At 44.6% G+C, this 144,179-nt stretch overlaps 2 protein-coding genes and 2 non-coding genes across 4 annotated transcripts; 1 reads left to right on the plus strand and 3 right to left on the minus strand.

Annotated features, from left to right (window-relative positions):
• Nucleotides 1-2,304: 2,304 nt before the first annotated feature.
• On the minus strand, nt 2,305-2,376 carry Trnap-agg. The gene has a single exon. It is a non-coding gene; the product is annotated as a tRNA-Pro (tRNA).
• A 931-nt stretch (nt 2,377-3,307) lies between these two features.
• Nucleotides 3,308-3,379, minus strand: Trnap-ugg. Its single transcript has one exon. It is a non-coding gene; the product is annotated as a tRNA-Pro (tRNA).
• Nucleotides 3,380-18,878: 15,499 nt separating this feature from the next.
• Elf2 (E74 like ETS transcription factor 2) lies at nt 18,879-107,148 on the plus strand. Its single transcript, XM_032898439.1, is given in 10 exon segments — nt 18,879-18,962; nt 32,190-32,275; nt 34,483-34,704; nt 51,968-52,133; nt 93,175-93,288; nt 95,169-95,306; nt 101,520-101,606; nt 102,746-102,938; nt 104,599-104,949; nt 105,399-107,148. Coding segments are annotated over 8 exon segments (1,740 nt in total). The 5' UTR covers nt 18,879-18,962; nt 32,190-32,275; nt 34,483-34,632; the 3' UTR covers nt 106,018-107,148.
• A 3,513-nt stretch (nt 107,149-110,661) lies between these two features.
• Nucleotides 110,662-131,214, minus strand: Noct (nocturnin). Its single transcript, XM_032898440.1, has 3 exons — nt 130,479-131,214; nt 114,538-114,807; nt 110,662-112,590 (listed from the first exon to the last, which is right to left on the minus strand). The coding sequence occupies exons 1-3, from the start codon at nt 130,657-130,659 to the stop codon at nt 111,755-111,757; spliced, it is 1,287 nt and encodes a 428-aa protein (XP_032754331.1). The 5' UTR covers nt 130,660-131,214; the 3' UTR covers nt 110,662-111,754.
• Nucleotides 131,215-144,179: the final 12,965 nt, after the last annotated feature.

The following is a 144,179-nucleotide window of genomic DNA, read 5'->3' on the forward strand; positions in this document are numbered from 1 at the left end:
ATCTTTTAAAAAAGAGTTGCCTTGGTCATGGTGTCTCTTCACAGCAATAACCCTAATTAAGACAGGAGGTACAGTAGGTTTCACCTGACATCTGCTGGCTAGTCTCTAATTGTCCGGGGCCACTGTTTGGGGCTCCGTAAGTGCTGAATCATGCATTCAGCCTGCCTCTGAAATAACTACAAACAAACAAGCAAACAAAAAACAACTAGTGCAGAAGCCAAGGGAAGCATCAGTCGGCGAATGGGAAGAGAGTGTTGAGGGGTAATGATAAATATCCCTCTGCTCTGCCCTTTATCTCACACACAACCCAGCAAATGCACACACATAAATAACAAGAACTCTTTAATTCTAGGCACTCAGGAGACAGAGGCAGACAGATCTCTGAGTTCAAGGCCAGCCTGGTCAACAAAGAGAGAGTTCTAGGTTAGCTAGGGCTACACAGAGAAATCCTGACTTCAAAACCAAACCACACCAAAAACCACAAAGTTTCTAATAATTTCTAATTATTATTGTTTGGTTTTGGACCCCAGGACAAGGGACTGAGGCGCATACTTTACTTACCAAAGCAGACCTGGCCTCCAGGTTCTCCCAGCATCCCTCAGTCCCTACCTGGCTTACCCTGCCCCCAACTCTGAACTTTCCAGTCCAGGGGCTCTTCTTCCCTATATAATCCAGATGTTTTGGTCTTCTCCATCTCCATCTCTCTTTCTCTATCATTCCCTCTCTTTCCTTCTCTCTCTCTCTTCTCCTCCTTCCCTTCTCTCTCTGTGCCCTCTCTCTCTCTCTATTCCCCCTACCACCACTTCTCTCTCCATGGTGATCCTTGGAGCCAGTGAACCCACCAGAGAGCAGTGTCTCAATAACCTGCCTTTGATATATCCTAATGTGGCTTGAACTGGTTCATGTCACTGCTGGCAGAGAAATAACTTATCAATTATATGAAGGGTCCTACATTTTCATTTTATACCAAACCCTACAAATTATATAGCTAGCCTATTAGGCAAAAGCTTTGTCTTCTAAAGAACCTTTTTCTTCCTTCAAGAAAATAGAAATTAATGACTTATTAAATTAACCACTTTTTTGATTCCCAAATGTGCTAGGTGATACTTCAACTCCTTCTACTCCTCATTATTATTATTATTATTATTATTATTATTATTATTATTATTATTAGTAGTAGTAGTAGTAGTAGTAGTAGTATTTTATTTTTAAAAAAGGCCTGAGTGTAGTAATGCACACCTTTGATTCCCAGCACCTGAGAGACTTAGGCAGACAGATGATCTTTGTGGATTCAAGACCAGCCTTTTATACAGAGCAAGTTCCAGGTCAGCCAGGGTTACACAGAGAAACTCTGTCTCAAAACAAAACAAACAAAACAAAACTAAACTAAACTAAAAAAGAAAGGAAGGAAGGAAGGAAGGGAGGAAGAAAGAAAGAAAGAAAGAAAGAAAGAAAGAAAAAAGAAAGAAAGAAAGAAAGAAAGAAAGAAAGAAAGAAAGAAAGAAAGAAAGGCAACAAACAAGCAAAACAAAAAGGAATCAGGGCCGTGGAGATGGCTGTGTGGTTAGAGATTTGCCGCCAAGTCCCAGGCCCCACAAAGTGTCCTGGAAGGAGAAAGCCAATTCTTAAAAGTTGTCTTCCACACTGTAAACACACGCACAAGCATACGCACACAATTGATAGATAAGTAGATGATTGATAGATAGATAGATAGATAGATAGATAGATAGATGTAATTAAATAAATAGCGGGGGTTGATAGTGCTTGACCAGCTTACTTGAGTTCCCAGAGTTACTGTCGGGTAGCAGAAAAAAAAAAAAAAAAAAAAAAAGAAACTAACAGCCAATTGGCTTTTTCCAGTCCATTTTCTCCCCTATAACTAACCCTAAATAAACTTCCTCGTGGGGCTGGCTGGAGTCCTCCGAGTGGCTTTATAACATGTCACTCCTTCCCTTCAGGCTCCAGGCTCCCCCATCAGGTCTGGTTCCTTCGGAGGACCACCTGAGTTCCATCCCCAGGGGCGCACATGGTGGAAACAGAAAACTGGTTTCCTCAAGGAGCTCTTTGATTCCCCCCAGTGGCGTCGCCCCAACCCCCAAAAAATAATAAAATAAGACATAATTTAATTTTCAAAAATGTTAAAACTCTAGGCTCCTGAGTCAAGCGCTGTGGGTGGGAGTGCAAGCAGAAGTCTGAACCACTTGTAACTAGAGACTCATCTCTAACAGCATGCCTGGCCAGCAGAGTCTTAGCTCTTTTAAAAGATAGTTCGTTGCCAGATAAATCTTGATGGAAGTTAAAGATGGGCTCGTCCGGGATTTGAACCCGGGACCTCTCGCACCCTAAGCGAGAATCATACCCCTAGACCAACGAGCCATGTAAGATGATGTGTCTGGTCCACTGTATGACCCTGGAGGCGTCTTGGGGCGGGACCTGAAAGTCTGAGCTGGAAGAAGAGTCAGATTTCAGACCCGCCCCGAAAGGGTGAATTCAAAGACTGTAATTACAGAGGGACTCCCCAACAAGCAAAGTGAGGAGGTCGGCTAGTGTCACGTTCCCTTGATCTTGGCCCAAGGAGCCACTCAGCGCTTGGCTGGCGATTCACAGTGCCCATATGGAAGCCCGCGGTCTGAAGATCACAGTCTCTGTGACGGACAGACGGGCGTCCAAAGAATCCGGCCGTGCCTGCGTGGAGGTTCCTTGGGGCTCCACCCCCAGAATCCCAGACCCGGCCACTAGCCTACGGTGCGGCACCTTGGGGTATAGCTTGCCTGATGTATCATTTCCCGCTGGTGTGTTGTACTTCGCTTGATAAAACCATGATGAGAGCCCACGATTGTGTGTGGACCAGAGGCAGGGGTGAGAACTTTCTCCAGCCCGTGGCCTAGAAAGAGGCGAAGAAAGGGTGCGCGCAGGGTGCACCCCTGGGCCCAGTCAGCGATGCTCCTCCCATCCCCGGGACAGTCGCTGTGTGCTAGCCACCTCTCTGTACAGAGTTGGGAATCTCTCTCCAAAACAGGCTTCCTTCACCTGAGAAAATCGGGTAGATCTGGGCTGGACCGGTCTCTGGATTCTCCGGATCAAAGCCACCAGTTCCCCTTTTCGTGGGAAAGATCCTAGAGTTTGGGTAGTGAGGAACTGAGACCTCCCCGTTCTGTCTAGCTTCACGGAAGGACTTTTCCTTGGCGGGAGGATTTTTTGCTCTTCTCGTCCTTGTTTTCCTGTGGCTTTAACAGGAGGAACTTGTCGGCTACTTTGAGAAGATGGAGAGTGAAACGGAGAGAGAAAAAAAAGTTATAAAATAGCTGGGCTCGTCCGGGATTTGAACCCGGGACCTCTCGCACCCAAAGCGAGAATCATACCCCTAGACCAACGAGCCGCTGAGCACAGTAGGCTTTGCTTCCTCCTCAGCAGTGAGAACAAAGGATTGGCGTTCTAATCGTTTTGTTAATTCACCAGTAGTTACTATGGATTACACAATTCACGTTGGACTTCCAGGGTGTGTTAGTTTGGCTGCATAAACGAAAGAACTGCTGAGCCCACGATTTTTCCATTGCCTAATGTCCTACCTGTGTTAAGTACAGACATGCCAGTCTGTACTTTCTGGGCTTGCTTATGTTAGAGAGCACAAAGGCAAGTGCAGAACTTACCATGTTTCACAATGATAAATGGCTCTCCAAACGAAGTACATCAAGGACCTATAACTACCCTAGCTATGTCCTTTTCAGAAGAATCTTTAAAAATATAAGGTTTTGGGAAGGTGAGGAAGAAGGAACGCTCCTTAAAACACTTGTTCAGCGCTTGTGTCGAGGCTGACGTCTGGCTGTCCAGCGCGCCTGAAGGCTTGAGTTCGATCCCCAGAGCTCAGTGAAAGAAGCGATTTGACTCCTGAAAGTTTTCCTCTGAAACATGCACGCGCGTGCGCGTGCGTGTACACACACATGCACACACTCACGCGCGCGCGCGCACACACACACTAATTATTATTATAAACGTTTTTAAATGAAATTACATATATGTGATTTGTGATGGGCATGGTGGCACTGGCGAAGTTAGTGCAAGGAGGACATAGGACCTCAAGGTCATCCCCTATTTCATAGCAAATTGGAGGCCAGGCTGTAACACAGTGTCGTATATGGTAGGGGAGGGTGTCTGGAAGCTGGCACCGTGGACCAGAGGCAACCACGCCCACCCGGGAAACCAAGGCCACAAGGGAAACCTGGCTCTTCACCTGTGACCCTGCCCCTCTTTCACTCTGATTACACAGGAAGGAAGTCAAGAGCAGAACCCGGTTCACTGTGCATGCCTGTTCCTGAACATGCGCTGCATTCCTCAGGCTTATCCGAACACTATTCTCTCCCAAAAAACGTAAGATGCGCTGGCTCAGTCGCGGAGCCGCACTCGCTACCAAGCCCGAGTCAGACTCTCGGGACTCCCATTGTGAAGGGAGGAAACTGACCTCCACACACAAGCTCTGGCCCACAGTCCTGCCATCAAACAAGTAAACAATTATACAAAGATGGCAACAATTATATAATAAAACAGGTGATACGCTCTAATTAGAAAGCAAGCAAACCTGATTTTTTTTTTTTTTTTTTTTTTTTTGACCTAGAAAAGGGTATTGAGGGCTAGGAGCTGGCTCTGTTGGTAAAGTGCTTGCTGCACAAACGTGAAGACCTGTCAGTCCCCAGCATCTGCATAAAAGGGGCAGAGCAGGACACACCAGCGTCCCCGTGCTGACAGCAGGGCTGGAAACAGGCAGATAGATCCTCTGGGTTCAATGGTCAATCAGCCTAGAAAAAAATCAGCGGGTTGGGGATTTAGCTCAGGGGTAGAGTGCTTGCCTAACAAGCGCAAGGCCCTGGGTTCAGTCCCCAGCTCCGGAAAAAAAACAAAAAAACCCCCCAAAAATCAGCAAGTGTCAGGTTCAGTGACAGACTGACCCACCGTGTCTCAGAGAAGAAGGTATAGAAACAAACTGGAGAGGGGAGATGGGGGTCTGTACTTTTAATCCCAGCACAGAGGAAGGTGGATCTCTGTGAGTTCAAGGCCAGCCTGGTCTACAAAGTGAGTTCCAAGACAGCCAGGGCTACACAGAGAAACCCTGTCTTACAACAAACAAAATAACAAAGATATCGCACCCACCCAAAATAGAGAGAGAGAGAGAGAGAGGAGATCCAGAGAGAGCAGAGAGAAGGCGCCCATGGATACCTGTCTCTACTCTATCTCTGTCTGTCTATCTGTCTGTTTCTGTCTCTCTCTCTCTCTCTCTCTCTCTCTCTCTCTCTCTCTCTCTCTCCCTAAATCAGGAATATTGAGAACTGAAAAGGTAACCCCAGCATTCAGGAGACTGAGATAGGAGGACTATCAGGAGTTTGAGGCCAGCCTGGCCTATGTAATGCTCCTTATTCAATCCTTTATAAACCAACCAGAGAGGTCCCATTACTATCCTCCTTTTGCAGATGAGAACGCTGAGACACCGACAGGGCAAGTAATGCCAGCTCACATCTACTGCATACATTGTATAAAATACATACATATTAACTCATTTAACTTTCACTCAAAATATAAAGGGTGTAGCAAGTCATGGTGTAGGCCTATGAATCTCAGCACTCAGGAGACTTACCGACTATCTGAGATCAGTCTGAGTGGACTCCAGAGTGAGTGTTCCAGGCTCCAGCCAGACCTACAGAATAAGGACAGCTTCACTAACCACCAAAGACAACAGGCACAGGTGAGGCTTAGAAGGTAAGTACTATGACTTTACGGATTAGCTAACTTCATCCTTCAAACAACCTTGACCTCATTATTACTCCATTTTTGTAGACATAAATGGAGATGGCAAAAACAGGTGATTAAGTATTTCAGTAAGGTTATATACATCTTAGTAAGTGGTGGAGCCAAGAACTGAACAACTTTGTTTATTGTCAGAGTCCGCATCTTAATCACCCTTAAACCTACTTTATGTACTGTAAAATCCCATTACAAATGCTTTTAGAATGCGTGGACTCAATTGCATGCTCTAAGAGAAGGAGAGAGGAATTTGAATGGATCAGCAGTCCTACCGTGTGTCTCGGATGGAGCTGTATTGGCCTTGTGACTCTGCTTTGAAGATTTTGCAGTAAGTAGGGTTCTTCCATGCAGTCTTACATATAAATAAACAGTATGAGTGTATGGCTGTCTTCCTTGCACATATGTCTGTGTGCCATCTATGTGCCTGATGCCTAAGGAGGTCAGGAGAGCATGTTAAATCCTCTGGAACTAGAGTTACAGACAGTTGTGAGCCACCATGTGGGTGCTGGCACCCAACCCAGGTCCCCCGTTAGAGCAGTAAGGGTTCTTTAACTGCTAAAGTGTCTCTCCAGGCCTCTGGAGTCAGAACTTTCCATGTGGGCTACGACGGTGCAGGAGATGGGCTTCAATCCTGCGGGAGAGTGTAGTCAGTGAATTAGTACCTTCTTGACACATTTCCAGTAACTGTGTTGAACATACCCCGTACCCCTCATCTTCCCCTCCTCGGCTTGCTGACTTTGGAATCCGAGATTTAAGGCTGCTGATTGCAACAATTACCAACTACGTTAAAACACCATGTCTGTGGGTAAGCAAAACCCAAAAGCTGTGGTGGGTCCAGGAGAGTTTGAGGGGTATGTTGGGGACTCAGAAAAGTTTGGGGGATGTAATATGTAAGGTATTTGATTCTAAAGAACGGGTATCTCTGACAGACAGGACAAGGGAGGGAATTTCGTGTGGGAAGACTGTCCTCCGCAAGGGCATGTAGGTGGGGAGGTTTGAGGTGTGGCCCAGGAGGAGCTGTTTGTGCCCAGACTCTAAGATAGCTCAGCTGGCTCAGGTCCCAGCACCCTCATGGTGGCTCATCACAGTCTGTAACTCTAGTTCCAGGGACTAGGATACCTTCTTCTGGTCTCCTTGGGTATCAAGTATACTAGTGGTGCACAGATATACCTGCAGGCAAAAGACCCATATACATAATAATAACAACAGTGATAGTACTAGTAATAATACAAAGAAAAGCCTTGGGGCATCCTGTAGGTACTCTACTAACAGCTCATTGCTCTCCTATGCTGTACTCAGTAAACTGTTAAGACAGACAGACAGACAGAGTCAGTGGCAGCATTCCGCTTTTTTAAAAAAAGGCTGATTTATTTTTATGTGTGTGTGCATGTAGAACTTGCAGACGAGTACCGGGAGAGATCAGCAGAGGGTGCTGCATTCTCTGGAACTGAAGTTCCACACAGATCCTGGGATCTGAACTCTGGTGCTGTGCAAGAGAAGCCAGAGCTCTTCAGTTCCGCAGCCCTTGCGGGGCAGAGGCAGGCAGGTTCTCTCTGAGTTCAAGGCCAGCCAGTGCTACATAGTGAGAGCCCCTCGACCCTCCAGACTCAGAAAAGGAGAGGACGGAAGGAAGGGAGGGCGAGACGGAAAAGTCTTGGAAGTTTATCTGGAAGGGTGGGGCTGACTTGGACTGTGCATAGTGGGTTTTCAGTGCCAGAATCAGTTCTTACTAAGGCATCCTGCTGTGAGTTCTTGGAAAGAGGACATGTCTGCAAAGGCTGACTGACTGATTAGAACGGCAGTAATGTGAAGAGGTCGGAATGTTGCAGGTCCAGAACCTAAGGACTATTTATGTTGGACTATCTTTAGTCTCTAAATAGACTTTTTTTCACCCAGCTCTGTGACGGACCTAACATCCTGTGACTAACAGAAGAAGACCTTTTGGAATGCGTTCAATTAAGAGACACAAGCTTCTAACAAACTAAAACTGAAGAGTGTTTTCAGATAGCATCTGGTGTTTACAGCTGAGACTTCTTTGTTGTGCGAATACTTAATGTTTCCACCGAGGTATTTAAAAGGTGTCCTGGGGCTGGAGAGATGGCTCAGCCCTTAAGAGAACTGAAGTGCTCTTGCAGGGTTTAGTTCTAGCACCAACATGGCAGGAAACAAAGGTCTCACCTCTGCTTGAGGGGACTCAATATTTTATTCCGAACCCTATGGCCTTCTGCACTCAAGTAGCACTCGAAAATCCACATAGGTGCCCATGAACATAGTAAGGAATACCCAGTCAGGATAGAGAGAAGGAGCATCAGTTAAGAACACGGGCTTCTCTTGGAAAGAAAGGAGCAAGAGTTGATACCCAGCAGCCACGTGGTTCACAACTGTCTGTACCTCCAGTTAAAGCCATCTTCAGATCTCTGTGGGCACCAAGCACAAATGTGGTACACGTGTGTACACACAGGCAAAGCACACAGAAAGTAAAATGAGTGAATCTAATCTAATTTAGAAAAAAAATGTTGAAAAAAGGTTTTGTTTTTTTTTTAAAGTGTCTTGATTTTTTACTTTATTTTGTTACCACTTCTTGAAACTGTTTCTATGTTGAAACTGGACTTTGGGGTAACTTAAATATGTGTTCCATGTCTGTGGACATTCATATATGGCTGTAGAGTACACCATTTTTTTAAATCACCTTCAAGGTAAGGGTTATGTTTTTGCACTCATGCTGAGAATCATATCTTCATGTACAGGGGGCATCAGAGTCCGTCAGGCACCCAGGTTTGTGTTGGTTAGAAATAGGAACAGCCACCATTTATTCTTTTCTTTTCTTTTCTTTTTTTTTTGGAGCTGGGGATTGAACCCAGGGCCTTGTGCTTGCTAGGCAAGCGCTCTACCACTGAGCTAAATCCCCAACCTCAGAGCCACCATTTATTAAGCAACAAAAAGTACTCCCGAGGATGGGTGTTGGCTAGAGAGCAAAGGGAAAAGCTTAAATAGCAACTGACCAAGAGACCCATGGTCTGTTACAAACCATTGCACCACACACACACACACACACACACACACACACACACACACACACACACACACACACACTCAGGGTTGTATGATGTAGGTTTTGTTGAGATATTCTCTGTCTATGAAGCATCAGTGCAGGAGGCCTTCCAGCCTTTACTCCTCTGTCGCAGTCTTTAATGCAACAGTCCACAAAAATCATCTAAAACAGCGCTGAACGAGACACTTTCTGGTTGGGAAGAATGGGAACCCGTTTGATCAACCAACTAAGGGGGACAGGACAGCATATTAGAGGAGAGTGACCACAGAACCCTTGGGGGACAGGTGAGTCTCAGATCAGTGAACCTGAATTTCAGGACCTCCTGAACTGATGGCTTTAGGGAAGGAATAGAGGTGGGTCCTTGAAATTTATCTACTCAAGTGGCCAAGTGTTTTCATAAACTTTGCAAAATAAGGCATTTTCACCCATGGTGGAATGAAGTCTGTGCAAGAATTTATGCTATTATAGCTTTTTCCTGTAGGCATAACGCATGGGCATCCCATTATCACCCTGGAGTATAAGACGGTCTTGTAATCCTGGCAGAGAAATAAGCACATCAGTGGAGACAGGTGCGCCTGTGGCACTGTTAAGGAGCTACGGACATTCGACATTCCTTAGCTGGGAGAGGGAGGTTCATCGGTTTCTCACCTGGAATTCCAGATGTTACAGCCCCACCCCTGGCGCCTACTGCTTTCCCACCTCCTGCCTGCTAGGAATCTCTGAAGGTGCTAGGCTAGGAAGAGGAAGGTTAACGATGCAGCTCCCCAGAGGTTGCTGTTATGATGATGTGAAACTGTGTTGGTGATGTAGTTGTTCTGGGGTCATCCATGAGCCTCTAAGTAAGCCCTCACTCGGTCATTTGGAAGTAAGTCCGATAAACTAATTGGTTACTGAGCTGGACTTTGGTGGAATCATTACCTCGAGCTATCCTTGGCTCCCTGACTGGTAGGCACAGATATATATGTTGACTCATTCCCGGGAAAAGTTAACATCACACACAGACTTTTTTTTTCTCTTGGGAGGAAGTTTGAAGTGAGAAAAACTGCTTCCACAATGCTTGAGGTATTTTTTTTTTTTTTTAATTCTTTTTTTCGGAGCTGGGGACCGAACCCAGGGCCTTGCGCTTCCTAGGCAAGCACTCTACCACTGAGCCAAATCCCCAACCCCGCTTGAGGTATTTTGTACCAATGTCCTATGACAGTGCAGGAAGGTAGACAACTCAAAAAAGCTTCAGGAAGTCCCTGAAATTGATTAGATTCAGGGGTCTCTTTATCAGAGTAAGTAATAAAAGCTGCAAAGACTCTGAGGCCAGGCCAGCTGCCTGGAAGAAGCAGAAGGCAACTGAGCTGCTTGAAAGAGGGTCAGACAAACTGAGGCACTAGGAAAGGATACCCATCAACCCGTGAGCTGCCTGCAGGCTATGCAGTATGCTCCAGGTTCCCAGCGTTTGTGAGCTGTCACCTAAGCTGGGGTTGGCTGTGGTGATGCAGCTGTCTTTGCGTCATTTCTGCTCCTGTAAGGAACCTCTCACCCATATTCCTGTAAGTAACCTCAATAAAATCCAATGGTTCACAAAGATGGACTTTGGGCAGCAGCACGTACCTTTAATTCTAGTACTTGGAAGGCAAAGGTGGGTGAATTTCTTGAGTTCCAGGCTAACCTGGTTTACAAAGTGAGTTCCAGGACAGCCAGGGCCACACAGGGAAACCCTGTATGGAAACAAAACAAAACAAAACAAACAAAAAGATTAAAAAAAATTTTGTGTGTGTGTGTGTGTGTGTGTGTGCTCACGCAGGCATGTGTGTGTAAGTGTGTGTGTGTGTGTGTGTGTGTGTGTGTGTGTGTCTGTGTGGGGTTTGCTGTATACATGCAGGTATCCTCGGGGCCAGATTAGGGCATCAGTCTCCTTAAGGCTGGATTTATAGACAGTTGTGAGCTGCCATGTAGGTTCTGGGAATTGAACCCTGGTCCTCAAAGAGTAGCCAATGATATTGGTGAGTCATCTCAGCAGCCCCCAAATACTTCTATATGAAAGAAGTGTGACAAAGATTTCCTTAAATTAAAAGCAAACCTAAGAGTCCATAAGATGTTATTGATTACAAATTGTGATGCTGGTACAAACTTTTCTAGATTAACAGTAGTAGAAAACAAATTTTAATCTATACCCAAGGCAAAACCAGCTATCCTTCTAGTCTGTTTAGGAAATATTACTGCAGAATCATCATGCAATGGTACTGGAGAGATGGCTCTGCAGTTAGAGCATTGATTGCTTTGGTATGGGACCTGAGTTCAATTTCCAGCATCCACATGGTGGCTCACAACCTCTTGTAATTCTAATTCCAGAGAATCTGGCACAGCCTTCTTACTTCTGTGGGCACCAGGCACACATATGCACACACATTTATCCATTCATTCATTCTATGTATTGGGAAGGGAGTATATGACGCTACGTACATATGAAGATCAAAGTACAACATATGAGATGAGGGATGTTAGGTTTGATGGCAAATGCCTTCACTGCTGAGCCATCTCACTGGCCCTCCTAATATTTTACAGCTCTCAAGTCTTTTCCCCATGTATTACAACTGTTTCTTTCTGGTATCCATGCTTGATTCTGGGCCTCCAGGAAGCGCAGTTAACTTCCATGTTGACTGGCTTATCTTGTCTCTCCCCGACACTCCCTCTCCTCCGCCACTCTCCTTAGTATGAAGTCATTGTTACCATTGATACAGAAGGGGATGGTGTGCTCAGTCAGGAAGGAGAGAGGGAAGGGTGAGATACAGAGGCCACAGGCTAAAGCAGAGGGATCTGTTGGCAAGCAATGGGGTGGGGATGTCTGGAGACAGGGAGCCTGACTCTCTGGTAGGCCCTGGATTGTCAGGCAGAGCACAAAAGGCAGAAGAGAGTTTGGGAGAATGGAACACAATGCTGGCTGGTGTCAAGGCTGAGGTAGAGAACAGTCCTTGGTGGTTGACATGAACAGATAAAACAAGCCTTTAATCCCAGGACTCCAGAAGGAGGCTGAGGTAGGACTGCCAAGAGTCTGTGGCCAGTCAGCCTGGGCTCAAATGTGAGTTCAGGCCAGCCTGGGATGTAGAGTGAGAATATGTCTCAAAAACCAAAGGGGAAAGGGAGATCACACACACACACACACACACACACACACACACACACACACACACACATACTCACACACACAAACACACACACACACTCACACACACATCACAGACAGACACACATACACACACACACACACACACAAACACACACCACACACCTTGAACTATGAAATAATAGCTTCTTTTAGTGGAAAACATTATGTGGACACACAATCATGAGGACCTAACTTCTTTTGTATGTTGAAAACTTTACTTTCTGCTTATTTTATCTGCTTGCATTAGACAGCACAAATTTCATCCGAAATCATTACCTCACTGGGAGCCAGGTGGGGTGGTACATGCTTTTAATTCTAGCACTTAGGGAGGTAGAGGCAGGAGAATCTCTCTGAGTTGGAGAAGGCTACCCTGGTTTGCATAGGAAATTTCAGGTTGCCCAAAGCTATGAAATACAATAACAACAACCACAACAGCAACAACAACAACAACAACAATGCCTCCTTAAGGCCAGTGAGATGACTTTGCAAATAAAGGCATTTTCTGTTAAATCTGAAGATCTCACATGGTGGAAGGAGGGAGCTGACTCTCTCAAGCTGTCCTCTGACCTCCTCAGGTGTGCCCTGGCACCTGTATTCACACAACAGGTGCACAGTAAGTAAACGTAAAACAGTTTTTGCTTCCTTGTACTCTCGAAACTTAACACGGCCTCTCCAAATCAATTTGGTTTTGTCATTCTTTAGGACAGCTCTTTTGGGAGGAAGGGGCAAGCTAATACCTAAGCTGGTGCTTTTAAACCTTCCTGATGACTCCCAGACATAAAAATATTTTCGTTGCTACTTTGTAACTGTTATAAATCCTAATGTCAGTGTCTGTGTTTCCTAACGGTCTTAGTCAACCTCTGTAAAAGGGTCTTTTGCTCTCCAAAGGGATCTCGACCTAAAACCACTGACCTAACCCACAAAGTGAGCTTAGGCACTGAATTCCTTTGCTGGGCCCAGAGCAGAAGCACGCATTATTTTCTCTGTAAAAGCCTAAGGGGCGGGTGGGAAGGTAGTGACGCTGGTCCATGGAGAGACAAGGTAGGTCAACACCACAATTCATCTGGATGGGGTTGCTCAGAACTGCTTGTTTAAGGAAGGATCCAAGGAGAGCTCTTGTTTTTCTGGTTGGTCTCTGATGGTCATTGACAACCACGAATATGCCAGTGTGAGAGGAATTTTACATGAATTTAGACACTGGTTTGGTCACTTGAGGTCCTGGCCACTCTCAGCTCTTGGTACTGATATCTTTGACATAGTAGTGGCCTCCCACACTGAGCCAAGTCTCTAGCTGAATGTGTTGGAAGTGATAGCATAGAAGTTCCCAGGCTTAGTCAGAGTAGCTTTTAAACCTTGTTCTTGGATAACTGATCCGTTATACAGAATACAGTTTTATTTAGTTAAGAATAACTTAGGTCCTCCAAAAGCAAATATCCTGTTAGCAGAAGGAACTATCGCTTGGCCAACTCCGAGGGTTTACTTTCCTCTTGTGTTTTCATGGTAATTGTCACTGCCACCCCCGTAATGGGCCCAAAGAGTTCTCCTATTCAACACTCTGATATCAAAAGCAGGAAAACCTCTTCCTTTGCTCAGCTTGTCCAACAGAAGACAGGCTAAAATTTAAAAACACTTTCTGTGTAATTAAAGACAACAGAGGGGAAATAAACAGAGAAAAGATGTATAAAAATATTCTACCAACACACATTATATAATCTCATGTATATTTAATTTGCCTTCATATATGCATATGTATATATGTGCATAGGAAACACCTAATACCCGAGGCCGGAGAGATGGCTCATTGGTCAAGAGCACCTTCTCCTCTTGCAGAGGACCCAGATATAGCTAAAACATTGTTGTGGGTATTTGTGAAAGAGGAGAGGTATGGAATGGCTGGGAAAGTAAGAAAGGTTACGTGTAGAGGGACTTGGATTTAACTTGTATGTATGTCTGTGTGCACTGAGCCAGCCAGAGGCTAACCTCAGGTGGTTGTCCTCAGAGGCCCTAGACTAAGTCTTTACTTGTGTTAGAATTACATTGCCCCATACCTGATTTTTTGTGTTAGACAGGGTCTCACCACGTAACCTTGGCTGGCCTACAGTTCTCTAAGTAGACAGGCTGGCCTTGAACTCACAGAGATCTGCCTGCCTCTGCCTCCCCAGTGGTGGAATTAAAGGCATGCTTAGACTTGGATTCTTTTTTTTTCTTCTTTTGAGACAGAGTTTTTCTGTGCAGCCTTGGCTGCCCTGAAACTCACTCTGTAGAGCAGGCTGGCCCTGAACTCAGAGATCCACCTGCCTCTTCCTCTTTAGTGCTGGGATGAAAGGTGTGTTCCACCACCACTTGGCTAGACTTGGATTCTTAAGACATTTATTTTATACTATTTGAAAAATGATAGCAACGTACTAATGGATCATATGTATAATTTTTAAATGAATTGTATGATAAAAAGTAAAAGCAATGCAAATATAACACAGATACCTATTACCTGATCCTTAGCTAGCCAATAGGATTTCTGGCTTCATCAGACGCCCTTTCCTCCTGACCCTGCAGTCTTTAAGACACTTCATGGTAAAGTTTCTGGTTTCTTACTAGGCTTCCCTCTGCAAAGGATGGATATCTTTTTTGAAGGCCTGCTTTCCACGCTCTCTCATAAACTTTCATTCTGCATAATGTTGGCTAATACCAAGAAAGTGGATCATTGCATCTGGGAAGCAAATATACCCAAAATGCAGAGCACAAAACAGTAATGTTTCTGGGCATATATATAATATTAGACCTCAATGCTGAGGCAGAAGAATCTGTGTTGGGGGTTAGTCTAAGATGCACAACCAGAAAACCCCCTCAAACAAACAAACTCTTGTATTCTACAAGATTGTGTACAAAGCTTTTTTTGGGGAGACTCAACACACACATCTATCTGTTCACCTCAGTTAGATGACCCACACAGACCAAGTACAGATATCACCAAAGTCCATATTGGTGAACCAATGAGTTTTATTGAGGTTACTTACAGGAGTAAGAGTGAGGGGTTTCTTTTCTTTTTTTTTTTTTTTAAAGGTCTATTTATTTTATGTATACGAGTACACTGTAGTTGTCTTCAGACACACCAGAAGAGGGCATCAGATCTCACTATAGATGGTTGTGAACCACCACGTGGTTGGTGGGAATTGAACTCATGACCTCTGGAAGAGCAGCCAGTGTGCTTAACCCCTGAGCCATCTCTCCAGCCAGAGTGAGGGGTTTCTTAAGGAAGCAGAAATGACTCACCAGCTGCATCACCAAGACCCCACTCAGCATGGGTGAGAGCGTGGGAAGGCTAGAAACTTGGAAAGCACTGCACAGCCTACAGGCAACTCAAAAGGTTGTGTCCTAACCTGGTGCTTCCTTTGATCTAGCCCTCTTCTAGGTAGTTCAGTTACTTTCTGCTTCTCCTAGGCCATCCAGTTGGTATTAGAATTTTCTTTACTGTTTGGCTTTGCATTTCTGAGAGGGATTCTTAGCTTTTATTGCTTACTCTGGCGGGGAGGAGCCTAGTGAATATGGTCAGTTTCAGGGACTTCCTGAAGTTCTTTTATCTTCCCACTTACAGTGTTTCCCTGAAGGGTGCAATGTTTCAATCTGGGAGGAAACTGTTGCACAACATACAGGTCCCTGGCTATAAGCTAGGAAGGGCCCCAGGCTGATTTCCAGTGTGGGTGTGTCATCTTTCTTGGACCAGCTGACTCTCCAGATATGTTCTTCAAATTTAAGGCAGGAGTGCTAGAGAGGCAAGCAGAAACATGTAATACCTCTTGAGGCCAGGACCTTCAGAATCTTTTTTTTTTTTTTTTTTTTTTGGTTCTTTTTTTCCGGAGCTGGGGACCGAACCCAGGGCCTTGTGCTTCCTAGGCAAGCGCTCTACCACTGAGCCAAATCCCCAACCCGACCTTCAGAATCTTTACACTGTAACTTCTGTCCATGTTTTGCCCAGAAGCAAATACAATTACCTGAATCCAGCATCAACAGGGTGGAGAAATGTTCTTACTCTTAAGTTATGACAGATCTACATTAAATTTTTTAAAGATTTATTTTATGTATGTGAGTACACTGTCACTGTCTACACACCAGAAGAGGGCGTTGAATCGCTTTAGAAATGGCTGTGAGCAGCCATGTGGTTGCTGGGAATTGAACTCAGGAAGAGCAGCCACTGATCTTAACTTCTGAGCCATCTCTCCAGCCCCCCGGATCTACATTTTTTTAAAAATTAGTTTTATTATTTTATATGTATGAGTGTTTTTCCTGCATGTGTTTCTAGGCACCGTATGCACGCCTTGTACCCACAGAGGCCAGAAAAAAATGAAACTGGAGTTACAGATGGTTGAGAGCCATAATTTGGGTGGTGGGAATCAAACCCAACCCCTTTGCAACATCAGTAGGTACTCTTCAGCTGCTGAGCTAGCTCTCTAGCCTAGACCTACATTTCTGTTATTTTGTCTTTTTTTTTTTTTTTTTTTTTTTTTTGTCCCCGGAGCTGAGGACTGAACCAAGGGCCTTGCTCTTGCTAGGCAAGTTCTCTACCATTGAGCTAAATCCCCAACCCCTAGACCTACCTTTCAAAAGTGCGTCATGCACAGAACAGTGAAAAGCCAAGAACAGTAAGTTCTTTGCCTGGGACTTTCCATCTTACTCTGGATGGGAAATGCGGCAAAGCATTTCTTCTCAAAGTAGCTAAGGGAATAGGAAGTTCCCTGTTGTATTTGTCTTTAAACAAAGTGGGCTCCTGCCATGTGAGAGACTCAGTATTCTTCTCAGAAAGTGTCAAAGTGGGCAGTGGCTCTCATAAAAGTAAGAATTTTATAAGAAATAGGAGATAAACATCATCCTATACAACGGATGCTGTGCGTGCAGTAACCCTGTTATGTATGTACTAAGGTCTTAAAGTTATCAAGACTTTATTTTTGTAGTTAAGAGGGACGCCAACCTTGAACACTTCCCTAAGAGTTAAGAGGACCGTTGGTTAGCCATTCTGCTAATGCAAATTTCTAATGCATTTCCTTTTAAGAAAGTTGCTTTTTAAGATATGAAAGAAGCACCTCCAAGTAGGCAGTAACAGCTTTTAAAAACAAGGCGAAAATCTAATATTCGTCAGGGACTTAAAACAACACAGCAACCTCTGCGGTGCCTTTAACATTTGAGCCCCATTCTAGGGTCATTTATACGGTTCCCACGTCCATCTCCATAGCCATCACACCGTTCAGTATTTCGTTCTAGTAAAAGCTGGTTGTAGAACATCAAAAACAAGTCAGGCTGGAGCCCAGAAATTAACCCGGTGTATGCTGTTCCAAGTGCTGCGTCTCTCACAGGGAGTCTGCAGGAGTCTGAGCCCAGCAGGATCGGCCCTCGCGCGCACCGGGACAGCCAATGCTCTTTGTTAAAGAAACAAATACAAGCCGCGGCGGCGGGGAATGGTGGTGGTTGGGGGAAGAGACCTAGGCATACATAACTGCGCCTAAGAAAGACCATTAGCAAGCCGCTGCAATACAGGACATCCCGGGCACCGTGTCATTGGCTTTTGTGCCCTGGAAGGCGCGTGAGAGTGCCCTGCTCAAAGGCTCCCCTTTGTGTGAAAGTGTGCAAAACAGAAGCCTGCAGCTCCCGCTGGCTTCGCCCCCTTTTTTTTCCAATTCGCGGACACTTGGAACAAGATACTCTTCCTCCACACACACGCGCTCCTTCACCCTGTCCCCGAAGATCTCGGGACTTGAGTTACTTCTCGGAGGCGGACCGGGGCTAGGAGCGACAAAGGCTGGGGCGGGCGGTCGCCGCTCCCCGGGACCCCCCCGAATGGGGGCCGCCCGCCGCGCTCCGCAGCTGCGCGCTGGGCCGCCCGCCCGCCCGCCGGCCACCGCGGGCACCAACCGCCGCGCAGCCGGGCCGTTGGGCGGTGGTAATTTCTGGGAACGGGGCGGGGTCCGGGGTGGACGAGCTGGGAGGCGGAGCGGGCGGCGCCCCGGGCCGCGAAACGGGCGGGGCGGGGCGCCACGTGCGTCAGTGGCCGGGTGGGGCGGGCCGCGCGCTCCTGCCCGCCAGCGCCGCCACCATCCACCGAGCCCGGGAGACGCGCGGGGACTCTGAACACCCGGGCCGACAAGAGTTTTATTTTGCAATCCCTCACTTCCCTAACGCCTAGTCTTCGAGTGCAGAGTGGTCCTTTGAGGTCCTGTGAGAGGAGTCACGAGTTGGAAGGGGATGAGGGGTGACAGCAAAGACCCCAGAGTGGCCCAAGAGGTGCGCGTGTCGTCCCGGCCGGGCTGCAGGTGCACGCGCGGCCCCGCCGTCCCCACGCGCTCGTCCCGCGGCCGCAGCGCAGTGCAGCGCGCGACGCGGGGGAGTAGGGAAGCCCTGGGGACGCGGAGCGGGACGAGTGGCGAGCGTCTCCACCTGAGCAGGCGGGTTCGGGCGAAGTTGGGCGCGGAGGAGAGGGCGGGATTCGAGAGCGCAGGAGGCCGGCTGCGGGGGGCCCCGAGGGCGGTGGGGAGTATAAATAGCCGGCCCGGTTTGACAGGCGCTGCGGTGACTGGCGGTGTCGCCTCCCCTGGCGGCGCGCGGGGAGGGAGGAGCGCGCGGAGCGGCCGGGTGGGGGAGGCGGACTCCAGTGTCCTGGTGGCGGCGGCAGGAGGCCGAGGGGGAGGAGCCGAGGCGGGTGCGGAGGGCGGGGGCCGGCCGCAGCTTCCCCGCGCCCGGCTGTGTCGCCGCCGTCGCCTCGGCGGTTAGGGGGGATCTGTAGGGTGGCGCGCGCGGGGGGCGCAGCGCGGTTTTGTCTCGTCCTGTGGTGCGGAGCGGCTCGCGCGGTGGCCCGGGGAGGCCCCCTCGGCTTCCCGCAGGACGCCGGGCCAACGGCGGGCGGCTGCGGCGGCTCGGCCGGTCTGCGGCCCTGAGGGGAAGGGCAAGGGACACGGCGACGTGGAGGGAGAGCAGGTAAGAGCGCGGGGACGGCGGAGGCCGGCGGGAGCGAGCGGGAGGGAGAGGGAGGGCGCGGCGAGCCAGCCCGGCCGTCCCGAGTGTCGCCTCCTCCCGGGCGCCCCCGCCCCGCGCCTGTGTTGTTTGCTCCGGCGACGGCGGCGGAGGGGCTTTCCGGAGGCTGGGGCGGTGACACCGGCGGAGCTGGGGGCAGGGCGGGAGCCCGCACCGGAGCGGCCCGGGGCAACGGTCGTGGCGCCGAGGGACCGCGGCGCGCGCTGTTTACCTCGCGGCGCCAGTCATCGCGCGGCGGCCAGGCTGCCGGGGAAGCGCGTCCCGGGCGGCAGTTTCCGTCGCCGTCGGGCCTGCTCGCCGCCGCCCGGGCGGGCACGACAGGTTGTACTCCGCCGTTCTTTTATTCTCACTCTCCGCCGGCCCTCCGCCGCCGCCTCCTCCTGGTCCCCGGGGGAACCCGGCTGCGATCACAATCTGTGTTTGCAACAAAACAACAAAAAAACCCCGGGGCTCTTGGAAGCGCGCTGGTCCAGTGTCTCCTCCCGGGTCCTCTGCCGGCGGTACTGGCCCTGAGGGCACCTCGCGGAGAGTGTGGTGGGCGCCCCGCGCGCCTCGGTACCGACTCTGTCTCAGCGGCGCTGCGCGCGGCGGCCGGACCCACTCAAAGCTCTAGTGGGACATTTCCACTCTGTCAGCAAAGGACGGAAAAATAACCAACCCACTGTGCCGAGAGTGAGCCCCAGTGTACTTTCCGATGCCCCCCACGGGTCAACTTGGTGGGCTGTCCTTCTGGGAGCCACGTTCTCAGCTGAATACCCTTTCTTTAAGTTCTTGGTACTCTATCAATAAGATGGGGGACGCGTCAGTGTAGCCCTGAAACATCGTTCTCGCGTTCATGACATTACTCTGTGGTTTGTTTGTGTTTTAATCCGGCAGCGAGAAAGTATAATAAAAACTGCGCCTTTGAGCTAAAGACTTTGGCTTTTCTTTTCCTCCAAGTCTCTGTTGAGAGGCAAATTACTCACTTTCTCTAGTGCCAGCATCAGAACAATGTCCATCCGGGCCTTACTGAGATAAGATTGTATATTTGTGGTTTGCAGTTTCTTCAGAGTGTTGAATGACTTCATATGAAACTGGGACTGTTGAATTATGTTTAAAGGGATTTAGAAATAAGGTTTATAGAAGGCAATGCAGTTTACGGAGTTCGTTCATGTGGCTGTAGTTGATACATCTAGTAAATATAAGAAGTCTGGAGTGTCCTCAACATTTAGAATTTCAGTATTTAACGTTATCCTTTTGTTGTTGTTGTTGTTGTTGTTGTTATCCTTTTGTTGTTTTATGCTTGCTTGCTTTTTCTTTTTCGAGACAGAATAGGATCTCTCTGTGTAGCCTTTGTGGTACTGGAACTTGCACTGTATGTCAGGCTGGTCTCGAACTCACAGAGATCAACCTGCCTCTGCCTCCCAAAGGTCTGGGATTCAAGGTGTGTGCTACCACTGCTCTGGTAGTGTTGTCCTATTTAAACTTGATTACTTGGATTAATCATTGTACCTTGCAGACATAAATAGTTGCAAAATGTTTTGAAAGAGTTGAAAACTTTGAGGATTTTTTTTAATTCCAAATGTCTTCAATAGTGAGTTTACCAAATCAGAGTTGATAGTTTTACTTGTTCACAGGTTGTGTGTTTCTTCTTCTTCTTCTTCTTCTTCTTCTTCTTCTTCTTCTTCTTCTTCTTCTTCTTCTTCTTCTTCTTCTTCTTCTTCCTCCTCCTCCTCCTCCTCCTCCTCCTCCTCCTCCTCCTCCTCCTCCTCCTCCTCCTCCTCCTCCTCCTCCTCCTCCTCCTCCTCCTCCTCCTCCTTTTTTTTTTTTTGGTAGATGGGGAGAGGTTGCAGCATTATTGAAATACCCTAACCACATGCCATTCGGTTATAAGCGTACAAGTTCAATTTTTAAGGGATTGTCACAGTTGCACCATTACTGAACTCAATTTTAAAGCATGTTTTTACCCCTAAAAAAGGTCATATGGGTCTTCAGTGTAGCCCAGTGGCATAGTGCTTGCTTTGCATGGGGGAGGCTCTGAGTTCAATCCCCAGTACTACCAAGGAGACACCAATCACCCAACTCCCTTACCAGTCAGCAGTCACTCATTTCGCCCTATCCTTCTGGCCCTCTGTATCTCTTAGGTATTTTCCTGGTATTTCAAGTAAGTCCCTGTAAGTACAATATGTAGTCTTTTGTGATTGGCCTCTTTTACATAGCATAACGTTTTTAAAATGTGTGCATGTTGTAGCGTGTGTCAGTGCATGACTGTTAGTATTATTTTGCTGAGTAATGCTCCTTTGCATGGACATACTTCCTTATATTTATTCATTCATCAGGTGATAGGTCTGTGAGCCTCCACTCCTGGCTATTGTAATATTTGTAGGCAAGCTTTTGTGTGGACACGCTTTCGCAAAATCAGCCTTCTGGCATGATTTCAAAAGTAGTTCCTCCATTTTGAGTGTATAATCCAACTTTTTGGTTTTGTTTTTGTTGTCCTTGTCCTTGTTGTTGTTGTTGTTGTTTTGTTTTTGTTTTTTGAGATAGTGTTTCTCTGTGTAGCCCTTGCTGTCCTGGAACTTACTCTGTAGACCAGACTGGCCTCGAACTCACAGAAATCCTCCTACCTCTGCCTTCCGAGTGCTGGGAATCAAGTGTGCACTACCATCGCCTGGCTAATCCAATATTTACAAACAAATGTGTGGGATTGAGAATATTTTATACGTTTTTCTGTCCACCCCTAAAGTTTGCTGCGACCTGTTTGTGGTTAATTAACTGTCACTCCCCAAAGGCCTGGCCCTAGGCAATAGCCGTTTTGTTTCAAATCCCTATGTTTGCTCCCTCTAGCTATTTTGCATAATGGAATCATAATATACATTTTTGTAGGTTTGACCTCTTTCATTTGGCACACTTTAAAGATTTTTTTCTACATTGTCACATGTATCAGGTCTTTATTTCTGATAACTGTGTATCTCATGGATATGCCGCTGACCAGTTATGATAGGTATAAGAGTTTCCAGTTCTGACAGTTTAAATGATACATCTTGAATGTTTGATTCCAAGGACCTGTGTGGATGTATGGTTTCCTTTTCATGGGTAAGCACATGGAACTATAATTTACTGTATCATATGTTTAACTTTCAGAGAAACTTCCAAACTGTTTCTCTAGTGGGAGTGGATATTGTATCTTATCAGCCATGTACTGGAGGAGTCTAGTCTTCTTCCTGTCCTTGTCAACGCTTATTTCTGTCTGTTATTTTCACTCAAGATGGGTATGAAGAGGTCGTGTGAGTGGATGGGAACTGGCTTGCTCATTGAAGTTTTGAGTTTCCTCATGGTTCATAGTGTTATCTTTTTATCCAGTCAGTAACTGCAGTGGTCCTCTCTCGTCTTTCTTATGGTCTTAGTTGAACGTGCTAAGCAAGTACTCCACATAGAGTTCTATTCACAGCCTGTTCACTCATCTCTTTTGGCCAACTTTTTGGTCCGTTATTATTAATTACAGATACTTTTAGGGTTGGACTATGCATCTGAAAAAAGTCTTCTTGAATTTTGAAGATTATTTTGATTCAGTACATCAGTTTGTGGTGAATTCCTATCTTACCACATTGAGCATGGGAATCGCTGATCTTCAGTACTCATTTAAATTTTATGTTCTTCAGTGAATTGACCTTACACTTTAAAAAAGAAGTGGTATTTAGGTATATAATGTAGTAGTATTGTTTCTGTGGTCAAACGTGACATAGCAAATGTCTACTTATTCTATTTGTACATTTATTATACATTTGTACAACCAAATCTTGGTCTGTTGATGGATAACTGACCTCTTATAAACTCCTGGAGACCGCTGTTCTCTCCCTCTATGAGTTTATGTGAGTAACTCATATAAGTATACCTGTCCTCTGTGTCTGCCTTATTCCATGTAACGTAATGTTCTCAGCATTCATCCATGTTGCAAAGAGCAGAATTTCCTTTACTTTAGTTTACTTTTTTGAGACAGGATTCTTTTGTATAGCCCTAGCTGTTCTGGAACTTACTTTGAAGAGCAGGCTGGACTCGGAACTCAGAGTTCTGCCTGCCTCTGTCTCTTGAGGACTGGGATTAAAGGGGTGTGTCACCAATGCCGAGATGAATTTCTTTATTTTTAAAGGCTCATTGGCTAACTAATTTATATGAGTATACCATATTTATAGGTTTTTCTTTTCCAGTTTATCTTCTGAGTATTCTTTATGATGATACTGTGAATGGAATTGTCAATTTTTTCTTTATATTTGTTTCTTAGTGTGTGTGCATGTGCTGTTATGTACTGTGGGTGCGAAGGCCAGAGGACAACTTTTGGGAGTGAGTTCTGTCCTTTCCCCATGTGGGTCCTAGGGGTGGACCTTAGGGAGTCAGGTTTGGCAGGGAGGGCCTTTACTCCTGAGCCACCTCACGGCCCATAGATTTGCTGGTCTTTTAAAATGTGCCAGTTTTGTTGCCGGTATATAGAGGCTGTATCGATTTCTTCTCTTTTTGTTCCCTAGATTGGTATTGTATACTTTTCATCTCACTGAAATAATTATTCTTACAGTATTTTGGGTGAATTCTAGTAGTTTTTATACACAGTACTGTCTCTCCTGTAATGGAGTTGGCTTTGCATGGTCTTTATCAGAATACATTTCTTTCCTTCCTTGAGTAGAACGCCCAGGAAGTAAAGGCTGATTAGAAGTGGGCGAGAGCCTGCCTGCCATCCCCCAGGGTGGTAGGAAGGAGGAAAGGGTCTGTTGAGCCTTTTATCATCAGGTACAGTGTTTTAGCAGATGCTGCTAACAGTTGCGTTGTTTTTAGTCATGAGTGGGTACTGGGCCGTCTTGGGGAGTCCTTCAGTACGATTGGTCTTTATGAGATGACCATATGGTTTGTCCTTCATTCCAGTAATATGCCGCGTTACGTCACTTGACTAGCAGGCTCCCAGGATAACCCCTCCTTGCTCAGGGTAAACAACTGTATGCTGATGGGTTTTGCTTTAGTGGTATTGGACTTATTTGTGTCTGTATTTATAAGGGACATTGGCTTATATTTCTTTCCTTGTTCCACGTATTCTGATTTAATCTTAATCTTAGCCAGAAGAAGAAGGGGTGCACCTCTGTGTAAGGTTAGAGTAGTGCTTACCCGGAGGGATGTGTTGCGCATTTTTGCCTCTTGTTTTCTCTGAGGGTTCCTGAAGGATTGGTATGATTCTTTAAATACTTTTGATAGAATTTACCAGTGAAAGTGTCTGGCCTGGATTTTCTCTTTGGTAATTAATTTCAGGCTTGGTTTTCAGGCTTACTCTGTTACAACTCATCAAGGAGGGAAGCCAAGGCAGGGGCTTACAGCAGAAATCACAGCGGACTCACTGCTCTTTGACTGGCTCCCACGTAGCTTGATTTCTTTTAAGATTTTACTTTTAAGTCTGTCCGTTTCTACCCCTCCCCCTCTCCCTTCCCCTCCCCCCTCACTTCTCCCCTTCTCCCTCCCCCTTCCTCTTCCCCTCTCCCTTCTCTGCGTCCCTGGCCTGTGAATACTCTGGAGCTGGTGTTGCAGGCCGTTGTAAGCCACTCGACACTGGTTCTGGGAACTAAACTCAGGTTCTCCATTTTTTATTTATTTATTTATTTATTTTTCTACAGGGTTTCTCTGTGTAGCCTTTGCTGTCTTGGAACTTGCTCTGCAGACTAGACTGGCCTCAAACTCAGAGATCAGCCTGCCTCTGTTTCCCAAGTGCTGGGACTAAAGGCTGGGACTAAAGGCGTGTGCCACCAAGGCCTAGAAAGAACGGTTTTTACTCTTAACTGCTGAGCTATCTCTAGCCCCTGGATAGCTTTTTTAATGCTGTCTAGAACTATGTACCCGAGAAATGGTTCCATCCACAGTGGGCATTGATCAGTAATTGATGTGTGTGTGTTCATTCGTACACACTTATACAACAGAGCACACGGGATCAGACCGCCCGCTGGTTTGCTCCCGTGGGGGTCCTGGGTTGAAGTCCTGTTGTCAGGCTTGGTGGCAGGCTGTCCTAGCTGGAGCTATCTGCTGACTCAGTCTTGTCATCATTACAAAGTATCCTTTCTCTCATGTTCGCTATTTTAACAGCATCTCTTGTCCTTATACTTTCAGCCCCGTTTGTCTTATTGATGTAAAACATGTCTTGTAAACAGCATCTCGTTAAATGCTTTCTGTAAGAAAATGCCACAACTGGCTTTTGATTACAGGGTTTCATGTATTCCTAGTGCAGTCACTGAGAGATTTATGCCGGCAGTTTTACTACTTTTCGTATGTTCCATTAAAAATAATTCGCTTACTCTCTGTTGCTTCTTTTATACCTAACAGACTTCCCAGTGTGCTATTGAACTCTCTTTTCCTGTTATTTATTTTTTAAAGATAGGCTCTCCTTACTGGCCTGTTGCTCACCGTGTAGCCCAGTCTGACTTTGAATTCAACACAATCCTGCCTCAATATGCCGAGTGCTGGGACTTCAAGTATGTGACAGCATACCCAGCAAAGAATAGTTTTTATTTAATTAAAATCTATTTCAGATCAAGAACAATTTCATTCTTAACACAGAAACACAGTCTAGCCACACGTCTCCCATCCTGCCTGTTAGTGGTAGTTAGGGTACAGCAGTTCAGTCTTCTGTGTTTATTTCTTTTTTGTTGTCTAGACATGGGACGTTACTGTGAGGCCCGTGTGAGTCCGGAACTCTTGCATGTGACCCTCGAGTCAGCTTCCCAAGCAGCTGAGCAGGCAGTCAGGTGCTGTCGGCTCTGTAACTCACTTCAGGACTTCCGTTTCCTTTTTTCAGTTTTGTATCTTCTAAAAGAGCATTTCATACTCCCCACATAGTTATTTCCTTGTATGCTTATCTGTTTCTTTGCATGCCCTTCTGGTCATGGGTGTGTGGCAGCCTGCAGGACTGCTGTAGGCTGCTCAGGCAATTCTCTCAGCGTTTGGTTTCCTGAGATCTTTGTGTTTCCCTTTGTTTTTGAAGAGCAGCTTTGCTGGGCCCTGAGCTCCAGGAGCTCAGATGTTTCCCTCCTCTCAGGACCTTTAATATTCAGTCTGCCACACTCCGATCTCCCCTGCTTCTCATAAGTTATTTTTCTGCTTTGAAGATGTTTTGTTTTTGACTTTTAACAGGTTTATTATGATACGTCTAGTATGAATCTCTTTTTCTTTTTTGTATATTGCATTCATTTAGTCTTTAAAATGCTTTAGAGTATATATAATAATTTACATATATTTATTGTATATCATAACTTTGCCCTGTATTTATGCAGTTGATCAGTAATTCCTTCTAGGTCATTCCAGGAAGTCCCAGCCTTTTATTATTTTGTCTGTTCTTTCTTTTTTTTTTTTTTAAAGGCTTATTTTTATGTTCATTGGTGTTCTGCCTGAATGTCTTTCTGTGTGAGCATGTCAGATCCTCCAAAACTGGAGTTAGAGACAGTTGTGAGGTTGCCATGTGATTGCTGGGGATTGAACCCTTGTCCTCTGGGAGAGCAGCCAGTGCTCTTAACCACTGAGCCATCTCCAGCCTTTATTGTATATATTATGGGGGCAAGCATACTATTGTGTGCATGTGGCAGACAGGGGACCACTTTGTGGAACTGGTCCACATCTTTACATGTGTTCCTGGGATTGAACTCAGGTCACTACACTTTCACAGCAAGCCACACCAAGCCACTTTACTCACTCTGCCCTCTCAATGGCTAATATCCTTTCATGAATGTACGCTTTGTTCGTGTGTGTGTGTGTGTGTGTGTGTGTGTGTGTGTGTGTGTGTGTGTTTGTTTGTTTTTGAGACAGGGCTTTTCTGTGTAGCCCTAGTTGTCTTGGAATTCACTCTGAAGACCAGGCTGACCTGGAACTCACCTCCCACGTTCTGGCATTAAAGGCATACCTGTTGGGAATTGGTTCTCGCCTTCTATTTGAGATGAAACGGAGATCTTGGCAACGAGTGTCTTAACCCTTAGTCCTTAACCCTTAAACTAGCTGGAGAGCTGGGATTCCAGACATGTTCAGCACTGTCCCTGGCTAACTTCGTAAATCTTGATGATTTTCTTTCTTTCAATTAGTTTTAGATTTAATTTCTGCGTCTAAGTGTTTCACCTGATACATCTATGTGTACTGTGTGTGACTGGCGCCCTCAGAAGGCAGAAGATGGTGTTGCATCCCCTGGAACTAGAGAGTTGTAAGGCGCCGTGTGGGTGCTGGGAACCGAACCCAGGTCCTCTGTAAGAGCAACAAGCGCTCTTAAACTGCTGAGTCATCTCTCCAGCTCCCTGAGGATTATTTCTTGCAATATCTTAGCTTTTCTCCTCTTTGAGAGGCTTTCCCTGCACACTGTGTTTGTCTTCTTTATTTACTGTGTTAAGGTTCCTTCTCCCCAACCCTACTCTGTAGAATACCTGATGTATATTCATGAGTTTTCGAGTTCTTCAAGTCGGGCATTCAAATGTGTTGAGCTTTGCCAAGGAGGCTTTTTTTTTTAATTTAAGTTTTATTTTATGTGTGTGCCTTTCATCATCATGCACGTACACGCTTGATGAAGGACACAGCGGTGCCTGCGGAAGTCAGAAGAGGGTGTTGGGTCAGATGGCGCTGAACCACTGCGTGTGCTGGGAGCCTGACCTGAGTCCTAGTTCCTGAGCCATCTGTCCAGCTGCTTTGCTGATGACTTTTTGTTTTGTTTTGTTTTGTTTTTTCAAGATAGGGCTTCTCTGCAGTCCCGATGTCCTGGAACTCAGAACTCACAGGACCAGGGGCTGACCTCGAACTCACAGAGATCTGCCTGCTCTGCTTCTTGAGTGCCGGGATTAAAGGCATGCACCACCATGCCAGCATGGATCTTTAGTTTTAGTGTAATGCTTTTCAGCGGTATAATTTTTATTTTGTTCATTTTTGCAACTTTGAAACTGCATTTTACTTATTTTCTTTCTCTCCCTTCCTTCCCTTCTTCCTTTGAATCAGCGTCTTCCTATGTAGTCCTTTGAAACCTTCACTGAGATTGTCCAGTTTTGGTTCAAAACAAAAAGTCATCAGCAAAGGAGCTGTCTAACTCTGCCTTGATTACTTAAACCAAGGTTTTATTTATTTTAAAATGAAACTGCATTTTACTTATTTTCTTTCTCTCCCTTCCTTCCCTTCTTCCTTTGAATCAGCCTCTTCCTATGTAGTCCTGGCTGGCCTGGAACTTGCGATGTTGACCAGGCTAGGCTGGCGTTGACCTCACGGAGGTCCGCCTGCCTCCGCTTCCCGAGCTCACCCTGTTTGGCATGAGCAGGTTCTGCCATTTGGGTCCTGAGGATTGAACTGAAGTTTCAGTCTTGGCAACAAGTGTCTTAACTCTCTGGACCTTCTCAACAGGCCGTGCAGGTGCTGGGGACGGGACTCAGGCGAGACACGTATGCGAGCACAGTATACCGGGTTGGAATTATTAACTTCCTTGCTATGGAAGGTAGTAAGTGTTACCTTCTCAGCTGTGCACTTGGTAGGAGCTGGGGACCCAGCACCCCTTTACTGCCTCCAGGTATCTGCTCACAGATGCTCACTTCCACACAGAAAGTGCACATACAAATAATTAATTAAAAATGACAACACAGGGGTTGGGGATTTGGCTCAGTGGTAGAGCGCTTGCCTAGGAAGCGCATAAGGCCCTGGGTTCGGTCCCCAGCTCGAAAAAAAAAAAGAAAAAAAAAAAAAATGACAACACAGTAGCTGCTATTTTACTGCTGTCTTGGCTATTAATATTTTGGGAGAGGAGACAGACCTTAAAAATCAAAACAAGGTAGTTTTGGGGTGGGGAGGGGACACTGGCTGAATGGGGAACTAAAGGAACTGTTCTTGAAGGATGCTGTCCATCCTGCTGACCGAATGGTGGAGACTAGAGGCCGCAGAGTGGCTGCTATGGAGACAGTGTGTGGTCCCTGGTGTGAGTACTGGTGTGAGTGCTGGAGTTCAGCAAGCCCAGGTAGGAGAGAAGTGTCAGGTCAGAGGTCGGCTGGCTGGAAGGAACATCTGTTTGTCTCTTTTTTCCAGGTGTGCGGAAAGCCACAGGAAGGGTAGCGTCGTGCCTTCATTCCTGGCCAGAGAATTAACTTAAACAGCAAGATTTTTTTTCTTTTAAATAAGAGTTTGGGTAAATATTATATAGGATTTCATATAAATGATGTTTGGAATATCAGGAAAAATTAAGTTTTCTTCCTGGAAATTTCTTTGTTAAAGTTTATCTAAAACCCTAACATCAGTATGTGTGAAGCTTTACTGTTTAGTACAGTAACCGGTGCATTGTCTGTATATACGTCTGACCCTTTGCCTTGCTGTTCTGGAGTTTGCGCGTATGTGAAAGGTCAGGAGGCTAAACGCCAGGCAGCAGTTTCCTCTTTAGTTCTGCTGGCGGCCATGTCAGCCTAAGCTTCACTTCTCTCTGTGCTCACTGGGTCTTTAACCAACAGGACCGTAGACTCTTTAGATTCCTCATTTCCTATTATATATCCTGTAGCTATTTTCTTTGTTTGCTATTGGAGTTAACATTTACCAACCTGCAGTTACACCCTGTTTGGCCACTAATTTGAATTTGGGCAGTATGGTTTTAACAATGAAATGCTCTACTTCTGGACTGGCGACGTAGCTCAGTCACTTGCCGTGCATGCACAGAACCCTGCGTTCATCCCCAACGCCAGAAAAACAAAAACTCCTTTATGATCCTCCATCTCTTTCAAATGTCACAAGATTTTTTCACGCATGTATTCCCCAAATAAACTCATTCTTAGAATGATTTCCTCATTAAGTAAAATAAATAAAATGTGTAATTAAACTGAATTTATATTAATATATTGGCTTTTAGACAAGATGTGTTTTGAGCAAGTTTGTCCGTCTTTTAAAGTGCACAGAAAAAAGGAAAGTGAATATTTACCATTTACAGCAAAATTTCACTGCTGCCTGGGCGCTGCTGTCTGAACCCTGCCTGGCCTTGATTTTCTCCCAAAGCTTGGAGTCCCGGCCTCTTACTCTGTCTTGTTGGGCTCATCTAAGCATTCCTTGAAGCCTGGCTCTGCTTACGAGTAATGAACTCTTAAGACTTTTCTGAGAATGTTTTCCTACCTCTGCTTTTGAAGGCCAGTTCTGCAGAACATAGGGTTCTTTGTTGATGGTTTCATTTTTTTTGTTTTTTGTTTTTTTAAGTTCTTTAAATATATTTGCCAGTCTTCTGACCACCAAATACTGATGATGTATTTCCTAGTAATTCTGTTGAGGATTGCTCACGTGACAGATCATGTGACAGATTGTTTTTCCAAGTTTGACTTTGATTTTTTTTAAAAAAAAATTTTATTGTGGGCTGGAGCGATGGCTCAGTGGTTAAGAGCACCGACTGCTCTTCTAGAGGTGCTGAGTTCAATTCCCAGCAACCACATGGTGGCTCACAACCATCTGTAATGGGATCTGATGCCCTCTTCTGTTGTGTCTTAAGACAACAGTATACCGTGTACTTACATAAAATAAATAAATAAATCTTTAAAAAAGATTTACTTTAAATTTAAATGTATGGATGTCTGCTTGTATGTGTATGTAGCAGTATGTATATGTGTAATACCAGATAAGGTCAGCAGATATTGTTGGATTCCTGAAACTGTAACAACAGAGTCTTGTGAATTACCATGTAGGTGTTGGAAACTGAACCTTGGTCCTGTACGGAGCAGTGAGTGTTCCCAGCCACTAAGCTATCTTTCCAGCCCTGTCTGTAGTTTTAAAAGTATCACTATATTGTGTGTTACAGTGTAGTTCTCTTTGAGTTTAATTTACACGGGGTTCATTGACTTCATTGAATCTTTTATTTAAACTGCTTTTGAGACAGGGTCTGAGCTGTGTAGAACAAACAGGCTGCTCCTGGATGCTGGGATTAAAGGCATGTGCCACCATATCCTCCTTTAGTTCTTTAAATAAGAAAGTCGATGTCTGTCTGTCTGTCCGTCTGACATGGTCTGAGCTATGCAGTCCCAGCTGATCTGAAACTTAGAGATCTGCCTGTCTCTGGCTCTTAGGTGTGTGTCAGCACACCCAGCCTTAGTTTTATTTATTTTTTTCAAACTTTATACTCCTGAAGGGGAGTGTCTTAGTTAGGGTTTCTGTTGCTGTGATAAAAGACCATGACCAAAAAGCAAGCCGGGGAGGAAAGGGTTTCTTTGGCTTACATTTCCACATTGCTGTTCATCATGAAGGAAGTCAGGAATTCAGTAGAGCAGGAACCTGGAGGCGGGAGCTGATGCAGAAGCCTGGAGGAGCCCTGCTTCCTATGGCTTGCTCAGCCTTTTTCCTTGTAGAACCCCTACCACCTGCCCAGGGATGGCCTCACTCACAAGGGCTGGGCCCTCCCCTGTCAACCACTGATTAGGAAATACCCTAAAAGCCGCCAAGATCTTATTGAGGCAGTTCATCCACAGAGAGTGTAGCTTTTGACAAGTTGACATAAAACCAGCCAGGACAGGCTGGAGAGATGGCAGTGGTTAAGAGCACCGACTGCTCTTCCAGAGGTCCTGAGTTCAATTCCCAGCAACCAAATGTTGGCTCACAACCATCTATAAAAAAAGGGATCTTGTGTCCTCGTCTGGCTTTTGTAGGTGTACATGCAGATAGAGGACTTGTAGATTAAAAATAAAGTTTCTAAAAGATTAAAAAAACCCCACAAGCCCAACAACTAGCCAGCCCAAGGAGTTAGATTGCCACCACTTGGGGACGTTTGGTTGGCGCACAGAGATGATTCGTCAGTTAAGTGCATCACCTGCTCTTTGACTCTGGCACACATGGTTCCTCATGACCTTCTGTGCCTAGTCTTAGGGGCTGCATCCTCCAATGCTTTTGAAACATAAAAATAAAAAGAAGCCTATTGGTTGATTGAATTATACTCCGTAATATGGGGCATAGTCTGTGTATGTTGGATCGGACCTTACTTAATGATTAGCATTTAGTGGTAACTTAAAATTGCATCATTGATTATAAAGTTTTTAATTCCTTGGTCATCTAGAAATAACGATTCCACATTCGTGCAAATGTGTGCCATCAGTCTTTGGAGATGATGTATCTTATTAGGTATTGACTGTCTGAGTCATAGCTAGTTAGGGCAAACAATTTTAAGAGGGTTGTGTTAACACTTTGTTTTTTCCTTCCCATTAGTAGCTCCAGAGAGCTGCTGGTTTAGAGTTCAGCTCTTGGGAGTGTGGAAACGGTGAAGGATGCTTAGACTACTTAACAGTCAAACTGTAAGTAAAGTTTATTTCTGTTTTTTATATGCATTTTAGATTTTAGAATACGTATAGGAACAGGGAGGTTTGATGTAATGGGATTGTGGATTTTTCTTCAATTTTCTGAAGATATAAACACTTTCTATTTAACTTCCTGTCTAAGATGTAAAAGAAGGGGCTGGAAACATAGTCCAGTGGCTAAGAGCACTTGCTGCTCTTTCAGAGGACCTTGGGTTCGGTTCCTGGCACTTCCCCCAGCCGGCAACTGTATATACTCTAGTGTCAGGGGATCTAACTCGCTCTTCTGGCCTCTGCATACATTCACACACACACACACACACACACACACACACACACACACACACACACACAAGTTGTTTTTTAAAATATGCAAAAGGAAACCTAAAATTATTTGATAATGCGGCTGGAGAGATGGCTCGATGGTTAAGAACACTGATTTCTCTTCCAGAAGACTTGGGTTCAATTCTCAGCACCCACATGGTGTTCACAACTGTCTGTAACTCCAAGATCTCAGACCCTCACACAGACATAACATGAAGGTAAAACACCATTGCACATAAAATAGAGATAAATTAAAAAAAAAAAGGGTATTAGATCATTTTTAGGTAGTAAGTTGAAGTTTCTATCTTTTCCAGGTACTTCATTTCATGGTAAATGTTGTTTACAGAAGTTACTTAATATTTATTCTCATTCTTTATGATGCAATGGTCAAAGTTAGTATTGAGTATATGATTAGTGGAGTAAATTATTGGAAGTATAGGTGTCTTTAAATGTGTTTAAAGTTTATGCATTCTTTAATTTTGACATTAAAAAAATCTTCTCCGAGAGCTTTGTATTTCCTTTGTATGAAAAACAACACAGAATCAAATAAAAAGTAACTTAAGGATTAAATCCAGATGAGACATATTTTGATACTCACCTCTATAGGAAGGAAGAGAGACGGCTCGGTGATTAGGAGCACTGGCTGCTCTTCCAGAGAACCCTAGCTCAATTCCCACCAACCACATGGCAGCTGACAGCTGTCTGTAACTTCAGTTCCAGAGGATCTGACATCCTCACACAGACATAAATGCAGTCAAATCAATATCAGTGCACATGAAATAAAAATAAATAAAATTTGAAAAAGGAGGAGAAGATGAAGGAGAAGGAGGAAAAGGAGAAAGAGAAGGAGGAGGAGGAAGAGGAAGAAGAGGAGGAGGAAGAAGAGGAGGAGAAAGAGAAGGAAGAGGAGGAGAGAGGAGGAGAAAGGAGGAGGAAGCTGCCTTAGGGAGGGGCTAAGAGATGGGTCTGTCAGTAAAAGCAGCCACTCACACAGCCCAAGTTTTATTAAAATTATTTTTAAAAAGATTTATTTTAATTGTGTGTGTGTGTGTGTGTGTGTGTGTGTGTGTGTGTGTGTGTGTGTGTGTGTGTATAGTGTGAACACAGCTGCCAGCAGAAGGGGGAAGAGGGTGTTGGATTCCCTGGAGCAGCCTGACCATGGGTGCTGTGAACTCAGTACTCTGTTTTGGTTATTCAAGACAGGGTCTCTCTGTGTAGCCTTGGCTGTCCTGGAACTTGCTCTGTAGACCAGACTGGCCTCGAACTTATAGCACTCTACCTGCCTCTGCCTCCCAAGTGTTGAGGTCAAAGGTATTGTGCCAGTACCGCCCCGCTGAGCTCAGTACTCTTAACCACTGAGCTGTCTCTCTCCAGCCCAGAGTTTTAAAAAAAATCCGTTAAAATATCCCAGGTATAATATTGCATCTCCACAAAAGAAGGAAGTTATAACATTTTAAAAATATTAAAAAAAAATACACGTATGGGTGTCTTACCTACATGTATGTCTGTGCACCATGTGTGTGCTTGGCATGTAGGCCAGAAGAGGGCACTGGATCCCCTGGAAATGGAGTTATAGGCAGTTGTGAGTTGCCATGTGGGTTCTATAGAAGAGCAGCCAGTGCTCTTACCCGCTGATCAATCTCTTCAGCCCAAGGAAGTTTTAACATAATGCCTTCTATAACAATACCAGTATATAATAGCTTGGTAAGATATTATTCAATAAGTTAGTGATATTTGACTATTACATTCTTAAGTAGTGTGTTATTTACTGTCTTTTGACACATGTAGAAGCCTATATCCTGTTTAATTAAACTGTTAAGCACTCATTGCTTTATATCTTTCCTGTCTATCTTTAACGATTCATCACTTTCCCTCTTTTTTAGACCCTCTGGTTAATCATCTTTAGAAGACTGGACTTCTGGATGTCTACTCCATCACTATTGAATTAGAACATGAAACTGATAACCCTGGCAATCATCTGAGCCGTAATTACATTGATTCGCAGCGTTCGAAACTTGCTCAGGGAAGACGCGATGGCATCAGCAGTGGTTGGCGGCGGAGGCTCTGTTCTGGAGCTTTCCAGCAATGGAGTAGAAAATCAAGAGGTTAGGCATTTAATATATCTTGTCTCTGCTTGGTTAATAGAAACCAATATATGAGTCTATCTTGAAATGAATGCGGCTAACAGGTATTCGAAAGTAGACATGTACTGTGCCTAAACTTGTAGTGACCATGGATGTTTTTGTACATAACTTAGTGTTGGGGGAGAAAGGTGTTGCATGGAGTGGTGCAAGATGTGTGTGTTAGAGTGGATGAGGAGGGAGAGAGCCGGGAGGAGGGATACAATGTTTCCACGAGTATCCATGTTCTTAGATTATGGAGCATGAGGGATATGTTCATTGTATATAAACACCTAAATTGCATTCACTTCAAGTTAGAAGCTTACGTTTGCTTTGTCATTTTTATTTCGTAGTTGTTCTGTGTCTACTTCAGGATTGATCTGTCATATCTAATCTAATTAATATGTGCAGTTTGTATAATTAGAAAATGAAGTTTTGAAATTTCATGCAGGTAGGATTTTGAATCTTTAGTGTATTTGGTTATTTTCTTGCTACAGAAGAGTAAGAGGTAGGAGAAGAAAAGAAAAGGGGTTTTCTGGTCCGGGTTTCTGGTCCCCACTTCTCAGAGAGTGAGACTTGTCACCTTGCTGCACGCAGATGTTTGCTTGGAGATGCCTTGGAAGTCTCTCTGTGAAAGATGCTGCTGTCCCTGGGGCTGGTGTCAAGAAATGGCCCAGTGGCACGCCTAGGGACAAGACTCAGCGGCGTTCTGGGGTCCGGATGGTTTTCCCTGCTTGCTCCGTGTCTTTCAGTCTCTGAGACGCAGATCTGCTGTGGCAGACTTATGGGATGTATGTTTCTCTTTTCAGTTTGCTAACTCCTCCATGCTCCCTTTGCACTTAAAGACTGCTGCTAAAATGGTACAGAGTCCATTGGAAGAAGTCACCACGGTGGAACACACTTCCCGGGTCACCTTCTTTCTCTAAGACTCCCTTTCTGTATATTACCTCTGGGGATGAGTCGCCCGGGATGATGGATGCAGGGTTCGCTCTCCCCACTGATTAGCAACTGCTGCTTCTCTGTCAGGTTACCTTCCTCTGCCCTGTAGCTTTGCAATGTTGGTGTTTTATCGTGTGAGGAGAGCTGCCACGGACAGTATATTCACGTTTTATTGATTTATTTCTGGAAGCCTCCTTTAGTTTTTCCTCCTTTACGTGGGTTCACAAGAATTCCTGGTCAGAACTTATCGTGGAGGGAAACATTTTTAGATAATGAATTTACCAAGTTGTTAATGACTAATGACTTCTGGGATAGTTATAATCTGTGGAAGGAGGTCAGAAGAAGGCGGCGTGCTTAGTAGGTATTTACGGTGCTGTGGCACTAGTGTGGGACAACTTCCTGTCCCAGTCCATCCATTTGTTGTTGTAACGGATGACGGCTACTTAGTATGGATCAAGCACTTCATAAGGCACTGAGGTGAAAGTACTTCACAGGAGCAGTTAAAAGTGTTTTGGGGCGGAGATGGATGGAGAAAAGGGTTTAATTGATGTTCAGGATTCTCTGAAGAGGTGATAGTTTAGGGTTAGTAAGAGAAAAACGATCATACATTCCTAAGTGGGAAGAATTCCAGGAAGAGAGAACCCCACTAGTGTTGGGAATACTTGATGTTCCAAGGGTAATCTGAAGAGAATGAAGAGGCCGAGGCTTGCCTGTGGGCCGCTCTCCAGTGCTGTGCTTCCTGTAGAGCGGAATATCTACAGCTGGGAACAGCAGGTGCCACGAGCCTCTACCATCTCGGTCCCTGAGTCAGAAGTAAAACGTAGTTAGCGCCAGAGCTGGCTCACCAGTTAAAAGCACTTGTCACTCTTGCGGAGGACAGGTTTGGTGTCCAGTACCCACACGGCACCTCACAACCGTCTACCCGTAACTCTGGTTCCAGGCACTCACCACTCTCCTCTGACCTGTGGCACCAGGCATGCATGTGATGCCCAGACACTCATGCAAGCAAAGACCCATGCAGTTAAAAAAGAAGCAGGGCCAGAGACTGCTTAGCGGGTGGAAACCTTCGTCTGAAGGCGTGGCGGTTGAGAACTGAGGGAAAAGGAAGAGAGAACCAACTCCGTCCGGTGGTCCTCTGATCTCACACACATACCACAACACAGACTGATTATAAACATGCAAAGGTAGAACACCAGAGAATTTAAAATAATACTTAATATTAATGTATTAATATAAAAGTCATGCATGGGGTTGGGGATTTAGCTCAGTGGTAGAGCACTTGCCTAGCAAGCGCAAGGCCCTGGGTTCAGTCCCCAGCTCTGAAAAGAAGAAAAAAAAAAATAATAAAAGTAATGCATTGAATAAGATTAGGGTGTTTCAAAAGATGCTGAGAAAACAAAAAGTAAATGACAGATGCTGATGAGTGCAGATGTAAAAATTATTTCGAAGACAAATATAATGATGTAATAATATGGTAGAGAAGATTCTTTATTAAAGATTTATGTATATACTTTATGCGCATGAGTGTTTTGCCTACATGTGTGTGTTCCACACCCATGCCTGGTGAGCATCGATCAGAAGAGGTAGGAAACCCCTCGGAACTTGATTATAGGTGGCTGTGAACCATTTTGGGTGCTGGAAAGTTCCTCTGTAAAGGACACTTGTGATCATAACTACGGAGCAATTTCTTTGGCCTTGAGAGCAAATTCTTTTTTTTTTAAAGATTTATTTATTTATTATATATAAGTACACTGTAGCTGACTTCAGACACACCAGAAGAGGACATCAGATCTCATTACAGATGGTTGTGAGCCACCATGTGGTTGCTGGGAATTGAACTCAGGACCTCTGGAAGAGCAGATGGTGCTCCTAACCACTGAGCCATCTCTCCAGCCCCCTCGAGAGCAAATTCTTAGTGAAATGGGATTTTATAAAATTCCATATCCATTTATGGTAAAAAAAAATCTTACTTCAGATGTAATATATATATCCATAATCCTATTTAGTTGTTAAGTATTGGGACATTTTCTTTCAAATTAATTAGTCAACATGCTAACTGCTGAGGAGACTTTGATCGTCAGGTGTGGCGATTCACATCCGTAGTACTAGCACTCAGGAGGTAGAGACAGGAGGCTCATGAGTTCAAATCCAGCTACTTAAAACTATCTCAAAAACTAAATACAGGTAGCTCTGCCTGGTGGTGCTCACCCTTAATCCCAGCACTCAAGAGGGAGAGGCAGGCGGATTTCTGAGTTCGAGGCCAGCCTGGTCTACAGAGCTGGTTCTAGAATAGCCTGGAGTACATGGAGAAACTCTCAGGGAAAAAGCCCAACCCAACCCAACCCAACCAACAGACAAAGCAGTGAGTTGAACAAAGCAATCCTGAGACACTATCTTAGCAGAAGAAGAGACTTTAACAAAGAAGCACACGTTCCCCTTGGGTGGGACAGGCGGGAGGAACAGTGCCGCGGATGAGGTCAGCTTACTCAGCTATCACACACACAGAAGCTGGTAACAGAAGTCGTTCTCAGTTCTTTGAAGTAAAATGGTTGTTTGTTTCTGCTAACACAAAGTGTGAGCAGAGCTGGCAAGATGGCCTGGCTCTTTCATAACAGCTCTTTGGACCGGCCTGAAGACTGTAGTTTGATGCCCAGGCCACGTGTGGGGAGGCTGTCTTCTAGCCTCCCTGTATAACTAAATCAATGTAATTTAAAAAAATTATAAAAATTTTATATAATAAGTTATATATAATTTAAAAAGTATAGCTTAGACAGCTATTTGTATGCACATACCGGAATATGATATGCTAGCTTTTATTTTTTGAGACAGGTTCCCATGTAGATGAGTCTGGCCTTGATCCCAATGTGTAGTCAAGAATGATCTTAACCTGATTCTCCTGCCTCTGCTTCTGCATGCTGGGATAAAGGTGTGCACACCATCATGTCAGCTAGGGACCGAGCTCAGGGCTTACACTTGGGAACTGAGCCGCACCCTCACCTCCAGCATCTGGTTTTTATTTATGTGCACGAATGTTTTGTCTGTATGTATGTATGTGCACCATGTGCATGCAGACACTAGAAGAGGACATCCAATCCCCAGGGACTGGAGTCCCAGGCAGTTGCGAGCTGTCATGTGGGTGCTGGGAATTGAACCAGGGTCCTTTGCAGGAGCAAGAAGTGCTCTTAATCATGGAGCCAACCATTCAGCCCCGGAGCATCTGAGCTTTAGAAATTTAAATCAGAGGATATATAAGAGGATGTGTGCCGTTTACTTTGCACTCTATAGTGTTGAGAGGCAGGAGTGGAAGGAAGGGTATATTCTATGGGAAAACCGGAATTAGTTACGTGCAGTTGGCGCCTTTCTTTAGGCGTGCAGTGAGGGAGAGCCATCTGCACTCCTCTCTTCCCCGCTCTGCGCTCACTGATGCCGTGCTGATGGTATGCAGTTGCTTGTGGGCTACACCTTATGTTTAGTGTGTGGTTAAGTCATTTTTTAAAAACTGCAAATAGAAGTTTCTAGAAGGCATCTGCTTCCAGAGAAACAAATTGGGAGTTTTCCCACTTAAGACTGTGATGGAATAACTGAGCCCAGACTTACACTGCCAGCGTGAACAATCAGGAAAACAGACGGAGTGTGTGATAACGAGGGGGTGTCCCGAGTCTGCACTGGCCGTGCTGCTTGGAAAAGAGCACCAGCGAAGTAGCCGTCTCCTCGAATCAAGGGAACAAACCCAGCAGGTTCTCATGAGCCCTTGTGAAGGATACAGTATCCGGAACGCAGAGAAGCAGCCTCTTCCCAGAGAAAGGGCTGCATGCGTTGCTGGGGCTCTGTGTCTCTGCTGGAACCTCCAGCAGTTTAGCATAGCAGAGTCCATGAAGCCAAGCAAAGGCTGGCCAGAAAGGCACAAACTCAGTTCTTCTGCTGGGAGATACTGGCATTCTAGGCAGCCAGGCAGAAGAACCCTGGTCTAAAGCCCTGGACATTCCTTAAAAAAAAACAAAAACAAAAACAAAAACAAAAACAAAAACATAAGGGGGCTCAAGAGATGGCTCAGCTTTTAAGAGCATTGGCTGCTCTTCCAGAGGTCCTGAGTTCAATTCCCAACAACCACGTAGTAGCTCACACCATCTGTAATGAGATCTGATGATCTCTTCTGGCATGCAGGTGTACATGCAGATAGAGCACTCATATAAATGAATAAATAAATCTTATTAAAAAAACAAAAAAAGCCATAAGGGTCATGTCTATATATTAGGGCTAAATTAGCCTGTACAAGCCCCTGGGCTAGATCCCTGATCTCTCTCTCTCTCTCTCTCTCTCTCTCTCTCTCTCTCTCTCTCTCTCTCTGTCTCTCTCGATTTATTTATTTAATGTGGCTGTCTTCAGACACACCAGAAGAGGGCACTGGATCCCATTACAGATGGTTGTGAGCCACCATGTGGTTGCTGGGAATTGAACTCAGGACCTCTGGAGGAGCAGTCAGCGCTCTTAACCATTGAGCCATCTCTCCAGCCCACTCCCTGATCTCTACCTGAAAAAAACTGATCCATACATAACTGTTCTAACTCCATACGTAATACTCTTAAGACAAGATAGTAAGTAAAATGTACCATCTATTAATGGAAAACTTACGTAAGCTTTATGAAACATACAGCAGGGAAATGTGTACCACTGAAGAGTTTGTTAAACGCTGGTTTAGTTACTTTAGAAGAAAGGCATCAGAGTCTGAAGACAGCAATGGGAAGGAAGCACCTTAACAAGTACAGAGAAAAGGAGGGAAACGAGGACAGAAAGCAGTGTTCGTCCACTGCAGTGCCACCCTAGCTTGTTTTAATGACGGTCCTGTCATTGCTGCCCCATCTCGTTTCTGAGATGTGTTTCTATGTAGTGCAGGGCCACCTTGAACTCACCATCCTCTGTGTTGGGGCTGAGTGCTGGGAGTGGAGGTGAGCATACACCCTGGCTACCTGTCCAGCTCTCAGAATGAGTAGAGCAGAGGGCAACAGGAAAATCAGATGTGGAGAAATGACAGCCACGTATTTGTAAATTTGATAAATAAACCTATAGATGCAATAATTTTAAGATTTTTTTTTTTTTTGGTTCTTTTTTTCGGAGCTGGGGACCGAACCCAGGGCCTTGCGCTTCCTAGGCAAGCGCTCTACCACTGAGCTAAATCCCCAACCCCTAATTTTAAGATATTAAAATCTGTGTAAGATAAACCAGAAATTAGGTAGCAAGGACATCATGATAAAATTGTTCAAAGCCAAATTCGGAGACTTTTTTTTTTTTTCCGGAGCTGGGGACCGAACCCAGGGCCTTGCTAGGCAAGCGCTCTACCGCTGAGCTAAATCCCCAACCCCCTAAATTCGGAGACTTTTAAGAGTGGCCAGAGGTGAATCTCAGGCCAAGTGAAGACCAGTGTGCCAGATACTTGAGTTGAAGCCTTACAGGTCAGAGGTCAACAGTACCTGCAAACTGCTGGAGACGTCCTCAGGGCTTAGAGCGCTGGCGGCTCTTTAAGATGACCTGGATACGGTTCTTAGCACCTGTGTGGTGGCTCACAACCATCTGTAACTCCAGCTCCACAGGATCCAGTGCGGTCCCAGGATGGCGGCTCAGGATACCAGGCACACCCGTGGTACACATGCAAACGTGCAGGCGAAACCTATGTACACAGAAGTCAAATCTTCACAGTACACATCTAGTAGCTTGGTGGGTTCGCTCGGCAGGTCCCAAACCTGATGGACGGTGTTCAATTCCTGGAACCCATAAAATGGAAAGAACCAGCTCCTGCAGATTGTGTCACGACTTCTGCATGTGTGCAAGCGCGCACACACACATAACTAAACATTTTAAACTGAGTTTTCCACTTGAGACCAAGGCTAAGAGAATTTATCACAAATACACATGAACTATAGAAATTAAAAATAATCTTAGGCAGAAATTAATGATTCCATTTGGAAACTTAAGATGTTATGCAAAATGAAGAGGCCTGTTAGTGTGTGGTGAATATAAAATTATTTTTGAAGAGTAAAGCTTATTATATATAAACACTTAGCATGTGATATAGCTCTCCTAATGTGCTTAGGTATATACATTTTTTTTTTTTTTGTTTGTTTGTTTGAGACAGAATCTCACTACCTATCCCTGGTTGGCTGGCCTTGAGCTATGTAGACTAGGGTGGCCTTGAACTCACCATCCTGTGTCGGGGCTGAGTGCTGGGAGTGGAGGTGATCTCCCTGCCTCTGCTTCCAGTGTTCTGGAATTAGAGGTGTGTGCCACTGCCCGGCTACTTAAACCTAGTTATATGGATATTCAATGTGCCACATGTATGCAAAATAAATAAAAAACAAGTATGTGTAAAAACAATAGGAACACAAACTTATAGCTGGCACATGCCTGTAATCACCCCTCTTGGGAAGCCGAGGCGAGCGACCATCAGTTCTGGGTCACACAGTGAGACTTTCACTGTCTCAACAGAACCAACTGCTCTTGAAGGGGTTTAAAGGCAGCTGGGTGGCGGTGGCGCACGCCTTTAATCCCAGCCCTCGGGAGGCAGAGGCGGGTGCCTCTGAGTTTAGGACAGTCCAGGGCTGTGTCGAGAGACCTTGTCTTGTAAAACCAAAAATAACAACAAAAACCAAAAGAAAGAAAGAGAGAAAGAGAGAGAGAGAGCGAGAGAGAAAGACTTAGACCACATGTATGGACAGAAGACTGCTCCACCTGTTTCCCCGTTTCCCGTGACTGCGGTGGGACATCTGAGCCTGCACGCTTTATAAACTGAAGAGCTGGTTTGTCTCACAGTTCTGGAGGCTCAAGGACACAGTGCCAGCTTTTCCTTAGCTCCGGCGAAGGCATCAGGATGGGTGCTGTCATAATCAAGGAACGAGGCCACCTGGCAAGACAGCAGCACGCTGTGGCCAGGTCGGGCGAGGCTCTTTGTTTATAATTGCATCACTGTCACACTGCGTTTCAAGAGTGGCACTTTTAATGATATGAAAACATTTCAGTTGGCTCCGCTGCCACACAGTCCATCTTCCTCCTAATGATGCCCCGAGAGGATCAAGCTTCCGGTCCTTGAACCCACAGAGGATACACTTTAACCTGAGTGAAGCTACAGACATCTTCAGAATATAAAGAGTAGCAAAACGAAGGTGCCCTATTAAAGTAGGAGGGCTAGGGGCTGGAGGGGTGGCTCAGTGGTTAGGAAGGCTTGCTGTGTGATCATGAGGACTGGTGTTCAGATCCCAGCACCCACTTTACACGTCTAGCACGCACCCCAGGGAGGTGGAGGAGAGAGGCTAACTGCTGCCTGTCAGCTTCCAGACTAACTGGGAAAGCATGAGCTCCGGGTTCAGGGAACAACCGTAGCCTGTGTGTGTGTGTGTGTGCACATAAGAAATAAAAAAAGGGCTGGAGAGATGGTTCAGCGGTTAAGAGCACTGACTGCTCTTCCAGAGGTCCTGAGTTCAATTCCCAGCAACCACATGGTGGCTCACAACCATCTGTAATGGGATCTGATGCCCTCTTCTGTTGTGTCTGAAGATAGCAACAGTGTACTCACATATATGAAATAAATACATCTTTAAAAAAAGGAAACAAAAAGAGATGATTTGGATAATTGTATGACTGGCTAATAAGCAAAAAAAAAACAACAAAAAAATGATGCAACATTTTTAGCCATTGAGGAAATAAAGAGCCATTGAGAACTTAAGAGGTGGCTTAGCCATTAAGTACACTTGACTGCTCTTCCAGAGGTCCTGAGTTCAATTCCCTGCAACCACATGGTGGCTCACAACCATCTGTAATGGGATCCAATGCCCTCTTCTGGTGTGTCTGAGGACAGAGCACTCATATACATAATATACAAGAATAAATAAGTCTTTTTTTTTTTGGAGCTGAGGACCGAACCAGGGCCTTGCTCTTGCTAGGCAAGCGCTCTACCACTGAGCTAAATCCCCAACCCCTAAATAAGTCTTTTAAAAGAAGAAAAGAAATGCACATTAAGTCGTCAAAGACCCTGACACGCTTGGCTAATTGTAGTGTGATGTGTGTGTTGGGGAGGATGAGCAGTGGGTGCTCAGACATTTTTAATGGGACTGTCCTAAGAACCAGTTTAGAAAAGATTTTGGCACTCTTAGAACTCTTAGAATTAAACGTGTAGATTACTGTCTTACGTGGTAGACTCCCACCTTACACACTGAGGCATGGTCTCTCACTGAGTATGGAGTTGGTCTGTTCAGCTGGACTGGCTAGCTGGCTAGTCCCGGATCCCATCTGCCCCCTGAGCATTAGAGTCACTGCATGGATGCCGGAGATCCAAATTCTGATCCTCACACTTGTTCGTAAGGAAGCATCAACACAAAAAGTTAAACACACACACTCTCAAAACAACACGGGGGGCTGGAGAGAAGACCCGGGTTCAATTCCCAGCACTCATGTGATGGCTCACGACCATCTCTAATTCCAGATCGATCCAGTGCTGGCTTCCGAGAGCACCAGGCGCACTGGTGGTGCACGGATGTACATGCAGGCAACACACACAAAGCTAACAACCACTCCCCCGTGCGTTGGTTTTCACATAAAAATTAAAGAAAAGGCATAGATTAGTGAGATGGTTCAGCAGGTAGAGGTGCTTGCCGACCTCAGTCTTGGACCCACAAAGGGTGTGTGTGTGTGTGTGTGTGTGTGTGTGTGTGTGTGTGTGTGTGTGTGTGTGAGTGAGTGTGCATGTGCATGCGCACGCACTCGCTCGCACATCTGTGCAAGGTACGGGGTTGGAGATCTGGAGGGCTGGGTTGGTGGTTGCCTGGGTCTGGGTGTGAGCGGGGTGGATGCTGCTGCAGAGGGACAGGGGAGTTGTTTGAGTATTCTGCTGTTGATGAGAGTCCAAGGATTATGCATTAAAACGAGCTTATTGCCTTCATGAGGACATTAAAGACAAATATGGAAACCTGATTCTTCTGCACTGCCAAGCCTGATGTTCAGTCCTTTGTGTTCAGCACTAGGGAGGCAGAGGCAGGAGCACCTCTGAGTTTGAGGCCACAGTTCTGTCTCACGTGGCGCGTTCCAGGCAGCCGGTTACACAGGGCCGTGCTAGGATTATGTGGCACTGCCATGCCTGATTCGTGTTTCTGCTAAGGCGTCGGAAGGCGCTCTTCACACCGTGAGGGACATACAGGACACGATAAGCATTTCCTGTGTACTCGTTAGTGTCGCGTCTCTACCCCGAGTCCAGTGGTGTGGTTATGAGTCCCGGTAGGCTTTTAAAAACCTTTGCCTTTGTGGGTTTCTAACTTGAGGGATGTTGCAGGATATTTGATCACACTGTGAACCCTGAGGTTGTGTTTATTGACTGAAGAAGCTGTTTCTAGTTGTAGTTTGGCTCAGCCCTTCGTACACACTCTTAATCCCAAACATCGATGGTAAAGTGAGTTTGTAGAAGGAAGCACCCTTGTTTGAAAGTGATGTCTAATTGAGTGGCAGACAAAGTGACAAATCAGAGAAAGACTTGACAGAATAGGATAGAAAAGAGTGTGCCCAACTCTCAGGAGAAGAGAGAGGAAAGGGAAGCTATTTAGAGCAGTGCAGAGAGACAAGAGGAGGCAGTTTTACCAGGAGAGTTTTACAGAGACAGGTTGCAGAGAGAACAAGGTAGACACAGGTGAAGACAGAATGAGCCAAGCAAATGAGAAGGGGCCGGGGGGATTAGAGCATATTGCCAATGTTAGTATGAGGCCAAGCAGGACAATTCAGTAAGAAACTGAGAGAAGCCAGATTGAATCAGTCAGCTTGGAGAGGACTTCAAGAGTTTGAGCTAGAAGAGCTGAGTTGAACCAGCCCAGCCAGAGATCAGAAAGAGCTAGAGAGGTTAATGAGCTTAATCAGCAGGTAGTCTCAGGGGCTGAAAACATTCTAGGCCTAGATTAGATTGTAGGGAGGCTAGAAGCTTCCAGGACTAGGCCGAGGTTAGTAGATAGTAGATAGAGAGTACAATTACATGTGGAGAATAAAAGTTAAATTTACAGAGGGCAGTGACAAAATATCTAAACCTCTTCCTAGGGAAACACTGTTGTTTTGCAGATTTAAGTCGTTCTCTTGGAATGGAAGTTACTTAGAGCACTCCTAGAACTAACAGTGCTGTCTTCTGGGGAGAGAACAGGGGTAAAGTGCTTCGACCTTGTTGAATCTGTTAGCTCCAGGTTCAGTGGGAGACCCTGGCTCAGGAAATGAGGAGGCTAGGGGTTGGAGATGTGGGTGAGTGGTTAAGGAGTTAGCATGCAAGCTTGGGGCCCTGAATTTGAACCGTCAGATGTCACATAAAGCTAGCAGCACAGTATGGTGTGACTAATTCTGTTTTTGAGGTGAAATTGGAGTCAAAAGAATGAGGATCCCTAGACAGCAAAAGACCCTGTCAAACAAGGTGGGAGCAGGGACCAGCAGCCCAGGCTGTCTTCAGACCTCCATGTGTAAGTGATGGCATGTATGTGTACACACTGACACACAAACACAAGTAAGGTGAAGATGGAGGAAGACGCCCAGTGTGGACTTCCGGCCTCCACATGCATGAACACATACAGAAACCTGTGCATGTACATACAGCCCCCCTCCCCCATAGGAAAGACAGTCAGAGAAGCAACGTCTTCCCAGACATTATGTGGGTGGTTCATATATTAACATACATGTATTGGCCATATATGTATGCTTCACGGAATTTAGTCATAATTGGGTGTCCTGTGTTGGTCTTTAAGTCTAGCAACCCTAGCCTATAGAGTCAGGTGGGCTGTACCAAGACGCAGTGCGTTTGGGCTTTGTCTATTTAATGTTTGCTGAGGCGACTCGGGTAAAACAACCGTAAGAAGACAGTGAGTGCGGTAACTACTTCTCACATCTCCTCTGAAGAGTAGACAGCGCATCTGTGTGCCGTGCCTGTTCTCCGTCATTCGGAGATGGACTCGTCACTTGCTGTCCGATTCTGTGTGTTCAGTATGTGAGTAACTGCTGGAGGCAGAGTCTGTCATGTTGCTTTCTAAGCAGCAGGTACTTAAATTCTGCATTTGCGGTGTGATGTCTTTGAGGACTTAAGGTGTAACGTTTGCCATCTAACAATTGTCCAGCCGACAATTTGGATATGTACTTGTAATAGAACGCCATACGTAGACAGCATTGATGTTAGGCAAACACCTTGTGTCAGGAAGACTTTGACTAGAAAATGTCCTTTGGGGGATTAAATAATGAAAAGTAGAGGGAAAGGATTTGGACAGACGTGGAGGCTACAAAATGAGGTGAGTAAATGTCATGGCAAGGTTTATGTTTGGGGACTAAGTCACACACACACAGCTTGTGTGCAGCAATGTAGGAAAGAAGCTGGTAACGGTGGTATGTATGTATGTAAGTATGTATGTATGTATGTATGTATGTATGTATGTATGTATTTTGATGGGACTGTAATAAAAAATCCCACAATGAGTGGCTTCACAAAACAAACTTAAATCTTATGGGTCTAGAATCTAGAATTTTGAAATTCCAGCATTGGGGAGTTGTCTCATGAGAGCAGTGGGAATCCACTTTATGCCCCATTACCGTGTGGTAGCTTCACACTGCCCTCGGTGTGGAGATAGAACTGCCTGTGTCTTTAAGTGGGCTTCCCCCCCCCCCATCTGTGTGTCCAAACTGTCCTTTTCTGTAAGGACTAGTGAGATTGGGCAAGGCCTTATCCTGCTGATCATATATCTCAGCTTGTATATCTCTACAAAGAGCCATTTCCAAATAAAGTCACAGTCACGGTATGGGTAAAAACATCCACACTTTAGAAGACTTAATTCAACCCATGACAAGTGTGGAAGTCATTGTTTTGTGGTTTAACCTTTTAGACAATACAGGATCATTATTAAAGCTTTTTGTGCAAAGAGGAAGTGACGTAGACAGTTTTGAATGCGGTGTGACAAAAGTAGACCTCAAGACCAGTACTGCTGTTGTAGAATACTCAAAGCTGCCAGCAACTCCTCCTTTCTGTGATGTGTGCTTTGTGCACAGTTAATTTTAAAGACCTATGAAATATTATTGTGACTTGTTATCTAAATATAGAAAACAGAGGGAAAAAATGTAAGAACATGAAGAGGTACTGATAGTTTATTTCACGATGTTGGTGTTTTATTTGTGGTAGTTGAAAATGGAAGTTGAGCATAGGGTTAGGTGAAGGACAGAGACTTGATGACTGCCATGGACATAGGGGTGCTGCTGGAAGAAGAAATGGGGGGCTGCCTAAGGAAGGTGAAAGCGAAAAACAATGCTGAGAGAAATGGTGGGTGTTTAGTGGAGACCAAGGAGGAGTCATAGGCTAAACTGGAAGGTGGAGGTAAGCAGAGGTGGGAGGGAGACTGGAAGGAAGGAGATGCTGGCGATGTTTGAGAGCACTGACAAAGCTGACAGTGCAGGTGTGGGCCTTTGATCCCAGCTCTCAGGAGACTGGGTGGTTTGAGGTCAGCCTGGCCTACTGGAAAAAGCAAGGAGGGGTGGGCAGCACAGACAGGACTATGTGTTAGTCTAGGTGCCCTATTATATGTTGTGCTCGGCTCTATTAAAGATTTATTTTGTTTGTTTGTTTATTTCAAGACAGGGTTTCTCTGTGTAGCCTCACCTGTCCTGGAGCTTACCGTGTAGATCAGTCTGGCCTCAAACTCACACATTTGCTGGCCTCTGCCTCCCGAGTGCTGGGACCAAAGGCATGTGCCACCACCACTTGGTTTAAAAGATTTATTTAAAGTTTTTTTTTTTTACATGTTTGTGTGTCTCTGTGTATGTCTGTGCATGTATGAGGTTTTTTTTTTTTGTATGACATAAAATAACTTGATTCCGTGGAGTAGACATTTTCAAGCTTGTTGAGTACTATTTGTGAGAGATTTGAAGTTTCAAAATTGTAACCTATGCAAGCTGGAACCCATTTGTAATCCCAGGGTTTGCGATACTGAGGCAGTAGTAGATTGCTACAAAGTTGAGGTAAAGAAACTGCCTCCATGACTGCTTCAACAGCAAGTGTCCAAAGGTAACTCCGAGAGTGGAGAGCACAGAGAAAAGCAAGCAGACTGGACATGGCCAGGGTTAGGGAGGCGGGGAAGCAGGAGAGAGAACAGCTGTGGGCAACAGTGGAGAGAGCAAGTGAAGGGGGAGAGAGGGAGCAGAGGATAGTGAGAGGGAGACAGAGCCCGGAGACTGGAGCCTAGCAAGGGGCGGGAGAGGAGAGCTGGGGAGGAGAGCTGGGGAGGAGAGCTGGGGAGGAGAGCTGGGGAGGAGAGCTGGGGAGGAGAGCTGGGGAGGAGAGCTGGGGAGGAGAGCTGGGGAGGAGAGCTGGGGAGGAGAGCTGGGGAGGAGAGGTGGGGAGGAGAGCTGGGGAGGAGAGCTGGGGAGGAGAGCTGGGGAGGAGAGTGGGAGGAGAGCTGGGGAGGAGAGCTGGGGAGGAGAGCTGGGGAGGAGAGGCGAGAGGAAGTGGCAGTAGTAGAGAGCAAATTATAAGGAGGATCGGAGCTGAGGGGAGGGAAGGGCTAGGAGATCAGCAGGGACTTTGAAGTGCATGACACTATTTGAGTAGGGACTGCAGGGAGCCTGGACGCTGCATGGCTTTGATATGCAACCACAAGTAGCCATATGTCCCTTCTGCCAGCCATAAGGGGAAGGACTCCTTTGGCAGCTTCACAAGTTCCCGAGTAATGCCGGCTCTTATCTGACCACCCGAAAGCTAGAGCTCTCTTCTGGGCCTGTGGACTTCCTGAGACTTAACAGAAGTCATCTGGCTCACAAGGTTCAAGGCCAGCATGTGGCACATAGGGAAGCCCTATCTGTGTAGCCCTGGCTGTCCTGGAACTCCCTTTGTAGACCAAGCAGCAGGCATGGAGCTCTGAGGACCTGCCTGCTGGTGAACACAGGACTGACAGCCTTTCCTGGTCCAGCTCCTCGGTAGTTTAGGGGATGTTGCTGTGGGCTAAGGTTCAGCTGGAAGTGCGGACGGATGGCACAGCTGTTAGTTCACGCAGTCGGGAGCAGCTTTTCTTTCTCTTTGTTTCCTCTCTCTCGTTTTTCTCTTTGTGAGTTCAGTTTAAAAACTGGATTCATATTCTGTCCTATCCTAAAAAAAAGGAAATTGTTAGTCAATGGACATTTCCTTAAAAATTTTTCAGTTTATGTCACGAATTACATTTTTGATAAGGTGTTTTAAGGACAATGAAGCACATAAAATATATACATATTTTAAGAATAACGTTGGGGGGTTGGGGATTTGGCTCAGTGGTAGAGTGCTTGCCTAGCAGGCGCAAAGCCCTGGGTTCAGTCCCCAGCTCTGGAAAAAAAAAAAAAAAAGAATAACGTTGGGAGCATGAGGCAGTATGATCATGAGTTCAAGGCCAACCTGAGATATATATATATATATATATATATATATATATATATATATATATATATGTATATATATCATGACCATGTCTCAAAAAATGACACAGAAACCCCAATCACCCAGACACGCTAGTAAAGGCCAAAAAACCCTGCCCCCAGTACATTACTGTCATTCAGGTTCAGTGGATAGTTGCTGGCATTTTGTTTGTTTGTTTGTTTGCCCAGGGTGGTCGGTCTAGAATATGATGTGTGTGTGACAGTGACTTTGACCTCATCCTTCCTCCGCCACTGTGTTGAGCTAAAATTGCAAGTGTTTTAGTAGACTGTGCCCCTCTCCCCTACCCCGTCTTTAGGGGATGTTGCTGTGGGGTGACACCTATCAGAGGTGTCATCCTTACAGACGCTGTCCTTTCCTTACAGGTTAGCATCTATGGTGACGTCCCCAGCAGTGAACTGTTGATTTTGTAAAGCATGACTCAGTTCCAGGCTGAGTTCTATCATCACAGGGCAGCCCGAGGTCATCAGGTCATCAGGAAGTGCTTCAGCATGGGCCTGTTGGTTCTGCAGATGCGTGGTCAGATAAAGGGTTCCGTTCTGTTGTGTGTGTTCGTAGGATCATGGTGGCTCCCCCTCTCCCCCACTGTTTTGTTAATCACTCATCTTAGGCATCAGGGCAAGGTGGAGTGAGTGCATGTACTGAGGCAAGGCCAGTGTGGTAGCAGTCTGGACCAGGCTCTCCTTGGCGTGTGTCCTCAGGAAGAATGTCATTGTTTATACATGTTGTCACAGGAGACACTTCACATATGGCCCTTTACATTTTCTGTAGTTAGCCTTTTCAGTCATTGACAGCCTGTGGGGAGGTGGAATGTCATGGTGGAAAGGTTTGAGAGCGGAGTTGTCTCTTAGTGACCAGGAAACAGGAGTTTTGGACAGGAGAGGGGACCAAGAGGTACTTACTAGTCAAGGGTGTGTGCCTCCAGGGACCCTCTTCCTCCGATGAGGCTCTACTTCCCAGATCTCACCATCCCTCTGTCGTCTATTCAGAGTTTGAATCTATTGTGGGTTAAGCCATTTTCTGTGCCAGAGCCCTCGTGATCAAACTGTTTCTGGAAACAGCCTCACAGAGACAGCTAGGGAAGAGACTTATTAATAGTCTTTTACATGTCCCCCAATCCAGTCAAGTTGATAGATTGATGTAGTCCTGACCTGTTGGTGTTTAACTGCAGGTACAGTAGGCATCCTGGAGATTGTCTTAGCCTTCTGGGAAATTCCTTGTCTTCCTCCTGTGTTGGGTTGCCTCTGGCTTTCCCTTAAACTCTTTGTTATGTTTGTGTTTGCTTTTCTAGTGGCTCATGGCTGTGAGTTTGATCCCAGAACTATAATAAAAGAAAAGCTTCTTGTCTGAAACATATTTTATACTTTGATTGACTCAGGGTGCTTTTCCCAGTTTCTGTGGATGCTCTGTGGCTTTAATGGTTTCTTTTCAAAGTGTCTGGTGCTGTCTGTGGCCTTGCCACTGCCCAGTAAGCTGCTCTTAGGCTGCGATTCGACTTTCTTGCGTCTGCTAATGCATCTGATACCCGTTCACACCTTTCCTTCTTCCCAGGGTTTGATGTTCTTGGCTCTTTTTCTTTGTTGCAGCATCTCTGTTCCTTAGTGTAAGACTTAAAACGAAGTCTCTTAGCTTTGTTTCAGTGAGTTTTCACAAAAAAGTGAAGTATGCTTGCTTTGAATTAACTCTTAACCCACGAGCCCTGATTACTTCGTCTGTCTCTTAAGACTGTCACAGCCAGCCTTTCCACTTCTTTGTCTTGCACATGAAAGACACTGTGTGGACTGAATGACACTGTGGGAATCCGGTTCAGAACTAAATCCAGAAGTGCCCAACAAAAAACTTGATTGCTCTTTAACTTTGCTTTTGTAGGGAGGGGACACGGTCCCTGAATTTCCGGCAGTGATTGTGGAGCCTGTCCCCAGTGCGAGGTTAGAGCAGGGCTACGCTGCCCAGGTGCTGGTGTATGACGATGAGACTTACATGATGCAGGATGTGGCGGAAGAACAAGAAGTTGAGACGGAGAATTCAGAAACAGGTAAACATCGCAAAGGGTCCTTGTTACCTCCAACTCTGATTTTTTAACAAGCTACCTATTTTATGTTTCAAGGTGTTTTGCCTGTATGTATGTCTACGTGTGCAGTGCTCACGGCAGCTAAAAGAGGGTGTTGGATCCCCTGAAACAAGTTACAGATGGTTGTGAACCACCGTGTGGGTGCTGGGAACCCAACCCAGGTCCTCTGGAAGAGCAGCCAGCGCTCTTACCTGCCGAGCCATCTCTCCAGCCCCTCACGTTGTTTTGTTAGCTTCAGAATTACTGTTGTGGGGAACCTTTTACTGAAGAACCTGTTTTAAAATGCCATTTAGTATAGGATGGATGTTGGTGAAAAATCTCTGTTTAAAAGAGTGTTTGTATAAGTAAAATAGTTCAGTGTTAGAATTCTTCACTATACTACATCCTTGGAGGTTGCTTTATTTTTTTCTGTAACTACAGATATTCACTAGTTATTTACTTATAAAAATCAGTAAGTTTGTACACAAGAGTGATATTTTCTGATAAAAAAAATGAGGATAGTGTTCTCTCTCTAACCGCTTTAGCCCTTCTTTAACTCAGCATAGCTGGAACAGTACTTTTTTTTTTTTTTAAAGCATCTTTGCCTGTCGGATTCCTCTTTCTTCTCTGTCTTCTTAGACATACTGGTGTTTCCATTAGTGTGTATTTCGTCAGCTATGTGTGCATTCGGGGATTAGTGCACGTAACTTGTAGGGAAATCTTTTCGGCTTTGCTATGACCATGAAGAAAAATTTCCCTAAATCATTTTAGTGACTTACATAGTAGTAAACAAAGAATCATAATCTGGTAATGTTTTGGAAAAATTCTTATTGGTTTGCAATCCTAGTGAAATTTTCTCTCTCTCTCTCTCTCTCTCTCTCTCTCTCTCTCTCTCTCTCTCTGTCGTGTGGTGTGTGTGTGTGTGTGTGTGTTTCAAAAGACAGCTTGTGGGAATCGTTCTCCTTTCCTTCTATTATGTGAGTCTCCCGGAAGGAACTCAGTTGTTCATTAGTGCTTTTATATATTGAGACTTCTAACAGGATGGACAATTCTTAAATATTTAGATGTATTTCTACAAATGTAGCAAACTCTCCCAATTACGTTTTGAGTGTCTGACGTCTTTTGTTCCGGGGCCAGTGGTGCCCTCTTAAGTACTGCTGGCTGTTAGTCTCAAGTTGTTCTCCAGTTTCATTCTTTTATCAAGCTTAGCGATTAGGAGCTCTTGTTCTTCCAAGCAAGGATAACGTGCCAGCGAAACTCCCGGGGAAGTGCAGGCTGGTTCATCTGATGACAGGGAGCCAAGCACTTCCTGAAGACTTGCTGATCTGGCGTGGAGTGGAGTGTTGCTCTAGGGGATGACACGTACTTTTGAGCATTTTCCAGGCTGAAGGGAGATGTGTAGGTCCAGGGATGTCCTTTCTTCCTTAAAAAAATGAAGTCATATCACTATGTGTATTAATTTTACGTGTAGGCTATTTTGACTGCAGAAGGTAGAAGTGGGCATTGGATGCCCTGGAACTGATGGCTGCCCATGGTACAGACGCTTGTGAGCTGTTACGTGTCAGGACTTGAACCTGGCTCTTCTGGAGGAACGGGCAGCACATTAAGTCTTCTCTCTAGACCCGAGTTTTCCTCAAATGATTGACCTTTGCATCGAACTGAGAACTTTAAAGCATGAGAACAACTGTAGCATTTGCACAAGTGGATCCATCAGGGTGCTCAGTGTACGCGATGCCAGAGCAGGCTGACGAACGGGACTGTGTACTTGACGATAAATTCTTCAGTAATTAAATTCATTCATTTGAAATAATTTGGAATAGAAATGAATGTAACCCAGTTAAGGAGTCCTGAGGGTGATGATTCCATTCATAGGACAGAGATGCTAATGGTTGTGATGTTGGAGAGGAGGCTTGGAGCCGGGCCGGGCGTGGTGCACGTGTGTAGCCTGACTGCCCTGAAGGCTGACATTCGAGGGGCTGTGGATGTAAAGGCCAGCCTGGGCTCATATGACCAGGCATGGAGAAAAAACAGTTGCTTTTGCAATTATTTTTGACAAGTTGTGTTTTAACATTCAATACCATCTTATTTTGAGGGTCTCCCTGGCACCCTTGGCAGGCCTTGAACTTGGTACAGGCGTGCTGCTTCTGTCTCCTGAGAGCTGGGATGACCCATATGCTCTACTGTAACCCGCATGATCTCAATAGGATTCTTTAGATCGACTTCCGTAAACAGTGGAAGGAAATGTTAGTCAGATCACTTATTCTATAAAAGGTTCCTCAGAACTTCATGTTCCATGCTCGTTTGCTTTTTTAAGAATTTTTAAAAATTTTTTGTGTTTTTATTTATATGAGAACACTGTAGCTTCAGACACAACAGAAGAGGGCATCAGATCCCATTACAGATGGTTGTGAGCCACCATGTGGTTGCTGGGATTTGAACTCAAGACCTCTGGAGGAGCAGTCAGTGCTCTTAACCTCTGAGCCATCTCTCCAGCCCTCATTGGCTTTCTTGATCATAAGTTTTAATGACTTTACAGGGCTTATTAATGGCCATAGGTTATTTTTTGTTTTATGCACCTACCATGCTCCCCCAAATAATTTTTTTATATTAGGAAATCTGAGCTTGATTTTATTTCTTTTTAAAAGAACCACACACTCCAAGTGGATTGTACTTCTTACAGAGCATAGACAGATGGGTAGGGGTTGCCATGGCAGCGGAATCTGTTTCCATTTGCTAATGGATTAGGATGGGAGGGTCATTTCTTGTAGTATTAAAAGTTTGTAACTGAAATCTAGACATGTCGATGTTTTAAAAGAAACAGACTAAGAAGAAATGGAAGGGAATGCAGGGTCTCTGTTTTTGTTTGGTGGCTGGAGGGAGTTAAGATGATAGAAAAGGGGTGGTGAGCTGGCTCAGTGGACACTGGGGCTTGTCTTGCAAGCCTGGCTCTGTTTGATCCCCAGGACCCACGATGCGCTGGAAGGCAGGAATTGACTACACACAGTTGTTCTCTGGCCTCCAGATGTGCACCATGGCACGGGAGAATATGCACACACACACATCATCAACAAATACAAGGAAAAAATGTATAGAATAGAATTTCCTCGTAAAAGTTTTGGAAATATTTTCTGGACTTCTTTTAAACTATAATTCATTCTCTGCCTCTGTCTTTGTCTCTTTGTTTCTGTCTCTCTCTCTCTCTCTCTCTGTGTGTGTGTGTGTGTGTGTGTGTGTGTGTGTGTGTGTGTGTGTGTATTGAGACAGAATCTCTTAGTGGCCTCCAGGTCACAGATTGTCCTGCCTCTGCCTCCTGAGTCCCGGGATTAAGGTCATGCTCCACTATACCAGGCTTATGATTCATATTTTATCAGCATAAAATCATAGTTAATTTAACTTGCTCTTTCAGCTCTGGCGGTCACATTGAAGTTCTTCTTCTTTTTTACCTCTGTGCCCTTGCGTGTCCCTGTCAGAAACGCTATCCTCACTGTGAAGCAGGCAGGACTGGGTAGCCTCATAGCCCTTCATTGCCTTGTATGTAATGGGACTCTCATTTTGATTGTAATTTGGTCTGTTTTGCTTATCCTTCTTTTAGAAATCTCCATTTCCTCTCTGAGCTTAGTGGCGATACTAATATTCTCTTAATTGCTGTAGGAAAAACTGAGAACTGTAAGACTTTGAGCAGAGTTATACTCATTTAATGTGATCACAGGCGGCTGCGAGGATGCTGAAGACTAGTAATGATGAGTCTTTAGGAGCAGCGGTTAGCTGTGGAGGGTGAGCTTGTCTCGGGGGCTTGAAATAACTCAGAGAGCCACACACTTCCGCAGCATGGCCTCTGCTGACGGGTGGCAGTGATGACAGGGAGGCGCTTACTGGGTTCTCTCTTTTTTTTTTTTTTTTTTGGGGCTGGGGGCCGAACCCCGGGCCTTTGCCTTGGTAGGCAAGTGCCCTTCCCCCTGCGTTAATCCCCCACCCCCGGCTTACTGGGTTCTCTACACAGATTTTTAATGCTCCCCTTAAAATATATAGATCTGAAGTAAGATTTATTGAATGTCAAGAGTTAGCAATTTAGCCGATATCGCAGCTGCAAGACCTACAGGCTCTCGGGAGAAAGCGCTGCCATCTCTGTCTATGGACGGATTCCGAGTAGGCTGGGCTGTGACCGAGTGGTAAAGTGCTTATCTAGCTAGCATACGCAAGGCCTTAAGTTCAATCTCAAGTACCATATGTAAATTCACAAATACTATTTGGATGTGACCTGAAGGGTGACTTAAGAAATTGAAGTAGTGGCAATAGGAGCAGTGGGCTCCATACACATCATCCCAGTCAAATGTAACCTGAGCCCAGACAAGGCAGGGCATACTCAAGGCAATGAGAGACGGTGACCTGCTGGAGCGATGAAGGGAAGATGGTTTTAAGGAGCAGGTGATCTTAATTGTGAGGTTTGATTTTGAGTTGAAGTGTCTATCTAAGAAGAAATACGTCGGTCTTTACAGATGCGTGCAGGAGTAACAGGATTCTGTCACAAAGGAAGTGGCTAACTTATGGGAAGTCATAGTAGAAGAAAGCATAGTATGGAGGGCGGGTAGGGTAGCGCTCAGCACTGTACAACAGACCCGTTTCTATTCTTGGCTCCGGGGCTCAGGGGAGGGCCCAGCTATACAACTAAGTCAGATGTGAAGCGGTTGCCCTGGAAAAGGAATCACCTTGGGAAAAGCTGGGACCTTGGTCAGAGGATGTGTCTGGTTGGATGGCATGCCACAGTGAGGGCCAGGTCAAGTCTCCTAGGCTTACTCTCCCCTTCCCTAGTCCCTGCACAGTCTCTCCACTGAACAAGCCCAGGCTGAAGCTGTGTGAGCCCCGTTGATGCAGCTGCTCTCCTGGGCTGGAGATGAGGGTGGAAAAGGGCTAGGGTGGGTGGAAGCTGCCCCGTGTAACTGCAGCCCAGTGACCAAAGGATAGAGACAGATTTGGGGTCGTCCTCACTGAAACCCTGGAAATAAGTTAGTTAGACGAAGGGAAAAGGCACTGCATAATGTCCCTGTGGATCAGAAAATGGCATACAATTAACCAGGTACTTTTAGAAATTTGAAAAGCCCGAAGAATTCTAAAAGCAAATCTGAGAGAGCATCCTGGGTGACAGTTTAACTGTTCAGCCTTTTGAGTATCTTTCCTGCCTTCGCTTGCCTACCTCTGCCTTCAGTTTTCCTCCATATCACTCACTTGGTAATGTTTCACTGTTATAAACTAGGAATTTAAGACTGTAAGGACTTCACGAAAGAAATACAGGACAATTCTTGAACAAGTCTTCCTTTGACTTCATTAGCAGCTTTTTGTATGTCTCCAAGTCTGACAGGTCTGCAGTCTACTCAGTCTGAACATTTAACTTGGCTTCATCTGTTGTACTTCCTTTTACTTCCACATTAAAAAAGAAAAGAAAAAAGAAAGAAAAAGAAAAAACCCAAGGGAACACATACTTCAGCAAGCATTTTTCCTTGTCATTCTTCCTTAGCTCACTGCACTGGACAGTCAGCCTACAGCTCACTGCACTGGACAGTCCACAGCTCATTGCACTGGACAGCCAGCCTACAGCTCACTGCACTTGACAGACATCCTACAGCTCACTGCACTTGACAGACATCCTACAGCTCACTGCATTGACAGACATCCTACAGCTCACTCACTGACACTTGCTCAGCATTTGTCAGTCAGCCCACAGCTCACTGCACTTGACAGACATCCTACAGCTCACTGCACTTGACAGTCAGCCCACAGCTCACTGCACTTGTCAGTCAGCCCACAGCTCACTGCACTTGTCAGTCAGTCTACAGCTCACTGCACTTGACAGTCAGCCTACAGCTCACTGCACTTGACAGTCAGCCCACAGCTCATTGCACTTGACAGTCAGCCCACAGCTCACTGCACTTGTCAGTCAGCCCACAGCTCACTGCACTTGACAGACATCCTACAGCTCACTGCACTTGACATTCAGCCCACAGCTCACTGCACTTGACAGACATCCTACAGCTCACTGCACTTGACAGTCAGCCCACAGCTCACTGCACTTGTCAGTCAGCCCACAGCTCACTGCACTTGACAGTCAGTCTACAGCTCACTGCACTTGTCAGGCAGCGTACAGCTCACTGCACTGGACAGCCAGCCAACTGCAGCTTACTTTGCTTGTCAGCTGCTCTTTGTTTGTTAGATTTCAAAGGCCAGTCTTCTACCAAGCTCAGTGGCCCTCGAGTCATCCAGAAGTGCATCCTTTGTGGAAACTCTACTCTCCCAGCTCTCTTCCTTCCTGCCCTTCACAAGGACTTTTCAAAACATACTGAGCTTCCTCTTCCCGTTTCCTCACCTGTACTATGCTTAGCACTCTCTGCTCTAGGCCCATGCACCGGGGACTTTGCACAGTTGTTATTTCAACGTTAATCATTCTTCTGACCTTCCACTGTGCTATCCAGATTCACTTACTGTCTCATGTTGTTCTTGTATGCCCTTTTATTTCATAGTGAGGATAGAAGTAACCGTGAAATTTGTGTGTGTGTGTGTGTGTGTGTGTGTGTGTGTGTGTGTGTTGAACATGTGAAAGGTAGTCAGGAAATACAAAGCACTAGAGTTTGAAGTTAGCATTTTAGTTAGTGAAAAGCCATTTTATGGCCAGGTGTGGTGAAACTTGCCTGCAGTCTCAGGTCTTCTAAGGCAGAAGGATGGTGGATGAGTCTAGTCTGGACTGCATGGAGCCAGACCCAGTTTCCGAAAAGTAAATGAAGGAAAGAAAGAAAGGGAGAAGAATATATATTTATATATAAATATAAAAGTTTATATGAAGTCTTCAGTATTTCTTTGTTGAATAAACTAATGTTACTCAGAATTTTGAAGGTCATCCAAAAAATACCTGAACGTGGTCTTATATATATGATTTTTAATAATTTTTTATCATATCTAAGTTTGATTTTTTTTTTACAATGTGAGCAATAAATGATCAGTGGAAAAATGAGGAAATTTTACAAAGAATAAGCAAACTGAAAGTCATTATCATCAGTGAGACAGATTGCTACTTTTAAAGATCTAAATAATACAACTTTGGTATTGGCATGGACTAATCCTTTAAAAATTAATATTATTATTTGATATGTCTTATTACGCTGCCCAGGTTGGCTCTAAACCTCCCCCCTCCCCCAGCACTTCTTGGGTACCTGGAGCACTTCTCTGTGCTGCCGTGCCCAGAGAGCGCTGCTCTATGAAGTTGTCATGTTATTTTCTTCTAGTTGTTCTTAGACTGCATCATCACGAGAGGATATGCTGATCTTCAGTCTGCACAGGGTTCCTGCATCTCTCCTTTGAGTAGTTGTGGCGAGGCTTTGTTTGTATTCAGCCACTGAGGCATAAAAAGTCATCCTCTACTTAATTACCTAGAGGGTGCTTAATTACCTAGAGGCTTTTTAAACTCTGTTTTATGGGCTGGCGTGATGGCTCAGTGGGTGAAGGTGCTTGCCACCACAAGCCTGATGACCTGAGTCTGATCCCTGGGACTCCTGAAGGTTAACAGTCTGTGATTTCCATAGCTTGTCCTGACACACACATGCCCACATACACACTCACAAATGCACAACCAATATATTTAAGACTGTTTTAGTGAGCAACAAAAAATTGTATTTGAAAATTAGTTGAAATTTAGAAGAATAAGATTTTTTATGTAATTTAATAAGAAAGCAATGGTTGCTTTTTAATAAATGAAAGTGGAGGTTTATGAGCACAGTTTGAAAAACTAAAGTCAGATTTCTTTACTGAAATATGAGAAGCCGGATTTCTGTCTTGAAGACTCGTAGCACGAGTCTGACTTTATGCTGAGCTGTGGTAACTTCCTTATTTGTTATACCATCAGAAATCCTCCCTGTGGCACAAAAGGACTCTTTTAATTAGAAAATATTGTTGCCACAGGGAGGTAGAAGATCGACTTGAGAAACTGGGGACCTGGAAAGGAGCCCCAGTCCTAGGATCACCTGAAGGTGAGACAGATTGAGCCAGGAGGAAGACCATGCTGGTAGGTCGGCTTTTAATTTATTAAGAATGTTTATGGTGTTATATTTCATTACAGTTGTTTCATCTGCTTTGTCATATTTGTGTTAAAGAATGACGATTCCTCCTTAAGAAGAAATAATAAAGCAGTATTTTTTTCACCTATGCAGTTTTCTTCCCACGTTGTCCCCTCACCTTGCTCTGTAACTACCCCTGTGGGTAAGTTCCAGGATGGTCTGAGGCTTTGACGCTGCACCCACCCAAGAAAGGCCTCTTCTCTCCCTTCTGTTGTGCCCATATTCTTCCAATACAGACATTGTCTAAGTCCTTTAAAATGTTTTCCTTCAATTGTCTGTTTTCTTGGGGTTGGTAAAACATAAATCTCAAAAGTTAATTGAGTTTTCTTTCTGGAATTAACTGAATTATAATTGTACTGTGGCTAAAGTTATCTAGAGAGCGTTACTGGAGAAAAGCTTTAATATTTTAATATCTATGTTTCATTTAGCCTGAGAGGCCATCAGTAGTTGAAAACTATTATTTTTATACCAGTGGAGGAAGAAGATGCTTCTATTCACACACACTGAGAGCCCATCAATTATAAAACACATTTCAGAGATGTCAAAGTGTGAAAAACTACATCATAGAATTAGTGAAATATTATATTTTATAATTATGAATTTTCTCCAAATAGCCAATTCCCGTTCACTTGGAATTAGACAGCAAAATGTCCAGTCTGTGATAAATGGGGATGAGCTGCAGTGGGGAGGGCTGCAGTGGGGAGGGCTGCAGTGGGGAGGGCTGCAGTGGGGAGTCTTTACGTGTGCTTACTTAGCTTTCAGACGTCTTCACTGCCTCTCAAGACAGGATTCTAAAACTCCAAACATTTGCTGAGTGTGATGGCTCACACCTGCACTCCCAGCACTTGTGAGGTTGAGGCAGGAGGATCATTAAAGGTCACCATAAACTGTATAGTTAGAACCTACCTTAAAAACAAGACAGATGGGCTCGAGATGCTCTGTGGTTAGGGGGGCGGCTGACCTTGTAAAGAACTGAATTTGGTACCCGGCTCCCACATCCAGATGCTTACAACGGCCTGTAACTCTAGCTCCAGATAATCCAAAGCCTTTGGGTGCCCAAGGACCAGTGTGCGTAGGCATAGACACACATAAAGTAAATATGGCCCAAAGCAAGCAGTTGTTCTGCCCATCGATAGGCAGAAATGAAAGCTAACCATTTTAACTACTGTTTATATAAACATTAGTGTTTTAGTTGTTGTGGGTTTGTTTGTATGTTTGGTTCTGTTATTTTGTTTGTTAAGTCAGGGTTTCCCTGTGTCCTGGAATTCAGAGCAGGTAGGCCTCAAACTCCGAGATCCATCTGTCTCTGCCTCACGTGTGCTGGGAGGGAGGGAGTATGCCTCCCCTGCCCCTCAAACATGTATTTTATAGACAGGAAATGAAAAATTTGTTAAAAAGAGGTCACTATGAAGGATTTTTTTGTTGTTGTTGTTTGTTTTAGAAACTGTAACAGTTTTTTGTACTCAAGACTTTTTAGTTTTTTAGTTTTTTTAAAACAGACTAACCCTGGGCAGCGGTGGCCCACACCGTTCCTCTCAGCACTCAGGAGGCAGAGGCAGGGCAGATCTCTGTGAGTTTGAGACCGACCTGGTCCACAGAGCAAGTTCTAGACAACCGAGGCTACACAGAGAAGAAACCTTGTTTTGAAACCAAAAAAGAAAGAAAAAGTAAAAAGAAGGAAAGAAAGTGAAAGGAAGAAAGGAAGGAGAAACGCTAGTTGAGGAGGGGCTGGAGAAGTGGCTCATGAAACAGAAAAGACAACAGGGAGGCTGTCTCAAAGGCAGCATGGAAGGCGAGGGCCGCGCCTGCAGCGTCTTCTGTCCACACACACTGTGGGGCACACATGCACACACGTGAATGTGTCCACATCTATCCAGCCATCAGACACAGACAGACACCCACACCTCATACAGATACCAGATGAAGTGTTCATGAAGACAAAACTATTAAAAATACTTAGAAATTTGCTGTATAACAGTGTATCTATTACACATGTTAACTAATTTGGTTGAGGAGAGGCTTTAATATAATGATCTAGACTCTAAAAATTATTGCACATGTGCACTGTGGGTAGGAAAATGGTCACTCTACTGAAGCAGACTAATAATGGAACATGTCTGGTTCTGTGACAAGAGAAGATACAATCTGCCTATTCCATGAACACCCCTAATACAAACCAGTTTTATTAGCTGTAGTCTCTAACGTTGTCCACACTTCGGCCCCCGTCTCTTCTCTCCCGTCTTCTGTCTGACCGACTCACAGCTTTACAGGAAGGAAGGTTGCAGTGTCCTGGGTAATAACTAAGAATGTTTGACCAAACAAACGTAATTGTAGGCAGGGCCATGCATCCGTTCAGCGATCTGCCCGCACTCACCGAGGGCCTGCCTGCTGTGTGCCAGGGCAGAGCTGACGTTTCATGTGGCAAACAGGAGCCTTTGCTCTCAGTAGGCCTTCCGCTTTATGGAAAAGATTAAACAAGTTTAGTGCCACATAAGGGGATAGAGAACATGGGCATCCCGGGGACGGCAGAGAATGCCTCTCCCAGAAGGCTGTTTGTGAAGGATTTGGAGTAACCAGCCAGGCAGAAATGGAAAGATCTGGAGGAACGAGGCATCTCTGAGTTGCCAAAGGAGATTCAGTGTGGGGAGAGAGGGGAGTAAAAGGCTTTCGAAGCTTTGTGTCCAAGTCCTGAGCTTTATTAAGGGAAGTAAAGAACTGTTTGTAGGCTTTAAGCCAATTATAACAATACAGATTTAGTGGCTTCCAAAATGCTGAGTTCTATAAATGAAAAGAGTAAGACAAAGAAACGCCTCCCACCTTCCACTCTGGGCTGAGGTAAAAGTCGTAGCATGAAGACACAGAGTTGGATGGGCGGCCTCTCCTCTGGAGTGAAGGCGTGGCCACCTAGGACAGTGCTCATGCAGAAGAGGAGGACTCATTACCCACGCTGTCGTCCTCCCCGAGCACCTCTGAGTGTGGGTCTTACTGTGCCCTGGGTGAGACACAGCGTCTGGCCTGATCTGACTACCATTCTCTTTGTTGCATTGGAGGGATTATGTAGAGACATTTGAATCATTTGGGTTAGGAAGCCCAAGTTAATGTTTTGCTTTTGGTTCTGTTATCTATAAATAAAGGTTGTCTTGAGATGCTTTCCCTACTTTTCAACACTTTGTGCTATACAGATAGTTGTTTACATATTCACTGGCATCACAGAGTCGGTGTTTGGGGCCTTATGTCATACTACAAGCTATAAGCATAATTATATCTGGAAAGGTTATGCTTATGAAAGGATCTATACAATAAAATATATGAAAATGTTAATGATGGATTTTTGTTTTGCTTTTATTTTTTTTGTTGGGGGGTTAGGGTTTCTCTGTGTAGCCATGGCTGTCCTAGGACTAGCTCTGTAGACCAGGCTGGCCTCAAACTCACAGAGATTAGCCTGCCTCTGCCTCTGCCTGGGTGCTGGGATTAAAGGTGTGAGTCACCACGGCCTGGCATATGATAGGATTTTTTAAAAAAGTAACACAAAATTCAAAACATAGACAAAAATATCAACAAGTGCCTGCTGAGTTGTTACGGGCATTGTAAACCTTGGCAGGATTGTAATCTAACCACCCCAGTCTGGTGCACTCTTCTGATTACTCTTGCATGGTGGACTCCATAGTAACCATGGGGCGGAGCTGCTGCTGCACAAGTGAGATCCTCCATGTTCATTTTAGTTGCCAAAAAGAAGTGAGCTTTTAGTTCTTACTAAATTACTTGTAATTACTTACAAAGATGGGGGGAAAAAAAACTGTGATTTAGCACAATACCCGTGCATATATCAGCTTGAAGTAACTGATAAGATGTATGTTAAGCAATGTGCGTGCATTTTAGGAACAGTCCTTGTAAAAACTCCAGGAAACTGGATGAGACACCTAATGTCATTCACTCAGGTAGTGAAAGGTGGTACATTTAGCAGCCCACTTGTCATTTTTTTTTTTCTTTTCTTTTTTTTCGGAGCTGGGGACTGAACCCAGGGCCTTGCGCCCACTTGTCATTTTTTAAAGAGCTATAATATATACATTTATCCATATACATGATATATATATATATGTATGTGTATGTATATAGTATATATCTCATATATCTCATATATGTGATAAAAATGATAGCCTTGAAGCAGGGCAGTCCCAAAATGAACAGGGACTGGTGACATCTTGTTTAAAATAGTAGCTCCGTACTATAGAGGTGTGAGCTAGCATGTCTGCATGCGTATTTGTTCTTTCTCCCAGCTAGGATGGTGCTCTATGAAAATGAAGGGCAGTTATCCTAGTACTCAGGCCTAACTGCGTGTTAGCTCTCTATGCTGGCACATGCAGATGTTCCTGGCACCTACCTTACATATGTCTGTGTTTGCTCATAACAGATGCTGGGCTACACATGCCCTGTGAGGCCCTATTTGGGGCTAAGGTTAGGACTTAAGTGTATTCTTGGTTGATGGTTAAAAGCTTCAATTCATTCTGGCACCTGAAGAATTAGTTTCATTACTGATTTGGGGTAGCTTTTTCTTCCATTATTAAAGTGGCATTTCTCTGACTTTCAGTTTTTCAAACCTAATGGATTTGTTCTTAGTTGAAATGGCTGATGGCGTACAGTGCTCACCAGAGAGAATAACAGTACTGGTGGCAGATGTAGCCCAATGGTAGTCAGTGTGCTTGCCTGCACATGCAAGACTTGTTCGGGCTGCTCCCCGTGGTGCTGTGAATGTGAATGACTCCAATAGGCTCATATATTCCAATACTTGGTATCCATTTGGTGGAACTGCTTGGGAAGGATTAGAAGGTGTGGCTTTGTTAGAGAAGGTGTGCCACCGAGGTGCTTCGAGGTTTCAAATAACTCCTGCCACCGAGCCTCTCTGCTATGTGGTTCTGTCTCTAGATGTAAGTGCTCAGCTGTTCCAGGGCCATGCCTGTCACCGTGCTCCCACTGTGATGGTTATGGACTCTAATTCTCTGAAACTATACAATGTAGGCACACTTCCTTTAAAGGCTGTTGGCCTTTTCAGGCAGGTACCAGCACCCACAGAAGATGTTTTCCTTAAACTTTTTTTTTGAATAAAGGCGAGTTGCTGTGATGCAACCGTTTTCAGTCATTGCATCCATGTTTCTGATGGCTGCCTGCTTAGCCCTCTTATGTGTATTAAAGTGTTCAGAAGAATGAATATGAATATTCCACTGCACTCACGAGTCCTTTGGAACCTTCCTTAAGCAAGCAGTTGTCAGTTCCATGGGCTCTCACTGTCTGCATGCACACATTCACCTGTTTAAGAAAACCAAGCTTGGGGCTGGAGAGATGGCTCAGTGGTTAAGAGCACCGACTGCTCTTCCAGAGGTCCTGAGTTCAATTCCTAGCAACCACATGGTGGCTCACAATCACCTGTAATGGGATCTGATGCCTTCTTCTGGTATGTCTGAAGACAGCTACAGTGTACTTATATATAATAAATAAATAAATCTTAAAAAAAAAAGAAAGAGAGAAAGAAAGAAAGAAAGGAAGAAAGTCCATTGCAGAGTCCATGTCAGCGTTTGCTGCACCATCAGTGTCTGCTGTACCTCCTCTCTCTCTCACCCTGTCTTGGCATTTGGGGCATGCTTATTAGTCTTTAGAATTCCGTAAACTGTTTTTGTATGTATGTATGTATGCATGTAATTTTGAGTCAGGACGTTGACTACCTTTCTCAGTCTGGAACTCACTGTGTAATTCCTGGGCCTCAGACTCCTGGGTAGGGTCTGTCTTACTGCCGTCATTACAGCGCTCACGTAACTTCTGCGTTGGGATGTCTATAACAAATGCAGCATGGGGTGAGCTATTATTATTATTTATTATTGCTCAGAAAGTCACGGAGAAGCTGGATGTGGTGCACACCCTTAGCCCCAGCATTCGGGGTGGGGGTTTGGGGGGCAGAGGCAGGAGGATCTCTGAGTTCGAGGTCAGTTTGGATTACAGAGCAAGCTCGAGGACAGCCAGGGCTACACAGAAGACCCTGTTTTGAAAAATAAAAGTTACAACAATGATATTGAATAATATTGAACATGTTGAACTTCATTTAGAAACCAGTGAAGTATTGCTAATTCTCGTCCATGTATTTATTTACTTATTGTTTACATTTATTTGTGGGTGTGTTCATGTCCCCCATGGTGCGTGTGTGGAGGTTTCGGGAGGTCAAACTCGAGTTCATAGGTTTTGTCTTAAGCGTCTCTATCTACCAAGCCGTCTTGCTGGCTGGGTTTGTTATTTAACTGCCCCTAAACATTCCATCAGGCTCTCTTCCTGTATATCAGAAGTTCTTAAGCCATAGGTTTTGACCCTTTTACTGAGGTTGCCTACGAGCATAGTAAAACAGGTGTTTACATTACGATTCATAACAGCAGCAAAATTACAGTTATGAAGTGGCAACAAATATAACTTTGTGGCTAGGAGTTACCACTGTATTAAAGGGTCGAAGCATTGGGAGGAGACTCTGTATTCTACTGTATATCCTTTTTCTCTACTAACAACAGAGTTCTGACAGTCATTTAGAATATGTCCTGTAGGTGCTGGAGAGACGGCTCAGCAGTATTGGCTCTACCCTCCCAGAGGGTCAATCAGTGTTGGGTTTCAGCACCACATGGTGGCTCACAGCCATCCGTAACTTCAGCTTCGGGAGATCCCACATGGTCTTCTGGCCCCTGTGGGCACTGCACACACTGAATGTGGTGCACAGATGTACATGCAGGCAGAATACCCACACACATGAAACAATCATTAAAAACATGCCATAGGCACAAAATAAAAATAAACATTAAAATGTGATATATACTAAGTTTAATTGTGCCATATATTAATTAAACATTAAGTGCAACTTTATGATGCCTGATCCAGCTTTTTTGTCACACACACACACACACACACACACACACACACACACACACACACACACTCTCAGTGTGGTTTGTCAAAGATAGAGGACAACTTGCAGTCGTCAGTTCTTTCCTTCCACCTTGTGGGCTCCAGGGTGGAACTCAGGCTTGGTGGTCTACACATTTACCCCTGCCTAAACCATCCTTCCGTCATCTTCTTTCATTTAAAGATTATTGCTGTTGTGTGTGTGTGACATGTATGTAAGCACACATGTGCCATGAAGCAAGTGTGGAGGTCTGAGGACAACTTTCAAGAGTCGGTTCTCTCCTGCTGTGGGCTCTGGGAGTCAGACCCAGAGAGTCTCACTTGCATGGCAAGTACTTTTAACTATCTGACCATCTTTCAGCCCCCCTCCCCCCCTCCCCTCCTCCCCTCTTCTCCCCTCCCCTCCCTCCCTCCCTCCCTCCCTGTGCAGCACTAGGCAGTGCACCACCGAGGGTCTCACACATCTAAGCAAATGTTCTACACTAAAGCTCCCAGCTCTGCTTTAAGTGGTGAGAAACCACCCTGTCAAATGTATTGTGCTAGTTTTCCCGTCACTTAGCTTCATTGAACCTTATATTGATTTGAGGTTTCCCCCATCTGTATGACAGAACATCTCTTTTTGGAAAACATTGCTTTCCAAGTCTGAGCATACACTGGAGTTATCTGAAGGGCTTGTAAAAATACAGACTGCTGGGGAGAATTTTTTGTTCTTCAAAGTGAGGTCTTGTTCTGTCTGGTGCTTAGGCTGGCTTCTAACTTGTGATTCTCCTGCCTCGGCCTTCCTAGTACCCTGGGCCACAGCTGGCCACCACCACACCTGGAGCGCATGTTTCTGGTTTCGTGGGTGTGTGGATTGACTTTGACAGCTTTCAGTCTAATAAGTCTTTAGGTGAGGTTAATGCTGTTGGTCACAGGACATTGTGGATAATCTCCCTTGACTACTGGGGACAGTCATAGGAGGAGGCGCTGCTGTCACTCTCAAAGTCCAGTGATCACTGCAGGCTACTCTGATACAAGTACTACAGTAGTAGTGGTGTGTGTCCTCTTAGAATACGATGCGTTAGTAACCCTAATTCCTAACGAGGACTGTTGCAGTGGCTCAGTGACTGAGGGCACTTGACCTCACATGGTAGAAGGAAAGAATTGTCCCTGGACATTGTCTTCTAGCCTCCACACTTGGACCGTGGCAGAGGCACCTTTCCAACATGCAATGAATACATGCAAAGTAAGTAAGAAAGTTGATTACCTGTTGTATGTCCAGTACAACCTAAGGCATGGGCCACAGCGACAGACAAGAGAAGCAGTTCCCGCGTCTGGGGACTTAATGCAGGGAACATGTAGGTTGGTCATACCTTAAAGCTTTGTGTCTTAAATCATTACATAATAACCGTATTATGTAATGTACGTATTATGTAATGTATGTAGTGTCTTCTTTAACAACATTTGGAAACAGACTGAAGTAAGCTGGTGGGTCATTGTCCTCAAGCAATGGAGGCCGGAAGCCTTGTCCCATCCATCCATCCCCTTACAATGGAGATGCTCAACCTTAGTGTAGGCCACATTAAATTCCATCATCAAAGCCACACATGCTGATGCTACCTTTAATCGCAGCATTTGGGAGACAATGGCGGGTGAAGCTTCATGAGTTTGAGGCTAGCCTGGTCTACAGATTGAGTTCTAGGACAGCCAGGGCTATATAAAGAGACAGGGGAACAAAGGTCTTAAAAAAAGAAAAATAAATGAGTAAATTTCACTGTTGAGGACATGGTTGACAGGTAATTGCTTTAGGGGCAGAGAAGCTAGTAAGTCAAATCAGATAAGCTAACGTCCTAAATGCCATCAGTGTGTGTGTGTGTGTGTGTGTGTGTGTGTGTGTGTGTGTGTGTGTGTGTAAAACCTGGTGTCCCTACCTTTCTCCCTCCTTTCTCTTTTTCCCTTTTCTCCCTTTAAAATCTATTTTTTTTTGTTTTTTTTGTTGTTGTTCTTTTTTTTTCGGAGCTGGGGACCGAACCCAGGCCTTGTGCTTCCTAGGCAAGCGCTCTACCACTGAGCTAAATCCCCAACCCCCTTCCCTTTAAAATCTTTCAGGTGAGTTCTAATTGCACACAGGATGAAATTCAGTAGATTTTTATTATTTTTCTTTGCAGTGCTCACTGGGAATTAAACTCAGGCCCCATCAAATGCAATGCAATCATCCTATAGCTAAGCCAACCTGTAGTGTTGTGGCTGTGGCGATGGTGGCGGCGGTGGTGGTGTCGGTGGTGGTGTTTTGGCAAGTTCCTTCCTGCCTTGGCTTCTCCCTTCCAAGGCTGGGACTGTGTGTCACTATTGCCTGGAATTACTTTGGGACTGAGACTCTGAAATTTGCCTCCTTTCATATACTTAGAAGTAGTAAGAGCAAACAAAACTAAAAACAACAAAAATAGAAACAAAAAAGCCCAACAAAACACAAAGTTTCATTACTATATTGCTAGTTATTATATTGCTATTTTATTGTTCTGAGGGTTTTATATATTAACATAACTCCCGGCAATGCCGTGCTAAATAACTTCTGAGTGTAGAAGCAGGTATTTAAGCTGAGAGTGTGCAGGCTCCAGAGCCCACCTTCAAGGAACATAGTGTGACAAACTGTCCTGTCCTATCCCTTCTCCACACTCAAACACACAACACACGCACTGACTCTAACTGCTTCTGTTAGTCTAATTCTGTCGGCTGCAGAGATTGCCCAGTGGTTCCCATCCTTGACTGCTCTCTCAGCAGGCCCAGGTTTGATTCAGCACTTGTTGCGCTTGCTAGGCAAGCGCTCTACCGCTGAGCTAAATCCCCAACCCCGTGGCTCAAACATCTTAACTCCAGTTCCAGGGCATCTGGTGCTGCCTTTGACCTCCACACGCACAACTTGAAAGGTGGTGCACAGACGCATGCAGGTTACACACATTTCACACACTTGAAATAATTTATATATACACACACAAATTAAAAATGGAAAGCGTTCAGAAAGTTCTTAGGCCTGGATATGTGCTAGTTTTTTTGAGTATTTATGTCTGTGAGTGTCAGTCACACGTGTGAAGCTTCCTTTGCGAGGGCTTTGGATCTCCTGGAGCTGGAGGTGTAGACAGATGGTTGTGAGCCACCTGATGTGTGTGCTGGGAACCAGCGTGGGGTCCTTAATGCTTGAACCATTTCTTCAGCCCCACTATAAGCTGTTTGCTTCCTGGAACAAATTGCCTTCCATTGTTCAGTTTGTCTTTTGACGTTTTTATCATAGGCTGGCACCTGCAGCTTTGAGATAAATGAGGCTACTACGTGAGTTAGTAAATACTTTCCAAAAATCCCAACCATTTCTGGTGGTTTGAATGTGAGGTTAGTGTAAATGCGGTGGTTTTGTGCAGGGGTGAAGGAAAAGTGTGGGGACTGTGAATGAGACTTGGGAGTGGGAGATTGGAGTGCGGTTGGTTCAGTCTGGCTGTGGTTTGGCGCCATCTGGTGGTGCTCATGTGTTCTTATAGGTCGTCTTTGTTAACTGGAGTAGCAGATGGGAAACAAATTACAGCCTTTTGTTTCTCTTCTTGTTCTTTTTGAGCTAGGGTATTGTGTAGTTCAGGCTAGCCCCAGACATTTAGTGTAGTAGAGGATTATTTAAACTTCTCACCCTGGCTCCTTTTCACTTCTCAAGTGTGGATTATAGGCATGAGCCACTCTGCTTAGCCCTTGAATGCATTGACTCTAAGACACACACACACACACACACACACACACACACACACACACACACACACACACACACACACACACACACACACCCCAAACCCCCAGTAACAACATCCGTGCGCCACCTGTAATCCCAGTACTTGGGAGGCCGAAGCAGAAGGATTGTGAGTTCAAGACCAGTCCAGCTACACAGTGAAGTCTTGTTTTAAAAAAGAAACCTCACTGCCACTCAAGTTCCTTGTGAAACAGCAGTGTTTCCAGTGTTTTTTGAAGTTTTCACCACTCTGTGCTCACGTCAGGTCATGCTACACCTAGTGAATAGTTGTTGTGAGGAAGAGGGCTGTCGTGGTCAGTACTAATGCTATCCCCTCAAGTAGTTTCAGTTCATAGGTGGTTGAACTCAAGGATGCGAGCTCACTGGATTGCGAGGGGACAGCTGACTTCACGTGAATTCATGTAGTCATGAACTTTTACCCAGCTGGATTTATTTGCATTTATTTGATTGAATTTTCATGATGTGCTCCATAAAGTTACAATAGGCTGTTTTTAATTCATTGGGAAGAAGACGTCGAGATCCAGGACAGAGCACTGAGAAGTCTGTGGTTTATTGAGGGACTGTGCAGTTGGTGTCCTTGCTCTTTAGCCGCTGCATAGGTGTGGTCAGAGAGGAAGCTAGAAGGGATTAAGTCCAACAATGTGAGTAAGACAAGTGGGAGCTTCCACACCGATGGGGCCGCACCTCCTGTGGTCCTCATCGCCCGGAGGTTGAGGCAAGATGGTCATGCGTTTGAGCCAGTGTGGGCTATGGCACAAGATCAAAACCAAACCAAAATTAGACCCAAGAAATATAGTTTGTAAAATACTAAACTGGGCGTTAGATTAGGGAATACATTTTTATCCAACAAATGAGGAAAATGATAGGTGTCAGAATCATAAGCCAGGATAACAGAAGTCCAAAACCGTCACATTCTATCAGGGTCCTTCACTGGGACCTTAAACACATCTGTTCTTCACAATAGACTCAGCAATGTAGACCAAAAAGTAGAAACAGGTGACACACAACACAACCATTCAAACAAGAACGAGGGACATGGCGGTAATCAAAAGAGGTTAGGGTGGGCATCTTGAATTAAGATTAAGACAAAGGGGCTCTCGGGCGAGGAGGAGCTCTGAAACGTAACCATTACCTGATGTGCATTTAAGAACAGCTGTGATGCAGAAGCGGGAAACCAAGGTGGAAAACAGTTGTCATGATTAAGTAATAGTACTGGGGGCTGGGGGGGGAGGTGGTCTAATGGTTAGGGGCATTTACTGCTTTTCCAGAGGACCCGAGTTCAGTTTGCAGCATGGCTGCACATCAGTTGGCTCATAGTTGCCTGTAACCCCTGTTCTTGAGGATCTTTAGTCTTGACAGAAATGTACAAGTATACGGCACATACTCACACAGACACGTGGATTAAAAAGAAGAATCTGGCTGGGTGGTGACAGCACACCTTTATCCCAGCACTCGGAGAGGCAGAGGCAGGTGACACATAACACTCAGATGGATCTCTGAGTTGGAGGACAGCCATGGCTACAAAGAGAAACAAATTCTTTCTTGAAAAACAAACAAACAAACGGGGCGGGGGGGGGACCAAAACAAACTGACAAACTAAAAAAACACAAAACAACAATGATACAACAACAAAAGGAAGGAAGGAAGGAAGGAAGGAAGGAAGAAAGGAAGGAGAGAAAAATCTTTAAAAATGAAGACGGTGGGGGTAAAGTACTTGCACCAATCCTGGCAGCCTGGGTTGGTGCCCAGGACCATGTGGTAGAAGGAGAGAACCCCTGCACACTGACACCCTTAAGTTGACTCCTGCCCTCCACACGTGCGCCATGGCCTGAGCATGGTCACACACGTGTGATTGTGTACAACACACACGATAAGTGAGCATAATAATTAAAGAAAGACAGACTAGAACCTGTTTCTATACGTATTCTGCGGTGCTGGGGAGATGGATCATCCAGATGGAGACTCACAGCCATGCATAACTCCAGTTCCAGGGCATTTGATGGCCGCTCTGACCTCAGCAGGACCCAGGCATGTACATGGCACACATGTATACATGCAGTCAAAACATACATACACATAAAATAAAACAAGTCTAAGAAAAATTAGTTTTTGGAAATGAAGATTAGCACGAGCTATGTTTCGTGCCTCAATGTTAATAAAGTACTAACAGAATAACACCAAGTACAGTAGCCAATAGGGACGGACTATAGTTTTTCATCTTTCACTTGCTCTATTTGAGATGGGGTCTGAAGTAGCTTAGGTTGGCCTCAAGCTTTTTATGCAATGGAGGCTGACTTTGAAGTCCTTCCCTGCCTCCGACCTTTTAGGTGAGCCGGAAGGTAAAATACACGTAATTGTGAAACCTTCAAACCAAATAAAGAGAAACGACATCACTATTGACAAAAGACAAAATAAACCCGAGAAAATGGATGAACTGCTCTAAAAGTTTAAGGAAAATAAGAGCAATAATGCATTCCAGAGTTAAAGAAAATCTGCAACGCACCCTTTGGAGTACGGCTGGGGTCTAGCTCTGGCGCTACTTCACGTTCTTTTGTTTCTCCTTTAATAAACTTGTCTTCTTTCCAATGACAAAGAACATAAGTCAAAGCTGGGTGGTGGCACACGCATTAGTCCCAGCACTAAGCAGGCAGGTTTCTACGTTCCAGGACAGCCGGGCCTACAGTGAGTTCCAGGACAGCCGGGGCTACACAGGGAAGCCCTGTCTCACCACCACCCCCCCAAAAAGGAAAGAAACTCCCCCCAAACAAAACATAAGTCCAAAGAAGACTTTGAATGAGTCTGAAAATTTATAAAACAGGTAATGCTGAAAATGTATGAGATGGTGGGGGCAGGGAGAAGGTCAGTCAGAAGGAAAGCTGGATGGAGAAAGCTGTATGCGAACTACTGTCCTGCAACCTCATTAAGAATATTATTAAAGAAAACACTGAAGATGCCCAGCATGGCTGATGGCGCTGCTCCCAGAGCCTTGGTTCACTAAACGAAAGTCCCTTTTCAGGAGTGGGTGCCTCTGTGTGAGTTGTTGGTTGGCAGTCCCCAGAGTCCCCTAGGACAGAATTGGCTCTCACCATTCCTGTTGACTGCCTGCCTGAACTAGGTAGTGAGACCCTGCGGCTGAAGACCTATACTTTGGTTTCAAGGCCCAGAGAATAATTGGAACCGAGTTAGACACGTCGTCTGCTGGCTGCTTTCTCAGTGCTGGATGGCGCCGTGCAGGTTGCTGGGAGAGAAGGGCCCCAGTAGTTTTCTACAGCTATGAATACTGTGACCTTCCACACAGCCTGCCAGGAAAGTGTGTTCACCGTCTCTGCTTGGATTTGAGGCCAGTAACGCAGAACCCATGCATGGAACTTTAAACCTCATCAAAAACACATGGCTGGGAGTTACAGGCGCGAGTGGCGAACTTAGTGCTGCTGTTTAAATTGACATAGGGTCAGAGCGCCTTATGAGCATAGCATCTGGGCTCACGCCCACGGACGAGCTTCTCTTTGCTGTGAGCTGTGGTGAATGTAGAGCCCCACAGCTGCCCTAGGTGCTGAGAATAAAGGATGAGTGCCCAGACCTAAACAAAGCTCAGGGAGCACCTCGGAGCGTGAGGTGGGGCGAGTGCAAGAGCTGCCAAGTAAGGAGAAGGGCTGTGTGCAGAATGCCGCTGTGGGCCGGTTACCTGCACTGGGAACTGTGCATGACTAGCCCTGTGAACAGGCAGTTGTGGATGGGGGATGGTTCAGGGGTCCTTACCCCTCCCTGCTGGACTGCTAGATGACGACACGTTCTAGGAGGGGGGGTCATTGCTTTTAGTTGTGAACCTGTTGTGAGGCCACCATGCTCCAGTGGAGAGTTCCAAACCCATGATCACACAGATGGCCTGGACAGTTAAATCCAGTGGTTCACAAGGCATTTCCAAGGAGGAAGGGGGATAACAGGAATAGAAAGAAAAGTATAATTAGAATGCAGTTTATGCATGTAAGAAATATTGACAAATAAGAGAATTCCTGTTGGATATTTTAAGGTGATAGCGGAACTGTGAGATCCTCAGTGGGTGAAGTGCATGCTGTCAAGCCTGGCATCCTATGTTCACTCCCTGTAGGTCGAGGAGGGGGTTGGGCCTCACAGTCGTTCTCCGACCGCTACACATGTGCGATGGCACGTGCCTGCCTCTCCCCACAATAAACATTTAAAATATAATAAGAAGAAACATAAACATTTGGTGGCATTCTTCCATGATCATAGCTTTATTAATTCCAAATACAGATGGATAAAGTTCATCTAAGAACACGGTGAATTCACAGTAAGATTGCAAGGGAGGTTATGATGTTAGAAAAACTGTTAGTAATGAAATCACTATGAGATTAGACTGAAGGAAAGATACCATGTGACGGTTTCAGTAGATGAAACACGCATTTGTTAAGATGTATTGTCTACTGAGGGTAGAGACTTGAAACCTCATAAGGGGTATTACTAGAAATGTACAGTAAGCTGAGTATGGCGGCCCATACATTCGTAGTATAGTCAATATCATTTACATTACTTACAGTAAATATCACTTAATGGGAAAGAAGATTGTCAGGTAATCACAGGATTTGGGGAAGAGCATCTCAAATTCAAGGCAGCCTGGAATATACAGCAAGACTGTCTCAAAACAAAACAAAACCAAAAACCAAAAATAAACCCCACAAACTTACAGTAAATATCACTCGTCAGGTAATATCTTTACATGTTAGCGTTACTGGCGGTCCTAGCCAACGCAATAACACAAAGGGAGTTTCTTGCTGTGATACAACACCTTGACCGTGGCCAAAAGCAATTTGTGTAGGAAAGGGTTTATTTCATCTACAGTACCAGGTAGTATCCATCCCATCGTTGAGGGAAGTCAGGAGGAAGACTCAAGCAGGGCAGGAACTGAAGCAGGCGTTGCGTGCTTGCTGGCTTACGTCCTTAGCTTGTTTTGTTACAGTTCCAGGACCATCTGCCCATCATGGCACCACCTGTAACAACAGCCTGGGCCCTCCACACCATCACCAACTAAGAACCTGTCTTACAGGCCTTCCACAGGCCAACCTGGTGGGGCATTTTCTCAGTTGATCTCTCTTCCTGACCTATGTTAACTTGACATTAAAAGTAGCCAGCTCAGGAAGGAAAGTCTTTAGAGAAGAGAGTAGACAGGTTTGAGAGTACGGCTGAGCTGTAAACGACTGCCCTTGTATGCACAAAGCTCTGAGTTCAATTGCTAGGACCACGTAGACACATTAAAACAAATGCCATTCTTTGAAAATGGGTTAGCATTTGAAATCTAAAAGACTACTCATATATCCTTTAAAAAAATCTTTTCCCATATATTACATCTCAACAGCAGTTTTCCCTCCCTCCAGAACTCCCTCCCACTACTCCTCTCCTCTAGATCCACTCCTCCATTTTCCTTCAGAAAGAGAGCAGGCCTCCCAGGGATATCAACTGAATATGGCATAACGAATTATAGTAAGGCTAGGCACCCCGCCCCCCGTAGGCAAGAATCAGACACCCCCACGCGCAGTATTAGGAGTCCCGTGAGAACACCACGCTACACAACCATAACATACTCAGAGGACCTGGCTCAGACCAATACAGGGCCCATGATTGCTGCCTCAGTCTGAGCCCTTCTGAGCCCTTCATAGTTGATTCTGCTGACTGTGATCCTGAGTCCTCCATCCCTCAGGCTCTCCCCTTCCCTCTTCTGCGGGGTTCTCGTGGCTCTGCCTAGTGTTTGGCAGTGGGTCTCTGCTTCTGTGTCCATCAGCTGCTGGGTGACACTTCTGACAACGGGGCTAGGCGCTGATCTACTCACACCTACCATTAAGGTTGCTCTGGAGGTTCATCATACAAAAAAGAAAACGTATAAGGGTTGCTGAATACAACAGCAATAATCGTTAAGAATGAAATATGGTCTCCCAGTAAAATCCAAGCTGAATAGAAGAATCTTCATTAAGTATGGAGGAATAAATCTGACAGCATAACACGCCGCCAGTTTACCCCAGTAATGTCTCACTCATTGTAAATCTAAGTAGATCAGTTATTCATTCTTTTAATAAGAAAACTGAGCATGATAAGTCTAATTTTCCTTCTCCAGCTAAGGCAAAACCCAGTTTCCTTTTTGTCACAAACCACGAAGATTTGCTTTTGGCAGAATTTGACAAGCTCTTTTTAAAAGGAAGATCTTTTAAGTCTAGGTCAGCGGTCCTCAACCTGTGGGTAGTGACGCCTTTGGTGAACCTCTATCTCCATAAATATTTACGTTATGATTCATAACAGCAAAATTACAGCTACGAAGTAGCAACAAAAATAACTTTATGGTTGAGGGTCACCGCAACGTGAGGAAGTATTAAAGTGAGGAACTGTTTTCAAGTGTCTCAGCATTAGGAAGGTTAAGAACCACTGCCTAGACAGTTCTTCGAAAGAAGAAAGGCCTGTGTACTTGTCTGCCCACAAAGAATGACTTCTGGCCAGGAGGAAGGGTGTGTGCTTGGTATACACAGGCGCTGTGTTTAAACTCCGGGAGGAAAGGAGAGGAAGGAGAAAAGAACGTGAAGCTGAGGAACATATGAAATAGCATCGTGGGGGTGGGGTGGGGGGTGCCGATCGTCTCAGCACTTGGGAGGTCAGGGCGAGTTGGAGCTAGAGAGAATGCCTGTGTAAGAGAAGAGAGGGCCAGGGGAGGTGGCGCTTTGTAAATCAGGTGGCATGGATCTTGCAAAATTATTTTTCCTTCTTGACTACAGTGATGAAGTGTATTCACAAGATCTGTAGAAGAGAGTAGAGCCTGGAAGCAGACCCCATACATACAGAGTGAGTCAAGTGTTTTAGAACGAAAGAGGGACTGAGGTGGTCGTGTACACCTGTAATCCCAGCACTCGGAGGCAGAGGCAGGTGGACAGGGATACTCAGAGAAACCCTGTCTTGAAAAACCAAACCAAAACCAAAACATTAAAATGAGAGGAAGGGAGGAGAAAATGTGAAAAAAATTTAAAGTGTACTGCAGGGAAATAATTTTGCAAGATACATTGAAAGTCTAGAAACAGAATGTGTATGTCCATATCTAGAATTTAATAGCCATACATGTAGAAAATAAGGAATAAATATGGACTATTTATTAAAGCGTATATATGTGATTTCTATATGTGCATATACATGAACACACATATATACATAAGGATGGAGATTGTACAATTGCATCTGTTTTATACTTAAGGGATTTATTCCTTATCTTTTGTGTATGTTAATTCTTTGTGTCTAGGTATCATGTAAACATCCAATTTAATTTGATTATACCCAATCATATATCTTTATACCCTGATTAAATGCTATTAGATGTTGCCTGTATTTTTAGTAAGCACTGTTGTTAATAGGCATGCACGTTGCTTAGCATACCGCTAACCAGTTACCTCAGCTGTGGCACATGGCCAGTGTGCTCAGTTGTGTTTCCCTCCATGGACATGGTCACGTGGGGCACGTGGGGGCTCACTGCAATTAGAGGGGGTGTTAGTCATCCTTGTTCTTCACTTTGTCTCAGGAAGGTCTTTAAATTTATATGCATATTCAAGCATGATTTATTTTTACATTGTCCTTAGGTAGTTTTAGAATAAGATTACACTGGCCACAGAATACAGGTGGCTCTCACTTATTTTTCCCTGTTTCAGCAAAGAATTGTAATTAATTAAAACTGATGAGAATTTGCTAGTATCTAAAAAGGTGTTCAAGTCTGGAGTTCTTTTGAGTAGGGAAGGTTTTTGACAATATTTTAAGTTTTTTTTTTTTTATTGTTTCTTTTCTTGAAGTTTACCATTTCAGCTAAAGCATGTGTATATTTTCTCTTGATTTACAGACTATTTCTGTATCATGTTTATTAGCATAAAGTTTCCTAAAGCAGGTTATTGGATAGTGGGTATCAATTCAGTATTCGATATTCAGATATGATTACATTGTGACACACATATATGTATAGTTGGTACATATTGTCTTTCATTTTCTCTGGTGATGACTCTCGCTGAGTCAAAGCCCCTTTGGCTTTAGGAACCTTCCGTTTGCTTTTTCCCATTTTACCTGCTCTTATGGCTTCCCTCTCTTTTTGTTTACTTGGTTTCCCATCTTTCTGACTTGAATGCTTAGTTTGTTTATTTTTTATTTTTTTTTTGTGTTTTGGCTTTTTGTTTGTTTTTTCTGTTGTGTTTTGTTTGACATAGCATCTCTGTATGGAGTGCTGGCTGTCCTGGAGCTCACTTTGTAGACCAGGCTGGCCTTAAAGTCACAGAGATCTGCCTGCCTCGGTCCTTTAGTGCTCAGACTAACTGTGCACACTACGACACACTGCAGCTTATTAATTAATTACTTTTTGAAACTGCTCCTGACTGCTTGTTTTATCTGTGTCACCCATAGTTTGATGTTTTGCATTTTATAATTAACTTCTGAATATTTCTTTAAAAACTTAAAATGTTTGTGTGTGTGCAACACACAGCCAAGTGTACAGACTCAGTTCTCGTCTTCATCAACTGAGCCACCTTTGCCAGCTCCTAAATATTTCCTAATTCTTCTGTAATTTACTTATTATCTGGAATATTATTTAATATGTTTTGTGTGGGAAAATAGGTATAACTTGACATCAAAAAATGAAATTTTATAGGGTGACCAATTTGAGTTATATGTTAAGCAACAGGCTGGCAGAAGATACCTGAAACATAATGTGTTGCAGTTTAGAATATGTTACCATTTTACAGGCCAGAAAAGACAGTCTAGCCTACCCAGCCAGCTCCAGGCCACTGACAGGACCTGTTTCAATAGAAAAAAGTGAGACTCTTGAGGAAAAAGCCCCCAAGTTTTACATCCCCCCCCCATTCCTGTAATTCCAGTGGAGGCCGTAGTGTTGGGAGTTCAAGGTCATCCCGAACTACAAAGCAAGTTTGTGGCTAGTTAGAGTTACAGGAGCCCTTGTATCTCCCCATAGCCTCCACAAAGTCTTAACAGGATATATAACTCGGTGGCAGAGAGCTCTCTTAGCAGTGTGGAGCTCTAGGTTCAATCACTACCAATGGAAAACAAATGAAAAACTAAAACCCAAAATTCCCTCTTTGAGAAAGGGAACTGGGCTGGAGAGATGGCTCAGCAGGTAAGAGCATGTACTCCTCTTTGGCAGAACCCAGGTTCAATTCCCCGCCACCATGGCAGGTGGTTCACACCCACCTGCAACTCCCAACTCTTGGAGCAGCTTCACTCATGTGCACACACTACAGAGAGTCATAACTTAAGATAATAAAAACATATCATTAAAAATGTTAAAGCAGGAACAACTTGTCTAATAAGAAAGAAATTTGATGAATGCAATTGGGTACATTTGTGCACTGAAATGCTCTGTAGAATTTACAAGCATCCGGGGGCGGGGTGGTTCACACATCTGATACCAGCATTCAGGAAGCAATGACTAGATTGGTCTACAGAGCTAGTTCCAGGACAGCCAAGGCTACAAAAAGAAACCCTGTCTTTAAAAAAAAAAAATGTTTTAACAAAGCATGCATTTACTTACATTAGCAGGGATTGAGTGTAACTGGGTAATGAGAAAAAGTGCATGTAGTGTAATGACATGGATTTATCTGTGAAAGGCTGAAACAATGTCACGTGGGCTCACACAGAGCGGTGAGTATAATCATGCAGCAGTATAAAGACTGGAGTCAAAGAACTGACTTGAAGAGTATAATTTTAACCTAGCCCTTTCGTTACTACTTTTAATTGATTAACAAACTACCCCCCCAATTTTGCATTTTAAAGTGCCAACTATTGCCTGGTGTGGTGGTGCATGTTTATGAGGTGCATGGTTCAGGAGGGAGAGGCAGGTGGATCCCTGAGTTCAAGTCTAGCCTGGCCTACAAAGCCAGTCTGGCATAGCCAGGACTACAAAGAGAAATCTGTCTCAAAAAAGCAAAAAAACAACTCAAAAAACAAAAAGGCAACTACTTACTATCCCACAGTTTTTGAGGTTAATGGTTAGGGTGTGGCTTTGACGCAGGGTCCTGGTTCAGGGTCTTCCACGAGGCTGCAGCCTTGTCAGTTGGGTTATCATCTCCAGACTCGGTTAGAGAAAGCTGTCTCCCAGGCAGCTCACTGCACACCGCGCTGGTAGGAGCACCTTTATTCCTGCCCACTGTCTAGCTTTGCGGACTTGTTGGAGTTGCTTGTGACACAGTATCTGGCCTCCTTCTAGGGTCGTGTCCAGTCACTTCAGCTTTATTCTGTTTGTTAGGAGTGAAGATTTAAGTTCAGGAGAGAGGAAGATTAAGCTACATATTTTTGAGAAGGAGCTATAAAAGAGAAACTGTAATGAGGAAATTTGTGTGGCATGAGTAGGATGTGACTCTTGTTCCTGGGGAGAGTTAAGAGTAAAGGTGCTAGAATCAGAGTATTTGGGTTCAAATTCTGACCCTTTTGTAATTATTTAAGCAAGGACCCTGAGATCCTTCATCACTCAGTGATTAGAATAGTACTATCTACTGAATAGGGACGTAGACAGGATACATGAATGAAGGTAAAGTACTTAGCATGCAGGCTTTTTTCCTCTTTGCCAGAACTTATAAGTTTATATAGTATTGTCTTTCTATAGTTTTATTAGCAGAATATATTCCTTTATTTAAGGTATATATTATAAAAGCCTGTGTATTCATACTTAGTTAAAATTCTGCTTATAACTAACTTTGATCATGGAGACTTGAAAAAATGCAAATGTGTTTGTATATTCATAAAGGTATACATATTAATTCTTGATAAATGCAATATTGCCAGTTCATACCTGTATACATTCTAGTAGTGGGCCACTCTAGTTACTATTCTCAGTAAATAACTGGTGGCTTTTGAAAGTCTGTTTTTAAGGCAGGATAGACATGCCTTAACATTGTCGGCATTCTGCTTTATGTTCTGAATGTATAGAAATACTGTTTTCCAGAAAAGTCTTTTTGCATTATTTTCTCTGTACATATGTGCTATGCGTATAAATTATTATGCAAGAATATATGCAGCTTCTATTTTCTAGGTGCTTAAAATGTAAGTCAGACAGTGATACAGATAGATAATCAAGATGTACATTCAGCAAAGCACATACATGCTTACACTCACATTGCCTCAGATATATCTGAAACACAGTAAGCTAAAAGTTGCGTCAGATTTCAAGCGTCCTAGATTGAGAAATCTATTTTATTGTTTTTAAGCCACATTAATCTGTCACCTACACACCACACACATCCCTTCCTTTGGTTTCCATTTACCTACTAAATAGAATACATGGAAAATGTGTTACTGGAGCAGAAATTCTGATTTGTTATCAGTTTCAATGATCTGCCTAAAGTCATTAAATTACCCTTTGGTATTCCTTATCCTTCTTGATATAGAAACTGTTAAAGATGCTGCCTGTCAATGGCAGATTCTTATTTCAAAATGATAGCAAAGAAAAATAAGAGCTATCAGTTAGCTGATTCCTTTTGTCCTATGCGTGGCAGTCTTAAGTAAACCCATCTTGATGCTGCAGTGGTGTTGGGTAAACTTATAAAACCATATCATGTTATATTACTGTCAAACTTTATACGCAGTTAATTGAGATAAAATGTGTAACCCTACCATTACAGATGATTATTTTTTATTCAGTAGCTTTTATTGAACAAACAAAATGTATTGGGAGGTGCATTTTACATAAAATGTGTGGTGAACAACTTTGGGGTAACATTTTGTTTCAGTTTTTATGTTAAGATATTCTGAAACAGGCAAGGCATTTAGTTAGGTCTTATTCCCTGTATTTCCACTAATTTATTGCCACTAATTAGCCATTATTTTCCTTTCCTTGTTATAGTATGTCACTTTAAAGGAAACGATTTTTTAAAAGATGATTTATATCTTTAAGCTATGGGTGGATACGTTCATCTGTCCAAGTCAACCAAATAAAAGTGAGGGCACAGGAATTTCATGGCCAGCAAACCGAGCGACTCTAATCCAGTCTCCCCGAGGCTGCCCGGCGGCTCTTTTCTGTTTACTAATTACCTGTCTAGTGTACTCTGACTTCTGTAGAGAAGGCAGGACCAAGTCGTTTTTGAAGTAGTTGGAGACTCCTGACTTCCCTAGTGATGTTTCTAGAATATTTTCTAGGTACAAGTTTTTTAAAGTGCAGTTCCTTCAACGGAACTGATTGTATGTTGCATAAGCGCTGGGAAGGCCAAAACAAGTTAAGAAGCCACCTTCATGTACAGCTGCGGGACTAGGAATTAGGTCTTTTCTAGGAAGAAAAATTTGATTCATGGCTCTTTTCCAGAGGGGACATTTGCAGACTTCGCTTCCGCAGAACGTGAAGCGCGCCTCTTCCTGCCCAGGCCCGCGTCCCCGAGGGCGGCCTGCGGCTCCCCAGCCTCAGGTGTCCGTGCGGCCGCTGGCTGCCGGCGCCCGGGACTTCCTGTCTGGGCGCGGGGCGGAAGGATCGCGTTGCCAGCCGGGGCCGCCGCCGCCCCTGCCGTTAGGTGGTGGGGCTGCTCAGCCCGGCGGCGGGAGGCGGGCCGGCCGCCGCTTCCTGTCGGTGGACGCGCAAGGATCCGGGCGTCGGAGTGTGTGCGAGTGCGTGAGTGTGTGCCGCCCGCACGGCGTGTGTCTCCGGCCGCGGGTTCCGCCTTCTCCCCTGTCGCCGCTGCTCAGGGTGTAAGTCAATGTGAAGCAGCAGTTCCAGCCCCGGGATAAACATGGCGACGTCTCTGCATGAGGGACCCACGAACCAGCTGGATCTGCTCATCCGGGCCGGTAAGCACAGGGGAACTTTTCTCCGGTGCATCCGTGCAGCGGGCGAGGGGGCGCCCGGCGGGCGGGGAGTGTCCCCCGGGGCGGTCAGCGCCCGGGTCCGGTGTCCGTCTCCGGCAGCCGGGCGGCCGCGGAGAGGGGGGAGTGAATGAAGTAATGGAGGCGACAAATCAGGAAGTGATCACCTTGGAGAGTAACCTGCCTCGGATCCGGGCTGTCGCTCCGGGGAGCGCGGCACCGGCGGGGGCCGGGTACGGAGCCGCGGCTAAGTTGGGGAGTCGGCGCGGGCCAGTTGCGCGCTTCACCCCAGTTGCCGGGGAACCAGGAAGTGAGCGGAGCTGTTGTCCCCGCCGCCTGCCACGCTGTCCGGCCGAGAGGCCGCCCCTGCCCACGGTCGGGGGCGCTGGCCGCCCGCCGCCCTCGCCTCACACTTCACACAGCCGCCACTTCCGCATGGACGCCGCGGCCCCGGGCGCTACCCGCCAAAACGCGCCCGGCCTCCTGCCTCGTCCCTCCCGGAGCAGCGCCGGAGTAACGGTCCTGAGGCCACTTCCCGGTGCTGAGCGGGACGCCGACCCGGCACCTCCCCGCCCGGGCTAACGGCGGCGGTGGGGAAACTGGGCTGCTGCCCTTCCTTCCCTCGTGGGGCGGGTTGTTTCAGGGGGGACGGGAAGGACACCGCGTGTATTCCGTGCAGCCGACCCGGGGCTTTGGGACAGCGGAGGAGAACGTTTATTTTGGTCAACAGTAGATGAAAGCGAGGAGCGGTGCGGGCGGGAGGGCGTCCTGGCCCCCGGGAAGTCTCGGCTCGGCATTGCCCCCCTTTCCCCTCCCCCAAACCTCCCACCATAGCGGAAGCGCCTGGGAGAGGACAGAACGCGCGCGATTGACAGGCCCGCGGTTCCAATCTGCGCTCTGAGATGTTCCAAATAAGAACGTTGATTTCTGGGGGCGGGACTAAGGGCCCGAGCCGGGCCAATGAAGATTGGGCGGGAGTGAAGCTGACAATGTACGCATGGAATTGGAGGGAAGAGGAGTGTAAACACGGAAGTGGCCGCGGGGGTGGGGGATGTGCTGCGCCACTGCTGCAGCGGAAGGGCACGGACTTAAGTTACATAGAAAAAGCAGCTTTACTTGCTAGCAGACAGCGCAGCGAGGGCCTCAGGTCGATGTGGCACTGCTTGAACACTGTTGCTTACCGAAATAATAAGCGCATGCAGTCCCTTCTCTGGTCCTGTTTCACATCTCCATCGATGTGGAATTGGAAGATGAGAAATAGTAACCGAACAGTGGTGCTGTAAAAGATCTGAACAGTTTTCCCATCTATTGTTTTTAGGGATCTCGAAATTGGTAGTTTGGTGGACAAACCCGACTCAGTTCGGTTTGGAATAAAATTATCAATATGTGTTTATCCCTAAATTTGACTGAACTTTAAATATAAATAAAATCTGGACTAATAGAACTAACTATATGTGCAGTATAACACATCATAACGGTGAATAGTGTGTTTAGTCTGGCATATTTTACACATTTCAAAAGTAGGGAAATCACAATTTACTGAGCAGTGTTTAAATGCCCTTTTTGGATAGGAACTTTTACTGAAGGAGAGGAACATAATGGAGCTTGGGTCCTTGTTATGTTCAGTCCATTGATCAGTATGAATTAGTGTACAGTTGTATGTTGACTTAGTGGGGTTTTGAGTGTCGAGTGTGTATAGGTAAAGAGATACCATTTTGGGACAGGAGAAATGCTCATTGGTTAAGACCACTTGTTGCTCTTGCAGAGGACCCGGGTTCATGTTAGCATCCATGTTCACAACCACCTGTAACTCCAGTTCCAGGGGATACACCCCTCTCTAAACTCCATGGACATACATGTGGTGCTCATCGATACTTACAAAAACTTAATAAACCTCAAGGTGTTATTTCCAATGCATGTGAACCCTTGAGAGAGAGCCATTGCATAGTTTCGGCAGTCAGAATCTTGAGAAACACTGTAGAGTAAGAGGACTTAATTTCACACGTGAAAGGTTTCTTTTCTCTGCCTGAGCTATTGGAATTACCAGTAAAACTGAATGTGGCCTGCATATGATTCGCTGGGAGTACACACGAAGTCAGTGTTTTTACCTTTTGATAGGCATTACTGCATGCTGGGCAGGTGCTTTACCTCCTCTGACACTGGTTTTCTAAGACTTTAGATGCCATTTTCCAGATCTACTTGGTTTTTGAGTACTGCTTACAGAAATCTTACAACTAATGTTTTTTTTTTTTTTAAATCACAGTATTCCAGATAAGACTTCTCACACTGTTATTTCTTCTTTCATGTTCATGTAATCTGAAGAATCTTTACAGGATCTTTGAGGAGAATTTCAAAGAATTTGATGATCTACTCAAAGCTAGTTCAATACGTTAAAAGCTGGAGAAGAAATTATGAATTAAAAGAATTAATATTCTATAGTTCTAGGTTTTATTGTTGATAATTTTTAATGGGAGATGAGAGTGATGATTTCAATTTTTTTCCGTGTTTATGTTTTTGAGACAAGTCTGATGTACCTCATATAGTTCCGTATAGTTGAGGCTGGCTTGAACGTCTGATCCTTGCCTCCATCACCTGAATGCTAGTATTAGAGGTATGTGCTACCACTCTCAGCTTACGTGGTGCTGGGGGATTCAACATGCACTCGGCCATCTGAGCTGCATCCCCAACCCCAGTCTCTGCACATTTTATTGGAAAGTTGATGGAATGATCTCCTCCTCTTCTTGAGATGAGAACTCTGTATAATGTGCAGGTGAAAAAGTAACTGTCGTGACTGTAGTGATTACCTGGTGATTGTATAGAACAAGTGACACGGGAACAACTGAGAGAATAAATAGGCTTTGAATTGAGTGATGTTAGTGTCACTTGTTTCTAAGCAACTGTAGATCATTGAGTAGTACCTCTGCTCTGTCACTACAGGATATATTGCTTTTATCTTCTCTCTTCATATTGTAAGTATCATATATATGTAGTCCTTTAGTTATTAATATTTATGCTATTAGGAGTTTGACTGAAGAATGAAATAACTTCTTTATAACAAATCAGTATCATCTTACAACTCAAAATTTTTGTAGTCAAGACTTAATATACTTGCTAAAGTTGCATTTGGATGGTTCGCGGTGATGCCAAGCTTAATTGCAGCACTGAGGAGGCAGAGGCAGGCAGACTCGCCAGACTCCGTACTCACAAACTTGCTGAAGGAACCAGGAAATCAAGGACTGGAGTTTTCTAGTTAGCAATGGATAAAACTTTGTCCTAGTTAACCCTTACCACTTAACCTCTTTAGCATATGACTAGGTAATCTCTAAGGACATTTACAGCTCTCAAATTACAAGTGGCTCAACACATTTAATGCAAAGGTAAAGATTTAACACTTGCTTTTAAAAGAAATGTTAGAAAGTGTACTGGATGAGTATGTCTTAGAGCTTAATTGTTTTTACACAACCTTGAACACTTAAAAGTATTTGATGATGTTTAATAGTTGAGGCTTAGTTCGTGTGTGTGTGTGTGTGTGTGTGTGTGTGAATAAATGTCTGACATTGTTATTTTCTTAATAATTTATGTGAACATATTATGTATACACTGTGTGGATTTGAGGGAAGATTTTCCGTTTAAAACATTTGCTTGCTTCTCCCAAAGTGTACCATCCTTAACTACTCCTTTTCTTTTCTACCTACCCCTTTCCCTCTCTCCCTCCTTTTCTTTTTTTCTTAAGATGGGTCTCACTATATAGTCCTGGCTGTCCTGCAACTTGCTTTGTAGATCAGGCCTCAAACTCACAGAGATCCACTTGTCTCTGGCTTCTGAGTGCTGACATTGTGTTTTTTTGTTTTTTGTTTTTTTTTTTTTCTGAGAAGAGGAAATTTTTCTCTGGAAATACAGGATAGTCTCTGTATGTGTGAATGCATGTACCAGCTCTTTATTTGGGTGCTAGGTATCAAATTGAGGTCTTCCTGCTTGCAAGGCAAGCACTTTTACCAACTGAGGCACCTTCCCAGAACAGCACAAGTTGTGTGATTGACAAAACAATTTGTATACTTGATATGTATCTGTATCCACGGTACTTAGGATATCTGCGTACAAATACTTCACAGCAGTTCAGAATTTCAGACATGGGTGTGATAGTGTTGCTCTTGAAAACAATCAAAAGGTAGAAGTACATGGAAAAGTATGGCTGGGTGGTGGCGGCAGCAGTGGCGGCGGTGTTGTGTGCCTTTAACCCTAGAACTCTGTCGGTACAGGCAGGCAGATATCTGCGAATTTGAAGCCAGCCAGATCTACAGAGTAAGTTGTTCCAGGACAGTCAAGGCTACACAAGAGAAATCCCATCACAGAGACAGAGAGAGAGAGAGAGAGAGAGAGAGAGAGAGAGAGAGAGAGAGAGAGAGAGAGAGAGAGAGTGTGTGTGTGTGTGTAGGTGGTGAGTTTTTTCCGTCCAGAGACTTAGGCATGTTATTGACGAACTGATTGACTCTGTGGTAAAGGCACACTGGCCAGGCGAGCCTGGAAATGTTAAGTCAGACCTCTCAGAGCCAGATGAAGGTGGATGGAGAGAGCTGATTGAACAGAGTTGTGTACACACACACACACACACACACACACACACACACACACACACACACGAAGAAACATATTTGGTGGTGGATTGTATGGCTTAGCAGTAAGGCTCTGTATATGATCTCCAGTATAGGAAAAAATTCATTGTGAAAATGTGTTGACGAAATTAACAGTTGAATTCATTGCAATTATGAGTACTCAGATTTATATATTAGCAAGTCAGGGCATAAAGTCAATCAGTGATTCAACATAAAGCAGTTTTCTTTAGGAACAAATAATGATAGCAAAGGCAGGCAGGCAGGCAGCACACTGGTCTAGAGACTCCAAGGGCTTTCAGGAGAATCTAAATGTCAAACCTTTTCATGACATTAGATTATTTGCCTTTAAGAAGAGACCCAGGGTATGTAAACCATGCTATATTCAATGGCACAGGTTTGTAAGCCCAGCAACTCTGGAGACTGAGGCAGGGTTATTACAAATTCATGGCTTTTATAGGCTATGGAGTGAATTCAAAGCCAACCTGGGTGAGCTTAATGATACCCCATCTGAAATTAAAAAATAAGGATAACAAAGGGCAGAGGACCTAGCGTAGTGGTAGTGTATTCCTAGCTTGTCCAGCGCATACAAGGCCCCAGGTTCAATCCCTTTGAACCCCTACTTCCAATACATGCATTCATGCATAACATATACACACTTGTAAAGCCGCTGGGTTTTTCTATTTATTTCTTTCATGCATATTTAAGTAACATGTATTACTGTAAATGAATAAATATTTTTGAAGTTAAAAAAAAGTTTGTGTTTATTGGGGCAAGGTCTCGTGCTAGCCCAGGCTGTCTAACCTAAAACTTCTGAATGTTGGGGTTTCAGGCGTAAAGTAACTGTATCTGGCTAAGTTTTAGTTTTCCAATATAATAACTATCTATAGATAACATATATTCTAAGTCTTTTTGAAATTGTCAATAATTTGAATGCAGAAGTGTCTTCTGACAAAAGTTTAGTTTAACAGTTGGTTAAGGCTGTCGTTTGGTATAATTGCTACCCACCTGTGGGTATTGAATATTTGAGATTTGATTGGGAAATTCAGTTTTGAAAGTTTTTATATGGATTACACACTGGCATGGCAATATTTTGGATATATTAGATTAAACAAAAGGTATTAATTTCAGGTTGATAGACCTCTTCCCCTTTTAAAGCCATTAATACCCCCTTTGTACCTTTTAAATGTGGCTAAGAGAATTTAAAATTATATTTAATTGGCTAACTTTGGATTAGAAAGTTACTTTGTCTTCTTGCATTTTATAAAGCTATATTGGTTGATGGTCAAGGAAGACAGTTGTGAAGGTGAAAGATCCCAGCCTTCCTTCTCTACTGCAATGGTGTGGGTCCTCTGTCACTCTGGAGGCATTAGAGGATGTGGTCAGTCCATGCAGAGCTTGAGTGTGACCCAGGAAATACTAGTTTACGGTGCTGTGTTTAGGAGAAACCACTGACACCTACTAAAGTATTTCTCATTTTTCCATTGCTCTCCAACTCCACTGCTAGTAAAGTTTATTTCTGACTTGAGAACACTGTTAAGCAGTAGATCCATTGCCAGCGTTCTCTTCGCAAAGCTGGGAGGTATGCCTCTTGTCGGACTTAATTACCAAGTTTGGTATTTTGTAACAGCTGTGAGTGAGTCTGCAGCAGTGCACATACAAATACCAGCTGAATGGAGCGGGACCTGGAGTGGCATAGTTAACCACAGTGAATGGCAGCACAGGCCATGCTTATTGGTGGTGTTGTGGTCAGAATTGAAATCATTTTCAAGGAGACTGAGCCAGTGAGTTCAAGTGCTAGAAAATGAGACCTGTTCAATTGCCTATTAGTCGCTTCCTATTTTTAACTCATTTCTTACCATGAATTTCATATGTCGTTTAGAGAGCAGTAGGAAGGAGTTTATTTGCAGATGCTGCTTTTACTTTACATACTTAGGTCACAGTATACTATTAAATTGGTATTTTTTAATATCTTTACAAATGTGCACTTTTAAATTTCCTTTTGAATTATTGAGCTGAACAAAACAGCATTGAAGTTTTTAAAATTACAGAAATGGAGAGGTATTAGGTTTCTGTTACCAAAGATTGTTTTAGAAAATTACCTGTTGACTTAAGGTCAACAAAGTATAAAGACAGACTCTTCACTTCTATAAAATGGGTGACATATTCTTGAAAACTCTTGTTATATTTTAATTTATCCGGCACTTGGCTTCTAGATTTTTTTATTTATGTTTAGCTTTGAGCTGTAGATGAACATGGTAGCTCCCAAAATAGAAATCAGTGCTCTTTAACAAGCTGTTAGATTTCAGAGCTGGAGGCCAGAGCTATTCAGACTTGGAGCTCGGATTGGCGGCACAGCACTGGGCACATGATAAATACTAGTTGGCAACTTATAAATTGTGGGTATTTAAAGTAATAGTAAAATATTTTGGGGTTATTATTTGTTAAATTTGGGATGCTAAGCTTGAGATCAGAAGCAAAAGCCAGAAAATACACTTTAAAAAATTAATTGGAATTGGTTGTGGTAGTAGATAGACCCTTGTAATCCTGGGCTTAGGGAGCAGAGGCAGGAGGATTGGTAGTTCAAGATCTCCGCTGTGTCTAGAGTTCCAGGCTGTCCTGGCTACATGAGATTCTGCCTTAAGAAACAGAAGCAGACCAGAACAGAATGTAGACTCGTTTTACTAACATAAACTTAACAGTACATCTCAAGCTGCTTAAGGATTTATGGCACACACTGTGTAACTGTTAGGCAAGTATTTTTGTTATTTATAATTTATATTCTAAAATCTGTAGTTTTATTGCCCTATGACTTTTAAATACTTGAATCTAAATGTAGTACAGTAGTTTTTAGAGTAATATCTTCAGAATATTACACAAGGAATTAGCTTACCCAGTATAGTTTATTAATAGCACCTAAGACAACAGCTAAATTACAACACCAATCCTTCCTTAAAGAGAATGGCTCCCAAGATAATGTTTAAAACCCGAGAATTTGTTTTCTGAGGGTTGTTAGTGTATGTGAGTCTTACAGGGGGCCCCTATTAAAAAAACCGTCTCAAGAATGGTGGTGTCTTTTATATTTAAAACTAAGTTTTTTAAAGTTGAACTAGCAGGGCTGAGTGGATCCTTTGCCTCACTGAAGCTGCAGATAAGAGTAAGCAGGGTCACCTAAAGATAGATTTACTTAGAGGTTTGGCTGCCTCTCCGGATCCAGTGAGCTTTGAGCAGATTTCCATAAATGGAAAGAGCAACTGGAGAGCCGCAGTACCTTGCTTGGGAGTGTGGACGGTGTGTAACAGGTGCTAGGGCAGGCCTGAAGCTCCAAAACAAATGCTCCCGAAGTGACTTTGCTTTTAAGGCCGAGGTTTTAGCATTTGGTGAATTTGGAGGAGGTTTCAGCATTTGGTGAATTTGGAGGCTGTGATAGTTTTCTTTTTACAATTTAACATTTTCCGAGATAGGCCAGAAGATTCATGACGGTCCTTGCGGATTTGTCATGGTTTCATGGAAGTTTTATGAACATCCACAACAAGCTCCTTAAGGGGAACATTGTGAGAAAAATCAGTCATCACAATCTAGTGTTTATGTTTCAGAACCTCTAACCATATGAATTCGTCAGTATAATTAAGTCAGAGTGTAAAATTAATGTACGACTAAGATGACTTGATAATTCTCCTATTAAGGTCATGGGGTTGTCCTTAGTTTGATACATAAAAGAAATACGTATTTGCCGGAAAATATAGGGCTAGATACACAGCTCAGAGGTGGAACCCTTGCTCAGTAATGGGAGGGGTCGGGTTTGATCCGCAGCATCCCAACACTCAACAAAACCAGCTGTGAATCTGAAATTGGGTTAAGATAGCTCCTTAATCTAAAGGGGCTTACACTGTTACGGGAGCAAGCACTCAGCACGTGAATTCCCATTTCATGTCTTGAACTGTATGGTTTTCATGGCTGTTTTGGAAATGTCCTCCTCTCTAAGTGGAAACCAAAGCATAAAAGAGTAAGTGGGTTGCTTTTGTGGCAGAGACTAAGACCGAAGCTGCTAGACCTGAAAGTACAAACCTCTGCTGTGTACTTGGCTGATTCACGAGTCACTTGATGGGAAAGCATAAAAGAACACAAGCCACCCATCTCTTTTGGTGGACCCACTGCCCACATGCGTACTTCTCTTAAGTGAAACTTAGTGAAGTGAGTGTCACAAAAGAGTAAGCCTACTCTAAGGACTGCTTTGAAGTGTTGTCGCATTAAAACTGATCCTTGTCTGGAGGTTGTCCACTCACAGGAGACTATATCAAAACCGAAGTTGTTATTCCTTAGGCTGGCTTGGAAAAAAGTATTTTTTCCTGATTTCTGTTGGCTATTATTGTACTCCCAGTTTAGTGACGACACATCAGATTACAAAATTATCCTATAGGGTTGTTCTTCACCCAACCTCTCTCTGTCAGCCCCTGTGGAAAAGTCCCTCTGGTTTTTAATTTTGGTCTAAAATGGTTGCTGGCTTCATATTTCAAGGTTCTTTTTTTGTTTTCCTTTTTATAAAGATGTGGGAACTTCTTACTAACTTCATGTCAGCATTGTTGGGGTTTTGGATTTGAGACAGATGGGGTCTGCCTGCATACCCCAGAACAGCTTCAATTTCCAAACCCTGCCTTAACCTTGCACATCCTGGGATGAAAAGCATGTGGCTTATTCATACTCCGTGGCTTATGTAGAATTGTTCTCATGGACATCAGTAATATATTTTTAATTGCTAATGTTTTCATTTTTAATTAAGAACTTTGCTTTTTTCACAGTGGAAGCATCAGTTCACAGCAGTAATGCACACTGTACGGATAAGACCATTGAAGCTGCTGAAGCCCTGCTTCATATGGAGTCTCCTACCTGCTTGAGGGATTCAAGAAGTCCCGGTATGTGAGCTGTTGTTGGGTCACGTTGTTTTCTATTAGAATGAAGACCTTAACTGGGCAGTAGTAGTGCACACCTTTAAATCCCAGCCTGCAGAGACAGAGGCAGGCAGAGCTCTGAGTCTGAGGCCAGCCTGCTCTACAGGAGTGAGAGTTCCAGGACAGCCAGGGCGATACAGATAAAAGCTGTCTCAAAAACAAAAACAAATAAACAAAAAAAGAAAGAAAGAAAATGAAGATAGAATGAAGCTGTTAATGTGAAGGAATTATTGCTAGAGTTTCTTTTTTTTTTTTTTTATTTCTTTTTTCTTTTTTCTTTCTTTTCGGAGCTGGGGACTGAACACAGGGCCTTGTGCTTGCTAGGCAAGTGCTCTACCACTGAGCTAAATCCCCAACCCCATTGCTAGAGTTCTTAAATACACACCTGATATCAGTAGCTGATAGGAAAGGTTCTAAAACCTTAAATACTGTGTTTGCCTATGTTCCATGTTTATCTTCTTGATTCTGGGTAAATCATAGGTGGTTGTAGTCCTCTAGGGTAAGACAAGTTGTGCCATTTGCTTCCTGTAACTCTTTCAATCCTTCACCCTGATCAGCAGGCAGTTACCGCATGGAACTGGCCATGGTAGAGAGGAAAAGGAGTTTACTAATTTATTTTATATTCCTTCCAGCCTGTGAGATAAAGATTGCCTTTATAATTTAATTGGGGGGGGCTAATTTTAATATTGGTGGTGTACTAATTTGATTTTTGTCTTCATTTTAATTCAGTGTGCAGGAATTTAGAATAAGTTGCTAAGAGTAGCCATCTTTAAAAGGTTATTTTATGTGCATAGGTCTTTGCCTGCCTACATGTCTGTGCGCCGTGTGCATGCCTGATATCCATGGGTGCCAGAAAAGGATCGGACCCTCTGGGACTGGAGTTACAGATGGTTGGGAGCTGCTATGTGGATGTTGGGAATTGTAGTCCAGTCCTGGAAGGGCAGCCAGTGCTCTTGAACACTGAGCTAGCTGTCTTCCAGCCCTGCAGACATCTTTTTAATTGGATTAGGAATCCAATGCATTCTTCAAGGTGTGGTATCCTTATTATTCATGCTATGTGATAGAAATTGAAGCAACATTATTGTATGTAGTAGAATACCAGATGGAAATCTGTATGTACTGTTTTACTGACTTAAAATAAAATTTAGTGACTCAAAATGATATTTAATGGCCTGAAATTAAGTTATTCCTTTTTTATATATTTTATAATGAAATATAATTGTATACTTTGTATTGAACATTTTTATAAATTTTTAAATATTGAATCATGTCCTTGTATTCCTCAGTTAATGAATAATGGCAGATACATGCAACAAAAGTGATTACTGGAGGACTATTCTTTTCACACTCTCTGAAAATATGTGAAATGTTGCTTATGTTAAAGCTTAAAGGCCGTTGGAGTGGTTCAGGGTGAGGCACTGCGTGTGCTTGCAGAGGACTAGGTTTGGTTTCCTGCACCCACATGGCGACTCCAGTTCTAGAGGATCCGATGCCCTCTTCTGGCCTCCACAGGCACTAGGCACCCAAGTACATGCCAGTCAGAATGTTCACACACATAGTATCATTGTTTTTAAGTACCTAAAAGTATGAAAAAGAGGTTGGCTGTCAAGATGAGTGTTCTATTACGCATTTACTTGTGTATGGTAAATAGCTTTGGATATTTAGTAACTTGATTTCTTCAGGCACAAGTTCTTACCTTTTGCTTTGAATAATTCTTTTGTAAACTTAGTCTCTTCTAATATTGACCAATCCACATAGGAAACTATAATAGGGGTAGGAAATTTTAATTTTTCAACTTTTTTTTATAGTGGAAGTGTTTGTCCCTCCTTGTATATCAACTCCAGAGTTTATCCATGCTGCGATGAGGCCAGATGTCATTACGGAGACTGTAGTGGAGGTGTCAACAGAGGAGTCTGAACCAATGGATGCCTCGCCTATCCCTACTTCACCAGACAGCCATGAACCAATGAAAAAGAAGAAAGGTTGAGTATCTTATCAATTGTGATTAATCTTTCCCATCTTATGCTTTTGATAGTTGGTTGGTTTGAATTTTGATTTTTCTGAGACAGGATTTCTCTATATAGCCCTGGCTGTCCTAGAACTTGCCCTGTAGACCAGGCTGGTTTTAAACTCCCGAGATCTGCCTGCCTCTGGTGCTTGTTTTCTTTTCTTTCTTTTTTTTTAATTCTTTTTGGAATAAGGTCTTACCTATATATAGCTCAGGCTGTCCTTGAACTTGCCATTCTCCTACTTCGGCCCAGACATTTGACACAGTGATAGCCTATTGAACACACACACACACACACACACACACACACACAAAACAAAACTATGAAGTAACATATTGGTCTTATGTTTTCTTCCTTTTGTGGATAGTGTTTTTAAAAAAACTTCTCCCAGATCCTCCTTGCGTCTCTCCAACCCAACTTCATTCTTTTCCCAAAACCTGACAATCAAAACAAACAAAAAACCAGTAAGACAAAAAACAAAACAAAGAACAAGAACAACAACAAACCCCAAAACCAAAGTAATAAGGTCACAAAAAACTGTGGGGTCTGTTTTATATTGGCCAACTACTCCTGGGCTTGGCCTGCCTTGGACAATAGGTGATAATGATTGTTGAAGAAGGTAAAGTTGGAGTATCACAAAGACTGTAAATCCTTTTCTTAAGCCAAATATTTTCTGTTTTGTATTTCCTCTTTCTCCCTCCCCTCCCCTCCCTTCTTCTCCCCTCCCTTCCCCTCCTCTTCCCTGTGCTACAACCTCCTCCTCATACCACCAGTTTCTTCTCTTCTCTCTTCCCCTTTTCCTCCTGCGACTTCCCATAGAGATCTAACTGCCTCTGCCTCCCAAATGCCAGGATTAAAGTTCTGATGTTCTTCTTTAAAAGAGCAAGGGTAGGGACTGGAGAGAGGGCCCAGAAGTTCAGAGCACTGGTTGGTCTTCCAGATTCTATTCCCAGCACCCACATGACTGTTCACAGCTGTCTATAAATACAGCTCCAGGATCTGAAGCACTACTGCCCTGAACTCCAATTTCATGGGGTCTGATGCCCTCTTCTGGGCACCAGACTTGCTAAGTGGTACAGAGACATACATGGAGACAAAATACTTACACACATTACACATTATACAAAGACAAACATTTATGGTTGCCAACTAAACTTAGCAGTGGGTAAAGAGAATTCGCACTTACTAAGCCTCATCTCTCGTAGTAAAGCATAAAGGCCCAGCACCTCTCCACATCCCAGTGCACACGTCCTTTCCTGTTAGATCAAGGGTAAACCTGGAAAGAAAGGGAAGGCTTAGTTAAAGGCTTGTCTTAGTTACTTTCTTATTGCTGTGGTAAAACCCCATGACCAGAGCAATTTGTAGAAGGAAGGGTTTGCTTGGCCTCCAGCTGCAGAGGGAGACGACCTGTCATGGTGGGGGAGTGTGGTCACAGTGCTCACCTCAGTGCGTTTTCTCTGCTCTCTGCATTTAGAGTGAAGAAACAGTGCATTCCACTACACAGCTCTTACAGAGGACACAGAGGTTAAATATGTCTTAAAACACAGCACACTCTTCTACTCACTTCCCACTGAAACGACAGAAAGACAATCTAATCACTCCCTGCTGGGCAAATGAACTGAGCAGACGCGGCTCAGGAGTACAAATGGCCAATATGAACATGCTATGAGTGATTTCAACATGGTCCGCCGTCAGGAAATGTAGCTGAAGACACATTTGCTGTCCCCTTTACTGTACTCAGAGTGGCTACCATCAAGAAAACAGAATGGGATGGTGTTCAGGCCTGGGATCCTAGCACAAAGGAGGCCAAGACAGGATTGTTGAAAGATATGTCAAAAACAAGAAGCTCACAAGCTGAGTTCCGTACATGGGTCTACACGCTAGGGGGAAAGACCGATTCCTACCAATTGTTCTGTGTCCACATGTCTGTACAACAGTGTTGGGGTGCACAGACAATGTAATAAAACAGGAAACCCACCAACTGAACAAACTGAGAACAGGGTGGCAAGTACTGCAGAGAATGGCTCGTTTAGGGTAGGAGTGACACACTCCTATACTGTTGGTAGAATATAAATTACAGGGTTTTTTTTTATATATATATTTTTTACTTGATATTTTATTTATTTACATTTCAAATGTTATCCCCTTTCCTGGTTTCCCCTACACAAACCCCCTATTCCATCCCCCTCCCCTTGCTTCTATGAAAGTGCTCTCTCACCCATCCATCCACTCCTACCTCCCCACCGTGGCATTCCCCTACACTGGGGCATCGAACCTTCACTGAACCAAGGGCCTCACATCAGGAGCCATGGGTCCCTCCATGTGTACTCTTTGGTTGGTGGTTTAGTCCCTTGGAGCTCTGGGTCTGGTTAGTTGGTATTGTTGTTCTTCCTATGGGTTGCAAACCTCTTCAGCTCCTTTAGTCCTTTCCCTAGCAATTCCATTGGGGACCCAATGCTCAGCTCAGTCCAATGGTTGGCTGCGAGTGTCCGCCTCTGTATTTGTCAGGCTCTGGCACAGCCTCTCAGGAGACAGCTATATCAGGCTCCTGTCAGCGTGCACTTCTTGGCATCAGAAATATTGTCTGGGTTTAGTGGCTGTATGTGTATGGACTGAATCCCCAGGTGGGACAGTCTCTGGATGGCCTTTCCTTCAGTCTCTGCTCCACACTTTGTCTCCCTGTATTTCCTTTATACAGGAGCAATTCTGGGTTAAAAATTTGGAGGTGAGTCAGTGGCCCCATCCCTCAACCAGGGGCTGTGTCTGTCCACTGGATGTGGTCTCTACAGGTTCTCCCTTCCCTTTGTTGGGCATTTCAGCTAATCTCATCCTGGTTGGGGTCCCGGGAGTTTCTTGCTTTCTTGGCAGCTGGGACTCTCTGGTGGCTACCCACAGTTTCCCATTCTGCATTGCTACACACTTCTGTTCAATTTCCTGACCCTCTGAATATCATTCCTGATCCTTCCCCCTTTTCCCCTCCCCCCTCCTCTTTTTCTCCCAAGCCCCTCCCACCCTGTAATTCCTGTGAGTATTTTGTACCCCCTTCTAGGAAGGACTGAAGCATCCACACTTTGGCCTTCCTTCTTCTTCTTCTTCTTCTTCTTCTTTTTCTTTTTCTTTTTCTTTTTTTTTCCGGAGCTGGGGACTGAACCCAGGGCTTTGCGCTTGCTAGGCAAGCGCTCTACCACTGAGCTAAATCCCCAACTCCGGTCTTCCTTCTTCTTGAGATTCATGTGGTTTGTCAACTCAGTGAGTGCATACCATGTGTGTTTTTCTGTGACTGGGTTACCTCTCTCTGGATGATATTTTCTAGTTCATTTCATTTGCCTATAAATTTCATGAAGTCATTGTTTTTGATAGCTGAGTAGGACTCCATTGTGTAGATGTACCACATTTTTTGAATCCATTCCTCTGTTGAAGGGCATCTGGGTTCTTTCCAGCTTCTGGCTATTATAAAATAAGGCTGCTATGAACATAGTGAAGCATGTGTCCTTGTTATATGTTGGGGCATCTTGACTATGTGCCCAGGAGTGGTATAGCTGGGTTCTCAGGTAGTGCGATGTCCAATTTTCTGAGGAACTTCCAGACTCATTTCCAGAGTGGTTGTACCAGTCTGCAATCCCACCAACAATGGAGGAGTGTTCCTCTTTCTCCACATCCTGCCAGCATCTGCTGTCACCTGAGTTTTTAATCTTAGCCATTCTGACTGGCGTGAGGTGGAATCTCAGGGTTGTTCTGATTGCATTTCCCTTATGACTGAAGATGTTGAACATTTCTTTAGGTGCTTGTCAGACATTTCTCAGTTGAGAATTCTTTGTTTAGCTCTGTACCCCCATTTTTTAATAGGGTTATTTGGTTCTCTAGAGTCTAACTTATTGAGTTCTTTGTATATATTGGATATTAGCCCTCTATCGGATGTAGGATTGGTAAAGATATTTTCCCAATCTGTGGGTTGCCATTTTGTCCTAATGACAGTGTCCTTTGCAGTTTCATGAGGTCCCATTTGTCGATTCTTGATCTTAGAGCATAAGCTGTTAGTGTTTTGTTCAGGAAATTTTCCTCTTATGTGCCTATGTGTTCGAGGCTCTTCCCCATGTTCTCTTCTGTTAGATTGAGTGGATCTGGTCTTATGTGGAGGTTCTTGATTCACATGGACTTAAGCTTTGTATAAGGAGATAAGAATGGATCGATTGCACTCTTCTACATCTTCTACATCCTGACCTCCAGTTGAACCAACACCAGTTTTTGAAAGCCCTGTCTTTTTTCCACTGGATGGTTTTAGCTCCTTTGCAAAGATCAAGTGACCATAGGTGTGTGGGTTCATTTCTGGGTCTTCAGTTCTATTCTGCTAATTTACCTTCCTGCTTCTATACCGATATCAGGCAGTTTTTTATCATGTTTGCTCAATGACAGGATTTTCAACAAGCTAAAAATAGAACTAATGATATGGTATAGCTATACCTGTCATATGCATGAAGGAATCTTTAAGTCAACATACAGCAGACACACTACCCAGTGTTTGTTCAGTCATGGAATCATTCTAGGTGTCTATCAATAGATGAATGGAAAAATAAAATGTGACCTGTGTTTGTGTGTGTGTATACATACATATGTGTGTGAGATGTGTATACACACACACCCGAATGTTTAGCTACGAAAAAGGGAATCATGTTTGCAGGAGAATGGGCGGAGCCAAGCACAGTAAACTAGACTTAGAGAAGTAAACAGCATGTTTTCTCCTAGGAAACCAGGATTGAAGAAAACAATGTTATAGATAGGGTAAGGTGACATATGGTTGTAATATCAATACTCAGGTGGCTGCAGCAGGAAGATAATTTTTAGGCCAGACTGGACCATGGAAGTAGAAGGGGGACAATTTGGGGAAAGGAAGAGGGACCTGGCTTTTGAAGAGGCCAGAAAGAGTCGTGTGGAACAGTGACTGTGGCTGAAGTTTATTATATCTGAGAATGTGATAATAAACCCATCCATTACCTGGTGCAGTTAATATATACTAGTAAAGCACCACGCATTCATACCGTTCTGGGGTTATTGCTGTTGGGGAGAGAGTCAGAATGCCATTACCTGTGTGGCTTGTGACTGTATGTTTGAAGCATAGGATTCCCCCCCCCCTTTTTTTTAAGTTATTTTTTATTGTGTGTGATGTGTGTGTGCTGTGGTGCTTATGGAGGGCAGAGGGAAACTGGAGTGGTTCCCCTTCCACTTCTATGTGAATTCTGGGGATTGGACTCGGTGTACAGAGCTTGCATACAGCTGAGCCGCCTTGCCAGCGCCCAAACCTTGTTTGTACTGAGGAGCAGTGTAACTCATTTCACACTGGCCCTTGTTAATCTGTCTGTTTCATGAGAGAAATAAGGACAAATGACAATGACCAAGGCATCTATTAGACATAATCACTTTGAGAGTGTGTTTTATTTTATTTTTTTACAACTTTATAGTGTATCTGCGAGTTGACAAGGAAATTTCAACACTTGCTTAAAATTCTGGTGAACTCTGGCTATCAATGTGAGCGAGTTTTTAGTATTTGTGTTCATTTGAGCTCAGAGAGGCTTCAGATGATCAGATCCTCTGCATCACCTAGGTGAGATTGTTGCTAACTGGGAGGAGGAGAAATACATTGTCTATGCATGTCTGAAGTGCTCACAGCAGTAGATGGTGACTCACATCTTCATTCCCAGCTCTTGGGAGGCAGAGGCAGGGAGATCTCTGAGCGCAAGGCCAGCCTGGTTTACATAGTGAGCTCCAGGACATCAGTCTAAAATGTAGAGGATCGATGCTGTTCCTGACCATACAATAAAAGTTATAGAAGTTCCTGACTTTGTACAGTCAAATTTCTACCAACAATGTTATTTAAAATTACAGAAGTGATTAATGCTCCTTTTGCAACCAACTTTCATATGCTCTGGGTCTTGTTGGGTGAGGGAATGTGCTTCCTGCATGCCAGGCAAGCACTCTACACTGAGCTACACCTCCAGCCACAATGCGTGAGTAGTAGGCCACCCTTTAAACTCACTGTGTGGACCATGCAGTGTTCCTTCCTAGCTTTTCATAGGATTGTACCACCACATTTCCTTCGCACATTAGTATCTAGTTTACTGAGGAATGTCTTTTTGGAGAGTCTGCTTATTTCTGTTTTCAGTTTATGATTTCTTTATCTTATTTTTTCAGTTGGCCGTAAACCAAAGACCCAGCAGTCACCAGTTTCCAATGGGTCTCCTGAGTTAGGAATCAAGAAGAAAGCCAGAGAAGGAAAAGGTAATTTGTGGGTGGTCATTTTGGAAATAAGATACCCTTTCCTGTTCTCTCTCTTTTTTTGGGGGGTGGGGTGGGGGGTGGCTTTTTGTAGTATTATTTCTTGTAGAGGTACATATAAAAAAAGTACAATCTCTTAGTATTTCTTAATTAGGGGTGGACCAGCATTATGGGGAGCTTTTATCAAAATAACTGTGCCTGAGAGAGATGGGACAGCCATTGTGTTTGGGGTGTGTGTGTGTGTGTGTGTGTGTGTGTGTGTGTGTGTGTTTGTTTGTTTGTTTTAAAGATCTGGCACTGGAGTTAGAAGCAGTTGTGAGTGCTGAGAATTAAACCCAGGTTCTCTGCAAAAAGCAGTCAGTGTTTTTTAAACCACTCAGCCATCTTTCCAGCCCCTCTGCTTTCTAATTTGTTGGGTCTGATGATTTCCAGTAACATTAGGCATATGTGTCTGATGATCCTGTAAACAAATTGTCACTAGTTAATAGGTAAATGATTTCAGACTGATAATCATAATTTTTTTATTGATATGATTAAGTTTGTCCTGTTTTTAATAAGTTTATTATACAAGTCTAAGTCCACAGGGAGATTTGGTATTAGTTATATCCAAAAGGAAAAAAGAACAAACTCCAATTTCATTGTTCTTTTCTTATGAATTTGGAATGGAACTGGTTTCCTTTTCTGCCCTTGATCGTTTTACATTTTTACCGTGTTAGGTTTTGTCTTTCAGTGCAGACTGAGAGGCCAAAGGATGTAAGGAAGCCATAGGAATGCCTGTCAAGTAGACACCCAGGATACACAGTATCCAGCAGTGAGTAGAGCATTGTGCCACTGCTACTCCTGAGCCTGAAACGCTGGATACGGGGCAGGGGCAATACAGGGCCTACGGAAAGACATACAGCTTAAGAGCTGAGCATGGCACACACCTTATTCCACTCTCAGGAGTCAGGCAGGTAGATACTCTTGAATGTGAGGTCAGCCTGATCTACATAGCAAGTTCCAGATCTGGAAAGGCTGCATCAGACCCTGTCTCAAAAAGAAGTAGCAAATATATAGTTGTAAATACCGATATTTTATTTGCATTAATCATGTTAATCAATTCTGAATTATTGCCTGACATTGTTTTTGCTTTGTTTTTGAAGGAAACACAACCTATCTGTGGGAGTTTCTTTTAGATCTGCTTCAAGATAAAAATACTTGTCCCAGGTATATTAAATGGACTCAGAGAGAAAAGGGCATATTCAAGCTGGTGGACTCAAAGGCTGTCTCGAAGCTCTGGGGAAAGCATAAGAACAAACCAGACATGAACTATGAAACTATGGGGCGAGCTTTGAGGTGAGAATGAACATGGGCTAGTTCTTCAGTAGAACTTACCTGTCTCGGAGCTGGAGAGATGGCTCAGCGGTTAAGAGCACTGACTGCTCTTCCAGAGGTCCTGAGTTCAAATCCCAGCGACCACATGGTGGCTCACAACCATCTGTAATGAGATCTGATGCCCTCTTCTGGTGTGTCTGAAGACAGCCACAGTGTATTCATATACATGAAATATAAATCTTTATATTTTATTATATTTATAATAAATCTTTAAAAAAAAAAAAAGAACTTACCTGATTCTTTAGATTGTTAGGTGTTAAAGTGGTTTAAAGAAGAGCTTAAACAAATCCCTCGATGTAGCTTAAAACTTTGAAGATAATCTAGAAGAATATTTTAGATTTGTAAATAGATTGGGAAAGAAAAGTTTGGTTTATATGCCTAAAATTTCAACTTTAGAAAATCCTTATTTATAGAAAGTGTTTCTGCATTTAGTAGTGTTTCAGAGTTGAAATTGTTAGCGTGTAAGTCTTTTAAAAAGTTAAACCCAAACTCTGTGTGGTGCACGTGCCTTGCAATCAGTTATACTGGTTGAAAATTAAAGATTGGAGGGGGAGTTCAACATCATCTTTTACATAGTAAGTTTGAAGCCAGCCTGGACTATAATGAGATCCTCTAAGAACCCTAAATGAAATATATTTTCTAGAGTTGATTTACTTTTAGTCCCCGCAAATGATGTAAATGACTTTATCTTGAAAATGAAAAAAAATTGTTGACATTGGTTGGTGTGAGAAATGATTAAATCCCCAATGTACACGTATAGTATTTACTTACTTGAGACAGGCTGGCTTTGACCTTGCGTGGATTCTTCCAGCTTCCCATTGCTGGTGTTTCAGGCATGAGCTAGTATTATGTGATAGTATTCACACATTCCACAGGTTGGCGATTATTCCATATAAAATCAGATTGTTTTTATAACAAATTAGAGTTGCATATATTACCAATAAGGTATTCTGTGTCTAGGTTAAGCTTTTCTTTAAAAGAGAGACAAGGTGGCTATGGCAGAACATACTGTGATGTCACACAGGAGGTGGAGGAAGCAGGGTCAGTGTGGAGTTGAAAGCTAGCCTGGTCTGTAAGAGAGGAGGCCGTGGGTTGCTGGAGATAAGCTAGGTAGCATCTTCCTAGCAGGGAGTCTCTAGGTTCAGTCCTCAGTGCTAGGCTGTTTTGGACATGCCAATGTCACGGCTGTGTTAGCTCCTTCTCACTGATGTGACAGAAGCAACTGAAGGAAGGGCATGTGATGGGGATTCGCATCATCCCTGGCCAGAGAACAGCGATGAATGCTGCTGAGCTGGCTTCCCCTTTTTACTTGGTCTGAGAATCTGAGTCATAGAGGAGCGCTGCCCTCAGTCATGTTGGGTCTTCCACTTCAGCTGAGTCCAGTCAGCCCCACATGCTTCTAGATCTTGTCAACTTGACAGTCAGTATTAACCATCACAGGAACCTGGGGTGTGACATACCAACCTCATTGTCACCAAACCTGTATTCTTAGGTGTAGTCCAAGTGGAAGGGGCTCCCATCTCCAGGAATAAGTAAATGTTTCTGTCACATGTTCGCTGCTGTGGTTTTATTGGAGAAGATGATAGTACATTTGGTTGATTGAGTCATTTTTCCCTTACAGATACTACTACCAAAGGGGAATTCTTGCAAAGGTTGAGGGAAAGAGGCTTGTATTGAAATTCAAGGACATTTTGCAAAACATTGTGGTCATTGATGATGACGAAAGTTAGACTTGGCTTGAAGACTTGGTAGCAGCTGATGATAACAAGTCTTTAGAAGGAGTGTCACTATCTGCAGAAAGTCTCCTGAAGGCAGCGACTGCCGTCCGAGGTGGGAAAAACTCATCTCCTATGAACTGCTCCAGAGCAGAGAAGGGTGTGACTAGAGTTGTGAACATCACTTCCCCGGCTCACGATGCTTCATCCAGGTGTCCTACCACCACAGCACCCGTGTCAGCAGCAGCAGCTCCAAGGTGAGGGAGATGGTAGAACTATAGCACAGGGCTTGTTTGAGTGCTCCTTGGAACAAATGAACGTCCTTGTTTAATCTGTGTGCGCCATCGCTGTAGGAACATGTTAAAGTGCTGGATCTTTTCAAGTATACTTTTAGCTATATACAGTGGAACACACCTGTAGTCCTAAGTACTTTGGAGGTTGAGGCAGGAGAATTACAAGTTCAAGGTCTGCCTGTGCTACAGAGTATGAATTCTAAGCTAGCAGTAAGTTAGCAAGACCTTTCCCCAAAAAGCTGGGGACATAGCTCAGTGGTCCGAACTTGATTAGCATGCAGGAGACCCTAGGTCTAGTCATTGCAACTGTAAAAGTCAGGAACATTGATTTTGGGCATTTGGATTTTTATTTACCATGAGACTCGTTTTCCCATTTAATGTTAAATATAACCAGCCTGTTTTTAATCCACCAGGACAGTTCGTGTGGCAATGCAAGTCCCTGTGGTAATGACATCACTGGGTCAAAAGATTTCCACTGTGGCAGTTCAGTCAGTCAATGCAGGCACACCATTAATAACCAGCACCAGTCCAGCTACAGCCAGCTCTCCAAAAGTTGTCATCCAGACGGTCCCGACTGTGATGCCAGCCTCCACTGAGAATGGAGACAGAATCACCATGCAGCCTGCCAAGATTATCACCATCCCCGCTACCCAGCTTGCACAGTGTCAACTGCAGACAAAGTCAAATCTGACTGGGTCAGGAAGCATTAGCCTTGTTGGAACCCCCCTGGCTGTGAGAGCACTCACCCCTGTTTCAATAGCCCACGGTACACCTGTGATGAGACTATCTGTGCCCGCTCAGCAGGCTTCTGGCCAGACTCCTCCTCGAGTTATCAGTGCGGTCATAAAAGGGCCAGAGGTTAAATCAGAAGCCAAAAAGCAGGAACACGATGTGAAAACTTTGCAGCTGGTAGAAGAAAAGGGGGCAGACGGAAATAAGACAGTAACCCATGTAGTGGTTGTCAGTGCGCCCTCTGCTATCGCCCTTCCTGTGACTATGAAAACCGAAGGGCTGGTGACGTGTGAGAAATAAGCAAGCTCCCGGGGACTTCAGACTGTTAGTGTTGTACTGACAGACATTTGCAAGGGAAGTCATCGACGAAAAGGCAGAGGAGGACTTTCAAACAACTGTGCATATAAGAAAACAATCAGACTTACTGGGGATAAATTACCTATCCTTGTTTCAGTGGAAAATGAAATACACTTGAGATGCTGACAGAAAACTGCCTCTTAAAGTAAGAACAACTGAACCCTCAATAAGAAAAAAGACTGAAAGGGACCAAGCAGCTCACTACAATCTCCCGTTACACTAAGAGTTGGAACACTAACACCTGTAAGAGGTTACATAGTTTTCAGAGGGGCGGGGTTGGGATGGGTGATGTCATTGTTACAAATAGCATTTTTTTGATGCATTTTATATGCATACCAGCAATTAGCACTGGGCTCTCGCAGTGCTCACTTAACTGGTGCTATGTGAAGACTCTGCTAATACAGGTATTCTAGAATGTGAACTGAGTGATCCAAAAGCTTCACAGAGAGAGAGGATAGCAAGATCTAGTGCGCTTTTGTTTGTTTGTTTTGTTTTATTTTTGATTTTGAATATATATATATCATAGCTTAAGCTGTTTTAAAACAAAGGCCTTAGACTAATTTTCAGTTTCCTTTCTTGAAATAAGCTAATGGCTTGTGTAAAGCTTTTTTATTAAAAGAAAAATTTTAAAAATCTTGTACCTAGCACAGTATTGTTATAGAGTTTCCATGTAACATTTTCTATGGTAGTTTAAGTCTGTCGGTTTCTTACTTGTGAAGAGATTAACAGTTGGCTCTGGCCCTTGACTGTACCATCCCTGCGCCGCTCAAGTCACCCTGCCGTCCGTCCGTCCGCAGACACACCGGTATCAGTTCTTCTGTCATTTGACATTCAGGCTCGCATGAACTCGCCAGGTAGCTCTGATACCTGGTGTTTGTTTCCTTTCTCATTCTTTTTCCTTTTCTCCCTTTTTTCTCTTTTTCTTTTTTAGTTGACATTTAAGAGGGAAAGTACCAGTGTTCAGATTTGAACTATAATAGTTTGTATATTCAACATTTGAAGTATATTCTATTTTGTTGTACTCTTGTTTCAAAGTGTATTCAAGTAGGTTTTGAAATATAGAAGTGAAATTTATCTTGTGGTTTTGGTCTCGGGTGATATTTTTCACAATACTCAAAAGCCAGTCCAGGATGTCGTTTTAATTATGCAACAGAAGTCTGGTGTTTTCTTAATGACTACCGAAGAAATTGCTACTCTGGTTTAGGTAGGCTTTGTCCCATTATAGAGATATTTGGCAACTCTCTGCACTTTCTTTGTAACTCTAATCACGGACTTAACAGCGTTCTAGTTGGCCACATGTAATGGACTTATACACATGAAACACTTAGCACTAGCGGTAGGCGGTGTGCCTGGCATGTGCAGGCTCCTGGGTCTGTCTGTCCTAGCACCTCACATGTACTGAGTCACTTCCATTCAGTCGGACCGTTTGTTTCCCCGATAGACCTTTTATGGGCGGGAAGTGATGGCCTGGCCTGTACAGGTGCAGGCTAAAGTATCAGAGAATTACGAGTTTCTTAGTGTCACACAATTGTAATTAGATCCTCCTCTTCATCTTAGTATTCTCTTCCACAAAGAAAAAGTTGCCTTTTTAGAAATTTAGATGAACTGTTGAACATTTTTCGGCCTTTGTATATTTAATGCTATTTATAGCAGCAAAGATTTTTATAAAAGTACCCTTTCTAGCCTTTTTAAAAAAACTAAACTGATTTAAAAAATTATGTGTATGGATGTTTTGTCGGCATGGCTGTGTACACTTGTACCTGAGGAGGCCAGAGTGGGTGTCAGATCCACTGCAGGTCCAGTTACCAAGATGGTTGTGAGCTGCACTTTGGGTTTTGAACCTGGTCCTCTAGAAGTGCAGCCAACACTGAACTGCTAAACCATCTCTCCAGGTCACATTCTGAAACTTTTAAAAACCTAGGGTGATTTGATTCTTACCCCTTTGAGAGTTACCCTCAAAATTAACCTCTTAAAGCATACCTTAAGTGCTTCAGCTGTCAAAACCAACACCGTGCAGTTATCTTTTTGGTCATGTCTCTTAAACTCCTTTTTCAGAAGTTCAGGACCTCGGAGTCCTGAGCCACACAGAATTTGGTTACCTTGGCTAACAAGTCTCAGCAGTTAACGGTACTAAATTTTAAGCAGATACTTCCGAGTTCAGTTAGTTGAGTTGAACTCTCTTCTACTAAAAGCAACAGAAAACGTTTCAGATAAACGTCTAGATTTGCAAATGTAATGAGTGGACTTGGCCACTCTGAATGATAAGCCAGCATACTGTGTTTACACTGTGTGTCCAAGGTTTCTGGAGAAGAGCCACAAACCCATGGCTTGATGCGTTTTCCAGCCTCTCCAGGCCTTTGCACTGTGATCAACAGTTTGTGTTTACTCCTTAGGTGACTTTCCAGTAGCAGTTCCAGCCTTCTCACCAGATGACCGAGTACATCTGCAGAGACCCCAGAAGATCTCACGTCAGCCACTGTCCTTGTGTGTCTCAGGAAGGTGCCTCTTATTCAGAAGCATCTCTTTCCCCGGCCCAATAGTTAACAGTCGGTCAATCAGTATTTTCTACCAGACCACTTTTTTTTCTCAATGGGAAGTTAGTCTGCAGTGCTCATTGAAATTCACCAATAGCCTAGTTTCCAAGTCAAACACAATTCTGAAAATGCTTTTAAAGTGTGAGCTGGGGAGATGACTCAGCAGTTACTGAGGTTCCAGCAACCACATGGTGGCTCACACCCACCTGTAATGGGATCCGATGCCCTCTTCTGGTGTGTCTGAAGACAGTTGACAGTGTACTCATACATCAATAATAAATCTTTAAAAAGTTAGTGTACATGCATGGAGATCAGGACAAGGTTCTGAAGTCAGTTACTCGTGAATCATGAGGCTTAGTCACAAGCACCTTTACCTAGTCATCTCAGACGCCCCACACTACATCTTCAGATATAATTTCCTTTTATGTGCTTGCATATGTGATTGTGTGCCACATGTATGAGGTGCCCATGGAGGCCAGAATGAGTTGGAGTGTGTGGAACTGGAGTTACCATGAGAGCTGCCATGTGGGTGCTGGGAATGAATCAAACCTGAGTCCTCTGCAAGAGCAGCAATGCTAACGGTCCCTCCACTCAGGCACTCTCAGCCTCACCTCCCCCATCAAATCTTGTGCCTTACTCTGTTTCCCAAAGTCAATTTGGTTTTTCCATGACATGAGTCGGGCTTATTGTCAGCCTAAATGGCTCTCCTCGGGCCTGGTTTGACTTCCGGCAAAGGTTTTGTCTGTAGGGCTTAGTGTGTGGAAGGGATGGAAGGAGTTGTGTGCTGCACAAGCAGACACTACTGTTTACTAAAGTGATCACGTTGTGAGAGCTGTTCAGGCAGCTGCCCAGGTCTTCTACCAAATCTTGGTCCAGATTAGATTTTGACTAAATCTTACTAGCTTATTTTATCTAATCGCCACATCGCAGCTCTTCCTGAGTGCTGGATTAAACTGTTCCGTTTAGTATTAACATCCCTTAACTTCTGCCCAGGATCTGTAAGCGATCTCAAACCCCTCATTCCCCAAGCCCTGTTGATGGTATCTCACGCATGCCTTCCTTCCCTCCAGTAAGGTCTGGCTATGTAGCCAGGTTATAGGAAAAGCATCATCCTTCTGCTTCAGACTACTGAGAGATCAGGAAGCTAGTGTGCCAAAAAAGCCAAAATAAATAAAAGTGGATTTCATTACACCATTGTGATTTCTTTAAATTTACTAGCATCCTGCCCACCTGTTTCTTTGCTACTGTCAATGCATTTTCTTATGGAGACATTATATCCATTATATTCCCATAGTAGGCATTGGAAGCCTTATTCAGGTGGATCTACTCTTGAGGCTGGGGACTGGAACATACTCTGCGGTATTTTGGGAAAGGGAGCTAGAAAAGAACAAGGTCTGGCCTTGGAAAATCAGGATGATGAGCAAAGCTGGGTGTGGAGGCTCACACGGTAATTCACACCGAGACGGGAACACTGCTGCCAATTTGAGGTCATCTTTACATAGCACCAGGCCAGCCTGGGCTACAAAGTGTATCAAAAAAGGTTAGGCAAAGAGGATAAAGGGTGAGAAACAAGGACATTACTAGTGGCTAAGCTACTGACTGCAAATCTGTTGAACAACCATTTTGTTTTTTAAAATAGGGTTTCATATATCCCAGGCTGCCCTTGAACTTGTTTTGTAATTGAGAATGGCTATGAACTTTCCCAGGGCACTACCATGTCCTGATGGTAGTTGTGTTTTCCCCTGGTATTTGGGGAGACTCACATGAGCTGGAGAAGTGCTCCACCTCTGAGCTACCTCTCTAAATGGCCTTGAACTGTTGAGTTACTCCAAGTCCTCTAAGGTAAAATACTGTTGGCCCCTGGTATCTGTGTCTGCATCGAGCCTGCGACATCTGAAGGGCACCAAGGTACCCAGAAGCTTGAATGTGTAGTTACTTCTGTTAAGTGATGAAAATTCAGTGTACAAACGGATAGTGTGTGCCACCATATATTACAAGATCCAAACTAACTGCCAGATTCCTTCTAGACTAAACAGACAAGATATTACAAGCAGTGTTTGTAAGTCCGTTTATTAATATTAGGTAATATTCAGAACTCAGACATTAAGCTATTTACCATCTTACCACTGGTCGGTTATTTTGTTTGGAAGAGGCTTCAACAATTGGAAGAGAACTCCAGGTTATCTTTTTGACTCTTACATTTTTTTTAGAAAATTTGAACCCAATCATCTGGCTGTCTTTGGGATTTTTTTCGAGAGAGGGTCTTGATATACAGCCCAAGCTGGCCTCCAAGACAGACTTCCTTGTCTCGGCTGAGTGTTGGGACCACCCCTGGCGTCTTGATAGGATTTCTCACTAATATTCTTAGCAACTGGTCTCAAGCTACTTGTAAAAAGCACATTCCAGAAGAAGTGATGGAGTAATCTTCACGTCTACCAATGTCATCACAACAGAAAAGGCACAAATACCCGACAGTGACTACAGTGGAAACTAGAACCGAACGCTACTGAATCTCTGAAACACAATGAGGAAGTCGGAGGCATAGCAAACGGATTCTTTGTGAGGAACATTCATATGAAGCCACAAATCCCCCAGGGGTAAATAGTTCCTTAGTGTACATTCTGTCAGATCAGCAAATAAAATCCTTTTTAAGTTTTAAGGAATAAAGTCTGTACCTGCATGGTTCTAAAATGTCCACAATGCTATATAATCCACGTAATTTTACATGAAGATATAAAAAAATAAATATTACCATGCATTTCACACTGACATTTAAAAATCCCACAAATAAATAACTTGAAATGATATCTAGAAAACTTCCTATGTCTTACTTTGAATTCTGAAGGGCTCACAAACTGGGTTTTAGAATACCCTCAACTAAAACACAAGAAAGCCTATGCTACTAATGCCCCTAACCGGGAGAGGGCGGTACACGGATGACAGCACACACTCGGACTGGAGTGCAAACACCTTCTCAATGCAGGTTTTAACTGGAAAGGTTTGTGAACGATATTTTTCCCATGGGCATGCTGGAAATGGAGAGTTAAGTGGCAGAAACTGGGTGTCCTTTTCCAGGCAATTTCCTATCCTAGTTCAGTTTCCCAAAACATCCCTGGTTAAGACTCTTGTGGCTAAGATGAGAGGGTTTATAAAAGTTCATCAGGCTCCTCGTTAAAGCTGAAGTCACACACTAGTGACAGGTGGTCTGAAGGGTAATGGAAGGATGGGAGCCGGTTAGGCCCAATCTGTTCTTCGGTGAGCAGGTCCAGAGCAGACGTGACACTCAGAGCATGTCTGGAGTACCAGATGTAGTCCAGCGTGTGGCGACACTCCCCTGAGGTCCGGATCTTCCAGGTTGTGTAGGGAGGCTCTGACTGTCCGTCGGGGCTCAGGAGCTTGTAGGCGCTGTTGAGGTTGAGGCTGGAGGAAGCGAAGTGTTTGTAGACCTCTTCGGTTGGCTCTGCGTTGAAGTCCCCGCAGACTATCAGCGGGATCTTTGCGCCCTCTGTGATGTTCTGCAGGTTCTGGAGGAGGTCACATCCCTGAGCTGATCGGAACCGCTCCCAGCCAGTGCGTGCTTTTAAGTGGGTGACAGCAATGCAGAACTGTCGCCCAGACTCCTTGCACTCCAGGGTCTGTGCAATGGCCACCTGATTGGTTTTTAGGGTCATGGCTGTCAGCCTAATATTGGTGCTGTTGATGAGCTTGAATCGGCTTTGGAGAAAAAATAAGGCACAGCCATCTGGACCATTGTTGTGCTCCACATCTAGACATGGTGACCAGGGCTTGGGGAAAAATGTGCCTTGATAGCCCAGTCTACTAAGGAGTGGTTGGAAGGTGTCAAAATAGTGGTCCACTTCTTGGAGGCATAATATATCTGGCTGGTAAGCCAGGATTTCCTCCAGGATAAGGCATTTCCTCTCTTCCCATTTGAGGGCTTCCACAGGACACTGGACAAAGTTGTCTTTGCCTTCCCCGAGAGCTGAAACGAAAAGCCAAACATCTGTCAGCTTCTACAGACCCATCACCTCAAAGAAAATGGGGACAACACGTATGGTTGGGTACACCCTTAAAATTTCAGTACTGGGAAGGCTGAGACAGGTGGATCTCCCTGAGTTCAAGGCCATTGGGGACTATTTAACTAAGCTTCAAGCCAGCTAAGGCTACATATGGAGCAAATGACTAAAAAGGAAAAGAGAAAACAGAAAGGGCTGGAGAGATGGCTCAGTGGTTAAGAGCACAGACTGCTCCACCAGAGGTCTTGAGTTCAATTCCCAGCAACCACATGGTGGCTCACAGCCATCTGTAATGGAATCCAATACTCTCTTCTGGTGTGTCTGAAGTGTCCACAGTGTACTTACTCATAGGCATAAAATAATTCTTAAATAATAAATAAATAAAATAATTCTAAAATAAATCTAGGGAGTAGAGGCTTGGAAGCCTGACATTTACCTTGGATGCTGGAGCAGGTCTGTCTAAGTGGCACTAACACCCCTAGCTGCTGAAGCAGGCACCAGGGTTTTCATATACAAAAAACAGTTCATATAGCTGTATTCTAGGATCTAAGACTTGCTTTTAGGTTTTGAGAAACCATTCTTCACAGTCCTGGGGACATAAACACTTGTCAATTTAAATAAACACTAGTTTTAACACTGACATAAGAAAGCCAGGTGAACGGATATAAATAGATAGTACTCAGAATGAATGGGACAGATGAGTAGCTTTTCTCCTTATGAATGAACACCAGGGAATAGAATCAAAGAGCAGCTGGTCAGGGTGGATGTGGGTAACATAGGCCAACATACAGGGTATTTATGTGTGAAATCGCCAAAGAGCAAGTAAAAATACTTTATAAAAGATCGGTGAGGGGGTTGGGGATTTAGCTCAGTGGTACAGCGCTTGCCTAGGAAGGCTAAGGCCCTGGGTTCGGTCCCCAGCTCAAAAAAAAAAAAAAAAAAAAAAAAAAAAAAAAATCGGTGAGTCAGGTGGTGGTGGGCACACACCTTTAATTTCAGCACTGGGATGCAGAGGCTTGCGGATCAAGTCCAGCCTGGTCCACAAAGCTAGTTCTAGGACAGCCAGAACTACACAGAGAAACCCTGTCTCAGAAAAACAAGTACACACACCCCCTGCACCCTGTCCCCAAAAGAAAAAACCCTATGCCTAACTGTGGTGTAAGGGGAGTAAGTGCAGGAGCCTGCAGAAGCCAGAGGCAGTGCATTCCCTGGAGCCGTTTGCTGTGGAGAGTGGTAATCAAACACCCCCCCCTCAGGAAAAGCCGTTCCTGTTCTTAACCACTGAGTTATCCCTTTACCTGCAAAGACACTTTTGCTTACAATTCAACTACTAGATATGTGTTAATACCACATAAAATGATTGATAAATCTAGCTTTTAATCCAGCAGGTATAATAAAAGCCCCCCCCCCCTTTTTTTTTCGGAGCTGGGGACCGAACCCAGCCAGGGCCTTGTGCTTGCTAGGCAAGTGCTCTACCACTGAGCTAAATCCCCAACCGGGGCCCTTTTTCCTGCCACAATTTTTTTAAATTCTTCCCTCCCCCACGACAAAGTTTCTTTGTATGGCCCTGGCTGGTCTGGAACTCTGAGATTTTGCCTGCCTCTGCCTCCTGAGTGCTAGGAACTGGGCAAGCAGTATCTCTGTGGTTTTGTTTTGAACAAGGCCTCACACTCTGGCAGTCACCCAGCTAGTCGCCAAGGCCATCTACAGCTAGTCCCAACTGCTGCCCCACACACTGTCCCTACCACCCATTTAGTTTGTTGCCTGTAATGCTGCCTCGGGCTCAGGCTGTCGGCTACAGAATGCCTAAGGCTCTCCCACCAAGGTGCTGAAGAGAAATCACCCGCGATTCATCCCTCACACAGGAGGGGCTGGGAACGGAAGCTGCTGCAGACTTAACTGCTCAGCCATACCTTGAGCGAGGATGTTCCACTGCATAACTCTAATGGGAGGATGGCTACTGGAGCAATCTGTCCTCAGGTCCACAAAATCCCTCTGGTATCGGGGTGGCCGGGTATGCAGCACAGCCCTGCATTCCTCGAGAAGTTCCTTAGGATCGATGGGCTCCAGGTGTTCCGGGTCAGCTGACACCAAATACTCCGGGTGCTGAGCGGCTGCGCTGCTGTTGATGGTCTTGGCGAGGGCGCTGTACAGCCGGCTGGTGCCGTTTCCCATGGGACTCACTGCAGGCAGGAAAGAGTCACAGAGCCAGCTGTTAGTGCCTTCACTGTCCATACCAGCGTGAGGCAGGGCCACACCGCCAGCCTGTGGGCATCCAGCCATCTCCAGTGGAGTAATGGAGCTTCTGGGCTCCAGCTGCTTACAGGCACAGGCTCTTTAAGTGTTGCTGCTAACGAATGTCTTGCAAAACTAAGCTTCTTCATGTAACCTCATAACTGCTCTGTCTTTACACACCCAGCCTTATGCAAGCATCCTGTAACAAAATATACACTCTTCTCCCAAGTTTTTATCTTTAAGAATGGTTTTTGTGCCAGGCAGTGGTGGTGCACTTTAATCCCAGAGGGAAAGGCAGGCAGATCTCTGAGTTCAAGGCCAGTCTGTCTACGACATCAGCTCATCACATACTAGCATTCAAGGTGATTTTGAGGTCAAGTTACCTGAGACCCAGCCAAGTGCCAAAAATAACCAGAAAAGTCTTTAAGAAAGCTGGCATGGTTGAACACTCAAAACTTTAACCCCAGGGCTTGGGGCAGAGGCAGGCAGATCTGTTACCTCCAGGTCAGCCCGGTCTACACGGCAAGTTCCAGGCCAGCCAGAGCTACATAGTGAGACCCTATCTCAAAAATAAACAAAAAATAACCTCTAAGAGGGACTTGGAGATACAGCATCACTTGTGAATACACACCACTTACTCAGCCCATCACAGTAACCCCCTTATCAACCTGTTTCCCTCAACAAGCACAACCCACATCTGCAGATGAACATCTCACACGCAGTGTTTCAATGCACGCCCACTGTGCATCAGACGCTACCCTAGCCTCCTGTAAACACACCAGTGAACAAACAGACCAAACCCTTGTTCTCAGACAGCATAATTTACAGGAGAGGTGAGATAGGAATCTGGGTAGCAGAGAAATTGCTTATCTGTGATGGTCCAGGATGGATTTTCAAAAAATGTAAAAGTACGAAAATAATCCCAACGGATCTACTGAAGGGCAGTCTGGACAGAGGCAGAGCAAGTATGAAAGAATTCAGAGTTGATTATTTGATTTAATCCCTGCACTCAGGAGGCAGTGGCAGTCGGATTTCTGAGTTTGCTAGTCTGGTGTATACAATTATTTCCAGACCAGCCAGGGTTACTACCTTGAATGCTATTATGTCTCAAAACCAATACAGAAACCGCACTACACTGTAGGGCAATATGGACAGACAGAAGAGAAACATCAGAGGGCAGTGCTCACACACAGCCATGTAGTACTCGTTTATGATCCCAGGTACTTGGGAGGCTGAGGCAGCAGGATCCAGAGTTCTAGGTTTGTCTGGCTAAAGTGACTTTAGGGCCAGCTTGGCTAACTCAGTGCAGAGCAGCCCAACATGTGAGAGCGGGCCCTTGGGAAGGCAGTGTGAATCAGGTAGCTCAGAGAGAGGTCTGCCAGGAAAGTGCAAGGCCTGGTACTCCACCACCAGTGGACAGAGATGGAGGGGGTGAGGCACAGCTTGTGAAAGCTGAAAATCCACAAAGGCGAGCCCGGGGGAGAAAGACGCAGAACATTTTGTAAGATATTTCATGAGGAACTGAGGACTTGCACCCAGTATTGCTGACAACTGAAGCCAGATGAGGAGCTGGAATTAGTGACACAGCGAACTTTAGGGACAAGAGAAATTTCTTATTTTGGTGTCAGTATGAGGGGAGGAGGGAATAAAAGAAGTTATTTTGAGAAAATTTTGCCTAAAAAGGAGAAAAATGTACAACTAGTCTGAGCATTGTTTTTGGGATGTTGAGATGCTATGTTTGTGAGTGCGGGCGAGTGCATAAGGCACATTCTCTCTGGCTTCTGGTACAACAGCCCGAGGAAGCTTATGAAACACATGTCCCTCTCCAAGACACTAAAAATGTTGACAAAATATGAAAGTTATTTTGATGTTCAACAAAGAGCATATGATATTATTCATGAAAGCTACTGAAGTTCAGGTAAGGACAGTGGTGGACATTCTAGCAGAGAAACAAGGGTAATTAAATAATTAAGTTCTCACACATAACTCAGTCCTGATGGCTTCACTGTGAATTTTATTATTGACATGTTTAGCTAATTATTTTGAAAGACACAGGGCTTGGTAGGGCTTATAGATGTTAGTAACTAGCAACCACGATGCCTTCAGTATGTGAACAGTTAAATTAGTGTAGAACGTCCATAAAATAATAAAACAGGAGTGGTAAGTAAGGAGTGTGAGCGACTCTAAGAGGAATATCTTATATGCATTCTCAAAGTGACAGAAGCCAGGTCCCACAGGTGACTGTGAGGTTCCCTGGAGGAATCACAGGAAAGGAAACCAGAGTTTGCAGGAGTGGTGTCTGCTAGGCAGGACAGGGAACTCCTAGAAGAGCAGCCTGTGCAGTGAGAATGGTGGGTCCGGGGGTTGTGGTTTGAGTGAGAATGGCATCCAAAGCCTCCTAGGCTTGGATAGGTGGTCCCAGTTGGTGGAATTGGAGGATTAGGATTGGGAAGTTCGGCCTTATTGGAAGGGGTGTGCCATTAGGGTGGGGCTTTGAGGTTTCAAAAACAACCAACCAACCTCTCCATTCCCAGCATGCCCCATCTGCCTCGTCTGAGGTTTGGGCAGTGAGTTCTTAGCTGCTCTGCCACTAAGCCATTGCACTGCCATCCTGAGCTCCAGTCCTTTGCAACTGTAAACCCAGTTAAACACTTTCTTCTATAAGTTGCTAGTTACTCTAGGTAAAGGAAGAAAGACGAGGGATTCTGTCACGTGAGTATCTAACAGCAGTGGGAATTCCAGCATTCAAGCTTACCTTCCTGTGATGTATAAACATGTATGTAACACAGAGTGTGTGTGTGTGTGTGTGTGTGTGTGTGTGTGTGTGTGTGTGTATGTGTGTGTGTGTGTGTGTGTACATGCATGGGCACCCGTGTGTACACGGGGCTCTCGCTCACAGACATACATTCCTGAGAACTAAAACACACAGCATATAGCATTGCGGCACACATATCTTGGTGTTTAATGCTGTCCTCAAAATCCAGCCAACCTGGGGTGTGAGGTATGCAGTGTTGGAGAGAGGATTATCAGTTAGGATTACTTGTCGCTCTTAGAAAGGACCTGGCTTCAGTTCCCAGCCCCATTACGTTTACAACCATAACTCCAGTACCAGGGTATCTATCCGGCACCCTCTGCTGACCTCCATGGGCACCAGGTATGCATGTGGTGCATACGACATACAGGCTAAACACCCATACACATAGAATAAATTAATCAATAAAACAAAACACAACAAAACAAAATCCAATCAAATAACTGGGGGCTGGTTCAGTACCAGTATCCACAGCAGGAAGCTGGCTCGCTATTGGTAACTAGTTCCAAATGGTCTAATACCACCGCGTAGCCTCCTTGGGCATCTACACACAAGTGCCATACACTCATACGGACAAATAAAAATTAAAAAGAAACAAACCCACAAATGGAACCCAGAGTCCTTGGAAAAATGACTGGGACAAAGAAAATAAGTAAGTGAACCAAAGAAAAGAACCAACTTGAAAGACAGCTCAATGGCCAGAGCCCGCCAGTGGGACAGATGTAACGTTAGCACATAGGCCAGCAGTGCCGCTCAGGACACGGGAGGCAGAGGCCTGGTCTACCCAGAGTGAGTCTCAGAACAGCCAAGACTATACAGACTGCCTCAATGAATGAATGATGACAAAACACACCCACCAAGGGCTAAAACAAATCTCCATGAAACCATAAGAAGTAAACAAATGGGAGGAAATGTAGGGAAGTTGGTCCTTCTAGAAGATTCCAAGTAATTTAAGAGAGAGCAGGTTCTTGGAGAAGCTGGCAAACCACAGCACGTCAGTGACTCAGTCAAGTGCATGCACTCTCACATGTGACAGGAGCAACTCAACCTTTGTGGACCTCTCCCCAAACATTACCCCAGCCTACCCAAGAGGAAAAGGCCTGCTGTCACGAACTGTAATTCCAGTTCCTCTAGAGGGTGGGGGTGGGGAGTGGGGGGGGGATAGTGAGTTGTATATCTGAGTAGCCAACACAGTAAGTTCAAACCCGCTAAGGCAATTTAGTGAGACCCTATCTCAGTAAAATTAATCAAGGTAGGGACTGCAACTCAGTGATGGAGCATTGTCTAGCATGCATTCCAAAGCCCTAGGTTCAATCCCCCATACAACTCAACTTGAGAGGCGGAGTCTCACACTGTAGCCCACACCTGCCTACTACTAGGCTCCCAAGGGCTGCTGTTACAGGTATGAGCCACCTTGTTCAGCTAAAAATTAAACTTAGAAAAGTGTGGGGGAAAATCTTGTGTCTGTGAGTTAGGCAAAGAGTTCTTAAGCACAATACTCAAAAAGCATGAGCCATAACAAACTAATTGGAGCCTTAAGTACCTACAGACAGCGCAGACTTAAAATGGTATCGCTACTCTGAAAAGTTTATTATTTTAAAAAGTGAAAATCGGGTTAGCACAGTAATTTTACTTTCAGCTCAAGAGAAATGAAAACTCAAGATTAAAAGAGTATCTCAGAATCATCATCTGAATACAGGTCAAGTATGTCACAGGCTGTTATGAAACACGGACTGCTGTGTTTATAGAACACAGGGTCTTGTCACACTAAGCCAGTGCCCCACCACTGAGCTACACCCCAAGGCATGTGAAGGGCTGACATGCAGACAGATGGCTTTGCTTTTATTTCAGTTGAAAAGCATTCCCCGCCATTTTCTCCTTTGGACTATAAATTCTTCTAGCAGCCATGTGCTATGTATTTCTGGAGTTATATAGGATATTCAAAGGCGAGCAGCAGGGAAGTTTTACAGTTTCACCTGGCTCTTAAGTGGTGATGAAGGGGAAATGCCAGTTTTTGGTTAGTCAACCAGCAGAGTGAGAACCAGCCTAATTTTAAGGAGCCTGTTGCAGAATGAGCAACCCAACAGCACCATTCCTTGCAATACGCAAACACCTAAGCACATCGCACCTTAAAGCAATCACTAGGCCTAAACACAACTGACATCATGGACCAATGATTCCCCAGGCTGGCTCACTGTTTAATCACGAGGAGCTTCAAAAATATGCCCGGGGGTTAAGCCTAGCACTCCTCATATAACCCAAGAGTGTGGACTAGTTTGGGGGAGCACCTAAAACTCTTCACAATACTCTAGTTTACAAGCAAGGCTGAGATCTACCAATGTGCAAATCTTGAAGAAATTCTGACCTTTCTCCTATTTTCTCAACTCACTAGAGGCAACCAATTGTACAATACGTTTTCATCACGGCTGTCTGTCGTTACATAATCTAGTTTACACTACCATCTAAGCACAGTTTATATGCTACATCTCTTACTTTTGTAAGTTCAGAATTATTATAAAGATAAGAGTGACACAGATCCACACATTGCCTGAATTTGTTTACATTTTGTCCTAGTTAAGGTTTCTACTGCCGCAACTGGAAAGCAAGTGTGAGGGAAGGTTCACTCAGCTCACGCTTCCACACTCAGGTCTTCCCACTGGAGGATGTCACCACAGGAGCTCAGGCGAGGCTTGAACCGGAGTCAGGAGCTGAAGCAGAGGCCACGGAAGGCCATGTGCTGCTCACTGGCAGGCTTCTCATGGCTTGTTTAGCCTGCTTTCTTATAGAACCCAGGAGTGGCACCACCCACATGGGCTGGGCCCTCTCCCATTGATCACTAATTGAGAAAATGCCTCACAGCTGGGTCTCATGGAGGCTTTTCCTCAGCTGAGGCTCCTTCCTCATGACTCTAGCTTGTGACCAATTAACTCGAAAACCTAGGCAGTATACATTCTAGGGGGTGGGAAGTGACGGGGAGGCAGGTGGATGGAATTCACCTGTCTTGTCTTGATGCACCATCTAATTATCGTTCTTCAGAAGATAATGGCACTCTAGCAGTGAACACAGGCTCAACAACAATCCATTTTGTATTCCTGGATATAAGTTCAAAGCCAACTTGGGCTGCCTCAAAATAAACAAAGAAATTCAGAGAATTCTGTTTCTGTTGACGGGATTTCCTCATGTAGCCTTGGGTGTCCTGGAACTAGCTCTAGACACCAGGCTGGTTTCGAACTCCAGATCCTCCTGCCTCTCTCTGCCTCCTGAGCGCTGAGATGAAAGTACATACTACCTTATCCTACTAAAAGAATGATGAAGTTTGTATCACTGGGCGCCGTTAGAACTTATTTGTGGTCGTAGCACTCAGAGCAGAGGCAAGAATATTGCTTCAAGGGGTTGGGGATTTAGCTCAGTGGTAGGCGCTTGCCTAGGAAGCGCAAGGCCCTGGGTTGGTCCCCAGCTCCGGAAAAAAAAAAAAAAAAAGAATATTGCTTCAAGTTCAAGGCCAACCTGGTCTTTACAGTTCCAGGCCAGCTAGGGTTTACACAGCTAGACCCAGTCTCCACCGCCCCACACTACATCAAACAATATAAGACCATATCTAGCTTTATCTAGACCTTTCTCTTTAGAGCTGGAGGCCGAACCCAGGGTTTTATATTGGCTAGGTAAGTACTGGACTGGGCAGCCACAGCTCCTGGCTGTGACTGTAACCTTAAGTAAGGCAGCTTTACATTTCTAAGGAGATCAATGGAGGCAATCTCAAAGGTTGAGACCCAATGTGGTCCTACCTAGTTCCCAAACGGTCCTAGCAGCAATCAGAAGACACCGCTCCTCACCATGCTCTCTCCTGTAGTTATCCAGCAACTACTGACATCCAACTCTCTGGTCAGTGGAGGTTTTCTGGTTTGAGTTTATACAACACGACCCAGCTAAAGTAGTAAGTGAAATCCAGGAATATCTCAGGTCACGCCTAGGGAGATTTGGAAGCTGATCAACCTTAGGTCTAGAGAAACCTGGAACAATGACATTCACACCAACACGCCTGTGACAAGTACTGGTAGCCCAATGCTGCCATCTGCTGGCCAAACATTCAACTACCTCAAAAGGCTAAGCTAATCAGCTCATTTTCTCATTGGTTTACTAGAGTTCCTGAATAAATGTGGCCACCTTCAGGGCAAGCAAGTGAAAGGTCACACAAGTGACATGAGACCGCTGGATATTAACTATACTGCATATTTAGTGTACTTTGAAGGAATCAAATATTCAAGCACTCACATCTAGGTGTATACACATATATTATTAATAGCTTTTTCTTTTCTTTACCAGATGTTTTTTTTTCTTTTTTAGCTGTAGCTGTCCTTGGATATTTGACCCATTTCTCCTTTCGCATCCCAAGTGCTGGGATTAGCAGTGTGTACCATCATGTCCTGGGCATGGGACAGCTAGCACAAGGGCAGGGGCAGTATACACAGTATGGTACTTTAGAATAATTAACAGGGCTGAAGACATACGGTGGTCAAGCATTTACCCATAATGGCAAAATAAATAAATTTTTATCAGCAAAGTACATAGCCTTTGGCAGGCTGCCTGCAATTTAACTTTACACATGAGAACATAGTTTCCCAAGTTTAAATGATATGTATGTAGTCCAATGGTGAAGTGCTTGCATAGTATGATCAGGACCAGAGTTCGATCTTTAACATTCTGCTTAAATCAATTAATTATAGCTCTGTAAGACTGACTGGATGTGCCTAGCGTATCTGAATGATTAGCAGTTCTCTAACAGTTCAAGAGCAGGCTGTTACAATGTCAGATCCTGTGTTCTCATTACCCTTCCAGCAATCCCACGAGTCCCCATTCCATACGCTGACACTGATGTTAGGGGCTGTAGTTGGCCCTGAAGAAAGCTGTGCGCACCTTGGACTGCTGAGTGTCAGCATCTCCAGCAGCACTGATGACTGCAGGGAGAGGCCAGGTACACACAGCAGCCCGGACTTTATGCCAGGAACCGTCAGAGGTCAAGTTTCGCCTCCTTCATCTGTCGACGTCACTGCCACTTAGGCTCACACACTGGTACAGCACAGAGTGTACAAAGCAGTGTCATGACCTGGGTGGCATTTCCAGAGATATCCAGTGAAGGTCATGACTCTCAATCTAATGTGTCTAAAAATACAAACACCTCGACACGGTGTCATAATCCATGAACAGCGGGCAGAAAGTCAGAGATGAGATGAGACAGCCAAAGCATGTTCCAGAGAAGGCTGAGCCGTATTTTCAGTCTCTGACAGCCTTATTAGAAAATATCTCTAAAGAATCCTTTTACACACACCATTGCACGCTCTCAAAAACAAACAAATAAAACCTACTTTAACATGCTTGGTGCCCAAATGCTTATCAACTGGCCAACTGCTGTCCTAAGCTGGGTTCTAGAATAACGCTCTGAAGAGATGGGTGGGGAAGCACGGCACAGCACAAGCAGTCTGGTGCCATCACCCCTGAGTTAATAAGACCCCGAGGTGCTTTAAAAATGACGTTTTCACAGCTGGGGGAAAGCCCGGGGGAATATTCTGCTGACAACACAGAGTTCTCTACAACAGGGTCCACACGATGGTCCAACCCTACTGCTGCCCTGGCACTGTGCTTGCTAAGCTATGAAACACCATTACTTTCTTCTACACTGATAAGTAGTTGAGAAAAATACTAGCAGTAATATTCCAGGACACGTGGAAAAAACAGCAAACTTCAAATTTCAATGTCCATAAAAGTATACATTATATACCACCTGTGAATACTCAGACACTGCAACTTCAGGGGTTACAACATGGGCCAGGAAGCTAACCATTTACTAGATGGCTCTTCAGAGAAGTCTGCCAACTCCTATTTTTATTAAAATCAAACTGTCACTGGAAATGGTGGTTTTTATCTTTAACCTTAGCACCAGGGAGGCAGATACAGGTGGATCTCTGTGAGTTCAAGGATGGGCTCATCTATCTAGTAAGTTCCAGGCCAGACAGGGCGACTTAGTTAAGACCTATCTGGTCTTAAGAGACCTTAAGAAAGACCTATAAGTCTATCTGTCTCCTCACCTGCTTTCACCACTGCTTCCTCAGAGTTTCACATATATGATGAAATCAACCAATTTTACTGTCACTTCAAAAACAAGGAAAAATGATTTCATACAAGAATTTCCAGAACCTTCTGGGAGTGGCAGCATATGGCTGTAGTCACTTGGGAGGGTAAGCCAGGATGACAAAGGGTTCAAGTTCAATCTTTACTACATATTGAATTTGAAGCCAGCCTAGGCCTCACAGTAAATTCCTTCCACTGGGCTATTTGATGAGACCTGTCACAAGCAATAAAACTCAACTAAAGTAGAATTGTACATTATTTTAAAAAATGAAAACTGGTTATCCAGCATAACATAAGTCAGTGGGCCTGATGGTTCTAGATCAAGTTAACAAAACAGAATATATATTTACATTTTTTCCTTCCTAAGATCTTTTGAGAATAAAGCACCTACATTCTAAAAAACCTAGGGCTGGAAAGATGTCTCTGTGGTTCAGAGTGGTTACTGCTCTTACAGAGGACCTGGGTTTGGTTCCTAACACATAGGTCGTGACTCACAGGCATCTCTAACTCTGGGGCCAGAAGATCACGTACGTGATTTTCCAGGGTACTATGAACACATGTGTAACACATATATACACATATACAGGCAAAACATTCACACACATAAATAAAACTAAAAAAAAAAAAAACATTTAAAGTTTAAAGAATTAATTAGAAAGCCAGAAGTTATGCCACTGATAGGCCAAATTCTTGGCACCCATGTTGGTTTCTTACAACCTCCTTTAACTCCAGCTCCGTGTGATCCCATACCCTCTATGACCTCCCCCAAGAACCTACACATGTGTACAGGCACATACACATAAGTGAACAAACAAGATAGGTACAAAAGATATAAACAGCTGCACTAGTTTCAGCCTTGCCCTTCTCATCGCTTGCAGGACACAATCAGGTAAAGCTCTATAAAGAAGGGGGTACACAACTAAGGCCTTGAGAGGCCTGTCCTAAAGTGAAGCAGACCAGATCAGGAGCAGTCTATGAATAAACTTCCAGAAATGTTTACTTAGATTTTCCCCTTTGATTTTCCTTGCTGTTGTTTTCGAGACAGGACCTTCCTGTGCAGACCAGGCAGGTTTCGAACTTGAAATCCTCTGGCATCAGCCTCTTGAGGGAGGGTGGGCTGGCATTACAAGCTTGTGCTATCTTGCTCACTTTTCAAGGGTATTTCTGAGTAGGGAAGGAGAGCACAGAAGGCAGCCTACCTTACCCATGGCCAAGAGGGTGGTCTCTGCTGGCTTCCTCATTTTACAGAGAGCCTAACTGCCACTTTCCAAATTCCCTTCCAAATTAGAGCCATGCAAACTGGGAATGTAGCTCAGTGGTAGTGTCCACCTAGCCTGCAAGAGGCACAGGGTTCAAAGCCCAGCGCTGGATTTAGGTGTGGGAAGGGCAGTCATGGGAGACACAGAAGACTGAGAGAACAGTGTTCTATCTAGGACTGAGGGACTCCCTAGACAGGCGATCACAGCACTTCTCGTTGGTATGGGACTGAATGAAGAGTTCTACCACCAAGTTACATCCCCTGACTTTATTGTATTATTTACTTCTTGAGGCAGGATCCTATGCCTCCCAGGCTGGCCTCAAACTTGATGCGTAGAGAAAACAAACACTGGCCTTTTCATACTACACGAATTCTCGAGAAGCAGGGAAAGCAACTTTAAAATGTACCCTTTTTGCACAAACCTTACCATCTAATACCAGTCTCTAATTTTTGAAGGTGTAAGAAATGCATCAATTAAAAAAAAATAGGGCCGGCTTCTAAGGCCCTAAGTGAAGCCAGCCCCCTCACACCATCCGTCCACTGGGCGTGCCAGGACACCAAATGTTCAGCCTCAACTGTTGGTATCAGAGACTGGAAAACCAGAGTGGGCTCCTGACAGTTTTTGATAGTGGAAAGAAAAAAAGAGAGCTGCATCCTTTTCTTTCTTCCTCTTGAACACTCTTGCCTACATCTGACTCATCCCAAGAGTGTTTCAAGCCTTACGTGAGGCTGTGTAGTTTTCATCTTTCTACAAGAAGGCTGTTGTTCCCTACTACAGAACGTAACAAATTTAAGGGTTAGAGATGTCTCAGGAATTGTCTAGCATGTGTAAGGGCGGCTCCCAGTTCAACTCTTAGCACAGCACAAAGATAACCGGGACATCTTAGCTAACCAGATGGTTTCATGGTGCATCCCTCCCAAGTTCTAAGTATTTCCTCAGGTACAGTAACCACTGAGGCCATGGCTCTCAGTCTCCCTTCCTCCTTTTCCCACGACACCAGGACACTGCCTACTTCTCCTTCAAGTAAAGCCCACTCTTTCAGAATCCTCCCCAGGGCTCCCCAAAGTTCTAAGAAGCGGCTGGCTCAGCAGTTTAGATGCTGGCTGCTCTTCCCCAGGGCTTATAGCTAATTCCAGGGAATCTTCTGTCTTCTGACCTCTTCTCTCCCACTCCTTCAAAGTTTTCCCCCACGGCAATCTGGCCAGACCAATCTGGATTGCTGTTCTCAATTCCTGCTGTAATTGGCACCTGGAACACTGGAACACTTGGTTGAGTACACCGTTCAACAAAGCTTGTGGATACAGTGCTCTCAGTTGATGTGTTAATCCCTTCTAGGTGCCATCTGGCATCAAGACAAAGCAAGCAAGGTCAGAAGATTTGCAAACGTCCATCCACTGATTCCCATTCTGCAGCCCTGGTTATTAACCTAAGCACCACTCCCACTCCCCCTCGGCATTTCAACTGTTACCACTGACTACTACAGGAAAATGATAGCTTAGTTCTCCACAAGGAAAAGCGTGTGTTCTGGAGAAGCCTGATAATAACAAGTTTGCAGTCTCTTCTTTCTCATAAACAGCTTGCTTATTCACATGGTTAAGGGGCCTACTAAATAAAGATGTCTTTTCTACTGAGCTGCTATTTGCCTTTAAACTGTTCCAAGAAGAAAGCACCGTGTTCCAGTGGTGGAGAGCAGGGATCCAGCCAACTCTTCATTAACTGAGGAGGAGGAGGAGGATCTGGAGAACAGCATTTCCCTGCCCACGGACGACTCTCTGCATCCTTGTGGCACCGTAACTGTGGCAACTGTTGCCTTACTGTGGGCTGCTGTCTTTGGAGTGGAAAGCAAAATGCTGAGGTGGGCCCCAAGGTTCCCTTTTAAGCCCACATAGTATGTGATAACTCTGAAGGTGCTCATCCTCTAAGCTTTTAATTGCACAATGCAGGTTAGGCTGTGAATGTGTTGGCACTCACAACCTCACAAAAGAGGCGGAGAAAGCTTTCGGCTCCTTCAGAGCCTTTTAACAAGTTTGGGGCTTTCAGGGACAATGTGCTTGCTTGGCCTAGTGGCCCATGCCTATAATCCTTGCATTTTGTAGTAAAGGCAGAAAAATCAGAAAGTTTGAGGTTATCTATAGTCCCATACGAATGTTTAAGGTCAGCCTGGACAGCATGAGACCCTTTTATCAAAAGGAAGGAAGGGGGTTGGGGATTTAGCTCAGTGGTAGAGCGCTTGCCTAGCAAGCACAAGGCCCTGGGTTCAGTCCCCAGCTCCAAAAAAAAAAAAAGAAAAAAAAAAAAAAAAGGAAGGAAGGAAGGAAAAGGAGAAGGAGGAAGAGGAAGAAGAAGAGGAAGAGGAGAAGGAGAAAGAACCACCACCACCACCACCTGCTTACCATGAGCAAGCATCTAGGTTTAACCCTAAGAAAGAAAAGGGAAGGTGGGGGACTGGAGACAGTTCAATAGTCAGAGCACTGCTGCTCCTCAGGATCCTTCCATCATCTGGCCTCTCCTAACAAACACCCCAGGATCTGATGCCCTCTTCTGGCCTCCTCAGGTACTCCCACGCCCGTGGGATAAGAGGCACACAAAAAAACTTTTACAAAATGAATCTTTATTTAAAAAGTGAAAAGGAAGAAATAAAAGGGATTTGAGCTCTTGCTATTTCTTTTTCATAATGTGGAACCTGGGTGTTCAATTTTGATTTATCAAATTCAATAATCTGGGGTTGGGGATTTAGCTCAGTGGTAGAGTGCTCGCTTAGCAAGTGCAAGGCCCTGGGTTCGGTCCCCAGTTCCAAAAAAAAAAAATTTCAAAAATCTGAGTTCTTAAGCAGAAATCAAAATGTTTCTCTGCCCTCTTTTAATGCCTTAGAGGTCCTTCTTCTCTTTCCTTTCTGCTGTTTCCTCAAATGTTTCACTTTCATATATCACTTTCATGTCTGTCTGTCTGTCTCTCTCTGTCTCTCTCTCTCTCTGGGTTTCTGTCACTCTGTAGACCAGGCTGGCCTTGAACTCAGAGACTCATAGGCCAGCCTATGCCTCCCAGAGTGCTGGGATGAAGGTGTGCCAGCACCTCTAGCTGTCTGTATTTTCTCTTTCAAGTCTAGCTCTGTGTGCTGCCACCTTCTGACCCCTGAAAGCATCAAGAGTTATCATTACAGGTTGCCCCCACCTTGTCACAGCAAAAATGTCACTGTGAGACTAAAAGGCTTCATCAAACAGACTTTGGTGAAAAACCCTCTCTCCCTAAAGAACACAGTACTTGGAACCATTATCTGCATCCCAGGCTGGCCTTGAATTCAACATCTGCTCCTGGCCAGGCTACACACCTTTAATCCCAGCACTTGTGTGCAGGGTTCCGGGACAGCAAGCACTACCTTGAGACTCTCTCAAAAACAAAACAAAAAGGTTCCAGCCTGAATCACCACATCTGCTTAAATCTCCCCTCTTTAAAATCTAGAAATGATACCCATTTGCTGTATGCGTGTAGGCACATGTGGATGCCAGAGAACACCTTGAAGGACTTGAGGTCTTCAGGCTTGGTAGCAAGCATCTTTGCCATTTCCTTTGTAATGTAAGCTCTTTTGAATAACCTAAAGCTTAGAATCCTCAATACACTTCTGTATGAAAGCACCTATGGTGACATAGTGTAAGAATGAGCAGCGGAATCAATGGCTGCATCTTCCCTCCAAAGCTACAAGAAACAGGAAACTTGCCTACACCCTGTCCAGTCGAAAATAGTTTAAGTACCATAAAAATCCTGCAATTTTTCTTCTTTGCTGGGCCCGTTGCATGTTAAAAGCCCCACAGTCTACCACTTCCCTCTACCCTACCCTACGTATGGGTTTTTACCCACCAATCCAAGGGTTTTCAAACTCCTTTTAAAGAAATGCATCAGACATCAGTGGAAGCCTCACACTGCACACTCTGACTCCCTTACCACAGCTGTCCTTGATCTGTGCCTAATGACACATCTGCAGGAGTTGGAGCGGGACTTAAAATGAGCTGGTGCCAGCCAACCTTTCCACCTTCAGACCTAATAACGTCCCTCCGACAGGAAAACACCACCAGCAGCTACTGCTGGTGTTACTGGGCTGCTGTCCATCCCGACAGTTATTTCACAACCCACCGAAGTTCTATAGACCCACGACCCTGGATTTTCAAAAGTCCTTCCTTCCTCTTTGAGTCAGGGTGCCTCTGAAAAGCCCTGGCTGTCCTGGAACTCACTCTGTAGACCAGGCTGGCCTCAAACTCAGAGATCTGCCTGCCTCTGCCTTCAGAGTGCTGGGATAAAGATGAGTGCCACCACTGTCCGGTAAAACGGAACACCCACGACAGATTCTCTAGTATTGGGGTTGTGGCACTCCAAATGTTGGTCCTCCAGCCTCAGCCTCCTGAGTGCTGAGATCATAGATGTGTGCCACCACACCCATTTTAACTGGTTAGCTAAAACAAAACAAAACCACTCTAAATATCTGCCAGTAATATGATTGTGGACAGTTTAAGGTGTTGGCTTCAATCAGATTCAGATGATAACTTGTACAGCAAGCCTTTAATCCCAGCATTCGCTAGGCTGAGGCGGGTGGATCTATAAATTGGAATCCAGCCTGGTCTACATAGTTAAGGTTTAGGACAGCCACAGCCATGTCTTGAAAAAAAAAAAAAAGCAACAAAAGACAGCCGCAGGGAACCTATACTTTCTAATGTGCACTCTGTCCTTAAATTAATCCAAAACCCTATCAAAATGTACTCTAGTAAAACAAGTATGGTTACAGCATCCGTAGGTTAGACGGCAATAACCTAATTTGAGGTAACAATCAAATTATACTTTCTGGAGAAGTGTTATGGAGTAATTGCTGGTTTTGAAGGAGAGCCTACATGAAATAATTGCTAGATTTGAGGGAGAAACTACTCATTTAAAAGCCATACTTAATTTGTATGTAGTTTGCGATCGTCACAATCTGCTTTTGGGCAGAAAAGGGGACACTTAAAACACAAGATGATGCACAGAACTGACTCTTGATGAAAGGCTCATCTAGAGTCAGCTTCACGCAGGGATTTAAGACGCAGTGGAAGACCCCTTTCCAGGAAGAGGTAACATGTGCTATTAGTAATAGGGCTTTGAGAAAATTCAGAGCCCGCAGGCCCTGCAAACCCACGATCCTGTCATTTTTAGGTATTTTCCCCACCTCATAAAGATGTCCACAAGCAGTCTGCAACCAAAACGTAACCTCCTTGCACCCGGGTGGGTAAAACGAAACGTTAGCTACTGGGGTCACTGTGGACACCAGGGCTTCAGGTAGATCAGACACGAACGTGGAAAGCGAGGCCCCCTGAGCGGCGTCTGCTCCCTCTAGACCCGACGCCGCGGCGAGCGCCGGGGACCAGCCCGCGGCGCCCATTCATTCCGCGCTCCGGCTCACCTGTTCGGGGACGCGACCTCGCGGCGCCCGAGGCCGCCGCCTGCAGCTGTGGGGACGCGGGCCGGGATCCGAGCACCGGCGGGGCGAGCGTTCGGCGCGGGCCGGGCACGAGTGTGCGGCGCAGGCCGGGGGCGTCCCTGAGCAGCAGGGCCGAGCAGAGCCGCCGCGGGCTCTGATACATGCCGGGCGCCGCCGCGCTGACGAGCCGGGCCGAGCGGGGCGGGCGGCGGTGGGGGTGCGGGACCGCTGCGCTGCGGTGTGCTCCTTCCTCCTGGTCCCTCGGCGCCGACCGGGCAAGCAGTGTAGTGAGGCGGACGCGGCAACGGCGGTGGCTCACTGAGGCGAGCTGGCTAGCGCCGGAGAGCAACCGGCGAGCGGCGGCAGGGCGAGCGCTACCACGCGGCGGCTACGGGGGAATCCGGGCGCACGGCCTGGGTGCAGTCAGACGGGGACAGCTCCGGCCGGGAATGAACCCTCTGGACTAGAGAGAGACAGAGAGTAGATTGTCCACGGGGTGGAGGCTGGCGGATGGCCAACGCCGCAGGAATTCGTTAGAGAGGCGTTCCGTGAGCCCGCGCCCCCTCCCGCCGGCTGCAATGGAAGCGTCCACAGGCTGGGAATCCCGGGTTGGTTCCAGCGCTGAGTGTGTGCGAGCGCGTGTCTGTGAGAACGTCCTCCGAGGGCGGTCAGCTCCACGCTCCGCGGCGGTAATGGAGATTAGCTACCGGGAAGCGCTGACTACTTCTGAGGCGGCTGCAACAAGCATCCGCTTCCCAAGCACGAGGTGCGGAAACTGACAGCAGGGCGTGGAGCGCCTGTACTGCCAGAGGGTCTGTTAGGATTGGCCTTGGAGATGGGCCATGATTGGAGGGCTGGAACCCACACCTGGGAAACAGCTCTTTAGTTGTGGAAAATGAAGGCTAAGGGAATTAGGGGAAAGACAAAAAACCTAAAAAAAGAAAACCAAAAACAAATGCTTGGGATGGTCCAGACGTAATATGGACTGTTACCGAATTTAGAGGAACATTCATCTAATAAACTACTGAAAATACCAAATTAAAGTAGAAGGCAGGTGTGGCAGTGGTGGCGAAGGTCTTTAGTCCCAGCACCGGAGTGACAGGGGCCTGTGGATCTGGAAAGTTCCGGCCGGCCAGAGCTTCACAGTGAAGCTGTCTCAAATACAAAAACAAAAAACCAAACCAAACCAAAAAACCCAAAAACCAAGAACACAAACGAAAAAGGAGATGTACTTAATATGTCCACATTGGGAAGAGGGACAAAGAGTTAACCTCTCTCCAAATCGCCCTTTGGGATCCTGAAGTGAGATTAAAGTTTAAATAGAAGTCCAGGGGTACACACGTCGAAGCAGCCCTGGTCAAAGTGTGGTCCCGCCCACCACTCGCCCATCATTGGGTGCCATCTCATCTGTAAGGTGATCTGACTAGATAGAGCTGTGAACTCTCTTCCTGAGAGACAAATTACTCCTCAGGCTGAAGCCTTTTCCTTTTCCCAGCAGGAATTTCCTGAGGGAAACTCCCATTTCTTGGGGGTCCATTGTTTCAGTAGTCTGAGACTCAGACACACACACACACACACACACACACACACACACACACAGAGTCTCTTGAGAATTCCCTTATTTTTGCCAGGTCTGTTGCATGGGTGCTAGGATATGGTCAGAGCTGTGTTTTAAATGAATGTCATATGTTCCAGGAAAAGGCAGGAACGGGCACTTACACAACATGTAAGAGGGGCAAGACTCACACTCTCACTTAAGGGGGTATGGAGAGGGAAGGAAGTGGGGAAGGCGGGGAGGGAAGCCGGAGAGAGAACAAGAGGGAGTATTAACTTTGAAAGAATGAGTTGAAAAAATACCTCAGGTAGATTGTGTAAGGAATGACTAACCAGGAATGGAAAAGAAACTTTGAGACGGAGTATCGTCACCAGGGATTCCAAATTTTTTTTTTTCAGACCTGGCTTAAAAATCTGACACCCACAGGTTATGGATGAGTCAGCTGACAAGCCAATGATGACAGCATCTGGGACAGGAACTCCTTAGCTGGTCATTAGAGTCTGAGGCTCAGCTGTCTTATCTGCACAGCAATCACACATGAGTCATTAGACAAGGCAAAGGGTCATTCATAAACAGGTAGTAAATGCTTTGCAGATAGAACGAAGTGTAACAGTTGGTTTACAGTTTAGGTAATGGATATATAGATGTTGACTCCCTTCCCACGCCCACCTCCCACCACCACATTCTCTCTCCCCCTCCCTTTCTCACTCCCACAAGCAAAGTTTGTTAGTAGCCGAGAAAGAGAAAGCACAGAAGAGGGAGCAGAGAGGGCCAACCTAAACTAGGAATGAGTGAGATGGCCTTAAGGAAATTAGGTACTCCAGGAGCTAATTAACAAAGTTTAAAAGTAGCTTGAGTGGAAGTATCCTGTGTGAGTATATAAAGCCATAGGCCATTAGAACTCCCAGTGCCAGCTGCAGGCTACTGAACATACAACAGAACTTCAGAGAAGCTTGCGAAGCCATTAAAACACTACAGGCAATTGCTGCTGCTGTTGGCTGCCTACCAGAAATAAGTGATAAGACCCTGAAGTCAACATATGTGTTAGTCACAGAACATGGAGAAATCCAGCTGGAACTGGACTGGAAGGTTTCTCCCAGTTAGCCCACACAAGCTATTATATAGGTTGCTGGGGCACAGGTGAGTGGGCGGTTTGTCATCAACAGCCTTTGCTGTGGACCCTATGTGAAGCAATACCAGCTGACTAGACAACAACCTATTGGTACAATGTGTCAGGACAGGCTATAGGGGTAGCCAACCGCTTTCTGATAGGCATCGAGGCCTGCCCTATGTGTGTGTGTGGGGGGTGGATTCATTTCTGCTATTGTAAACCTGTTCAGTTATTATGAACCTGTTCAAAAGGCCGAGGTGGACTCCAGTAGGAAAGCTACTTCCATTGATTTTTTTTCTTTAAAGATTTATTTTAGGTATATGAGTACCTCAGACACACCAGGAGAGGACATCAGATCCCATTACAGATGGTTGTGAGGCACTATGAGGTTGCTGGGAATTGAACTCAAGACCTCTGAGTCAGTGCTCTTAACTACTGAGCCATCTCTCCAGCTCCACTGCCATTGTTTTGATAAGTGGACATGATGTGCCTTTCAAATTATCTTCCTAATAGCGATGTTCCTACCCATTACTGCTGCCGTCAGCTTTGCTTAGAGAAGGTTCTTTTTGCGGTAGTCAGCAGTGACTGCAGAGACTCATAACTAATCAAAGTACAGAGGGCGAGTGACTATTGAATGCCCAGTCATAAACAGGACAGCTGCCGCATGCCCTCCAACATCCAGGAAACCTTAGAAAGCAAGAGTAGCCCGGCACGGTGGCACACGCCCTTGATCCCACGCCTTGGAGGCAGAGGCAGACAAAACTGTGGGTTTGAGGTTATCTGGCCTACAGAGCAAGCTCCAGGACAGCAAAGGCTACACAGAGAAACCTGGTCTCAAAAAAAGGGTGGGGTGGGTGGGAGAAGAGGGCATATGGAATTCTCCTTGAATGAAATAATCGTTCAACTGGGGAGCTCACAGATTATTTGCAGAAGATTGGGCCAGTCACCACTCTCATGGAAGGAGCAGGGGCTTTGGAGGTCCCATTCCTCCAAACTGGCAGGCAGTTAGTTGTTAGTGGGGGAGGGAGTGACATTTTCTTGAGAGGAGTATCCTGGCAGGGCACCCACCTGTGCTCCAACAACAAGCCAACTGTTGCTACTGTAAACAACCCCACTGAAGCTCAATGACACCCACTAAGGCACACATGACAGGAGAAGGAATAACTACTAGGAGGCGAGGGACAGCAGAGGAAGAGTGCTTGTGTGGATGTGATGGAACACATCACGTACATATGTATGGAGAGCTTTGGGGGCCACTTGTAGAAACTTGGCAGGAATTTGACATTGGGCCAGGACAGGGGAGTTAGCTCAGGTAGGAATCTAACTTTGGGCTAGAACAAAGAAGTTGGCTTCAGGCAAGAATTTGACTTTGGGCTAGGACAGGGAAGTAGGCTCAGGTGTCTTGGGCATCCGGACCAACCCTTAGAAACAGTGATCACAGGACTTTGTTTATTGCCTTGCTTGTTCCGCAACCCAGAACTGACCTTATCACATGCGTGTAATTAAAATGAAAGCAAAACTGGGAAAAAATATACCCACCTCAGCCTCAGAGCTGACTGCTACAACCTTGTCTAATTGTCTTTGTTCTTTTTAACCCTCATTCCCTCCCTGAGAGCCTGTTGGCTGACTGAGCTGGCTTGGTCACATATATTAAAATATGACTATGTCGTAAAGAAACCATCGTATCTATCGGCAGCCTCCAGAGTGAAGAGACACTAAGCAGAGAGGCAGCCGAGTGTACTGATTTGTCGATCCCACGTGTTTGTGATTGTTCACAGTCCCATATTGGGAAGGATGCTCTAGAAATGAGTAACTGGTGAAGCATAAAGAAGACCCTGAGTATCACACACAGAGTGAGCGCAGGAGTTCCTGGACCGAACCTTAGTTTACAGGAAACATCTGCAAGCCAGACCAGTTGGATCTTCCGTGGTGTCATTGAGAGGGTAGAATGGTGCAAGTCCAGAGCCAAATCACCTTGCATCATTTTCAGCTTCCTTAGTACCGTCTTCTGTGACCTAGTCTCTCTGTGACCATTAAGTCCTCTGGAATGGACAGACACATTCCTAGCTCTGCACAGCCAGAAGGCTAAGGGTGCCTGCCATTCAGATAACATCTGACCAATGCCTTCCATTTCCCTACCTTCCTGCGACCCACCTACCTGATATTCCCACCACTGTATTTGAAAAGTGGCTTGATTTCTAATTCCTTCTGTTTGCTCTGTGTTTGTTTTTTAACTGTAAAACTTCACTGCACTGACTGTTACCACATCAGAACATGGAGAGTGTGGAGAACCTAGGTCTGTGTTCCTGTGTCCTGGCCAGTTATTTTTGGCTCCAGAATAAAACTACCTCTTATTCCCTTTGAAATGGGAGTTGTCTTTTTAGGTTGACAAAATTCACAATGTAATCAGGGTTTAGATCTGTCGTGGTGGTGCATGCCTTTAATTCCAGCCCTTGAAGAGGCAGAGGTAGGTGGAGCTCTGTGACTTCAAGGCAGCCTGGTTTACCTAGCAAGTTCAAAGCTACATAGTAAGACCCTGTCTCAATAAACAAAAATATATAAATATAAAACATGTATTTAGCATGCACAAGGCACTAGGTTTGATACCCCAGCATCCCCTCCTAAAAAAGGGTTTTAAAGAGGATGATATCCTGACTGCAGTATTAAACACTAAATTCTTGAAGCAATCAGAAAGCTAGAAATTGAAAGGTATGTACTTCAAAAATATACTCAAATATACTCATAGTTCAAAGACTGGGGAAGGAGATGAGTGGCAGATTCCTTGCTTCTCTAACGTGTTGCAAGGCTAACTTTGACCCATATAAACAACACACACACACACACACACACACACACACACACACACACACACACACATTCACATATAATTCAGCAATTATTTGCTTAGACATAATATGCACTACGTCCTCTGTTAGTGCATGCAAAAAACCGAATTGAACAAAATTTGTTTAGTAGAAGAGACACTGCATAAATACAGTATTATTTTTGTTGTATTATTTTTTATCGCAAACAGTTTTATTTATCTGATAAATGCAGAATCAATGGAAATGAAATGAAATGGAGAAAATATCAGGGAAGCAGAAGAGGAAGTACCTGATTGACTGGAGAAGCAGGAGAAGCGGCTTTATTACTGGTATGGTACGTTTGGAGTGGAAAGGGTCCAGGGAGGATATTCACAGAAAGAGAACAAAGAGAAGGAGGAAAGGAGGCCTGGTGCTTCAGGACTGCAAATGCCTAATGTTACCAAGACTTGAGGACAGGGTGTCCACAGGGAAAACTGGTAAGAAGTGTGGGGGTTGCAGCCATAGCTCGGTGGAGAGCATAGGCTTAGCTTGGACTAGGCCTTGGGTTCTGCAGCAGGATGTGGGAGGGTCTAAGAAGGGGTGTTGACTGAAGAAAAAAGGTTTAGAGCACAGCTCAGAGAGGTTGTACTTTCAGAGCTCAGGGTTGCTTTGTGGCTGGCCTAGAAATGTCTATGTAGACCAGGCTAGCTTTCAAGCAACAGAGACTTGACTGCCTCTGCTTCCAGTGTGCTGGGATTAAGAGCCTGGGCCGCCAAGCCTGGCTCAGCGTTCCGTTTTTGAAACATCATCTAGCAAGACAAACTGTGAAAAGCACTAGAAGACATTTCAAGCTACAGGAGGCCGGGTGTGAAGGAGCAAGCGTGAAGCTCTGAGTGCCACCACAGCATGGGTATGGGAAGGAATACTCGCTGTACCTTTCATACCAGCTGTGAGTTTGAGGCCTTCATGGACTATACTGAATTCCCGAGCAGCTGGAGCTACAGAATGAGGTCCTGTGTGTTGGGGCAGTTGGTACAAAAACGCCCAGAACAACTTCATTCACTTGGCTATTTTGGAAGCAAGTCCGGAGGAGAAATGATGGCCGTTTGTTTTGTTCTGTTTTGTTTCCTCCTTCTATTTATTCTCGTCCCTTCTCTCGGTCCTTTGTCTAATCTTTTTTTGTTAGTTTTGTTTGAGAGGGTCTTGCTCTGTAGCTTTTGGCTGACCTGGAACTCATGATGTAGACCGAGTTGATCTTGAAAGCAGAAAGACCTGCGTCTCTACCACCCAAAGGCTTCAGTTAACGGTGGGTTCTACAATTAATGATGTGTGTTTTTTCACTGAGATTTTCTGGAAAGCCCTCTTTGTAACTTATTTTTAATGATGGTTTTTAAATGTTTTAACCTCCCTGGTAGCTACCACCCACCAGAGGTAGTGGAAAAGAAGGGATGGGAGGTGGGGGGCGGGGGTGGGGTGGGGAGGGGCTGGACCTGTTTAGAAAGGTTCTTTGCAGCAACTCCCGTCTGTGTTGTCTGGACATCGGCAGTTCAGTTCACAGGTTAGCAGGCAGCAGCAGCTCAATCCATTCACAAACACCAGTTCAGTTAAGGTAGGTCAGCAATAGTGGTGACACCACCTGACAGAGGCCTCAGCTCGACTCCAGTCAGCAGGTGGGACCAGGAACACCAGGAGAAATTCTCGATGTGTCACTTTGTGGAGTCCTATTTATACCCTCCAAACATCACGTGTCCTCCACATGCCTTGCCTCAGCATGGGTTTTGCCTGAGTCCTCAGAGTCTGGACAAATGCAGCTCAACCATGCAACATAAGGTGGACCAATACGTGCATGTTGTTAGCAAAGGATCCTTCATCACATGTCCTTTCACATGTTTGTTTTAGCGGAACATCCTCTCTCTGTGTCTGATTCAGTGAAACGTTCCTTCATGAGTGTGCCTTAACCTTCCACCTGTGTCTGCTTCAGGAAAACACTCCTTTTACCTGTTTGCCTCAGCAAAGCACCATCCGACACAACTGACTCTCCAAAGGACCCTTAAGTTTTACTTCACCTCTTCTCTTCACAAGCATACGAATTAGTTTATCTGAGGAGAAATGCAGATGTGCTCCAGGTTCAGATGAGTATCTGAAAAGGGAGATGGGCTCTGGGTAAAAAGACCCTCCTGGCCTACCATTCCCTCACTCCTGCAGAGACAGATTAAGTGGTTAAGGGCACTGACTGCTCTTCCAGAGGTCCTGAGTTCAACTTCCAGCACTCACATGGTGGCTTACAACCATCTATAATGGGATCCGATGCCCTCTTCTGGTGTGCCTGAAGACAGTTGCAGTGTACTCATATATATAATAAATAAATCTTTAAAAAAAAGAAGTCAAGGAGATTCTTCTCTAACAATTCAAGATCAGTCAGCGCTATAAAAGACAAAAGGAGCTCAAAGGGATACAAATTGGAAAGAAGTCAAAATATCACTATTAGCAGATGATATGATAGTATACGTAAGTGACCTCAAAAGTTCCACCAGAGAACTACTAAACCTGATAAACACCTTCAGCAAAGTGGCTGGGTATAAAATTAACTCAATCAAATCAGTAGTAGTTATCAAAGGATAAACAGGCTGAGAAAGAAATTAGGGAAATGACACCCTTCACAATAGTCACAAATAACATAAAATATCTTGGTGTGACTTTAACCAAGTGAGTGAAAGATCTGTATGACAAGAACTTCAAGTCTTTGAAGAAAGAAATTAAAGAAGATCTCAGAAGATGGAAAGATTTCCCATGTTCATGGATTGGCAGAATTAATATAGTAAAAAATGTGCATCTTGCTGAAAGCAATCTACAGATGAAAATTCCAACTCAATTCTTCACAGAGTTAGAAAGAGCAATTTGCATTTGGAATAACAAAAACCCCAAGATAGTGAAAACTATTCTCAAAAATAAAAGAACTTTAGGGGAATCACCATCCCTGACTTCAAGCTGTATTACAGAGCAATAGTGATAAAAACCTGTATGGTATTGGTACAGAGACAGGCAGGTAGATCAATGGAATAGAATTGAAGGAAGACCCAGAAATGAACTCACACATCTATGGTCACTTGATCTTTGACAAAGAAGCCAAAATCATCCAGTGGAAAAAAGACAGAATTTTCAACAAATGGTGCTGGTTCAACTGGAGGTCAGCATGTAGAAGAATGCAGATCGATCCATTCTTATCACCCTGTACAAAGCTTAAGTCCAAGTGGATCAAGGACCTCCACATCAAACCAGATACACTGAAACTAATAGAAGAGAAAGTGGGCAAGAGCTTCAAACACATAGGCACAGGGGAAATTTTCTGAACAGAACACCAATGGCTTATGCTCTAAGATCAAGAATTGACAAATAGGACCTCATAAAACTGCAAAGCTTCTGTAAGGCAAAGGACACTGTCAGTAGGACAAAACGGCAACCAACAGACTGGAAAAAGATCTTTACTAACCCTACATCCAATAGAGGGCTAATATCCAATATATATAAAGAACTCAAGAAGTTAGACTCCAGAGAGCCAAATAACCCTATTAAAAATTCTCAGCTGAGGAATATCGAATGGCTGAGAAGCACCTAAAGAAATGTTCAATATCTTTAGTCATCAGGAAAATGCAAATCATAACAACCTTGAGATACCACCCCATACCAGTCAGAATGGCTAAGATAAAAATCTCAGGTAACAGCAGATGCTGGTGAGGATGTGGAGAAAGAGGAACACTCCTCCATTGTTGGTGGGATTGCAAACTGGTACAACCACTCTGGAAATCAGTCTGGCAGTTCCTCAAAAAATTGAACATAGTATTACCTGAGGACCCAGCTATACCACTCCTGGGCATGTACCCAAATGATGTTCCAACATATACCAAGGACACATGCTCTACTATGTTCATAGCATCCTTATTTATAATAGCCAGAAGCTGGAAAGAACCCAGATGTCCCTCAACAGAGGAATGGATACAGAAAATGTGGTACATCTACACAATGGAGTACTACTCAGTTATTAAAAACAATGACTGGGGGTTGGGGATTTAGCTCAGTGGTAGAGCGCTTGCCTAGGAAGCGCAAAGCCCTGGGTTCGGTCCCCAGCTCCGAAAAAAAGAACCAAAAAAAAAAAAACAAAAAAAAAAAACAATGACTTTGTGAAATTCATAGGCAAATGGCTGGAACTAGAAAATATCATCCTGAGTGAGGTAACCCAATCACAGAAAAACACACATGGTATGCACTCACTGATAAGTGGATATTAGCCCAAAAGCACAGAATATCCAAGATACAATCCACAGACCACATGAAGCTCAAGAAGAAAGACCAAAATGAGGATGTTTCAGTTCTTCTTAGAAAGGGGAACAAAAGTACTCACAGGAGGAAATATGCAGACAAAGTGTGGAACAGAGACTGAAGGAAAAGCCATCCAGAGCCTGCCCTACCTAGGGATCCATCCCATTTATAACCACCAAACCCAGACAATATTGCAGATGTCAAGAAGTACATGCTGACATGCTGATATAGCTGTCTCCTTAGAGACAGATGCCAGAGCCTGACAAATACAGAGGCAGATGGTCACAGCCACCCATTGAAATGAGAACAAGGTCCCCAATGAAGGAGTTAGAGAAAGAACTGAAGGAGCTGATGAGGTTTGCAATCCCATAAGAAGAACAACAATATCAACCAACCCAACCCCTGGAATTCCCAGGGACTAAATCCCCATCCCAAGAGTACACATGAAGGGACCTATGGCTCCAGCCGCATATGTAGTAAAGGATGGGCCTTGTCAGGTATCAATGGGAGAAGAGGACCTTGGTGTTGTCAAGGCTGGATGCCCCAGTGTAGGGGAATGTCAGGGCGGGGAGGTTGGAGGGAGTGGGTGGGTGGGGGAGCACCCTTATAGAAACAGAGGGAGGGGAGATGGGAATAGCAGGTTTCTGGAGGTGAAACTGGGAAAAGGGATAACATTTGAAATTAAATTTTAAAAAATCCGGGGTTGGGGATTTAGCTCAGTGGTAGAGTGCTTGCCTAGGAAGCGCAAGGCCCTGGGTTCGGTCCCCAGCTCCGAAAAAAAGAACCAAAAAAAAAAAAAAAAAAAAAAAAATTAAAAAATCCAATAAAAGGAAAAAAAAAAAAAAAGACCAACGCCAACACCAACAAACTTAAGCCTGACCATGGTGGCACATGCAAAATGTGCTATGGAGTAAAACTCTATCTAAAATTAAACAACACAATAGAGAGCTCAGATGTAGCTCAATTAGTCACATGTTGCCCCGCCTAGGGGGCACAACTGATATCCTATGTCTTAAGTAACTTTTTTAAACTACTAAACCCTGCAGCAGCCACAGAGTGGGGCAGGGCAGTGGGATTAGCCCTGAATCATGGCTTTATATCCTTTCTAGTACCTTACTAATCTGCTGCACTCAGACATCCCTCCCGTAAGATGCTCCTTTTCCCAAGCCTCTAATGCTGATGAATCTCCTATCCCAGCTTCCCTCACGTTAACCAGGACTGCTAAAGGAGACTTGCCCGCAAACCATCTCATGCATTTCTCTGTCAGCTCTGCAATCTGTTCTCTAAAACGTTCAGAACATCCGTGAAGCCTGGGTCCCGTCCCCAGTGCCTCGTAAGGCAGTGTGCTGGTGTATGTATATAACCCAGCACCGGGGAGGTGGAGACAAAAAGACCAGAAGTTTAAGGCTAGCCTAGGCTACATAAGACCCTGTGTCCAAAACCTACAGAATAAAAATAGGCTGAAGGCCTACTGGACCTAAGTGGCTTCTGCCTCTGCTATGGGTTGTTCTTTTACTGCTTCTGGTTTTGTGTTGGAGAACTTGGCCCTTTGGCTCCAGGCAGAATGACGGAGATAGTTTGCATTGATGGCGTGGGGAAGCAAGTTCTCATGAAATGCAGCTTGGATGGCATCATCGAGGAACTGAAGAAACTGGGATCCACTGGAACAAGCTTGTTCTTAGGAAGTGGTATAGGATGAGTCTCTGGGAGACTATGTGTCTGGGAGACTATGTGTCTGGGAGTCTATGAACCCCATGATGGGATGAGGCTGGGGCATAATTACCATTAGACCTCCCTCCTCAGGCCTGCCGCCTCCCACCTTCCTGTCATGCCAATGGGATGTCTGCCTTGAGTAATTCACATGAATCAAAACTTAGATGCTAAAAGCAACAATGAGTCTATGTAAATAAAAAAGAAAGAGGGGTTGGGGATTTAGCTCAGTGGTAGAGTGCTTGCCTAGCAAGCGCAAGGCCCTGGGTTCGGTCCCCAGCTCTGAAAAAAAGAAAATAAAAAAAAAGAAAGAAAGAAAGAGCAGAGGGTAGGGATGTTGCTCAGTGGCAGACTGACTACTACACGCTGAAAGAAAAAATAAGGTTCACCCTGTAGCTGTCTGTGTATTAGTGACCATGGCCAGGACACACGGATTCAGGTAAGCCCCAAATACCATGTTCCAAAGTGGTAATGATTTCGTGAAGCTTTTATGATAGAAACAACAAAAGAAAATCATGAATCAAGGCACGCCCACCCCTCCACCTCCAGACAGCTTCTCTGTGTAGCTCTGGCTGTTCTGAAAGGTGCTCTGTAGAGCAGGCTGGCCTTGAGTTCAGTGATCCACCTGCCTTTGCTTCTCCGGTGCTGGGATTAAAGGTGTGCCACTGCTGCCTAGAGCCAAGGCCTTCTGAAGGCACGGGCGGTATTTTTATTCAGTTAGTAGTACCTGTCTAGCATACTCCAAGCTCTGGGTTCCAACCCCAGCACCATATAAAACTGGTCTTGATGGTGCATACAGTCCTATCCCTGGGGAGTTGGACCAAGAGGATTAGAAGTTCAAGGTCATCCTTGACATCTTGAGTTCAAGGCCAGCCTGGCTACATGAGGTCTTGTTTCAAAAACAAAGTCATAAAGGGCCTGGAGATGGCTCAGTAGTTAAGAGCACTGGCTGCTCTTCCATAGGATCCAGACTTAATTCCCAGCACCCACATGGTAGCTCATAACTGTCCATTATTCCAGTTCTAGTTCCCTCTCCTGCCCTCCTCAGGCACCAGGCATACATGTGATACACAGTCATACATGCAGGCAAAAAAAAAAAATTAACCAAAAACATAAAAAGTTTAAAAATGAAAAGGATAATAAAAACGCGTTGGTGGACGCATCAGGAAGGTGGTTTGTGTGTGTGATCCCAGCTGTAGGGCTTGGATGATAGTCTGTGGGTTGGTGGAAGCTAGGAGCTCTTGTCTGTGCATTCCAGAAGGATTACCTAATAGTCAAAAGGATGGAGTCAAGCAGAGAAGCAATGAGTGATTTTCAGGGGGAGTAAAGATATCCTGAGATAATTTGGCTGCACATTTGCAACGCTCTACAACCATGGAAATGCCAGTCAGCCAGCAGCGTAGACGTATAACACAGGGGCGTGTTTTCTTTCACCTAGCAACTTCAGCTCACCAAAGAAATTTAGTTCTGAGAGGCACAGATGTCTTGGGCTGAGGTTATAGCTGGGTAGGTAGAGTGTCACCTAACATGCACAAGGCCCTCTGTCTGTTCCTCAGCAGCACATATATGGTATGGTGCCTGTATGCAGCGCTTAAGAGGAGCAAACAAGAGGATCAGGAGTTCAAGGCCGTCCTCAGCACTGTGAGACCCTGATTTGAAAAAGCAAATAAACTGGGTGCAGGGAGATGCTAATCAGCTAAGAGACTTGCTTCTCTTCCACAGGACGTAAATTTGTTTCCCAGCCGCCACATCCTAGTGCTAACAACTTCCAGGAACTCCACCCAGCTCCAGGCGATCTGATATCCATTTCTGAGTTTCACAGCTACTCCCACACATGCGACATATACTTATGTGAGCACACACTTTTTTTTTTTTTTTTTTTTTTTTTTTTTTTTTTTTTTTTTTTTTTTTTTTTTTTTCGGAGCTGGGGACCGAACCCAGGGCCTTATGCTTCCTAGGCAAGCGCTCTACCACTGAGCTAAATCCCCAACCCCGGTCACGCTTTTTTAAAAAATGTTTTATTTTTTTAATGTGCATTGGTGTTTTATCTGCATGTGTGTCAGTGTGAAGATGCTGTATCCTGGAGTTACAGACGGTTGTGTGCTGCCATGTGGGTCCTGGGAATTGAACCCAGGTCTTCTGGAAGAGCAGTCAGTGCTCTTTACTGCTAAGCTAGCTCTCCAGCC

The sequence above is a fragment of the Rattus rattus genome, chromosome 3, assembly GCF_011064425.1.
Source record: "Rattus rattus isolate New Zealand chromosome 3, Rrattus_CSIRO_v1, whole genome shotgun sequence".
Lineage (NCBI taxonomy): Eukaryota > Metazoa > Chordata > Mammalia > Rodentia > Muridae > Rattus > Rattus rattus.

Coding starts and splice junctions, on each gene's coding strand:
- Noct (XM_032898440.1), bottom strand. CDS start 130,659: ATGTATCAGAGCCCGCGGCGGCTCTGCTCGGCCCTGCTGCTCAGGGAC. Junction 114,808..130,478: donor GAGGTCGCGTCCCCGAACAG/GTGAGCCGGAGC, acceptor TCCTGCCTGCAG/TGAGTCCCATGGGAAACGGC. Junction 112,591..114,537: donor GTGGAACATCCTCGCTCAAG/GTATGGCTGAGC, acceptor TTTTCGTTTCAG/CTCTCGGGGAAGGCAAAGAC.